At 45.8% G+C, this 123,798-nt stretch overlaps 5 protein-coding genes across 10 annotated transcripts; 2 read left to right on the top strand and 3 right to left on the bottom strand.

Annotated features, from left to right (window-relative positions):
• Positions 1–26,213: 26,213 nt before the first annotated feature.
• Positions 26,214–40,343, bottom strand: ZNF586 (zinc finger protein 586). 2 transcript variants are annotated; one of them, XM_008969724.4, is made up of 3 exons: positions 36,934–40,329; positions 30,158–30,284; positions 26,214–28,077 (listed from the first exon to the last, which is right to left on the bottom strand). In XM_008969724.4, the coding sequence occupies exons 1-3, from the start codon at positions 36,967–36,969 to the stop codon at positions 27,032–27,034; spliced, it is 1,209 nt and encodes a 402-aa protein (XP_008967972.3). In that variant the 5' UTR covers positions 36,970–40,329; the 3' UTR covers positions 26,214–27,031. The 2 variants fall into 2 exon arrangements, with proteins under 2 accessions (XP_008967972.3, XP_008967973.2); XM_008969725.4 differs by lacking the exon at positions 30,158–30,284 and having other exon boundaries at positions 36,934–40,343.
• Positions 40,344–48,982: 8,639 nt separating this feature from the next.
• ZNF776 (zinc finger protein 776) lies at positions 48,983–60,287 on the bottom strand. Of its 3 annotated transcripts, none has more exons than XM_034944693.3 (4): positions 59,991–60,284; positions 56,165–56,291; positions 53,745–53,833; positions 48,983–50,270 (listed from the first exon to the last, which is right to left on the bottom strand). In XM_034944693.3, exons 1-4 carry the CDS (start codon positions 60,021–60,023, stop codon positions 50,091–50,093), a joined length of 429 nt encoding a protein of 142 aa, XP_034800584.2. In that variant the 5' UTR covers positions 60,024–60,284; the 3' UTR covers positions 48,983–50,090. The 3 variants fall into 3 exon arrangements, 2 of the variants coding, with proteins under 2 accessions (XP_034800584.2, XP_008967980.3); XR_008622136.2 differs by having other exon boundaries at positions 50,154–50,270; positions 52,346–53,833; positions 59,991–60,287; XM_008969732.4 differs by having other exon boundaries at positions 48,983–53,833; positions 59,991–60,287.
• A 9,143-nt stretch (positions 60,288–69,430) lies between these two features.
• On the top strand, positions 69,431–85,644 carry ZNF671 (zinc finger protein 671). 2 transcript variants are annotated; one of them, XM_003816650.6, is made up of 4 exons: positions 69,431–77,998; positions 82,051–82,177; positions 82,957–83,079; positions 83,698–85,644. In XM_003816650.6, exons 1-4 carry the CDS (start codon positions 77,861–77,863, stop codon positions 84,912–84,914), a joined length of 1,605 nt encoding a protein of 534 aa, XP_003816698.2. In that variant the 5' UTR covers positions 69,431–77,860; the 3' UTR covers positions 84,915–85,644. The 2 variants fall into 2 exon arrangements, with proteins under 2 accessions (XP_003816698.2, XP_008967982.2); XM_008969734.6 differs by lacking the exon at positions 69,431–77,998 and adding an exon at positions 78,083–78,481.
• Positions 85,645–88,303: 2,659 nt separating this feature from the next.
• Positions 88,304–107,904, top strand: ZNF154 (zinc finger protein 154). Of its 2 annotated transcripts, XR_004667934.3 has the most exons (4): positions 88,304–96,452; positions 100,350–100,476; positions 102,538–104,088; positions 104,183–107,904. XR_004667934.3 is itself a non-coding variant. In XM_008969736.5 (3 exons), exons 1-3 carry the CDS (start codon positions 96,420–96,422, stop codon positions 103,689–103,691), a joined length of 1,314 nt encoding a protein of 437 aa, XP_008967984.2. In that variant the 5' UTR covers positions 88,304–96,419; the 3' UTR covers positions 103,692–107,904. The 2 variants fall into 2 exon arrangements, 1 of the variants encoding a protein (XP_008967984.2); XM_008969736.5 differs by having other exon boundaries at positions 102,538–107,904.
• Positions 107,905–114,344: 6,440 nt separating this feature from the next.
• ZNF551 (zinc finger protein 551) lies at positions 114,345–123,473 on the bottom strand. Its single transcript, XM_008969737.5, has 3 exons — positions 123,118–123,473; positions 119,976–120,099; positions 114,345–118,880 (listed from the first exon to the last, which is right to left on the bottom strand). Exons 1-3 carry the CDS (start codon positions 123,433–123,435, stop codon positions 117,073–117,075), a joined length of 2,250 nt encoding a protein of 749 aa, XP_008967985.4. The 5' UTR covers positions 123,436–123,473; the 3' UTR covers positions 114,345–117,072.
• Positions 123,474–123,798: the final 325 nt, after the last annotated feature.

Genomic DNA, 123,798 nt, shown 5'->3' with positions numbered 1-123,798 from the left:
ACAGGCGCCCGCAAACACGCCTGGCTAATTTTTTGTATTTTTAGTAGAGACAGGGTTTCACTGTGTTAGCCAGGATCGTCTCGATCTCCTGACCTCGTGATCCACCCATCTCGGCCTCCCGTAGCGCTAGCATTACAGGCGTGAGCCACCGCGTGCGGCTGCTTTTTTTTTTTTTTTTTTTTTAAAGACTGTCGACCAGGTTGGAGTGCAGTGGCGTGATTTTGGCTCATTGCAACCTCCGCCTCCCAGGTTCAAGCGATTCTCCCACCCGAGCCTCCCACATAGCTGGGATTACATGCGTGAGCCACCATGCCGGCTGTTTTTTGATTTTTAGAAGAGATGGGGTTTTGCCGTGTTACCAGGTTCATCTCACACTCCTGGCCTCAAATGATCTGCCTGCCTTGGACTCCCAAAGTGCTGGGATTACAGGCCTGAGTCATGAGCCACTGCGCCTGTAATTGATTCTGAGGCCAGGTGTGGTGGCTCACGCCTGTAATCCCAGCACTTTGGGAGGCCAAGGTGGGTGGATCACTTGAGGTCAGGAGTTTGAGACCAGCCTGGCCAACATGGTGAAACGCCATCTCTACTAAAAATACAAAAATTAGCCAGGCGTGGTGGCACATGCCTGTAATCCCAGCTACTCAGGAGGCTGAGGCAGGAGAATCACTTGAACCCAGGCAACAGAGGTTACAGTGAGCTGAGATCACACCACTGCACTCCAGCCTAGGCGACAGTTAGACGCTCTCTCAAAAAAAATAAAATAAAAACATTTATTCTGAGATAATCCCAGTACCCAGTGTGAAACTATTCCTGCAGTCACTGGAAAATAATAACCACTTTCTTGTAAGGAGATGAAATTTTGGAGCTCAGATGCCATGTTTATGCTGTCATTCAGATGGCCTTTTTTATCTGTGCTGTAATTGTGAAAGTTGTAGCCACTGATGTGTACCACAAAGGCATTGGTTAAGTTGCTTTTCCTTTGAGATAGATGTCAATGTGAAAAAAGAAATTGAGGGCAGGGCGTGGTGGCTCACGCCTGTAAACCCAGCACTTTGGGAGGCCGAGGCAGGCGGATCACGACGTCGGGAGATCGAGATCATCCTGACTAACATGGTGAAACGCCTTCTATAGGGAAAATACAAAAAATTAGCCAGGCATGGTGGTGGGTGCCTGTAGTTTCAGCTACTCCAGAGGGTGAGGCAGGAGAATGGCGTGAACCCAGGAGGCAGAGCTTGCATTGAGCGGCAATTGGCGATCGCACCACTGCACTCCAGCCTGGGCGACAGAGCGAGACTCCGTCTCAAAAAAAAAAAAAAAATTGAGTGCACTTTAGCATATGAATTAAGAAACATTGATATAGTGATCCTCATAGTAACTGTAAAAAGTAAAGTAGAGGTTCCTTTTCAAAGACTTTCCTCCCTAATTAGGAATAAACGGTAACTTCTCTTATAAGCAAAATTTATTCAAAGACCTGTGCTAACATTCTTAAATATCTGCTAGCTGTCATCAAGAAATCAACGTACTTTATGTTCTTAGCTCCCACAATTTAGCCTAATTATTTGCCCTGGCATGCTTATACTGCTCCAAGCAAGCATTAGGTCATAGCCTGTTCCTCTTCCTTGTTTAAAAGTGTTTTCACCTTTCTCAGCATTCCACAAGTTACTTCCTCCTTCCTTTGTTCTCATCTACCTTTGCTTCTTTTAAAAGGTTCTAAATTGGCTGGGCGGTGGTGGGGGGTGGTGGCTCACGCCTGTAATCCCACCACTTTGGGAGGCTAAGGCGGGGGGGTAACGAGGTCAGGATATCAAGACCATCTGGCTAACACATGAAACCCCGACTCTAGGAAAAATACAAAAAATTAGCCAGGCATAGTGGCGGGAGCCTGTAGTCCCAGCTACTTGGGAGGCTGAAGCAGAAGAATGGCGTGAACCCGGGAGGTGGAGCTTGCAGTAAGCTGAGAACCTGCCACTGCACTCCAGCCTGGGCGACAGAGTGAGACTCCATCAAAAAAAAAAAAAAAAAAAAAAAGTTCTAAGTTGCTCGCCAATCGGGACAAATACAGAATGTGAGGCCCCATCCCAGCCAGTGGAAACCGGACACAGCAGTAGGGTGGACGCGTCAGGTTATAAATGACCCTGTCTCCTTAGTTGTGTACTGTCGTGCCAAAACTGCTGGCTGAGTGTACCCTTTCTGCAGGAAGTAAAAATGGCCTTACTAAATAAATTTATGTTCAAGTGCTATTTCTTTATGGCACCGGAGAACTAGCATTTCAAACAATTTGGTGGCAATCCGTACGGGGATACATTCTTCTCTGGGGGCGGTCTCCAGTCCTCTCTCATGGGGTAGCGCTCCCCTACTTCATTGCAAGGTCCTCATAGGTAAGAAATTGAGACCCACCCGGTGTGACGAATAAACCTGGGCTCTCAGCAATGGGGGCAAAAAAAAAAACTGGCCAGCAACCTAGCTTAAAGATCCTCATGTAATGGAATGACAACTGTGCACAGACCAAGGAAGGAGAAGCCGCAGGAGCCGGTAAAGTATTTCCTTGGTGGTCGGGACTAAGGAAAAAGCCGGGATGGTAAAGCATTCCTTGGTTAGGACATACCAAAGAGAGAAAAACCGCAGGGGTGGTAAAGTATTCCTTAGGATGGCTTAGAGGTGAGAAATCCCTATTGTTGGGGGGTTGAACCTCACACAAACCTCCAGTAGTAAGAAAAATATTCAGAACTCCCCTTTCCTTTCTTCTCAGGGAAAGAAACAGTAGCTCCACTCCTGCCGGTCCCTCCCCTAGGGGAGAGGGAAGCAGAGGAGAAAACAGCAGCATAGGTGGCTGGCAAAGACAAAGGAAAGACCAGTAGAAGAGAAAGAAACCAAAAACAGCAAGCGCAGAGCCAAACAGCCAGGCAGGCAGGCCAAAGGTTAAGTCCCTCTCCCCAGCCCTGCGGTTTGTGAGAAAGAGGGTGGGCACCGGCTCCGGGAGGAGAGCAGAGGAGGTGAAAAGGCGTAATTCTTGCAATTTGCGGCAGGCATATCTGCCAAGCCTCTAGGCTAGTGACTGCCGGGGGCCCAGACTGCAGCCACGCAAATCCCACTCAGCCCAAGAAACTAAGTGTAAAAAGAAAAGGAAAAAAAAAAAAAAAAGTAAGAGGGGAAATCAGGGGAAAAAAAAAGAAAAACAGCAGCGCGGGGTCGGGGGCGGGGCCTGTGCGGTGGCCCAGCCCTGCTTGCGGCAGGAGCGGGAGAAGTCCGGGGAAGAAAGGGAAACGGGATGAGAGAGCGGAAAATAGAGTGCAAATGAGAGAAAGAAAAAGAAGGAAAGAGTAAGAGAGAAACTGGAAGAGACAGAAATCAAAAGAAGACAAAGGAGGTGAAACTAGGAAAAAAATAGTGTAAAAGGAAGGCAGAAAGTTAAGACATGTTGAAGATTGTGAAAGTCGTAAGAAAAGCTATAAAAGGGAATGTATGCAATAAATACTGTATAATTTAAAAGTAATTAGGCCTCCTGGATGTAAAATTATTATTAAACAGTTTACAAGGTATGTAAGAAAAATAAAATACACTTTTAATAAGATTACAAGGAGGCATAAGAATATGGATTTTTACCTACACTAAAGGTTAAGACAATTTTTTTGTTTTAAAGGTTTAAGCAAGTTTTAAAATGTTAATTGTCAAGGAAATTCTGTGTGTAAACATACTGGCTAAAGTTAAGAGGGTATCAAATTCTGTGTGTAAACATATTGGCTAAAGTTAAAAGGGTGTCATCCAGTTTTTCTGTGAACTGGACGTTAAAATTAAAGCACGATAGATTTTTCTTAAAGCACCAACGTGCTCTTTAACAAAAATTATAAAAAGAGTCTGTAAAAGTCTTGCCTTATAGTCAGACATTAAAATTAGATAAATAATGTCTATAAGATCTTACTAAAATTAAGTTTAACATTAGTAGCATATTAATATAAAGATAAATTTATTTATTTATTTACTTTTTAGTTTTAGTAGAGGCGGGGTTTCACGATGTTGGCCAGGCCTGTCTCGAACTCCTGACATCAGGTGATCCACCCGCCTCAGCCTCCCAAAGTGCTGGGATTACAGACGTGAGCCACCGCGCCTGGCCACTAAAGATAAAATTTAACTTATTTGATATAAAATCATACAAAAAATTGACAAATATACAATGGTATTTAGCTTTCTTAAGGCCCTAAGATGGCCAGGTAAGTCACAAGGCCCCTCATCCTGAAGGCCACAGTGAACAAGGGTGGTGAAGGCCACAAGAAGGCCAAGACATTAAGAAGGGGCAGGGCTGCAGCCTCCCCTGGGTGGCGCTGAACAAGAATGGAGCAGGAGGTGTCACCATGAGGCCTAAAGCCCCAGAATATGCAGCAAAAATCCTATACTTAATTTATCTTCCACTTTAACTTCCCTCGGACCTAAAAGTCTTTTAGCACAGGTACCACCCCTAGAATTTCCAGTACACCAGCACCAGCCTGAAAACCACATCCTCATCAAAAGCTAGAAAGAAAAAACTCAAACCAGCCTGGGAAGAACCCTATTTTATGCTGTTAACCCCTGAGACTGCCGTCCACACAGCTGAGGAAAAAAAAAAATGGACCCCCCATACTCAAGTCAAGAAAACATCTTCCTCTCAGAATCATGGGTTACTGTACTAGGATCAAGCCCTACTAAGTTAAAGAAAGATTAATTTTCATATGCCTTCTATACTGCTTCCTTTTCTTATTCTGTTATTAGCTCCTTTGTTATTAATGTAACTAAGTCTGACTCACTCAGACTATTGCCTTTAATGCTTGCTTTGTCATACCTTGTAGAAATGTAAAAGATCAACAGCAGCTAGCCTTTTCACACAAACATTTATATCCCAGCCCTTTAATTGACACAGTTATTCCTAGCACTCATTGTTGTAATGACCTGCAGCCAAGACACCAATTTTCTGCTCCTACCGCCTGGCAACGCTGTAGTAAATAGGACTGCATCACTCAAACTACCCAAGAGCAAAGTTAGACTTCCACAAAAAGGTTTGTGCAGACCTAAAACCCCTCATGTATTTCACTAAAAGGACTACCCCTTCTTACTGTCAGCCTTGTCAATATAACCCTGTCTTTCTCTTTATCACCACCTCCACCTTATAAGGAACTCTAGACACGCCCTTAGTCGCTTCTATGGTATAAAAATTAACATAAATAGGCTGGGCGTGGTGGCTCATGACTGTAATCCCAGCACTTTGGGAGGCCGAGGCTGGTGGATCACCTGAGGTCAGGAGTTTGAGACCAGCCTGGGCAAGATGGTGAAACCCCGTCTCTACTAAAAATACAAAAATTAGCCGGGCGCGGAGGTGGGTGCCTGTAATCCTAGCTACTTGGGAGGCGGAGGCAGGAGAATTGCTTGAACCCGGGAGGCGGAGGTTGCAGTGAGCTGACATCACGCCACTGCACTGTAGCCTGGGTGACGGAGCTAGACTCCGTCTCAAAAAAAAAAAAATTAACATAAATAAAAAAGACCCCCCAGTTATTTTAAAAATACACATTATTCCCTCATCTTTCCCTTCTTAAGTTGCCTCAGATCTAGATCCCACACCAGTTGCTCCTACATCTGGTAAAACTAAGGTGTCTTGTAAAAATAAGAGATCTAAGACAGACCTTCGCTGTCAAGACAAAATATCAAGATGCAAATGCCTGGCTGAAATGGATTAAATAATCCATTAGCACTTCAAATAAAAGCGATTATTACACTTGTACGCACAGTAGGCCAGAATCCCAGATTATCCCCTTTCCACTCAGATAAGGACTGTACGGTGGCTCTTTTTCAAAATCCCATTGCTTGGGATAATCCAACATACTGAGCTCTCTCTGCTATTTCCTGAAATTTAACACCCTGCAGGTCAGCCCCCTACGGCAATCCGGCTTCCACCTCTGAATGCTGAATGCTGAATGCACGAAGTTTACTTTGTGCGTCTCAGGTCAGGAGGAAAATTTAGTGTTCCTTGGAAGCATTAAATGATGCAAAGAGCTCAAGCCTTTCCAAGACCTTGCCCATCAGTCCATGCTTAGCCATCCCCAAACAAATGTATAGTGGTAAGTGGAAGACCTTTACTGGACACTCTGCCAAATAATTGGAGCAGTACTTGTGCTGTAATCCAATTGGGTATCCCCTTCATCCTGGCATTTCATCAATCTACAAAGGTAAAGACAAAACACCACAGGCCAAGAAAAACGTATGAGTCCTTTAATCCTCAGGTTTACATAAATGCTATTAAGGTCCTGTGAGAAGTGCCCGATAAGTTTAAAGCACAAAATCAAATAGCTGCAGAATTTAAATCCACATCATTCTGGTAACTATAAAAAAATGTAGACTAAGCTATGTTACAATCACCAACAATTCATAAATTACACTGAGGATACCATCAAACAGATAGCTAAGCAATTAGGATCTACTAGCCAGATGGCGTAGAAAAATAAAATAGCTTTAAATAATTAGCAGAAAAAGGAGATGTTTGTGTCATAATTAAAACTCAGAACCTCTGCAGAAAGAATTGATTCCTCAGCAGTGTCATGAAAGCAAACCAATTAATGTTGGTGAAGCTACAAAATTAATGCCTCAGCTGTAACAGAGTGGTAATGCGTCTAATTCCCCACAAAGACCAATAAATTAAATGTTTTATACAAAACTCAGTATTGTACCTTTGTTCCTAATAATACTGCCCCGATAGAACTATAACAAAAGCGCTACCAAGGTTAACAGCCCTATCCGATAAATTTGCCAAGAATTGTAAAATAAATAACCCCTTTTCTAAAATAATAAAACATTAGTTCAGTGAATAAAAAGAAATTTTAACTTCAATTCTCACCTTGTTCACTCTTGTTATTAGTGTACTTATTCTTGTAGGCTGTTATAATATTCCCTACCTTCAAAGTTTTATACAAAAACTTGTCTCTGCCACTGTTACAGAGTTAACTGCTAACTCTCCTCCTCCCTATTCAAAAAAAAATTACTTCTCTTAGAAGGACAAAAAAAGCAATTAAGTCAAAACATTAAATAAGTTTGAAGAGGAATTATGAAATAAAAAGAGAGGGAATATTGCTAAAAGTAAAGTACAGGTTCCTCTTCAAGACTTTCCTCCCCATCTAATTAGGAATAAATAGTAACTTCTCTTAAAAGCGACATTTATTGAAAGACTTGTGCTAGCATTCTTAAATATCTGCTAGCCATAATAAAGAAATCAATGTACTTCATGTTCTTAGCTCTGACAGTTTAGCCTAATTATTTGCCCTGGCATGCTTATACTGCTCCAAGCAAGCATTAGGTCATAGCCTGTTCCTCTTCCTTGGTTAAAAGTGTTTTCACCTTTCTCAGCACTCCACAAGTTACTTCCTCCTTCCTTTGTTCTCCTCTACCTTTGCCTCTTTTAAAAGGTTCTAAGTTACTAGCCAATCAGGACACATACAGAATATGAGGTCCTGTTCCAGGCAATGGAAACCGGCAGGAGGGTGAACGCCTCAGGTTATACATGACCCTGTCTTCTTTGTTCAGTGTGCTCCTGTTGCAAAACTGCTGGCAAGTGCACCCTTTCTGCAGGAAGTAAAAATGGCCTTATGAAATACATCTATGTTCAAGTGCTATTTCTTTCTTCTTTTTTTTTTTTTTTTTTGAGACGGAGTCTTGCTCTGTCGCCCAGGCTGGAGTACATTGGCACGATCTCGGCTCACTGCAAGCTCCGCCTCCCGGGTTCATGCCATTCCCCTGCCTCAGCCTCCCCAGTAGCTGGGACTACAGGTGCCCGCCACCACGCCCAGCTAATTTTTTGTATTTTTAGTAGAGACGGCGTTTCACCATGTTAGTCAGAATGGTCTTGATCTCCTGACCTCGTGATCCGCCGGCCTCGGCCTCCCAAAGTGCGGGATTACAGGCGTGAGCCACCGTGCCTGGCCTCAAGTGCTATTTCTTTATGGCACTGAAGAATAAGCATTTCAAACAGTGACATAGGTCAGCAGGACTTGTTTCTGAGCAGTGGTCATGACCCTGCTCATGATGAAACAGGATCTGGTCAAAACAGGATGCACTAAAGAAACCAGCTGAAAGCAGTGAAACTGAGATGGCAATGAACATCAATTCTAGTTGCCCTCATTGCTCATTATATGCTCATTATAATGTATTAGCATGCTAAAAGACACTCCCACCAGCACCATGGCCGTTTACAAATGCTATGGCAATGCCCAGAAGCTACCTCATGTAGTTTAAAAGAGAAGGAACCCCTGGTTCTGGGAACTCTCCAACCTTTTTCTAGAAAGTTCATGAATAACCCACCTCTTATTTAGCACATAATTAAGGAGGAGTAGCTATAAATATAGCTAGCCAACAATCCACGGGTGCTACTTTGCCTGTGGAGTAGCCCTGCTCTGTCTGTGGAGCAGCCATTTTCCTGTTCTCTTGCTCTCATAAACTTGCTTTGCCTTCACTTTACACTCTTGGCTTGCTCTTGAATTATTTCCTTTATGAAGCCAGGAACCCTCCTGGATTGAGCTCCATTTTTGGGGTTTGCTGGCATCAGTAGAGCAATTTTCTGTGGGAACCAGTGGCCAACTGCCAGCTTCACTACCTGCTTCAGGGTGTACCAACATCTGTCTATTTCCCTGTCGTTACATCTTTATTATTATTATTTTTTAATTTATTTTATTTTTTTGAGAAGGAGTCTAGCTCTGTTGCTCAGACTGGAGTGCAGTGGCGCGACCTCAGCTCATTGCAACCTCCGCCTCCCGGGTTCAAGCAATTCTCCGGCCTCAGCCTCCTGAGTAGCTGGGACTACAAGCACCTACCACTATGCCCGGCTAATTTTTGTATTTTTAGTAGAGATGGGGTTTCACCATATTGGTCAGGCTGGTCTCGAACTCCTGACCTCGTGATGTGCCTGCCCCCAGCCTCCCAAAGTGCTGGGATTACAGGTGTGAGCCACTGTGTCCAGCAATTTTTTTTTTTTAATTTTATTATTATTTTTTGAGACAGTCTCGCTCTTGTTGCCCAGGCTGGAGTGCAATGGCACGATCTCGGCTCACCGTAGCCTCCACCTCCAGGGTTCAGGCGATTGTCCTGCCTCAGCCTCCCGAGTAGCTGGGATTATAGGCATGCACCACCATGCCCAGCTGATTTTGTATTTTCAGTAGAGACGCGGTTTCTCCATGTTGGCCAGGTTGGTCTCAAACTCCCGACCTCAGGCCTCCTGAAGTGGTGGGATTACAGGTGTGAGCCATGGCACCCAGCCTTTATTTTTATTTTTTGTGGGTATATAATAGTGTATATATTTGTAGATTTCATGAGATATTTTGATGTAGTCATGCCATATGTAATAATCACATCAGGGTTAATGGTGTCTCCATCACCTCAAGCATTTATCATTTGTATTATAAACAATCCAATTAATACCCTTTTAGTGATTTTCATATGTATGATTAAATTATTTTGACTACAGCCACCCTGTTATGGTAGCAAATACTAGGTCTTATTCATTTTTTCTAACTGTTTTTTGTACCCATCCTGTCATTATGTCTTATGGAGAATTTTCTTTTGTTCCCAACAAAACAATGAAACTCACAAAACTGACTGTAATAATTTGGGTAACATGAATTTAAAGAGCAATCAATACTTAATGTTCTCAGCTCTGAGTGCACACATTGTAAGTCTGAATGATGCCAATGATATGGCCACTTAGATAAGTAAAGTTTGGGAGCATCTCAAATAGTATTTTTATTCTCTGGGTGCAGGATGAGCTTCCTAGAGTCTGATGTGATACCTATTTGATGCTTTTACAAAGAATCAATAGTCTTCCTCCCTTGAGGTGTGAGCAGGGCTTTCCAGCAGCCCTCAGAGTGTAACATGGTCTGCATTCGGTTTGCTCTTGGAGGATACCACCATTGTTGGCTGAGAGCTCTGAGAAGTACTTTACCCAGAAGGTGCTAGTTGCAAGGCCCAGGATGAGGGATTTCTGGGCATGCTTGTCAGGCCAGGGAGTACTGGGTTGGGACTGAGAAGGCACAAGAGGAGTAGTCATCTCTGCTCCCAAGTGGCAGGTCTGAGGCTCATAGGCACTGGCTGGGGTGATGCCTGCTCCACCCACAGTTGATGGCAGCAGCCACACTGAGGGACCTAGCTCAGGTAAATGCTGTGTATTACAGGCTTCACCCCAGGTAGAGTAATACAGGTAGAGGAACCAGTAGGTGCAAAGGCTTGGAGGTGCATTTGAGCCATGAACATTTCAGAACCTGGTAACCATGTTGTGTCATGATCACATAAGTCCAGAAGTTTAAGACCGGCTTGGGCAACATAGTGAGACCCCGTCTCTCAAAAAAAAAAAAAAAAAAAAAAGGCCCTAGTAAAAACTGAAGATGAGCCAGAGTCACACCTGTATTGGTTGTCTTAGGGGTTGTGCCTTCAATCTGAGTGTTCTGGGATGTATGGAGATTTGTGAACAGAAGAGGGTCGTGTCCTTGGTAGAACTTTAAAAGTTTCCAAAAGCCTCTCAGAGAACAGACTGGAATAAGGATGATGAGGACAATGAGGCACTGAGAAGTGGAGTCTTCTTTCTAGGCCATAGGTGGTAAGAAGGAGCACTGAGGATTGAAATCAGTTAATTAGTTAGCCCCAGGGCCCCTGGCTTTATGGTTGTGTAGGGATCAATGGAGGTTTGATCAGCTGGAGCTGGTCACAGTTGCCTTATTTTCATGGGTTCTGAACACTGAAAATGCTTATGGTGCCAACACAGGGAAAGAGAAAGTGTCCCAGTCTCTCCCTGAACCTGACACTACCTGTGTGGTGTCTGAGATTATGGTGTCTTGAGTGTTCACTTGATGTTTTCCCAGTTCTTGGAGTGGAGAACCTGTGGATACACCAAGCTCAGAGTCCTGAGTACCAGCCAAGGATTAATAGAAGTGTTCTTATTTCTGGCAACCAATGGAAACAGGTGTAGAAAGCTATTTTAGGAATTCATACCATTTTGTGCAAATGCTTTGAGGTGTGACTGAGCTGGGACCTATGTACGGCAGGCATCTATTCTTTCTCATAGGAACAAGAAGCCGGGTCAAGATTCAGGCCTGTAATGTGGTTGCCTGAAAAGCTGGGCATCTGTTTTGGAGATGCTGGGATGCTTGGATGGGGAAAGAGGTGGTCTAATCCAGATGTTCATAGGATCTATCTGGTTGCACACTGGAGGAGAACAGACTCCTGGATTACTGAGGAGGCAGTTAGCACGGAGGGAAGTTTAGCAGCATAATTCAGATGAGTTGATGGACCAGGTGAATGCCGTGCAGATGGGAGAAAAGGAGACATTCTACCTATATTTTTAATAAAGGAACAAGTAGATCTTTGCATGTTGTAGGTGAGGGAGAGAGAGAGAAGGGTCAATGATGTGACCCCTGGTGTTTTTTTTTTGTTTTTTTTTGAGACGGAGTTTTGCTCTTGTTGCTGAGGCTGGAGTGCAGTTGTGCCATCTCAGCTCACTGCAAATTCTGTCTCCCAGGTTCAAGTGATTCTCCTGCCTCAGCCTCCCGAGTAGCTGGGATTAGCCCGCCACCATGCCTGGCTAATTTTTATATTTTTAGTAGAGATGGGGTTTCACCATGTTGGTCAGGCTGGTCTTGAACTCCTGATCTCAGGTGATCTACCCACCTCGACCTCCCAAAGTGCTAGGATTATAGGCGTGAGCCACTGGCCCAACCATATTTTATTTCTTAATGAAAACGGAAATAGGCAAAATACATTTGAGAAGAAGAAAATGAGTTGCCAGACATAGTGCTTTGAGAGGGTGAGGTGAGAGGATTGCTTGAGCCTAGGAGTTTAAGGCCAGCCTGAGCAACATAATGAGATCCTGTCTCTACAAAAAAATTTAAAAATTCGGTGGGTGTGCTGGCATGTGCCTTTAGTCCCAGTTACTCAGGAGGCTGGGGTGGGAGGACGCTTGAGCCCAGGAGGTTGAGGTTGCAGTGAGCTATGATCAAACTACTGCCCTCTTGGCTGGGTGACAGAGCAAGATCTTTTCTCTAAAAATAAATAAGAATTTAAAAAGCAAGCAAAATATATAAATAGACATTTTACTAAAGAAGGAACATCCACTTATAAAAAAGGGTAAAAATTTAAAAGACTATCCATATTCTCTGCTGGGCACGGTGGCTCACACCTGTAATCCCAGAACATTGGGAGGCTGAGGCGGGCAGATCACAATGTCAAGAGATCGAGACCATCCTAGCTAACAGGGTGAAACCCCATTTCTATTAAAAATACAAAAAATTGGCCGGGTGTGGTGGCCCACGCCTGTAATCCTAGCACTTTGGGAGGCTGAGGTAGGTGGATCACGAGATCAAGATCATCCTGGCTAACATGGTGAAACCCTGTCTCTAATAAAAATACAAAAAAATTAGCCGGGCGTGGTTGCATGCATCTGTAGTCCCAGCTACTAGGGAGGCTGAGACAGAAGAATTGCTCAAACTCAGGAGGTGGAGGTTGCAGTGAGCCGAGATCACGCCACTGCACTCTATCCTGGGCGACAGAGAGAGGCTTTGTCTCAAAAAAAAAAAAGACTATCCATATTCTGTACTGATAAAAACATGAAAGTGGAATTCATGGACACTGGTGACAGTAACACTAAAGGGAACAACCATATTAATTTTACAGTACACTTTGGTGTTGCTTAAAAAGCTATACATTTGCTGGATGCAGTGGCTCATGCCTATAATCCCAGCACTTTGGGAGGCTGAGGTAGGTAGATCACGAGGTCAGGAGTTCAAGACCAGCGTGGCCAAGATGGTGAAACCTCACCTCTACTAAAAATACAAAAAAATTAGCTGGGCATGGTGGCATGTGCCTGTAGTCCCAGCTACTTCGGAGGGTGAGCCAGGAAAATTGCTTGAACCCATGAGGCAGAGGTTGCAGTGAGCCGAGATTGCATCACTGCACTCCAGCCTGAGTGACAGAGCGAGACTCCATCTCAAAACAGACAAACAAACAAAAAGCTATAGATTTACCTATTCTGATTCAGTTATTGAACCCCCAGATAGTAACACATAAAAAAGAAACATATTTACATAAAGAACTGTACTAAAGTGTCTGTAGTTTTATTTATGGAAGCCAAAAATGAGAAATAGATTAATGATGTATAAACAGATGAATGAATATACAGTGATATTTCATAGCATGTCATCTCAGCAATATAAAAAGGAGTGAACTACTCAAGTATCATCACTGACAAATCTCAAAATAAATATACTGCACGATACCATCCAGGGATAAAGATTAAACACTTCACGACATCAAATCACGTATAAAAATGTAGAAAATGTAAAATAATCTATTATAAAGCAAAGTTATCAATGGTCATCTGGAAGGCAGAGGTAAAGACGTTACCAGACTCCAGGTAAATATGAAGGTGATGGATCATATTACAGGTTTATTAATGTCAAAACTTATCACACTGTACAGTTTAAATATGTGCAGTTTTGGCCAGGCACGGGGGCTCATGCCTGTAATCCCAGCACTTTGGGAGGCCGAGGCAGGCGGATCACATGGCCAGGAGATCGAGACCATCCTGGCTAACACGGTGAAACCCCGTCTCTACTAAAAATAGAAAAATTAGCCGGGCGTGGCTGTGGGCGCCTATAGTCCCAGCTACTCAGGGGGCTGAGGCAGGAGAATGGCATGAACCCAGGAGGCGGAGCTTGCAGTGAGCTGAGATTGTGCTACTGCACTCCAGCCTGGGCGACAGAGCCAGACTCTGTCTCAAATAAATAAATAAATATAAATAAAAATAAATATGTGCAGTTTTTTTGAAAGTCATTTATTTTGGCCAGGCATGGTGGCTAATGCCTGTAATCCCAGGACTTTGGGAGGCCGAGGTGGGCGGATCACCTGAGGCCAGGAATTTGAGAACAGCCTGGCCAACATGGTGAAACCTCACCTCTACTAAAAATACCAAAAATAGCTGGGCATGGTGGCAGGTGCCTGTAATCCCAGCTACTCGGGAGGCTAAGGCAGGGGAATCGCTTGAACCTGGGAGGCAGAGGTTGCAGTGACCCAAGATCGTGCCACTGAATTCCAGCCTGGGCAACAAGAGCGAGACTCCATCTCAAAGAAAAAAAAAAAGTGATTTATTTCTTATTACAGCTTTAAAAATGTAATTTTAAAAATCTGGACTTGATTTTTGCAAGAGGTTTATTAACTATTGCTGTATCATCTCCTCAACCTGAGTGAGGCAACTAGCCTTCATGGTAACAAAAACATGACGAACAGTAAAGACCATTTCCAGATGATTCAGAAAGAATGACGGCTGGTCACGTGATGGGCCACGTAGTGGTCTAATGGACATCCCTGCTCCCTGTCTTCTTCCTCCTGCCTATGCAGGAATGACCTTTAGGTCAATTAGACCAGAAGGACTACCACAAATAACAAAATCTTTAGGTTATTCTCTCCAGCACTGACCTTAGCCACATAAGATTCAATTAAGAAGGTCCTGAGAATTTCTGTATGTATTCATCCTTCACAGCCATGTCTGGATCATAGTAGAAGCCCTTTTAAAATGCAGTAATTCCAAAAAACTTATCATTTCCACTATAACCTCACAACCTGTGAAGGTACCCTCAACAGCACTGAAACATAATGCACCATCCCTCGTGAGGTAGAGAACAATTTCATGTTGCTCTCAGAAGCACCAGAGATTGTGATGAAAACTGCCACCCTTTCAGGTTGACCTATGAACCCCAAAATTATGGTATTTTTGAGATAGTTTCGCTCTTGTTGCTCATCCGGGTATGGGGTGGCATTACCTGAGCTCACTGCAGCCTCCACCTCCCAGGTTAAAGTGATTCTTGTGCCTCAGCCTCCCAAGTAGCTGGGATTATAGGCGAATGCCACAATGCCTGGCTAATTTTGTATTTTTAGTAGAGATGGGGTTTCAGCATGTTGGCCAGGCTGGTCTGGAACTCCTGACCTCAACTGACCCTTCTGCCACGGCCTCCCAAAGTGCTGGGATCACAGGCATGAGCCACCGTGCCCATGTGCAAATCCAGTGTTCAAACAATTCCACACTGTAAATACAGCTCTCAAGATTGAAGGTGTCTTAAGCAGCAGAGTCTTTATTATAACACAAACAAGGGAAATAGGCGGCAGGCAGGCTGTCTGATTTGTGACTGGCAGGCTGGAAAATTCTATCTTAAGAATCCTGTGAGGGCCGGGCACGGTGGCTCACGCCTATAATCCCAGCATTTTGGGAGGCTGAGGCAGGTGGATCACGAGGTCAGGAGATCGAGACCATCCTGGCTAACACAGTGAATCCCCATCTCTACTGAAAATACAAAAAAAAAAAAAAAAAAAAAAACAATTAGCCGGGCGTGGTGGCGGGCACCTGTAGTCCCAGCTACTTGGGAGGCTGAGGCAGGAGAATGGTGTGAACCCGGGAGGTGGAGCTTGCAGTGAGCCGAGATCGCGCCACTGCACTCCAGTATGGGTGACAGAGCAGGACTCCATCTTAAAAAAAAAAAAAAAAAGAATCCTGCGAGATCCAAGAGATCCCTGAAAAAGGTAGTCCATCTTTTCAAGTCACCAGAAGAGTTCTCTGCACCAAAAATGAGTCAGGTCCTTGGCCTACCTCACCAGACACAAAGAATTGAGAATGGAATGAGTACTGAGGATACTAAAAAATCCCCCTGGTGAATGAAAGAAAAAATTACTTCTGGATCATAATGAGGTAGGGGAATGATGAAACTGTGAGTACCTGCCAAGTGGTAAAGGTGAAATGCTTTTTGCAAGATAACTGGCAGTCACATAAGTCTGGCAAGGAACACGGGCAGGTTGAAAAATGCAATGGAGGCCGGGCGCAGTGGCTCACGCCTGTAATCCCAGCACTTTGGGAGGCCGAGGCGGGCGGATCACGAGGTCAGGAGATCGAGACCATCCTGGCGAACACGGTGAAATCCCGTCTCTACTAAAAATACAAAAAATTAGCCGGGCGTGGTGGCGGGCGCCTGTAGTCCCAGCTACTCGGGAGGCTGAGGCAGGAGAATGGCATGAATACGGGAGGCAGAGCTTGCAGTGAGCTGAGACTGCGCCACTGCACTCCAGCCTGGGTGACAGAGCGAGACTCCGTCTCAAAAAAAGAAGTCTTAGATCTGCACAGTCACCCAGAAAGGCAGAAGACAACCAAGGTGGGATGCATTAGGGTGACTTTAAGACTCCTGACCCTAACTCTTTCCCTGGGAGCCTGCAACAAAGCAGACTGGGGCTGCTCAAGGAAAGGAGAGGGCAGTACATGTATCTCAGTACTACCAACCACAGAACTGATCCAGAGAATTGGAGAATGAAGCTGTGCCACAGTCCTGATGTGAGAAAGACGTTATTACCAAGAGGAATAAAGGGGAGGGGCAGAGACTAACTCAGGTCACAGTTAAGTATGAGTACCTTACCCAGGGAGGATATAAGTGTCAAGGTCTCCAGCATCACATCATGGTACAGGCATCCCTGAGCCTCATTAAGAAGACTCCATTCCTCCAGGGAAAAGTTTACAGCCACGTCTTCAAAGGTCACACTGCTCTGTTATGATGGGGATAGATGAAACCATAAATGGCCCCTGTGCTGAAGACCCACAATCCACTTCCCCAACATATCTACCCTTGCCCATCCTCCTCCTCCCAGGATCCCCAACTCAGAGGAGAAACTTTGCCCACTAGTGCCACTGTGTCCTCATGGGACCACTAATCATGACACATAGCCGTCAGCAACAAGAGGCAGATAAACAAATAGATATCTATGCTGTGATCCTGAAATAAAGGGTTCCATCCTCTCCTTTCTAGCAATTCCCCTGGTATAGCAAAGGTCACATGAATCCCAATGCAGTGCCTAAGAACCTTCAAACATAATCCCTGTGTACCTATACATCCTTCCCATCTTTGGACACCACAGACACATGTCAATTGCCACCAACACCTAACTCCCCCACACCATAGGCCTCTCTCTGGCCTTGCCAGAAGTTAAAGTATTTTATTCCCCCTTTCTTCTACTGATAAGGGTAGGAGTCTTACCCTAGGGTTATAGTGATGGCCAAACACACAACACCTGATGCTGAACATAAGTCATCAAGAAAGTTAATTAATCAAATATGCTCACAACTTGAGAGAAGAGGACACCACTCACCACAGATAGCCACATGGGGGTTGCACTATGCATAAGAGAGAGCAACCAGGGACTGTGGTATGTAAGCTTTTCTGAATCAAGAAGGTGTGATAGCCCCTGATTCCCTTGAAAGGATGCAACTGGCTTGTTTTTAATTTTTGAGACAGGGTCTCGCTCTGTCACTCCTGCTGGAGCGTAGTGGTGCAATTACAGCTCACTGCAGCCTGAACTTTCCAGGTTTCAGGGATCCTCCTACCTCAGCCTCCCGAGTGGCTGGGACCATAGGTGTGCGACACCACACCCAGCTGTAACTGGCTTGTTTGAATTAACTCTATGTGTAGAAATGAAATTCAAACTTGCTACAAATAAATAATAAACAGGAACTCTGCTTAGTCCTCTTGATTAAAAGGGTAGTTAGGCTAGGACACATTATCCAAAAGAGCAGAGTGGGAAGGGGGATTTGTACTCAGACCATTTGAGGTAATACTAGTATCACCAGATATGAAGGTAGCACATGATATTGAACTTAAATTTAGGGCTCACACCATAATGTGGCTGACATCATCCACAGTAGTCTTGGTGAATTAAAAAGCAATCCAAAATTATCACAGAATTCCAATGGTTCCTAATAGCAGTGGTAGTACCAAGTCATTATACGAAGCCCTCCATGCATAAATCCACAGGAAAAAAGAACGTTAGTGTTTTCAGGTATTCATGGCCCTATTCCACTTCTGTGCTGCATTTGTTATCTTCAGAAATTATGACTTTCTTCTGTCCACCTAACTCCATTCAAAGCCTAGACCCATTGGCCATCAATCTCGGGCCTAGTGACTCTCACAAGGTGACCTTATTTGCCTCCATATCCACCAGGCTGAATGAAACACCCCAGGCCCCACAAAAGTCATCTCAATATCGTGGTGTGGCCACAGAGTGGCGAATTAGCACAAGGTCCAGGCTGAGTGTCATCTTCCCTCAGCTACTCCTATGCTTCTGCTTGCATCTCATGTCTATTCATTCCTTGGAAGCCTATGTCACCTGCCAAACTAGACTACCGGATATATTCTCCCTTCATGGCCATTTACCTCCCTCACCTGTTTTCTGAAGTACAATACCATCACCAGGTACACAAGCAGGAAACCCAACCTTCACTTCCTGTCTTCCTAGTAGTGTCACCACCATAATCTGAAGGTTGCCCCTTCCAAATGTGATCCATGACTCACTCATCTTGCTCCACACAGTGGCTACCATATATTGGATAGCTCCAATATTAACCCTTCCCCAGATATTTGCATCCATGGGTTTAGGTGCCCATTTGATAGCTCCACTAAGTATTATCTATTACATTTCAGAATCTTAACATGGCTGTGATATTGTGAAATATATATTTGGTCATCTCCTTTCCTGGCATGGAACTCCTAAAATTCATGAAACTCTCAAATTTATAAGTGACTTTGAATGGTAATGAGTTGAATGATGGTTGGTAACCCCTAGATAACTTCAGGATGGAGACTGGTCAGGGAAAAGACTGTCAGGATTTGAGCATCTGGACTAGGGCAGTAGCTTCCAGTTTGATCTTCCTCCTCCCTCAACCCCACAGTCTGTTGTCCACTCTGTAACCAGACAGAACCTGTTAAAACACTGGTAACATCATTTAACCCCCTCCAGTTTCACTTTCTTTTTTTTTGCGATGGATTCTCACTTTGTTGCTCAGGCTCGAGTGCAGATTGGCACAATCTTGGCTCATTGCAGCCTCCATCTCCCAGGTTCAAGGGAGTCTTACACCTCAGCCTGCGAGTAGCTGAGATTCCAGGCACCCGCCACCATGCCCAGCTGATTTTTGTATTTTTAGTAGAGACTGGGTTTTACCATGTTGGCCAGACTGGTCTAGATCTCCTGACCTCAAGCGATCCACCCGCCTTGACCTCCCAAAGTGCTGGGATTACAGGCGAGAGCCACCACGCCCGGCCTCTCCAGTTTCACTTCTAAGCCATTTGCACATCCCAGTATCATTCCTGGGTTAATCCACCACATGTGTTTCCCACCGGTCGACAGACATGAAAACACTTCTCCATAGCCTGTGTCAGTGACTTAGGTTTGGGGTTTGAGGATTTTGCAAGATCCCCAGATCGAAGGACAGGAGAAATTGCACTTAAGAGTCCTAGGAGGCCTGGCCAGACCAGCGGCTCACGCCTGTAATCCCAGCACTTTAGTAGGCCAAGGCGGGAGGATTGCTTGAGCCCAGGAGTTTTCGACCATCTTAGGCAACATGGCAAAACCCCGTCTCTATTAAAAATACAAAAATTAGCCAGTTTCTCGGGAGACTGAGATGGGAAGATCACCTGAGCCTGGGGAGGTCAAGACTATGCTGAGCCATGATCGCATCACTGCACTCCAACCTGGGTACCAAGAGTGACACTCTATCGCTAAATAAATAAATAAATTCCCAGGACATTAAGATCTAGACATATAGGTGAGGATGAGGACCAGTGAGGGACTAGAGCATCCTATACTTCCTTCTGTGGGTTCCTTAAATACTTCCATAGCCATGAGAAGGTGTGCCAAAAGGCGGGGCTTTCAGGAATGTGTCCCTGCTGGGATTTGATAGACTCAGGTTTCTCTGTAAGCTTTTTTTGGCCCTGTAGCCAGGTGACCTCAGGCTGAGTCTCTAATCTTGTGGCCCAGTGCTCAATGTCACCTCTTAGCAGCTATGTGACCTTGAGCAAATATTCAACCTCTCAATGCCTCACTGTCCTCATCACCGCCTTACACTCCGTTCTTCCTTTGAACATCTTTTCGCAATCTTTAACTCTAACACAGATTTCCTCCTTTGTTCAAAACTGTCCATGGCTTCTATGGTCCTCACAAAGATCAATCCTCAGCCTGGTACTGAGGAAATAACTCCGACTCATACTTTGTTCTCAGTGGACACAAGATGTCCCTGTGTTCCGAATCCTCCTGGCGCAGTCGTGCCTCCAGGCCTTTGCCTAAGCCGGTCCCTCGGCCAGCCTCGCTCTCCCGACCGCATCAACCGGGTGTCGGAAACAGGGATTCCACGCGCCGGCGCCTCTAGGTCCCTGACAGAGGCCTGAGCTGCAAGGACGCGAGGAAGCGCCCCTCACAGTCAGGGGTCTCAGGGTCTGTGTGGGGATGGCGGGTGAGGCCTGGAGGTCGCAGCGCTCACTTGAGCGGCCGCCGCCACGACTTCATGCGCGGGCGGGGACGCAGGCCAGGCGGTTCCTGTGCTCGTCCTGTCCCAGGTCGCGACCAGCGGCGTCGCCAAGCCTCAGATCCGCCTGTGTGCAATGGGCACAACCACTGCTCTCGCGCGCTCTCGGTCCTGACAAAGAGGTACAGACGCAGCATAGGTGGATGGTCCTGACAAGCCAAAATGGCCACCGCGGCGAGGACGCAGGAAGTCCCTGCGTGACGTTATGTGCCTCGGCAATGGCGCGGCTTCTCTGAGGCTTCATTGGGCTTTCCAATTCACAGAGACGATTCCGGGTAATATTTAAGTTCCGAGAGACGCGCGGCGCTTAAAGGCCGCCTCCAACCTGACTTTCGGAAGAAGGGGCTAAGCTCCACCGCGACGGGCGTTAGGAAATGGCAACTCCAGGTCCAGTTGCAGAGGAGGCTCCCCCATCTTAGAAGAGGCCATACGCGCATTTCTGCCGGTACTGTGTGCAACCGATTACCCGTGTGTTTGGAGACTTATTTCAGAATTTGTGATGCTGAGCTTCTTCGCAGATCTAAGACATCATTTGAGATGCCATCAAGAGCCACGAATCAAAATGGACATTTCATTACATAGGGTCATAAAGACATAAATTGCATCTACTGGAAGCTAAAGCTAGTGTGTGTGTGTGTGTGTGTGTGTGTGTGTGTGTGTGTGTGTGTGTGTGTATATATTTTTTAGAACGGAGTCTGGCTCTGTAGCCCAGGCTGGAGTGCAGTGGCGTGATCTCGGCTCACTGCAAGCTTCGCCTCCCGGGTTCACGCCATTCTCCTGCCTCAGCCTCCCGAGTAGCTGGGACTACAGCGGCCCACCATGCCCGGCTAATTTTTTTGTATTTTTAGTAGAGACGGGGTTTCACTGTGTTAGCCAGGATGATCTTGATCTCCTGACCTCGTGATCCGCCCGCCTCCGCCTCCCAAAGTGCTAGGATTACAGGCGTGAGCCACTGCGCCCGGCATAAAGCTCATAAATATTTTTAAAGGCTATATATACATATAATATATATGAATGTATATGCATGCTTTGTACTACACATAAATTTGTAAAAATTTCATTATGATTTGAAAATTAACCAGTTATTTTAAATGGAATGAGAATTAAAAAGTATTACAGTAACATTCTGACTTAGAATATTGACATAATATTCATTCATTACTTATATATGTTTTGTTGAGACGGTGTCTTGCCCTGTCGCCCAGGCTGGAGTGCAGTGGTGTGATCTCAGCTCACTGCAACCTCCGCCCGGAGGGTTCAAGCAATTCTCCTGCCTCAGCCTCCCAAGTAGCCAGGATTACAGGAATGTGCCACCACACCCAGTTAATTTTTGTATTTTTTAGTAAAGACAGGGTTTCACCATGTTGACTCGGCTGGTCTCAAACTCCGGACCTCAGGTGATCCACCTGCCTTGGCCTCTCAAAGTGCTAGGATTACAGGCGTGAGCCACTGCTCCCGGCCAGTAGTCACTTATATTTTATCAGGCACATTTTACTGAACTGGATTTTATTATCTTATTTATTTATTTGAGATGAGTCTCACTCTGTCGCCCAGGCTGGAGTGCAGTAGCACATCTCGGCTCACTGCAACCTCCGCCTCCCGGGTTCAAGCAAGTCTCCTGCCTCAGCCTCCTGAGTAGCTGGGTCTACAGGCGCATGCCGGCTCGTCCGGCTAATTTTCTGTATTTTAGTAGAGACAGGGTTTCACCGTCTCGCCCAGGGTGGTCTCGAACTCCTGAGCTCAGGCAACCCGCCTGCCTCAGCCTCCCAAAGTGCTGGGATTACAGGCGTGAGCCACCGCACCCGCATGAACTGAATTTTTTTAAAGAGAGTATGTCGCCCAGGCCTTACTCAAACTCGAGCTCATGTAATCCTCCTGTTTCAGCTTTCTGAGAAGCTGGGACTACAGAGCCATGGTGCCTAGCTTTAAAGTACATTTCTTAAGAGTCTAAAATTCTCCAGCTTCCTAGTGCATTCAAATGAAGAATGATTGAAATAAAAATGCTGCTTGTTTTCCCAAGTTATTCTCTGTTGCTAACATTTTATTAATTTGAAAAAGTAAAACTTGCATTAAAATTCTGGAAAGAAAAAAAAATGTCTCCTAATAAACCAGAAACTTAACTATGGAAACAGAAGATTCAGTATGTAGAATAATGTACTCTAACAGCATTTGCCACTGTGCATTTTAGGATCATGAATTGGATCAGTTTAAAGATATTTGAAAAATAATTAATTAGGCTGGGCATGGTAGCTCACGCCTGTAATCCCAGTACTTTGGGAGGCCGAGGCGGCTGGATCACCTGAGGTCAGGAGTTCAAGACCAGCCTGGCCAACAATGGTGAAACCTCATCTCTACAAAAAATAGAAAAATTAGCCAGGCGTGGTGGCAGGCACCTGTAATCCCAGCTACTCGGGAGGCTGAAGTAGGAGAATCACCTGAACCTGGGAGGCAGAGGTTGCAGTGAGCTGAGATTGTGCCACTGCACTTCAGCCTGGGCCACAGTGAGACTCCGTCTCAAAAAAAAAAAAAAAGAAAGAAAGAATTAATTAACCAGGTAGACCAAGTAGAGGTTAGTAAAGTTACTTGTTTTAGAGTAAGTAATTCAAGGAGAAAATATACTACAACAAATTTATTTATTTATTTATTTGAGACGGAGTTTCACTCTATCACCCAGGCTGGAGTGCAGTGGAGCCATCTTGGCTCACTGCAACCTCCACCTCCCAGGTTCAAGCAATTCTCCTGCCTCAGCCTCGCGAGTAGCTGGGACTGCAGGTGCATGCCACCACACCCGGCTAATTTTTTATTTTTAGTAGAGACGGTTCGCCATGTTGGCCAGGCTGGTCTCAAACTCCTGACTTCAGATGATCTGTCTGCCTCAGCCTCCCAAAGTGCTGGGATTACAGGTGTGAACCACCATGCCCGGCCAACAACAACAAATTTATATAAATCATGTAAAAATTTATCAGGGAATATATTGATTTATATATCACATTAAAATTGAACAAAACTAAGAAATTACTAGCATAATCAAAATACCAAAAAGTTAGAATGATAAAGCACACTAATATATTGAGAATAGGAAGGAAATCTAAATATTTTGTACAGAAATTTTCTTTTTCTTTTTTTGAGACGGAATTTTGCTCTTGTTGCCCAGGCTGGAGTGCAACAGCATGATCTTGGCTCACCGCAAACTCCACCTCCCAGGTTCAAGCGATTCTCCTGCCTCAGCCTTCCCAAGTAGCTGGGATTATAGGCATGCGCCACCAAGCCCAGCTAATTTTGTATTTTTAGTACAGATGGGGTTTCTCCATGTGGGTCAGGCTGTTCTCAAACTCCTGACCTCAGGTGATCCACCCACCTTGGCCTCCCAAAGTGCTGGGATTACAGGCGTGAGCCACCAAGCCTGGCCTTATACAGAAATTTTCACATAAATTTTAGTCATATATAAGCAGAACAGGCCGGGCACGGTGGCTCACGCCTGTAATCCCAGCACTTTGGGAGGCCGAGGCGGGTGGATCACCTGAGGTCAGAAGTTCAAGACCAGCCTGGTCAACATGGTGAAACCTCGTCTCTACTAAATATACAAAAAATTAGCTGGGTGTGGTGGTGGACACCTGTAATCCCAGCTGCTCAGGAGGCCGAGGCAGGAGAATCGCTTGAACCCAGGAGGCGGAGGTTGCAGGGAGCCGAGATCGTGCCACTGCGCTCCAGCCTGGGCAACAAGAGCAAAACTTTGTCTCCAAAAAAAAAAAAACAAAAAAGAACATTTCATATGTGAATTAAGAAATGTTGTATTAATTATACAGACAAGAGCCTACAGATCCTAAAACTGCTCTCATTACTAAAAACTTTGTCTTTATAAACTACAGATTTTCTCTGACTACAAAGGTTTTGTGGGAATATAATTAGGGTGTTATCAAGAAAATTTTGGTTGGGCGTGGTGGCGCACGCTTGTACTCCCAGCACTTTAGGAGGCTGAGGCAGGCGGATCATCTGACGTCAGGAGTTTGAGACCAGCCTGGCCAACATAACAAAACCCCGTCTCTACTAAAGATACAAAAATTATCCGGGCATGGTCGTGGGCACCTGTAATCCCAGCTACTCTTAGAGGCTGAGACAGGAGAATGACTTGAACCTGGGAGGTGGAGGTTGCAGTGAGCTGAGATCACGCCATTGCACCCCAGCCTGGGCAACAAGAGTGAAACTCTGTCTCAAAGAATAAAAAATAAAAGAGAAAATTTCACTCTCCACGGAAGTGACAGGAAGATATGTATCAGCGAGTGTGAGTGGTCATAACATGGTTAATCTGAATAAGCCATTTTATGACTTCTAGATGACATCCCACACACCTGTACTGATTCAGAATCACTGGACATCTTTCCAGCAAGGGAATAAAATACTAGTAACTGAAAATAAAATGTACCTATAAAACATGATGTCATTAAGTAACATTTAGGGATTGACATGTTTTACATCCTTAACTATCTTGCTATTTGTAATTTACAATTTTTATTCATGTAACTTAAGTATTTTTCCATTCACTAAATGGGACAGGAAGTTTTAACTCTTGCATTCAACACGTTAATGCAATAGCCCTGCAGCTCGCATTTGTAAATCATGTTCCCAAAAGGAAAAAAATGCATATACAAAAAATGTTATAAGGACACTAAACATCTACTCAAAAAAGTCTTCTTGTTCTTCACTTTATGTGAGTAAAGCTTTTTTTTTTTTTTTTTTTTTGAGACAGAGTCTTGCTCTGTCGCCCAGGCTGGAGTGCAGTGGTGCGATAATTTCTCATCATCCACCCTCCATCACTTCTAAATTGTCTAAGATATGACAATTTCTTCTAAGATTTTGACACTTATCTGGGAATAGTAATTGTTTATTAAATCAATATTTGCCATGGTGGTTGCAATGTTGACATTCCTGCAGGTGTGGAACAAGACCATCTGATTCCTGAGAAATTATCTTGTATTCCATGATCCAACCTCCTTGCTAGGAAGTGATTATCATTTCACCTGTAGGTGCAGTGATAGTGTCTGCATGAAGACTGGGGATTATCTCTGAAAAACAGCTGAGGACTAAGCTAATTACAAAGTTATTAATGTGGATTCAGAGAGTTATCCATTGACAATGGCATAAGTAGCTAGTAAAGTTTCTGTGATGGCCAAGAACACATTAAGTCTCAGTGGATAGTAAGTAGAGGACAGTAAGCTCTAAGTTCTCAGATAATTAAGTGAAACTCATGGCTATCCTGAAAACTTGGCTAACATGAAATTCTTATTTCAACGAAGTGTGTATCCTTTCCATTTATGGGAACTCTGAGGAAGAACAAAAACTTGGAGAGAAAGAAATAGTATGGCAGGAGTTGAAAGATATGGAATAATAGAAGGGAAGCCACAGCATATGTGTAGAAAAAAATAAACTTTTCCTCTATTGTCTGTCACACAACACAACAACAATCAATATGGAATAATTCTGTGACCAGATGTGCAGGGTGTTTTCCACACACACCAAGCAATCCTCCCGTGGACACAAGCTGGGGGTCCTCCAGTTCAACTCAGTCATTATCTACCTGCAGATAGCATCACATCCCCCAGTTTGAGGACTCAGTCACCAAGACTGAGGCTCCCATTTCTGATGACAATCAAAGCCCCAGAGCCTCTGCTTTTGACTGATGAGCTATAAACCACAAATCCCGTGGACCCCCCAACTGGATTTGACTAATTTGATAGAATGGCACATAAAACTCAGGGAAAATAACTTACTGGTTAATTATAAATAGTACAAAAGATGCAGATAAAGAGATGCATAGGGTAAAGCATGAGAAAAGCACTTGGAGCTTCCATGCCCTCCTGCAAAGACTGAAGGTGTCTTAAGCAACAAGGCCTTTATTATAACACAAATCAGGGCAATAGGTGGCAGACTGTCTGAGATTCATGACTGGCAGGCTGGAAAATTCCATCTTAAGAATTCTGTGAGATCCAAAAGATCCCTGAAAAAGGTAGTCCATTTTTTCAAGTTATCAGAAGAGTCCTCTGTGCCAAAAATGAGTCAGGTTCATGGCCTAACTCATTGGAGAGAAAGAAATGAGAATAGAATGAGTGCTGAGGATACTAAAAAATCCCTCTGTTGAATGAAACAAAATCAAAGTTACTTCTGGATCATGATGAGTTAGGCGAATGATGTACTGTGGGCACCTGCCAAGTGGTAAAGGTGAAATGCTTTTTAGAAGAGAACTGTAAGTCACAGAAGTCTAGCAAGAGACCTGGGCAGGTCGAAAAATACTATGCAGTTCCCACATACCTGGAATGTATGCAGCTATTTGATGTATGACATTCAATTTAGGCAGATGGCATCCTCATAAGGGGTTTCCTCCAGTGTTATAATGAAGAAAAAATAATATTACCTCCACATCTGTGGTATTTTCCTCATGTAAATATTGTGGTAACCAATGAGAGGGCTGAAGGCTTTCTCACATTCATTGCACTCAAAAGGCACTTCTTCAGTGGGAGCACTCTTTTATGTAAAGAAGCTAGCGTTCTAGCTAAAGAATATTCCCCATTTGTCACACTCATAACACCTTGATCCGGTGTGAACTCTCTGGCCTTGAAGGAGCAAAAAGCCTGGGCAAGAGAATTTCCAAAATTTGCTTCACTTATAAGGCCTCATTCCAGTATGAACTCTCTGATGGCGACGGAACGAAGAACTGTGGCGAAATGATTTTCCACAATCAATGCATTCATATGGCCTTTCTCCAGTGTGAACTCTCAAGTGTTTAATAAGGCTGGAGTTTTCAGCAAAGGATTTCCCACAGTCACTGCACTCATAAGGCCTTTCTCCAGTGTGAACTCTCAGATGTATAATAAGGCTAGATTTTCGGCTAAAGGATTTCCCACACTGCCCACACTCATGCCTTTCTCCAGTATGAACTCGCTGATGGTGAATGAGGTTGGACCTTAAGCTAAAGGATTTCCCACATTCACTACATTCATAAGGCCTTTCTCTAGTGTGAACTCTCTGATGCTGCAAGAGTGAAGAGCTTCGGCGAAATGATTTTCCACACTCAACGCATTCATAAGGCCTTTCTCCTGTGTGAACTCTCAAGTGTTTAATAAGACTGGAGTTTTCAGCAAAGGATCTCCCACATTCACTGCACTCATAAGGCCTCTCTCCAGTGTGAATCCTCCTGTGTTTAATGAGACTAGATGTATAAGCAAAGGACTTCCCACATTCATTGCATTTATAACGCTTTGCTCCAGAGTGAACTTTCCTGTGGTTAATGAGACTGGACTTTTCAGTAAAGGCTTTCCCACATTCAATACACTCATAAGGCCTTTCTCTAGTGTGAAGTGTCTGATGCTGCAAGAGTGAAGAGCTTTGGTGAAATGATTTTCCACACTCACTGCACTCATAGGTCTTTTGCCCAGTATGAAATCTCTCATGAATATGGAGTGTAGGCTTTTGGTGAAATAATTTCCCATATTTGCTGCACTCATAAGGCCTTTCTCCAGTGCGAACATTCCTGTGTTTGTGATCTCTTCTGGGTTCAGTGAGGCAGGACTTGTTCTTAAATAATTTCCTATATTCCCCACACTCATAAGGCCTTTCTCCACTATGACCTCCCTGGTCTTTGTATATATGTATACACGTGCTCTGCTTAGAAGGTGCTGCCTCATCTTCCCCTCCATGCCAACAACCTAAAAGCAAAGAAATGCTGGTGAGGTACATGTTGACTTTGTTGAGTATGCAGCCTACCCACAAGAGTATCTGACAAACCAAAAAACTAGTCTATGGAATTATTTGCACAAACAGGGAGTTGGGTTCAGGTTGAGGTTGGGGCTGCTTAGCATTATCACAGATATAGAAGGCCTCATATTGTCAAGGGCATGACTAAATGAGGCAACAGACAGAATAAAGGCAGGGTCTATAACTCCTTCATTTGCAAACAACTTGCCTGTGGAACCTTATTTGCTGATGACATGTGAGTACTATATAAATAATATGTCCAGGCCCCCCCCAACATGACTAGAGCACAACATCCTTTGGTCAGGGACTGTTAAGAATAGGTATATACGTGGCCGAGAACCGTGGCTCATGCCTCTAATCCCAGCACTTTGCGAGGCCAAGGCGGGTGGATCACAAGGTCAGGGGTTTGAGACCAGCCTGGTCAACAGCCAACATGGCAAAACCCCGTCTCTACTAAAAATAAAAGTTAGCCAGGTGTGGTGGCATGCACCTGTAATCCCAGCTACTCGGGAGGCTGAGGCAGGAGACTTGCTTGAACCTGGGAGGCGGAGGTTGCAGTGAGCCTAGACTGTGCCACTGCACTCCAGCGTGGGCAACAGAGCAAACTGTCTCAAGAAAAAAAAAAAAAAAGATTATATACTCCATAGAGGCTGGGCGCGGTGGCTCACACCTGTAATCCCAGCACTTTGGGAAGTTGAGGGGCGTGGATCACCTGAGGTCAGTTCAAGACCAGCCTTGCCAGCATGGTAAAACCCTATCTTTACTAAAAATACCCCAAAAATTAGCCGGGCGTGGTGGTGGGCCCCTGTAATCCTAGTTAGTCAGGAGGCTGAGGCCAGAGAATCACTTGAACCTGGGAGGCGGAGGTTGCAGTGAGCCGAGATCGCACTATTGCACTCCAACCTGGGAAACAAGAGCGAAACTCCATCTCAAAAAAAAAAAAAAAAAAAAAAAGAATGGGTATATACTTCATAATACAAAATACATGAGCCAATATTGAAGACCACTGCAGACAGAGCCGTGAGAAAAATAGGTGAGACGTGGAGTCCAGATATATGAAAATTAGTCCTGGGCTGGATGTAATAGCAGAAGCAACAAGGTGTAGGACTAATAAACTGGCACTCTCAAGAATGGGGAAGGAAAGACATAAAGTGGGGCTACTTCTATTGGCATGAAAATACTAGTCAAATAGAAGAGGTCTATGGCATAATTTGAATAGAGCCCTGATGTCATGACCTTACTCACATGCTATTCTTCAGAACCAAGCTGCCCCAAGTCCTTGCTAAGGCTGGACTCATTTACATGTTAGGGACAACCACGGGCTCTTCATTTCACCACCAAGATGAGCAACTACATGGAAACTCGATAATGTAAGTACTAAGGGAAAAATAGGACAGACGAACAGCCAATGCTGGCTCAGAACAACTCTGCATTTGATATTCCACAGGAAAAGAAACTAAATATTACAAAAAGAATTCCTTCCTATATATTTTTAGAGATGAGAACCTGCTATGTTGGCCAGGCTGGCCTCAAACTCCTGGGCTCCGAGTAGCCTCTGAAGAGCTGGGATGACAGGTGTTATTGTGCCTGATGAAATACTACAAAAAGAATTTTGAAGTAGGGTATTGCAAGAATAGGTTGTGGTTCATGTACATAATGACCACATCAGTGACGACAATTCGTAGCATGAACAAATGTGAGCTAAAGGAGGGAAACGGAACTTGAGACAAACAGAAGCCTTGGATCTGCACAGTCACCCAGACAGGCAGAGGACAACCAAGGTGGGAGGCATTAGGGTGACTTTAAGACTCCTGACCCTGACTCCTTCCCTGGAAGCCTGCAACAAAGCAGGTTGGGCCTGCTCAAGGAAAGGAGAGGGCAGTACGTACACCTCAGTCCAACCAACAACAGAACCTCTCCAGAGAACTGGAGAATGAAGCTGTGTCCATGGTCCTGGTGTGAGAAAGAGATAAGGCATAAAGGTGAGGGGCACAGACTAACTCAGGTCACAGGTGAATATGAGTACCTTACCCAGGGAGGATATAAGTGTCAAGGTCTCCAGCATCACGTCACGGTACAGGCATCTCTGAGCCTCATTAAGAAGACTCCATTCCTCCAGGGAAAAGTTTACAGCCACATCTTCAAAGGTCACACTGCTCTGTTATGATGGGGATAGATGAAACCACAAATGGCCCCTATGCTGAAGACCCACAGTCCACTTCCCCAACATATCTACCCTTGCCCATCCTCCTCCTCCCAGGATCCCCAACTCAGAGGAGAAATTTTGCCCACTAGTGCCACTGTGTCCTCATGGGACCATTAATCATGACACATAGCCGTCAGCAACAAGAGGCAGATAAGCACACAGGTATCTATGCTGTGGTCCTGAAATAAAGGGTTCCATCCTCTCCTTTCTAGCAATTCCCCTGGTACAGCAAAGGTCACATGAATCCCAGTGCAGTGCCTGAGGCCTTTCAAACATAATCCTTATGTACGTACACATCCTTCCCATCTTTGGACACCACAGACACATGCCAATTGCCACCACCACCTAACTGCCCACACTATAGGCCTCTCTCTGGTCTTGCCAGAAGTTACAGTATTTTAATCCCCCTTTCTTCTACTGGTAAAGAGTAGGAGTTTCACCCTAGGGTTATGATGATGGCCAAACACAACACCTGACGCTGAACACAAGTCATCAAGAAAGTTCATTAATCAAATATGCTCAGCGCTTGAGAGAAGAGGACACCACTCACCACAGAGAGCCACATGGCGGTTGCACTATGCATAAGAGAGAGTGGCCGGGCACGGTGGCGCACGCCTGTAATCCCAGTAATTCGGGACGCCGAGGCGGGTGGATCACCTGAGGTCAGGAGTTCGAGACCAGCCTGACCAACAAGGTGAAACCCCGTCTCTACTAAAATACAAAAATTGGCTGGGTGTGGTGGCATGCACCTGTAGTCCCAGCTACTCAGGAGCCTGAGACAGGAGAATCATTTGAACCCAGGAGATGGAGGTTGCAGTGAGCCCAGATGGCACCACTGCACTCCAGCCTGGGCAACGGAGCAAGACCCTGTCTCAAAAAAAAAAAAAAAAAAAAAAAGAGCAACCAGGGATTGTGGTATGTAAGCTTTGCTCAATCAAGAGGGTGTGATAGTCCCTGATTCCCGTAAAAGAATGCAACTGGCTTGTTTTTATTTTTAATTTTTGAGACAGGGTCTTGTTCTGTCACTCCTGCTGGAGCATAGTGGCACAATCACAGCTCACTGCAGCCTGAACTTCCTGGGTTCCAGCAATCCTCCCATCTCAGCCTCCTGAGTAGCTGGGACCACAGGTGTGCGATACCACACCCAGCTGCAACTGGCTTGAGTAACTCTGTGGGTAGAAATGAAATTGAAACCTGCATTGGGTGCGGTGGCTCACGCCCACGCCTATAATCCCTGCACTTTGGGAGGCCGAGGTGGGCAGATCACGAGGTCAGGAGATCGAGACCATCCTGGCTAACATGGTGAAACCCCGTCTCTACTAAAAATACAAAAATTAGCCGGGCGTGGTGGCGGGTGCCTGTAGTCCCAGGTACTCAGGAGGCTGAGGCGGGAGAATCATGAACCCAGGAGGCGGAGCTTGCAGTGAGCTGAGATCCGCCACTGTACTCCAGCCTGGGCGACAGAGCGAGACTCCGTCTCAAAAAAAAAAAAAAAGAAAAAAAGAAACTGAAACCTGCTACAAATAAATAATAACCAGGAACTCTGTCTAGTCCTCTTGATTAAAAGGGTAGTTAGGCTAGGACACATTATCCCAAAGAGCAGAGTGGGGAGGGGGATTTGCACTCAGACCATTAGAGGTAGTACTGGTATCACCAGACATGAAGGTAGCACATGATACTGACCTTAACTTTAGGGCTTACACCATAATGTGGCTGACATCATCCACAGTAGTCTTGGTAAATTAAAAAGGAATCCAAAATTACCACAGAATTCCAATGTTTCTCAATAGCAATGGTAGCCCCAAATCATTCTATGAAGCCCTCCATGCATAAATCCACAGACAAAAAGAACCACTAGCATTTTCAGATATTTATGGTTCTATTCCACTTCTGTGCTGCATTTGCTATCCTCAGAAACTATGACTTTTTATTTATTTATTTATATTTTTGAGATGGAGTTTCACTCTTGTTGCCCAGGCTGGAGTGCAATGGCGCGATCTCGGCTCACTGCAACCTCCACCTCCCAGGTTCAAGTGATTCTCCTGCCTCAGCCTCCCGAGTAGCTGGGATTAGAGGCATTAGCCACCACGCCTGGCTAATTTTATATTTTTTAGTAGAGACGGGGTTTCTCCATGTTGGTCAGGCTGGTCTCCAACTCCCGACCTCAAGTGATCCGCCCACCTCGGCCTCCGAAAGTGCTGGGATTACAGGTGTGAGCCACCGCGCCCGGCTGACTTTTTTTTTTTTTTTTTTTGAGACGGAGTTTCACTCTTGTCACCCAGGCTAGAGTGCAATGACACAATCTCGGTTCACTGCAACCTCTGCCTCCCAGGTTCAAGCGATTCTCCTGTCTCAGCCCCCGAATATCTGGTATTACAGGTGCCTGCTACCATGTCAGCTACTTTTTTTGTATTTTTAGTAGAGATGGGCTTTCATCATGTTGGCGACGCTGATCTCGAACCCCCGGCCTCACGTGATCTGCCCACCTTGGCCTCCCACAGTGCTGGGATCACAGGTGTGAGCCACTATGCCCGGCAACTATGACTTTCTTCTGTCCACCTAACCCCATTCAAAGCCCAGAACCACTGGTCATCAATCTCATGCATAGTGACTCTCACAAGGTGACCATATTTGCCTCCACATCCACCAGGCTGAATCAAACACCCCAGGCCACACTAAAGTCATCTCAAAATCTTGGTAAGGCCACAAAGTGGCCAATAAACACAAGCTCCGGCCTGAGTGTCATCTTCCCTCAGCTACTCCTATGCGTCAGCATGCATCTCAAGTCTATTCATTCCTTGGAAGCATTATGTCACTTGCCAAACTAGTCTGTCAGATGTATCCTCCCTTTCCAGCCTAGCCAAGATGGTGAAACCCTGTCTGTACTAAAAATACAAAAATTAGCCAGGCATGGTGGCAGGCACCTATAATCCCAGCTACTCGGGAGGCTGAGGCAGAAGAATCACTTGAACCCGGGAGGCGGAGGTTGCAGTGAGCCGAGATTGCACCACGGCACTCTAGTCTGGGCGACAAAGCAAAACTGTCTCAAAAAAAAAAAAAAAAAAAAAAAGAAGAAGAAACAGCTGTATCCTCCCTTCATGGCCATTTACCTCCCTTACCTGTGTTTCTCAAATCCAATACCATCACCAGGTACACAAGCAGGAAACCCAAACTCCACTTCCTGTCCAATGGTGTCATCAACATAATCTGAAGGTTCTGCCTTCCAAATGTGAGCCATGACTCAATCATTTCAGTCCACACAGTAGTTACCATATATTAGATACCTCCAATATCAACGCTTCCCCAGATATTTGCATCTATGTGTCCAGCTGCCCATTTAATAGCTCCACTAAGTAGTATCTAATACATTTCAGAATCTTAATATGGGTGTGATATTGTGAAATATATATTTGGTCATCTCCTTTTCTGGCATGCAACTCCTAAAATTCATGATATTCTCAAATTTATAAGTGACTTTGAATGGCAATGAGTTGACTGATGGTTGGAAACCCCTAGATAACTTCAGGATGGAGACCGGTCAGGGAAAAGAGACTATGTCAGGATTCGAGGTCTGGGAAGTTCAGCCCCATACCCCAATCTCCAGAAAGGGGAGAGGGGGCCAAAGGTTAAGCTGATCAGCATGGGCCAATGATTTAATTAATCATGCCTATGTAATAAAGCCTCCATAAAACCCCATAAAGACAGGGTCTGGGGAGCTTCCAAATAGCCAAACACATGGAAGTTCCTGGACGGTGGTGTGCCTGAAGATCATAAAAGCTCTGGGTCGCTTCCCCTTATGCATCTCTTCATCTGTAACCTTTGTAATAAATACTCTTTAAAATAAACTGGCAAATTAAAGCGTCTCCTGAGGTTCTGTGACTGGCTCTAGCAATTTAATGGAAGCCGAGGAAGGGGTCATGGGAACCTGATTTTTAGCAAGTCAGTCAAAGGACAGGTAAAAAAAAAAAAAAAAAAATTCCTGGGGCTTGTGATTGGCATCGAAAGGGGTTGGCGGACAGTCCCCTGGGACTGAGACTTCACCCTGTGGGATCTGATGTCCACTGCAGAACTACTTGGTGTATGAGGAAAACCATCCACACATTATCTAGTCACAGAAGTACTCTGTGTTGATTGTTGTGGGGGAGAGCAGAGCAAAAGCAATTTGTATTTTTTTCCACGCAGAATGGCCAAAACAAACCTCCTGATAGCCTCAGTGAATATTACACCTGCTATCAACTTGCTCATCTCAGTTGATGCAGCTCCCATTGCTACAGCTGCTAAGATCAAAAACCCAGGGGTGTTTCCTGAATCCTCTCAAGCTCTCACTGTTCACATTTAAAAATTGAGTTGCCGGGCTGGGCATGGTGGCTCAAGCCTGTAATCCCAGCACTTTGGGAGGCCAAGGCGGGTGGATCACGAGGTCAGGAGTTCGAGGCAGCCTGGATAATATGGCGAAACCTAGTCTCTACTAAAAATACAAAAATTAGCTGGGTGTGGAGGCGCGCGCCTGTAATCCCAGCTACTCCGGAGGCTGAGGCAGGAGAATCGCTTGAACTCAGGAGGCGGAGGTTGCAGTGAGCCAAGATTCCACTATTGCACTCCAGCCTGGGCAACAGGTCCAGACTCCATCTTGGGAAAAAAAAAAAATTGACTTGCCTCTCTAAAAAACACAAATCCAGATCTAGCCACATTGCCTAAGCCACAACTCTAGTCCATTAATCCTCACCTCGACTAGGGCAGTAGCTTCCAGTTTGATCTTCCTCCTCCCTCAACCCCACAGTCTGTTGCCCACTCAGTAACCAGACAGCGCCTATTAAGAAATTGGTAACATCACCTCACCCCTCTAGTTTCACTTCTAAGTATTTGCACACCCCAGTATCAGTTCCTGGGTGAACCCTCCACATGTGTTACATTAGTTGACAGACATAGCAACAACTCCCCATAACCTATGTCACTGATGTAGGTTTGGGGTTTGAGGTTTTTCCAAGATCCCCAGATTGAAGGACCGGAGAAATGGCACTTAAGTGTCCTAGGAGGTGCGGTAGTTCCTGCTTGGCATCCCAGCACTTTGGGAAGCCGAAGCAAGAGGACTGCTTGAGCCCAAGGGTTCGAGACTAGCCTGGGCAACATGGCGAAACCCCATCTCTCTCTCTCTCTCTTTTTTTTTTTTTTTTTTTTCAGACGGAGTCTTTCTCTGTCGCCCAGGCTGGAGTGCAGTGGCGCGATCTCGGCTCACTGCAACCTCTGCCTCCCGGGTTCAAGCGATTCTCCTGCCTCAGCCTCCCAAGTAGTTGGGACTACAGGTGTGTGCCACCAGGCCTGGCTAATTTTTTGTATTTTTAGTAGAGGAGGGGTTTCACCGTGTTAGCCAGGATGGTCTCAAACTCCTGACCTCGTGATCCGCCCGCCTCGGCCTCCCAAAGTGCTAGGATTACAGGCGTGAGCCACCGCGCCCGGCCGTGAAACCCCACCTCTACTAAAAATACAAAAAGCCAGTTACTCGGGAGACTGAGATGAGAGGCTCTCCTGAGCCCGGAGAGGTCGAGGCCGTGCTGCGCCGTGATCGCGTCACCGCAACCCAGCCTGGGTGTTGAGTGAGAACCCGTCGCCGAAAAAAAAAAAAAGATGCCAAGATCTAGACATGTGGGTTAGGATGAGGACCAGTGAAGGACTAGAGCATCCCCTACTTCCTACTGTGGATTCTGTAAGTGCTTCTGTAGCCATGAGGTGTGCCAAAAGGCAGGGCTTTCACAAATGTGTCTGTGCTCGGATTTGATAGACTCAGGCTTCTCTGTAAGCTTTTTTTGGCCCTGCAGCCAGATGACCTCAGACTGAGTCTCTAATCTTGTGGCCCAGTGCTCAATGTCACCTCTCAATGATTCAACCTCTCAATGTCCTCATCACTGCCTTCAACTCTGTTCTTCCTTCGAACATCTTTTGGGAATCGTAACTCTAACACAGATTTCCTCCTTTGTTCAAAACTGTCCATGGCTTTTAGCGTCCTCACAGTCAAAGTTCAACCCTCAGCCTGGTACTGAAGAAACAACTCCGCCTCGGCCAGGCGCGGTGGCTCACGCCTGTATTCCCAGCACTTTGGGAGGCCGAGGCGGGCGGATCACCTAAGGTCAGGAGTTCGAGACCAGCCTAACCAACATGGTGAAACCCCGTGGTGGCACACGCCTGTAATCCCAGCTACTCGGGAGGCTGAGGCAGGAGAATCGCTTGAACCGGGGAGGTGGAGCTTGCCGTGAGCCGAGATCGCGCCACTGCACTCCAGCCTGGGCGACAGAGTGAGACTCCGTCTCAAAAAGAAAAAAAAAAAGAAATAACTCCGGCTCACACTTCTTTCCCAGTAGACACACGATGTCCCCGTGTTCCGCATCCTCCTGCCTCAGTCGCGCCTGCAGGCCTTTGCCCTCCGCCAGTCTCGCTCTGCCGACCGCATCAACTGGGTGTCGGAAACAGGGATCCCACCCGCCGGCGCCTCTCCGTCCCTGACAGAGGCCTGGGCTGCAGGGACGCGAGGAGGCGGCCCTCAGGATCAGGGGCCTCAGGGTCTGGGTGGGTAGGGTGGGTAAGGCCCAGAGGTCGCAGCGCTCACCTGAGCAGGGGCCCTCAGAGCGGCTGCTGCCGCCATGACTCTGGGCGGGGGGGGAACGCGGGCTCGGCGGTGTTCCTGTCGTTGTCCTGTCCCGGGTCGCGACCAGCGGCGTCGCCGAGCCACAGATCCGCCTGTGTGCAATGGCCACAACCACTCCTCCCGAGCTCGTCCAGACCCAGCATCGCCGGATGGACCTGACAGGCCAAAATGGCTGCCACGGCTAGGACGCCGGAAGTCCTGGCTTGACTTTACGTGCCCCGGCAATGGCACGGCTTCTCTGAAGCTTCATTGGCTCAGCCACGTTTCCATTTCGCAGGGCGGATTCTGGGTAATGTAGTTCCCAGACATGGGCAGCGCTTAAGGTGGCTTTCTTCCGACTTTCCGAAGAAAGGGGCAAGCTCCACTGCGAGGGGCGCTAGGAAATGGCGACTCCAGGTCCAGATGCGGAGGAGGGTCTCCCATCTTAGAAGAGGCCATACGCACATTTCTGGGGGTACTGTGTGCAACTGATTGCCCGCGTGTTTGGAGACTTCTTATTTCAGAATTTGTGATGCTCGGCTTCTTCCTTTTTTTTTTTTTTTTTTTTTTTTTGTCTTTTTTTTTAAGACATAGTTCTCTCTGTCACTCAGGCTGGGGTGCAGTGGTGTGATCTTGGCTCACTGCAGCCTATGCCTCCCGGGTTCAAGCGATTCTCGTGCCTCAACCATCCTAGTAGCTGGGATTACAGGCGTGTGCCACCATACCCTGCTAATTTTTGTATTTTTAGTAGAGACGGGGTTTCCTCATTTTGGCCAGGCTGGTCTCGAACTTCTGGCCTCAAGTGATCCGCCTGCAATGGTCTACCGAAGTGCTAGGATTACAGGCGTGAACCACCGTTCTCAGCCCATTAGCAACACTTTTATTTATATCTTTAATACTACAGATTCCTCTAGAAATCTGATATCAACATCAAAAAGCTAATGAGACAAATGCTATTATGTTACAGGACAATGGCTGCGGTGTTCAAACATGGAGTATGTATGCATGAGAGAAGAGAGAGACCCTCTCACATTGTTTTATATTCAGTAAAAACAACAAGGAAGTAAAACCAAAGACAGGCAACCCCGCGCCAGGCCCGAAACCAGGCCTAGGCCCGCCTGGCCTAAACCCAGTAGTTAAAAATCAACTTATGATTTAGAAGCCAATGTTATTCATAGATTCCTTAGATTGTATAGAAGAACATTGCGAAACTCCCTGCCCTGTTCTGTTCCTCCCTGACCACCGGTGCATGCAGCCCCTGTCACATACCCCTTGCTTGCTCAAATCAATCACGACCCTTTCATGTGAAATCTTTAGTGTTGTGAGCCCTTAAAAGGGACAGAAACTGTGCACTCCGGGAGTTCAGATTTTGAGACAGTAGCTGGCCAATGCTCCCAGCTGAATAAAGCCCTTCCTTCTGCAACTCGGTGTCTGAGAGGTTTTGTCTGCGGCTCGTCCTGCTACATGCACAGGGTGCTTTTACACTGAGATATTTCAAGTGCCTTAAATCCATGAGTTCACCTCTTTGCTGGCAAGTGCTTATCATTGTCAGTGGCATTGGAATCAGAGCGACTCCATCTTGAAAATGGGCTGGATAGCCGGGCGCGGTGGCTCACGCCTGTAATCCCAGCACTTTGGGAGGCCGAGGCGGGCGGATCACGAGGTCAGGAGATCGAGACCATCCTGGCTAACACGGTGAAACCCCGTCTCTACTAAAAAATACAAAAAATTAGCCAGGCGTGGTAGCGGGCGCCTGTAGTCCCAGCTACTCGGGAGGCTGAGGCAGGAGAATGGCGTGAACCCGGGAGGCGGAGCTTGCAGTGAGCCGAGATCGCGCCACTGCACCCCAGCCTGGGGGACAGAGCAAGACTCCGTCTCAAAAAAAAAAAAAAAAAAAAAAAGAAAATGGGCTGGATAAAGTAAGGCTGAGAAATACTCGGCTGCATTCCCAGGTTAGGCATTCTTAGTCACAGGATGAGACAGGAGGTTGGCACAAGATGTAGGTCACAAAGACCCTGCTGATAAAACAGGACGCAGTAAAGAAGCTGGCTAAAACGCACCAAAACCAAGATGGTGATGAAAGTGACCTGTGGTCATCCTCACTGCTCATTATACGCTAATTATAATGCATTAGCATGCTAACTCCCGCCAGCGCCATGACAGTATACCAATGCCCTGGCAATGTTTGTAAGTTACCCTATATAGTCTAAAAAGGGGAGGGAACCTCAGTTCTGAGAAATCTACACCTCTTTTTTTTTTTTTTTTTTTTGAGATGGAGTCTCGCTCTGTCACCCAGGCTGGAGTGCATTGCTGCGATCTCGGCTCACTGCAACCTCCGCCTCTTGGCCAAGTTCAAGCGATTTTCCTGTCTCAGCCCCCCGAGCAGCTGGGATTATAGGCGCCTGCCACCGCGCCCAACCTGTAAAATTTTCTATACTTAAAAAAAAAGTTGGCTGGGCGCGGTGGCTCACACCTGTAATCCCAGCACTTTGGGAGGCCGAGGCGGGCGGATCACGAGGTCAGGAGATCGAGACCATCCTGGCTAATATGATGAAACCCCGTCTCTACTAAAAATACAAAAAAATTAGCTGGGCGTGGTGGCAGGCGCCTGTAGTCCCAGCTACTCTGGAGCCTGAGGCAGGAGAATGGCTTGAACCTGGGAGGCGGAGGTTGCAGTGAGCCGAGATCACGCCACTGCACTCCAGCCTGGGGGACAGAGCGAGACTCCGTCTCAAACAAACAAACAAACAAACAAACAAAAAAGTTGGCCGGGTGCGGTGGCTCATGCCTGTAATCCCAGGACTTTGGGAGGCAGAGGTGGGCGGATCACGAGGTCAGGAATTCGAGACCAGCCTCACCAACATAGTGAAACCCCGTCTCTACTGAAAATAGAAAAATTAGCTGGGTGTGGTGGCGCATGCCTGTAATCCCAGCTACTCAGGAGGCTGAGGCAGGAGAATCACTTGAACCCAGGAGGCGGAGGCTGCAGTGAGCCAAGATCGCGCCACTGCACTCCAGCCGGGGTGACAGAGGACAGAGTGAGGCTCCGTTTCAAAAAAAAAAAAAAAAAAAGCTTTCTTGGATTATGCTTTGTATAAATTAAATTGGATATTTAGTGTAAACTTTATTCGGTAATGGAGGTGAGGGTTTCCAGTAGTCTTTCTTTCCCCAAACAATCATTTTCTCAGATTTCCCGTGAGTTGGCTCATAAACATGTTGTACCATAAGAAATTGAAACCTCAAAGGCAAGATGGGTCTCCTGTTGGGTCCACACCAAAATTTGTAAATGGGGGAAAAGCATTACCGCTTTGTTAGCCATATCTACTTTTTCTTACCTGAAGCCTCTTTTTGAATCCCTTGGAGTTCCTGTTCAATGGCACTTATTTTGAATGTAGTGACTTTTATAGTTTCATGTGATATTGGTGTCAAGAGAGTCTTTTTGCTGCTGGATCTGCGAAATAATTTTTTTTTACTCTTTGGAGAGGTGAGTTTGAATGTTCAGGAACGTTAATAAAACATTCTTTTTTGATAATTGGATGGCTTCTAAATGATCAGAAACTTGAGAGCCATGTTTAATTAGATATCTGGGGGAGGTTAAGTAACCTCACTGGCCAGGCACAGTGGCTCATGCCTGTAATCCTAGCACTTTGGGGGACAGTGGGGGGGGTGGGGGTGGGGGTGCATCATGAGGTCAGGAGTTCGAGACCAGCCTGACCAACATGGTGAAAACCTGTATCTACTAAAAATACAAAAATTGGCCAGGCATGGTGGCTCATGCCTGTAATCCCAGCACTTTGGGAGGCCAAGGTGGGCAGATCATGAGGTCGGGAGATAGAGACCACGGTGAAACCCCGTCTGTACTAAAAATACAAAAAATTAGCTGGGCGCCGTGGCGGGTGCCTGTAGTCCCAGCTACTCGGGAGGCTGAGGCAGGATAATGGCGTGAACCCGGGAGGCGGAGCTTGCAGTGAGCCGAGTTTGCGCCACTGCACTCCAGCCAGAGCGAGACTCCATCTAAAAAATAAATAAATAAATTAGCCGGGGGTGGTGGCGAGCGCCTGTAATCCCAGCTACTCGGGAGGCTGAGGCAGGAGAATTGCTTGAACCCGGGAGGAGGAGGTTGCAGTGAGCCAAGATTGCACCACTACACTCCAGCCTGGGCAACAGAGCAAGCCTCTGTATCAAAAAAAAAAAAGCCTGATTCCATAACATCCCAAGGTCATGAGCTACACCAATAGCATAATACCTTTAAGTATAAATATTATCCATTTGATTTTTGGCCAGTTGACAAACTGGTGAGTGCTGTTAATTCAGCTAGCTGTGCTGATTTTACTTGAGGCAAGTGATCGCTTTTTTTTTTTTTTTTGCTTTTTTTTTTGAGACAGAGTCTCCCTCTGTCACCCAGGCTGGAGTGCAGTGGCGCAGTCTAGGCTCACTGCAACCTCTGCCTCCCAGGTTCAAGTGATTCTCCTGCCTCAGCCTCCCAAGTAACTGGGACTACAGGCGCCTGCCACCACACCCGGCTAATGTTTGTATTTTTAGTAGAGACGGGGTTTCACCATATTGGCCAGGCTGGTCTTGAACTCCTGAACTTGTGATCCGCCCGCCTCAGCCTCCCAAAGTGCTGGGATTACAGGCATGAGCCACCGCACCCGGCGGGATTGCTCTTTCTGATGTCCACAAGAGACACAAGGTTGTAGCCTGCTCAGTATTTTCAAAATGTATCCTTTAGATCCGATCCATCTGTGAACCAGATAATATCAACATTTTTACATGATGTGTCCTATAAATCCTGTCTGGACACCAATTCTGTGAGTAGAATACAGTGATGAAATATTTCATCTGTTGTTTCAGGAAGCTGCACTGCAGGATTAAGAGTATTACAGATAGAGAGGGCAGCATATGAAGCAGACAGTGTAAGTATGTCATAAGAAACCAATCTATTAATGGAAAATTGCTGTGTATTATGTGAATTCAAAAGAGCTTCTATAGAATGAGGAGCCTCCATTACAATTTTCTGAGTAATCGTAAGGAGCATGGCAGTGGCAAAAATGGCCCTCAGACAAAGAGGTCACCCATGTACTACATGGTCTAATTGCTGACTATAATAACCAGTAGCCCTACATTGTCCTCCAGGTTTTTCAATGAGAACACCCAGGGAACTGCCATGGCTTACATGAACAAAAAATCGCAAAAAACAAAGAAAGGAAAAACAGCAGCTAATAATTTGCATGGGCCAAAGCGGGGGCTTGTAAGGTTTTTCTTTATTTATTATTTGTCCTTCTGATGTCCAGTGTATGAGGTTAGGTTGATCTTTCTACAATGCATATAAAGTCTGTGGCATTAGAGAAAAATTGGACATCCAGCTATGACAGTAGCCAGCCAAGCCTAAAATCCTGTTGTCTTTTTTTTGTTTGTTTGTTTATTAGATGCAGTTTCGCTCTTGTTGCCCAGGGTGGAGTGTAATGCTGCGACCTCGGCTCACTGAAACCTCTGCCTCCTAGGTTCAAACAATTCTCCTGCCTCGGCCTCCCGAGTAGGTGGGAGTACAGGCATGCACCACCACACCTGGCTAATTGTGTATTTTTAGTAGAGACGGAGTTTCTCCATGTTGGTCAGGCTGGTCTCGAACTCCTGACCTCAGGTGATCCATCCACCTCAGCCTCCCAAAGTGCTAGGATTACAGGCGTGGGCCACCGTGCCTGGCCAAAGCTGTCTTTTACTTTTTGGATTAGAGTATCCAAGAAGTCCGGTTACTCAATCCAGATGTATCTGTAGTTTCTCCCTAGGAATTAGTTGTTCCAAATATTTTAGTTCTGTAAGGCAAAACTGGAGTTTTTCTGTAGATAGCTCATAAAGCAAAACTGGAGTTTTTCTGTAGACAGCTTATGACCTCTTTTTGCTTTTTGTTCCAGGAAGTGCAAGGAGTCCTTTTTATAATTATGCAGATTGGAGAAGCATAACAAGAGAAATTTAGCTCAGCTAGGTCAGCCTTTAATATGTGTGAAAAATAAGTTGGGCTTTTGGTATAACCTTGAGGCACAACAGTCCAGATATATTGATATCCAATCTAGGTAACGGCAAACAAATACTGTCAGTGTATTGGTATGCCTAAAAAGCACTGCATAAATCAACACCAGTGACATATTCACAGTTTACATGTACATTGGATAAAAGAGTGTGGGGGTTTAGAACTACTGGTTGATGAGGAATCACAGTAGTATTTTTTTTTTTTTTTTGAGACAGAGTCTCACTCTGTTGCCCAGGCTGGAGTGCAGTGGAGTGATCTCAGCTCACTGCAAGCTCCGCCTCCCAGGTTCACACCATTCTCCTACCTCAGCCTCCCGAGTAGCTGGGACTACAGGTACCCGCCACCACACCTGGCTAATTTTTTTTCTATTTTTAGTAGAGACAGGGTTTCACCGTGTTAGCCAGGATGGTCTCGATCTCCTGACCTCGTGATCTGCTCACCTCGGCCTCCCAAAGTGTTGGGATTACAGGTGTGAGCCACTGCGCCCGGCCGAATCACAGTAGTATTAATAGTTCTCAAATCTTGTATAAATCTTCATCCTTTCCTGTGAGGTTTTGTGTCAGGAAGATGGGACTATTAGGACTGGTGGAAGGGATAATCAATCCCTTTTCAAGGTAATCTTTGGTTATTTGTTTTATTCCTATTATAGCTTCTTGTTTTGAGATGATGTCTCCCTATGTTGCCCAGGGTGGCTTCAAATTCCTGGGCTCAAGGGATCCTCCTGCCTCAGCATCCTGAGTAGTGTTACCTGAAAAATACCAGGTTCATTCACCTGGTGCATAACAAATGACTTTCCATGAGAACACAGGTTTTTGTTTGTTTGTTTGTTTGTTTGTTTTGAGACGGAGTTTCACTCTTGTCACCCAGGCTGGAGTGCAATGGCGAGATCTTGGCCCGCTGCAACTTCCGCCTCCCCAGTTGAAGTGAATCTCCTGCCTCAGCTTTTGGAGTAGCTGGGATTACAGGCGCCCACCATCATGCCCAGTTAATTTTTGTATTTTTAGTAGAGGCGAGGTTTCACTATGTTGGCCAGGCTGGTCTTGAATTCCTCACCTCAGGTGATCCATCCGCCTCAGCCTCCCAAAGTGCTGGGATTACAGGCACGAGCCACCTCACCCGGCCAGAGAACACAGGTATTGATCAATAGTTTTATTACTTGGCTCAAGTGAAGAGGACACTGGGAGTATTCTCCAAAGCAGTGTCTCCCTGAGGACAAGTAACAGGAGAGTTTTATGGTATAATGGTGATGGGACAAGGTGCATCAGTGCATGTAGAATTGGGGTCCCAGTTGCACAGATGCAGTGAGTCATACCAGCACATAGAAAGCATGTTATGGTAATGAAGCTATAGCTCCTTCCAGAGTGGAGACTTCAGCATGTTAATAAGGAAAGTTAACTTGGGTTCATCTACACTGCTTGGGGTCTGTCAGGAGCTGTTTTAGCCCAACAAGGTGATTGCATTCAAACCATGGTTTGGAGAGGTACAGGCAGAAGGGGAGGAGGCTGTAAAACAGGGTAATTGCTCAAGTTGATTATATTCCTATAATCCATGGAGATCCTCCCTGTCTGCTTACAGAGGCTGAAACTACAGGTGTGCAACACCATACCCAGCTTATAGCTTCCTGCTTCAATGAATACTGTTTAATATTGGGAAGTGGTTTATTTGGAGCTACCTGTATCTGTACTGGTGTGGCCATTAAAATTTTCCCTAAGTCTGTAGACAATTGACACTGTCACCCGAAAAGCGGTCTTGATCCAGACCTCATGAGTGAGACTTTGTCTCAAAAAAAAGAAAAAAAAAAAAGAATTAACAGAATTGACCAAGTTGAGCCGGGCGCATTGGTTCATGCCTGTAATCCCAGCACTTTGGGAGACCAAGGCGGGTGGATCACAAGGTCAGGAGTTCAAGACCATCCTGCCTAACATGGTGAAACCCTGTCTCTACTAAAAATACAAAAAAATTAGCCAAGCGTGGTGGCGGGCGCCTGTAGTCCCAGCTACTCGGGAGGCTGAGGCAGGAGAATAGCATGAACCCGGGAGGTGGAGCTTGCAGTGAGCTGAGATCACACCACTGCACTCCAGCCTGGGCAATAGAGTGAGACACCATCTCAAAAAAAAGAAAAAGAAAAAAAAACACAAGAATTGACCAAGTTGAGGAAAAAAATCTCAGAGCATGAAGGCCGGCTCTCTGAAACAACTCAGGGAAAATAAAAAACAGGCCTGGTGCGGTCGCTCACATCTGTAATTCCAGCACTTTGGGAGACCAAGGCGGACAGATCAAGAGGTCAGGAGTTTGAGACCAGCCTGGCCAACATGGCAAAACCCCATCTCTACTAAAAATACAAAAATTAGTTGGGCATGGTGGCAGGCGCCTGTAATCCTAGCTACTCGGGAGGCTGAGGCCGGAGAATTGCTTGAACCAGGGAGGCAGAGGTTGCAGTGAGCCGAGGTTGCGCCATTGCACTCCAGCCTGGGCGACAAGAGCAAGACTCAGTCTCAAAATAAAAAAAAGAAAAGAAAAGAAAAAACAACACAGAAGAAAACCTTCAAGAAATATGTGATTATATAAAGTGGCCTATGACTCTTTGGCATGCCTGAGAGACAGGGAGAGAAACCAAGCAACTTGGAAAACATATTTCAGGATATCACTCATGAAAATTTCTCCGACCTCGCTAGGGAGGCCAACGTTAAAATTCAGGAAATGCAGAGAACCCCTGCAAAATACTACAAAGAAGACCATCCCTGAGACACATAGTCATCAGATCCTTCCAGGTCGAAATGAAACAGAAAATATTAAAGGCAGCTAGATAGAAGGGACAGGTCACCTATAAAGGGAACCCTGTCAGGCTAACAGCAGACCTGTCAGTAGAAATCCTACAAGACAAAAGAGACTGGATCCCATATTCAGCATTCTCTCTTTTTTTGATTTTTATTTTTGAGACGGAATCTCACTCTGTCACCCAGGCTGGAGTTCAGTGGTGCAATCTCGGTTTACTGCAACCTCTGCCTCCTGGGTTCAAGCAATTCTCATGCCTCGGCCTCCCAAACAGCTGGGACTACAGGCACATACCACCACAACTGGCTAATTTTTTGTATTATTATTATTTTTTTAGTAGAGACAGGGTTTTGCCATGTTGGTCAGGCTGGTCTCAACCTCCTGGCCTCAAGCGATCTGCTCACCTTGGCCTCCCAAAGTGCGGTTAATTCTTGTGATTGCATTATGAAATTCTTGTAGAGCATTTTTCAGCTCTATTAAGTCAGTCTGGTTCTTTCTTATAAAGGCCATTTTGTCTATCAGCTCCTGTATTATTTTATTGTAATCAATAGATTCCTTGGATTAGTTTTTGACTTTCTCCTGTATGTCAATGATCTTGATTCCTATCCATATTTTGGATTTTATTTATGTTATTTCAGCCATCTCAGTCTGGTTAGGAACTACTGCTGGGGAACTAGTGTGGTTGTTTTGAAGTAAGAAGACACTCTGGCTTTTTCGGTTACCAGAGTTCTTGCCCTGGTTCTTTCTCATCTTTGTTGGCTGATATTTCTTCAATCTTTGAAGTTGCTGAACTTTGGATGGACTTCTTTTTCTTTTATCCTTTTTGGTGCCCTTAAGAGTTTGTGGTATAATGTGGCTCCAGTCAACTGTCTTAATTTCTGGAGCATTTTAGGGGTCCAAGGCTCAGTTCAGGACTGCTAGACGGTGTGCTCTAATACACGGGGCTTGGTATCAGGCATCCAGCTTTGTCCTATGATCCCTGGAGGTCAGAAACCTGCCATGCTGGAGGGTCTAAGTTGTTCCCAGACTATTGGTAACAACACTCTGAAGGGCAGTGCCAGCCCCAGTGCTTAGGGTGGTGGCAGCAGGATCCATCCTTGTTCCCACATGCCAGCAGCAATGGCAGTGGTGGGGTGTACGTTTATTGGCTGTGATGGAGTGCTGGTGGGTGTAGGGGTGCCAGCCTCCACGTGAGTGTTCACAGTGCTGGTGGTGGCAGCACAACATGGGGGGGTAGGGAAGGGGGTTCCATTGATGTCCCAGTACACATTCACACCAGCAGTGGTGTTAATATGGAGGCAAGGTGCTGGCAGGTGCAGGACTGTTTGTACCCTCTGTGCATGCATTCACATGGGTAGCAGCTGATACTGGTGAGTGGAGTGTGTCTGCTGGTCTGTGTAGTTTTGTGCTGGTCCAGGGGTGGGGTGCTGGCAGGTGCAGGCTGGAAGTCTCTGGGATCGCGAATGCTCTGACAGCAATGGTGGTGCAGCGAAAAGTTGGGGGGATGAGGTGTGCTCACACTGGCAGCTGTAGCATGACAGGGTGCACATGCACACGCATGCTGGTGGAAAAGAGAAGGCAAGGTCCACTTGCGTGCACATATGCTGGCAAAGCAACGTCGGGGGTGGCCATAGGTGAATGCATGCAGGCAAAGTGTCTCAGAGAGGCCGCAGTTTTGGGAAGGTGCAGGTGGGCTGTTGCACGACTATGGGATTTCTCAACTGCAGTTCACCAGCACAGGAGCTATGATGTACACCCCCATAAAGGACCCCACCTGGGCAACCGAGGTCGCACTGCAAGCAGGTGTGGGTAGCCTGGAGCCCTGGGAGAGACCAGCTGACCAAGAGGTGCTCAGGTCCAACCATCCCCAACTTATCGGCAAGAATGCCCTGCACTGATCAGGTCTGACTTCCCTAGGGCTAAAGTCTGTTAGGGAAGCAAGGCGAACCTTGAAATATGGGCGTGTCTAGCTGTGCTCCACTAGAGATGCTCCCACCCCAAATCCTCTGGGCTCTGCACTGGCTGGAGTTCTGTCCCTACCACTGCTCTAAGCAGCTCTCCCTGCCAGCTCAAGTGTTCATGGGGGTCATTGAGTCTCTTGCTGGCAGGTTTCCAAAGTTTCTTTGTGCTGAGCTGCCTTTAGCTGGAGGAGCAGTAACACAAGTACCCCTGTGCCACCACCAATGGGACCATGTGGGGTCAGACCTGTAGCCAGCAGAGAACTGGGTGCTGCCCAAGGCTCATACTGACCACTTCCTGGCTACTCCGTGTTTGTTCAAGGCCCTAGGACTCTACAATCAGCAGGGGGCAAAACCAGCGAGGTTTATGTCCTTCCCTTCAGAGTGGCAAGCTCCTCCCCATCCTAGGCACATTCAGAAAAGCCATCTGCGAGCCAGAGCCTGTAGTGGGAAACCTTAGGAATCTATCTGGTGTTCTACTGCAGGTGAACTGGCACCCAAGCCATAAGACAAAGTCCTTCTCACTCTTCCCTCCTGTTTTCACAAGCAGAGGTGTCTCTCCCCATGGTCCTCACCAGTCCAGGACTGTGGGACTCACAGGCTTGTGGTGAGTGCTGCCAGGCTTGGGACACTGTTCAGGGCAGTGGGCTTTCCTCTGGCCATCCAAGAGCCAAGGCCTGAAATTAGGGACCCTAAGAGCCTACTTGGTGCTCTACCCTACTGTGGCCAAACTGGTATCTAAGCTGTAAGACAAAGTCTTCTTTACTCTTCTGTTTCTCAAGCAGGAGTCATTCCTGAAAGCCATCACAGCTGGGAATGTGCTGGGTCACACATGAAGCCAGCGTCTGAGTCTCACCAATGGCACATGGTGAGTACTGCCTGTGTATTACTGCTGATTATTCAGGGCCCAATGACTCTTTAGTCAGCAGGTGATGGATCCTCCCAGGACTGGATCCTCCCTTTCAAAGAAGTGGGTTCTCTTCTAGCCCAGGGTATATCTAGAAATGTCATTCAGAGCTAGGGCCTAGAATAGGGGCCTCAGCCTGGTGCCCTATCCTACTGTAGCTGAGCTGGAACAAGTTCCAAGACAAAGTTTTCTTTATTCTTCCCTCTCCTCTCCTCAAGTGGAGGGAAGGAGTCTCTCTTGGAGCTGTAAGCTGTGCGGCCTGGAGTTGGGAGAGGGGTATACATTCATCTACCATGTGAGTTGGGCACTGCACACCAAGGCATTCAAACAAGAGAAATGAAACCTTATCTATATGAAGAATTGCATTCAAATGTGCTTAACAAGCAGTTTTATTCCTAACAGACAAAAATAAGAAGCAATAACATATCCATAAGCAGATGAATTCGTATACAGTGATTTCCATAGCATGTCATATTCTAAGATAAAAAGAATGAACTACTCATATATCATGATTGATGAATGTCAAAATATGCATCCCTGCTACGTGAAATAAAAATAATGATAAAGAAAAAAGAAGAACATCTAAATAAATAGGGCTCAGGAGAGTACTCAGGTATGAAAGGAGGAAACATGTTATATCAGTCATATAAAATTCCAGAAAATTGACATTAATCTACTGTTAAGCAAATATTGTAATTCAGTGATTGTCTGGAGGATGGAGAGGCCAGAGAGAAAGATAGTATTTATTTTTTAAGAGACAGGGTCTTACTATGGGACCCAGGCTAGTCTCAAACTTCTTACCTCAAGCAATACTCCCACCCTGGACTCCCAAAGTGTTGGGATAACAGGCATGAGTCACCATGCCCAGTCTTATTACAGCTTTAAAAATTTAATTTGAAAGAACTATCTGGATTTAACATTATTTTTGACAAATAGGTTATGTGATTTTACATTGACTCTCCTAACTCTCATCACGCCCTAAGGGGGGCAATTAGCCTGTGTGATACCAAATACTTATGAGCCAGGAAGATCATTTCCACTTGATTAAATTGGAATGCCGGCTGGTTGCAAAGGCCACATCACTGGACTAAGAGATTTCCTTTCTCCCTATCCTCTTCCTCCTACTAATTCAGGGATGGCTTTTTGGTATGCAGCCCAGATAGGCTACAGAAATCCAAAAAACCTTTAGATTTAGTCTGACAATGACCTAAGCTACACTAGATTCATAATTATGGAGGTCCTGAAAATTTCTGTACCTGCTTGTCCATCACAGACATAGTGACTGAATCATTGTGGATGCCTTTTTAAAAAAAGTATATCCCAACTATTCTGTTGCAGTCTGCTTCACTACCTAGAAATGCTAATTCTACAAAAATTATTTTTGGGCTGGGCATGGTGGCTCACACCTGTAATCCTAGTGCTTTCAAGGGCGTATGCTAGAGGATTACTTGAGGCCAGGAGTTGAACATCAGTCAGGGTAAAATAGCAAAACCCTATCTCTATAAAAAATTCTTAAATTACCTGGGCTAATCTCAGGTACTCGGGAGGCTGAGGCAGGAGGATCACTTGAGCCCAGGAGTTTGAGGCCGCAGTGAGGTATGACCATGCCAGTGTATTCCAGCCTGAGTTTCAGAGTGACATCATGTCCCTAAAAAAATAAAAATTAAAGAATTATGATTTCTTTCTCCAGGCTTATAATGTAGGACACTATCCTACAGAATTCTGGACTTCAGGACACATGAATGCACTGTAGGACTTGAGAACAGATTTCCCTCACCAGTACTGAGCAGAATGCAATATCCGTTATAAACAAGAGAATAATTTTGTGCTGTTCTCAGAAGCACCAAAGTGTGTCACTAAAACTGTCCCCTACTCAGGTTGATTTATGAAAACACATATTATTGCACTATTTCATCTAAAAATAAAGATCACAAAGCCCTGAAGTCTTTATTTGGAGGCCTTAGGCAGCCATCCAAACTAGGCCACAAATGCAGAGCTATATTCTGCCTTCATACTGTTCCCTAAGAGTCACACAGTTTAGTAACCCCAACAAACCTTCATGGTACCAGAATCCTTCATGGTACCAGAACCATGTTGTATCTAAGCCACACAATGCAGTGAGTATACAATTCACACAATACAGTCAATACAATTCCCAAGATTGAAGGAAGCTTAAATAAGGACTTCATCATAGCAGAAACTAGAACAATGAGAGGCAGCTTGTACTTGGGTTGGTGAGTTAGAGGCTGGAAAATTCCATTTTAAGAATCATGACAATCATGAGATTCCTAGGAAAGACAGCCCATCTTGTCAAGTAATCAGAAAAATTCTCTAGGCCAAGCTGGTCCAACCCGCAGCTTGTGGGCCGCATGTATCTCAGGACAGCTTTGAATGCAGCCCAACACAAATTCGTAAACTTTCTTAAAACATTATGAGGGTTTTTGTGTGATTTTTAAAAAAAAGTTCATCAGCTATCATTAGTGTTAATGTATTTCACATGCGGCACAAAACAATTCTTCTTCCAATGTGGACCAGGAAAGCCAAAAGACTGGACACTTCTGCTCTAGGCCAGAACTGAGTCAGGTCCATGGCCCAACTCTTCATAGAGAAATGAGAAAGGAACGAGTGCAGAGGCTACTCAAAAATACCACTGCTGAATGGGAGACAACTTGAACTTTTTTTCTGGAATATGATGGAGTGCATGAGTGATGCACTGTAGGTACCTGCCGAGTGGTAGAGATGAAATGGCTTTTTCCAGAGACCTAAGAATGAAATAAATCTGGCAAGGACATACGCAGGATAAGAAATGCAATACAGCTCCCATATACCTGGAATTTATGCAGCTATTGGACATATGACATTCAATATAGGTTGATGGCATCCTCATAAGGGCTCTCTCCCACAGTTACACTGGAAAAGAAGTAATATTCCCACACATCTATGTTATTTTTCTCCTGTCAACATTCTGGTATCCAGTGAAAGCAGAGTGAAGCCCTCGCAAATGCTCTGCACTCAAAAGGCACTTCCACAGCAGAAGTTTGTCTGTGCATAATATGTTAGACATTTAGATAAAGAATGTGCCATATTTGTCACACCATAAAGCCTTGATCCAGTGTGAACTCTGATTTTGAAGGAGCACAGAGGTTTGACTAATCAATTTTCCAAATTTACTTCACTGAGAAGGGCTTTCTCTAGTGTGAACTTGCAGGGCAGAACTTCTAGTGAATGTCTTTCCATATTTGCTACACTGTTGAGGCCTTTCTCTAGCATGAACTCTCCTGTGTTTAATGAAACCAGAGTTTTCCCACAAAGGATTTTCTACTCGCTGCTCTCATAAGGCTTTGTCCAGTGTGAACTCTTACGAACATGGAGCGCAGAGCTGTACGGAAATGATTTCTCACATTTATTATGTGAGAAATTATTATGTGGCCTTTCTCCATTGTAAATTATCTGATGAATAGTAATGCAGCTCTTCTGGCTAAATAATTTTACAAATTCCTTACAGTCATATGGCCTTTCTCAACTGTGAACTCAGTAGTGTTCAGTGAGGTGGGACTTCTTGTTAGGTAATTTCCCAAATTCCCCGTAACTATAGGGTCTTTCTCCAGTGTGACCCTTCTGGTATTTAGTGAGGCAAAACTTCTATGTACAGGATTTCATACATTCTCTACACTCAGAAAGCCTTTCCCCAGTGTGATCTTGCTATTGTTGAATGAGGCCAACCTTTTGGCTAGATGATTTTGCACATTCTCCACACTCATAAGCGCTTTCCAGTGTGATCTCACGAATGTTGAATGAGGGTGCTCTTTTTACCAACAGATCTGCCAAATTTTCAACATTCATGATGTCTTTCTCCCGTGTGAACTCGTTGATGTTTAATGAGGTTTCCTTTTTGACGAAAACACTTTCCACATTCTCCACACTCATGTGGCCTTTCTCCAGAGTGAATCTGCTGATGTCGAATGAGACTGCCCTTTTGATGAAAACATTTCCCACATTCTCCACACTCATGTGGCCTTTCTCCAGAGTGGATCTGCTGATGTTGAATGAGACTGCCCTTTTGATGAAAACATTTCCCACATTCTCTACACTCATATGGCCTTTCTCCAGTGTGAACTCTCTGGTGTTCAGTGAGGTGTGACTTGTACCTAAATGATTTCCTACATTCTTTACACTCATAGGGTCTTTCTCCAGTGTGAACTCTCTGGTGTTCCTTTAGGTGGGAGTTGCTCCTAAATAACTTCCCACATGCCGTACACTCAAAAGGCCTTTCTCCAGTGTGAACTCGCTGATGCTGAATGAGGTTGCACTTGTGATTAAACGATTTCCCACATTCTCCACACTGATAAGGTCTTTCTCCAGTGTGAACTCGCTGGTGGTGAACAAGGCTGCGCTTATGGCTAAAAGATTTCCCACATTCGTCACATTCATAAGGTCTTTCTCCAGTGTGAACTCGCTGATGGTCAACAAGACTGTGCTTATGACTAAAAGATTTATCACATTCTCCACACTCATAAGGTCTTTCTCCAGTGTGAACTCTCTGGTGTTCAGTGAGGTGGGCCTTATACCAAAATGATTCATCACATTGTCCACACTGATAAGGTCTTTTTCCAGTGTGAACTCCCTGATGATTATTAAAACTATTACTTTTGCTAGTGAATTTCCCAGAATCACTGCATACATAAGGTCCTTCTCTAGGGAGAAGTCTCTGGTGAAGGACAAGTGAGTGTTTGTTGCTAAAGGGTATTGTGGACTCTCCACAGATGTAATGAGGTATCCCATGCTTAGTTTCAAAGTTTGACTTCTCTGAAGTGTGAATGTCCTCTTGTTGGAGTAATCTCAAGCTGGACAAAAAGTCTTTCCCAACCTCATGAAAGATAAATGGCTCATGTGACATAGGGAATTTACAGTTCTTTACAAAAGATGTTCCCTTGGCATTGCTTCTGTACGATTTCTCTCCAATGTGCTGCTTCTGGTCTTGATGATGGTTTGCATCGTCATCCAATTTTTTTTCATATGCCCCAAACCCATTCAATTTCTGATTGTGTTGTGTTCCCTGGTGTAAGATATCTCCCAGGAGAGGGCCACACATTCCCCAGAGGTGGACCTTCTTGGTACATACACCTGTCCAATGTGTCCTGAGTGGGGACTCCTGTTGTATAGAAAGGGTCTGCTTAGAAGGTGTCTCGTCTTTTGCTCCATACCAACAACCTAAAAGAAATAAAATGCTGGTAAAATGCAAGGTACTTCCGAAGGGAAGTATTACTAAGCCATACCTGATCAACAGCTGCTTTGTTGTACTTACATTTACTTGGGCCTAGACATATCCTTTTATATAGCATCCACATACTTTATGAAGGTCCTTTAGATGTTTGCACAGGAAGGAATTGCCTCTGCTTCCTGTAGTGCATGTATTGTTGGTTCCTTCACATCATGTGGCCCCCTACATTCTGTAATCATTCTAACCCAGTAATATGAAGAAGACTTATCTTCAACCTAAAGGCAACATTCTGTTTCTGCAATTTCCATGGAGTAATACCTCTGTTAGATACACTTGTTTGTGTGTCACAAGAAAATACGAGTACAACAAAGCAGTTGTTGGTCAGGTATGGCTTAGCAATGTGTACACACTTCCTAATACAAAATTGATATGCCAGTATTGGAGTCCACTGCAGATGGAAATGTGAGAAAAATGGGTCCAGGTGGGATCCAGAGATGTGAAGATTAGTCCTGGGCTGGCATCAGAGGAGAGGTGACAGGGTGTAGAACGGTGAAGTCTGAAACTCTCAAGAATGGGGAAGACAGAAACAGCATATGGCTCGTCATGTTGCCAGGTAAATACTTGTGAAATCGGAGAGCTTCTAGTATGACTTTCCTAAATCCCTAATGTTATGTCTTCCTCCAGGGTGTTACTCCTCAGAGGTGGCCTCCCTCTGGGCCCATCATGCTGAGCCTGGGTTTAGCTGCAACTTCTGGATCACTGAGAACTCTCAGTTCCACTGCAAAGATATACATGGAATTTACATGAGACATGGATGACATAAAGAATAAGAGAAAGACAAGAGAGAAGAATAGCCAACCAACAGTTCAGAAAAAATCAGCACATGATAGCCCATAGGAAAGAAAACTAAATACTACAAAGATAATTTTTGGCCAGGTGCAGTGGCTCACACCTATAATCCCAGCACTGTGGGAGGCCAAACTGGAAGGACTACTTGACCCTAGGAGTTCAAGACCAACCTGGGTAACATAATGAGACACCATCTCTACAAAACAAACAAATGAGGCTGGGCACGGTGGCTCACGCCTGTAATCCCAGCACTTCGGGAGCCCGAGGCGGGTGGATCACAAGGTCAGGAGATCGAGACCATCCTGGCTAACACGGTGAAACCCCGTCTCTACTAAAAATACAAAAAAATTAGCCAGGTGTGGCAGCATGTGCCTGTGGTCCCAGCTACTCGGGAGGCTGAGGCAGGAGAATGGTGTGAACCTGGGAAGCAGAGGTTGCAGTGAGCCGAGATTGGGCCACTGCACTCCAGCCTGGGTGGCAGAGCAAGACTCCGTCTCAAAAAAAAAAAAAAAACCAAAACCAAAAATACAAATGAACAAAAATTAGTTGGGCAGGGTGGCATGCTCCTGTAGTCCCAGCTACTTAGGAGTCAGGTGGGAGGATTACTTGAGCCCAGAAGGTTGAGAATGAAGTGAACCATGATTGCATCAGTAGACTGCAGCCTGGATGACAGTGAAACCCTGTCTGAAAAAAAAAAAAAACAAAAAAGCAAAAAATACTCAGGGCACACTGGCTCATGCTTGTAATCCCAGCACTTTGGGAGGATGAGGTGGGAGGATCACGTGAGGTTGGGAGTCAGAGACCAGCCTGGGCAATACAGCCAGACCTCATCTCTATTAAAAATAAAAATAAAAATTAGTGGGATGTGGTGGCAGAAGCCTCTAGTCCGAGTTACTCCAGAGGCTGAGGAAGGAGGATTGCTTGAGCCTGGGAGATTGAGGCTACAGTGAGCTATGATCGCAGCACTGCACTCCAGCCTGGGTGACAGAGTAAGACTTTGAAAACAAAACAGAACAAAACAAAACAAATAAGATAATTTATAAGGAGGGTCTTGCAAGAACAACCTATGGTGCATGTAAGTATTGAGAACATCAGTGATGGGAGGAATTCCTAGCACAGGCAGTCATGAATAAATGTCACCTAGAGCAAGGAAGCAGAACCTGTGCATACCAGTCTCTGATCTAGAAAAATTACTCAACAGCCAGAGGGCAAGCAAGGTGGGATGCATTATGGTGCCTGTAAAGCTCCTTCTCTGGGAGCTTGCAGCAAAGCAGGTGTTGGGGCTGCTCAAGGAGAAGAGAGGGCAGTGCACACACCTCAGTCCTACATACCACATAGAACCTACCCAGGGAACTAACAGAGGAACCTGTGCCCAGGCTCCTGAAGTGAGGAAAACAGTCTTGCCATGGGGAAAAAAGATGGGGACAGACAGACAATAGCTGAGGTCACAGAGAAGAGTGTGAGTGCCTTACCTAGAGAAGATATAAGTGTCAGGTTCTCCAGCATCACGTCATGATAAAGGCATCTCTGAGCCTCACTAAGGAGACTCCATTCCTCCTGGGAAAAGTTCACAGCCACATCTTCAAAGGTCACAGTGCCCTGCCATGATGATGACAGATGAAACCACAAACACTCCATATGGTCATCCACTTATCCACCCTTGCCCTTCCTCCTCCCAAGGTCCTAAACTACAAGGAGAAACTAGGCCCACTGGTGTCACTATCTTCTCATGGGCTCACTGGTCATGGTGTGCAGCCATCAGCCACAAGAAGTGGGTGAACCAATAGATTTCTATGTTTTGGTGCTGATGTAAAGCGGTCCATACCTCCTGATAGCCAATGCCCCTGGTAGAGATGAAGTCATGTAAATCCCAATGCAGCATCCTCAGTCTATCAGACATACTCCTTCTCTAAATACACATCATTCCTCTTTTTTGCTTTTTTTTTTTTTTTTTTTGAGATAGGGTTTCACTCCTGTTGCCCAGGCTGGAGTGCAATGACATAATCTCAGCTCTCTGCAACCTCTGTCTACTGGGCTCGAGTAATTCTCTGGCCTTAGCCTCCCGAGTAGATGGGATACAGGTGCATACCACCGTGCCGGCTAATTTTTTTTTTTTTTTTGTATTTTTGGTAGAGAGAAGGTTTCACTATGTTGCCCAGGTTAGTCTCGAAATCCTGAGCTCAAGTGATTCACCCACCTCAGCCTCCCAATGTGCTGGGATTACAGGCATGAGCCACTGTGCTAGGCCAAAATACACGTCATTCTTTAGACTGCACAGACACATGCCCATGGCCACCCCCACTAAACTGCCTCCCACATTGGCCTCTGCCTCCCCACAAGTTAAAGTATGTTTATACCCTCTTCTTCCTTCTACCAGTAAGGGTGAGATTTTCACCTTACAGTTATATTAATGACCAAACACATGACATCAAACACTAGACAGGTGCTATAAATATGTTTAACAATCAAATACACTCAAAGTCTAGAAGAGGACATCCCTCATCATGAAGGACTACACAGGGGTTGCACTATGGATAACAGCGCATAACCAGAAACTATGATATGCAAGCTTTTAAAATGAAGAGGGTGTGATGACCCCCGAATCCCTTAGGAGGATGCAACTGGCTTGTTTGAATAACACTGTGGGTAAGGATAAAATTGAAACTCACTACAAAGTATAATAACCAGGAATTCTGCCTGGTCTCCCTAATAAAAGGATTATTAGGCCATGCTGATTATTATCTAAAAGAGCCTAGTGGGAAGGGAATTGGTTCTCAGGTCATTTGAGGTCATACCAATATCACTAGATGTCAAGGTGACACATCATATTGGGCCTCCACTTTTGGCTTTATACCACAATATGGCTGACAGCATCCAATATGCTTCACATATTCAAACAGGATCCAATAATAACACAAAATGACCATGGTTCCCATTAGCAGTGGTAGTCCCTAATAATTCTATGAATGCCTCCTTGCATTACTCCACATCCATGCAAAACCACATGTAACTTCAGATATCCATGGTCTTATTCCACTTCTGTGCTGCAATGGCTTACCCTTCAGCAACACGGACCAACTTCCATTCACCTAATACCATTGCCATTTAAAGACCAGTCCTGGATGGGCATGGTGGTTCACACCTGTAATCCTAGCACTTTGGGAGGCTGAGGCAGGTGGATCATGAGGTTAGGAGTTTGAGACCAGCCTGGCCAATATGGTGAAATCACATCTCTACTAAAAATACAAAAAAAAATTAGTGGGGCGTGGTGGCACGCAACTGTATTCTCAGCTACCGGGAGGCTGAGGCAGGAGAATCACTTGAACCTGGGAGGTGGAGGTTGTAATGAGCCAAGATTGCGCCACTATACACCAGTACACCAGCCTGGGCGACAGAGTGAGACACCGTCTCAAAAAAAAAAAAAAAGTCCTGTTTTTAATCCATTTAGGGCCCAAGACCTACTGTCACAGATGACCATATTTCTCCCTGAGCATATTCAGCACGCGTAATGAAACCCCCCACACACTACCAAAGTCATCTCAAATCTTGATTGCACAGAATGGTGAATAAGTACCACTCTGGCCTAAGTGTCATCTTCCCTCAATTTGACTACACTTCTGCATATATCTATTTCATGTCTATTCTCTCCTTGAAAGTCTATGTCCCCTGTCAAATTATGCTGACAGGTATACCCTACCATCACGGTCACTTACCTACCTCTCCAGTGTTTAGGAAGCCCAGTAACATTACCCAGGGACCCAAGCAACAGATGCAGTCCTCATCATTCAACCACTGCTTTCTGGTCCCCTAAAAGATTTACCACCAGAATCTGAAGTGTGTTCTCCTTAATGTGACCCATGGCTCACTCACCATAGCATACACATTAGCTACCATATATTAGATGTCTCCAGTGTCAATCCCTTTCCAGATATCCCAACCTGCATGTCCATAGCCATTTGATGCCTACACTTATTCGTCTCTGACTCTTCATATGGCCATAACAGTCATCCTGATATTTGCATAATATTCTAATTATGTTTATTACCAACATGCTCATCTCAGCTGATGCAGCTTCCATAGCTACAGGTACTAAGACCAAAAACCTCGGGCCCCTGATTGCTCTCTTCATGCCCTTACTTTGCGTATTAGGAAACCTAGATGCTTGTTACAAAATATCAACTTTGAATCCAGCCACATCTCCTTAGCCATGAATCTTGGTCTGTTAACCCTCACTTGGATTACGGCAAAAGCCTCAACTCTCATCTTATTTCCTCCTCTCTCAACCCCACAGTCTGTTCTCCACTGTAGAGCCAGAGGAGACTACAGCCAGATCAAACTGTGGCAACATCACCTCCTCCCTCTGGTCAGTTTCACCTCTAAGCATTTCACATCCTGGTACTAACTCCTGGGTTAACCTTCCAAGTATGTTTATACTGGTTGACAGAAATGGGAATACCTCCATATATCCTGTGTCACAGACTTAGGATCCTGGGTTTAAGGTTCCTCCAGGGTTCCCATATCAAAAAACTTAAAAAAAAAAAAAAAAAAAGGTACCTAAGAATCCCAGGACATCCCAATCTAAAGAGCATGTGGATAGGAGTTAGGGCCAGTGAGGGAATAACACCCTCCGCTTCCCTGCGGAGGTTCTGCAAGTGCTTCTGCAGCCAGGTGTTCCTGAGAGGAGAGGCACAAGCTACAAGAATGTATCCCTGATGAGATTTGATAAGCTCAGGCCTCCCTGAACTCTTTCTTGGCCCTGTAACTAGGTAAACGCGAGTTGGTTGTCTGAACTGAGCGCCTCAGTACAAAATGTCATCTCTTAGCACCTATCTGATCTGTAGAGGTTGAACAAGAATTCAACCTCCCAGGGCCCGAAAGTCATCCCCTGTGTTCTTTTTCGACTGGACTTTGGGAAACCTTTAAAGCCTGGACATTGATCTTTTCCTTCCTTTGCTGGAAGCTGTCCATGGCTTCCAGCGTTCTCAGGGTGAACACACAGTCCTCAGCCTGCTCTTCCAGGAGGAGCTCTGCCTCACACTTTGCTCCCGACAGGTGCCTGTGGACCCTAGGTTACGATGCTCTCGGCTCAGTTCATCTCCAGGCCTTTGCCTGCACCGCTCCCTGTGCCTGTAGCTCTCCTGAGCGCATCCCGCGGGTGTCAAAAACGGGGGCCCATAGAGAGCGCCTCAGTGGCGCCGGGTTCAGGCTGTAGAACCTTGAGCAGGCGCCGCTTCCTCTCTGCTTTTGGACTTAGGTAAAGATGAGGTGACCTGAGGGCACGGAAGACGCCACAATTACCTGAGCCGGGGGCCTCAGCGCGGCCGCCGCCATCCGACTGGGTGGGGAAAGCGGGGTCGAAAGGAGGGGGCGAGCAGTGCAGGTACCCGGGCACGGTGGTCCCGATCCCGGCCTTGGTGCGGGTCACGCCTAGCGCCTTTAAGGAGCTGCAGAGCAGCCTCTGTGCAGTCGGGACAACGTCTCGTCTCCACCTTCTGGGTTCAGTCACTTCTACACGACCCAACACTCCGCGGTCTCTCACTGGAAAATACACCCAACACCAATCAAAATGGCCACTAGTAGAGGACGCCGGAAGTCCCACCTTTATACTGTTTCCGCGGAAACGCCTTTATTTTGAGCCTTCATTGGCTCTGACGCGCTGTCATTCGACGCAGAGATTTCTGGGTTATGTAGTTTCCTCAGGTTTCAAGACAGTTCCAAGGCGGTAAAGAAGGCCTTCTCAGAGGCGCTTGATTGCACAGAGTGGTGAATAAACACCACTCTGGCCTAAGTGTCATCTTCCCTCAATTTGACTATACTTCTGCATGTATCTATTTCATGTCTATTTTCTCCTTGAAAGTCTATATCCCCTGTCAAACTATGCTGTCAGGTATACCCTACCATCATGCTCACTTACTTGCAGGAAAGGCCCAGCTCCACCTCAGCGGTCTGTCCTTAAAGTGCATGTCCTTCTAGGGTAGAGGATAGTCTCACCTAGCCTTAGAACCCGTATTGAGATTTTTGGAGATTAGTGTCTGTAACTGATCACTCAAGTATTTGAAAAAATATTATTTTAGATTTTGGGGAACTCGAGCTCTCCGATGCTAAACTTATTATTTAGGATGCCCCCAAAGACTAAAAATCCAAATTATCATAACGTTTTGAACAGTCTTTCAGTCGCAAAATCCCGGTACTGGGAGCAGAGGCTGATAAACATTATTGTGTTATAAATTCACATAAATGCACTCTGAGGCATTAGAGTCAGTTTCTCAGTCTGTCAGGGACAAGAGAGAACTAATCCAGATAGGACAAGACAAGGAAGATAGAGGAGAAATGTTGTGTTCCCTAAAGCAGGAATACATGCTGAATCTCTGTCTGTGATTCCCACAGAAGACAACTCTCCTGCCTATAAAATCAATCATAGTGTCCAGTACATTGAGCAACACTTTTATCCACTTAGTATCCCTCGCTTGAGATTCCAACTTATATTCAATTAATTCTGGATTAATTTATCTAAGATTTATCAATCTTACAGGAAGACCAATGAAAGAAATACTATTTTGGTAGTGATAAATGGCTGCAGTTTTCAAAGGTGGAGCACGTATGCAGAAGATGCTCTCCACCTGTTGATATTGGTTGTGTCTTAAATCCAGGAGTTCATGTTATTGCTGGGAAGTGGCTATTCTTTATTTCTGTTTCCATGGCAAGGAGTGTTTTGCCTAATAAATTAATGTTATGGCTGGGATTACAGGCATGAGACACCATATCCGGCTAATTTTGTATTTTTAGTAGAGACGGGGTTTCTCCATGTTGGTCAGGCTGGTCTCGAACTCTCAACCTCAGGTGATCCACCTGTCTCGGCCTCCCAAAGTGCTGGGATTAAAGGCATGAGCCACTGTGCCCGGCCGCTCAGTTCTTAAAAACCCCATGCCTTCTATGTTCAGGGAGAAGAGGCATTTAGAGCAAGAGCTTACTCATTCTCCATTTCTGCTCAGAAATAAAACTTTCTTGCCTTTTTTTTTTTCCCAAATTGGGTGTTCTTTTTTTTGTGACCAATTCAAAGTAGGGAAAGAACTCAGTTTATTGGTAGTACAACTTAAAAAAAAAAAGCATGTTTAACATTCCAACTTTCATAGTCCCGTCAACTTTTACTTTATGTTCTAGTCCCAGGACTCTTCTCTCCAGACCATTTTACCCTTTCTTGTGCAGATGTCTTCAGGTTTCCACCCAGGGTTCAGGCCAGGAGACTTTGGCCTTTTTTCCAAGTGCTACCTTGATTAACCAGTCTAACCATCACCCTAGGCATTCCAGGTGGGGTTTCTCATTGTATCTTTACCTTCTGGCTTTTAAAATTTATCCAAACTTCAGGAACTACAGCAACTTAGCTTAAGGCCCTTTAATGTTGGGGGATCAACAGGAACTTCCTTTGGTCCACCCAACCTTCAATAGTGTTATATTCAGAATTTTGTTTTAATCCCATCAGTTTTTATTTTATTCATCTAATTTCCATCTAATAGCCATCTAAAGATTTCTATCATGCTGGGATGAGTATCATGATTTCCCCCTTTTCTTTTTCCTCTTAGTTTCATTCCTATCCGTGTTTTCTTTATTTGTCTTCTTTCTTTATAACTATTTAAAAATTTCTACCTTCCTGGAAGGAGCTATTTGACTCTCCCCTGTACCTTTCATCATTGTCTATCTTATTAATTAATCTAATGGTTTTATTAGCATCTGAAAGGCCCACAATAGGAAGCAAATTTGGTAAGACTGACTATAGCTCAATTTTGCAGCAGTAAGTTTACATAAGGTGCCCAAGAAAATGGGGTTCCCCAAACCAAACTCCACCCGCCTCAGCCTCCCAAAGTGCTGGGACCACAGGCGTGAGCCACCACGCCCACATTTGGGAATTTCATTGCAATGAAGCTGCTTAAAGAACAAAGATATTTTTGAGACAATAGAAAAAAATGGACGATGATAACATATTTTGTTATGCTTTAAACATTTCTGATGGAACCAGTTGTAGGTGTTATGAAAGAGCCCTTGGACTTTGGAAATACGCTGTGAAGAGATTATGCATTAAGCGATGTCAGGAAGCTGGGCGCTGTGGCTCATGCCTGTAATCCCAGCACTTTGGGAGGCCGAGGTGGGTGGATCACCAGAGGTCAGGAGTTCTAGACCAGCATGACCAACATGGTGAAACCTTGTCTCTACTAAAAATACAAAAATTCACTGGGTGTAGTGGCAGGTGCCTGTAATTCCAGCTACTAGAGAGGTGGAGGCAGGAGAATCACTTGACATGCTGGGATTACAGGCGTGAGCCACCACGCCTGGCCTAGATTCTTTACATATCTGATTACCTTATTATTTCCAATTTACAATCTTTTATTCATGTTTCTGAAGTGTCTTTCCTTTCACTAATGGGAGAGGAAGTATTAACTCTTTCACTCATCAAACACAAGTTAGTAAAATACCAGAGACTCAATTTGCAAATCATGCCCCCAAAAAGACAAAAATGCATAACCAAAAAATGTTATAAAGACACTAAATGGCCACTCAAATACTTTAAACAGTCTTCTTCATTTCCCACTGGTAAAGATCTTACAGTGGACTTTGTGAGGCTTAATATTTTCAGTCAGGAATGGAAGGAAGAATATTCAAAGAAGGTTTCAGAGGAAATATAGAGGAGAGGCATAAGGCAAGGAGAGGAGGTTGCACCATGTCTCCAGGTCCCTCAGAGTATGTCTCAACCTTAGAGCAGAACTGGTTCCTTTTGATAGTGACACTCTGTAGGGACCAGCCCCACAGAGTCTCTCCCTGTGTGCGGCGACGAGAGAGTGTAGAAATAAAGACACAAGACAAAGAGATAAGAGAAAAGGCAGCTGGGCCCGGGGGACCACTACCACCAATGCGCGGAGACTGGTAGTGGCCCTGAATGTCTAGCTGCACTGTTATTTATTGGACACAAAGCAAAAGAGGCAGGGCAAAGAGTGTGAGTCATCTCCAATGATAGGTAAGGTCATGTGGGTCACGTGTTCACTGGACGCGGGGCCCTTCCCTGCCTGGCAGCCAAGGCAGAGAGAGAGAGGGAGAGAGAGAGACAGCTTACACCATTATTTCTGCATATCAGAGACTTTTAGTACTTTCACTAATTTTGCTACTGTTATCTAGAAGGCAGAGCCAGGTGTACAGGATGGAACATGAAGGCAGACTAGGAGCGTGACCGCTGAAGCACAGCATCTCAGGGAGACGGTTAGGCCTCCGGATAACTGCGGGTGGGCCTGACATCAGTCAGGCCCTCCACAAGAGATGGAGGAGCAGAGTCTTCTCTAAACTCCCCCGGGGAAAAGGGAGACTCCCTTTCCCGGTCCGCTAAGTAGCAGGTGTTTTTCCTTGACACTAAGGCTACCGCTAGACCAGACTTCCCAGACGCTGGCATCACCGCTAGACCAAGGAGCCCTCTGGTGGCCCTGTCTGGACATAACAGAAGGCTCGCACTCTTGTCTTCTGGTCACTTCTCACTGTGTCCCCTCAGCTCCTATCTCTGTATGGCCTGGTTTTTTCTAGGTTATGATTATAGAGCGAGGATTATTATAATACTGGAATAAAGAGTAATTGCTACAAACTAATGATTAATGATATTCATATATAATCACATCTATGATCTAGATCTAGTATAACTCTTGTTGTTTTATATATTTTATTATACTGGAATGGCTCGTGCCCTCGGTCTCTTGCCTCAGCACCTGGGTAGCTTGCCACCCACAACACTCACCTGGGAATAGTTGGTATTTATTAATTCACATTTACAAAACCGTGGCTGGAGTGTCAGCATTCCTGCCATGGGGAAAGTGGATATTTGAACCCTGAGAAAAGATTCTGGGTACGATAATCTCACCTTCTTGCTGGGAAGGAACTATCATTTCAGCAGTAAGTACAATGATAGTTTCAGCATGGGGACTGGAGATTACCTCTGGAAAACAGCTTGGACTGAGAAAATTAGTTAATATTGTGGATAAATGAAGTTACCACTGAGAATGACATAAGTAGCTAGAAAAGTTTCTGTGAAGTCTGAGAACACATAAATCTCAATGGATAGTGAGCAGAGGACATGGGGCTGTAAGTTCTGAGATAGTTAAGTGGAGCCCATGGCCATCCTAGAGACTTGACTAACATGAAATTCTTATTTCTACAAAGTGTGTATTATTTCAATTTCTGAGAACTCAGGAAAAACCAACTTAGAGCCAAGGAAATAGTAAGGTAAGACTAGAAAGATGTCATAGAACAGAAAGAAAGCGATGGTGGCATCATATTGATTCAATGTCTTGGAATCTGCATCTTGTCACCTGGGGACACATTCTTTGATACAAAATGGAGGACCAGCTCATAGCTCCTGTGGTATTGAAAAACAAGTACTCCGGCCAGGCGCGGTGGCTCACGCCTGTAATACCAGCACTTTGGGAGGCCGAGGCGGGCAGATCACGGGGTCAGGTGATCGAGACCATCCTAGTCAACATGGTGAAACCCCGTATCCACTAAAATACAAAAAAATTAGCCAGGCGTGGTGGCGCACGCCTGTAGTCCCAGCTACTTGGGAGGCTGAGGCAGGGGAAATCACTTGAACCTGGGAGGAGGAGGGTGCAGTGAGCCGAGATCGCACCACTGCACTCCAGCCTGGTGACAGAGCAAGACTCCGTCTCAAAAAAGAAGAAAAAAGAAAAAAAAAGTATTCCTTACAGTAAAGGAATGATATCACTGAAGAATACATTAGGTTCAAATATGTCTTTGTTTTACTTTCTCTTATTTCTTATTGAAATGGAAATAGAAAAAAAATTATTTTAGTATCAGGGTAATACCAACCTTGTATGATGAGTTTAGAAGTATTTTCTCCTCCTCTTATTTTTGGGAATAGTTCGAGTAGGATTGGGGTTAGTTCTTTAAATGTTTGGTAAAATTCAGTAGTGAAGCCATTGGGTCCCAGGCTTTTCTTTGCTGGGAAAATTTTTATTACAGCCTCAATCTCATTGCTTGCTATTTGTCAGTTCAGGTTTTGGATTTCCTCATAATTCATCTTGGTAAGTTATATGTGTCTAGGAATTTGTCCATTTTTTCTATAATTTCCAATTTTTGGCATACAGTTGATCATAGTAGCCTCCAATGACCCTTTGAATTTCTGCAGTATTGGCTGTAAAGTCTTCTTTCTCACTTCTATTTTATTTGGTTTATCTTTCTTAGTCTGGCTAAAGGATTTTTTATTTTGTTTACTTTTCAAAAAACCAATTTCTCGGCCGGGCGTGGTGGCTGACACCTGTAATCCCAGCACTTTGGGAGGCTGAGGTGGACAGATCACGAGGTCAGGAGTTCGAGACCAGCCTGACCAACATGGCAAAGCCCCGTCTGTATTAAAAATACAAAAATTAGCCGGGCATGGTGGTGGGTGCCTGTAATCCCAGCTACTTGGGAGGCTGAGGCAGGAGAATTGCTTGAATCCAGGAGGCAGAGGTTGCAGTGAACAGAGATCCTGCCATTGCACTCCAGCCTGGGTGATAAGAGCAAGACCCCATTTCAAAAAAAACAAACAAAAAACAAACAAACAAAAAAACAATAATTTTGTTGAACACATTTGTATTGTTTTCTTTGTTTCAGTTTCATTTATTTCTGCTCTAATCTTTATTATTTTATTTTCCTTTTTTTTTTTTTTTTTTTTGAGACAGAGTCTTGTTCTGTTGCCCAGGCTAGAGTGCAGTGGCGTGATCTTGGCTCACTGCAACCTCCACCTCCCGGGTTCAAGCAATTCTCCTGTCTCAGCCTCCTGAGTAGCTGGGACTACAGGTGCCTGCCACTACGTCTGGCTAATTTTTATATTTTTAGTAGAGATGGAATTTCACCTTATTGGTCAGGCTGGTCTCGAACTCCTGACCTCCGGTGATCCACCTGCCTCAGCCTCCCAAAGTGTTGGGACTGCAGGCGTGAGCTACTGCGCCCAGCTATTTATTTTCTTCTACTCACTTTGGGTTTGGTTTGCTCTAGTGTCTCTAATTCTTTAAGATGCATTATTAGGGGACAGATCACTTAAGGTCAAGAATTCAAGAGACTGCAAGGAGGCACTCTCCCCTCTCCCCTCTCCCCTCCCCCCTCCCCCCTCCCCCCTCCCCCCTCCCCCCTCTCCCCTCTCCCCTCTCCCCTCTTTCCACGGTCTCCCTCTGATGCCGAGCCGAAGCTGGACGGTACTGCTGCCATCTCAGCTCACTGCAACCTCCCTGCCCGATTCTCCTGCCTCAGCCTGCCGAGTGCCTGCGATTGCAGGCGTGCGCCGCCACGCCTGACTGGTTTTCGTATTTTTTTGGTGGAGACGGGGTTTCGATGTGTCGGCTGGGCTGGTCTCCAGCTCCTAACCGCGAGTGATCCGCCAGCCTCGGCCTCCCGAGGTGCCGGGATTGCAGACGGAGTCTCGTTAACTCAGTGCTCAATGGCGCCCAGGCTGGAGTGCAGTGGCGTGATCTTGGCTCGCTACAACCACCTCCCAGCCGCCTGCCTTGGCCTCCCTAAGTGCCGAGATTGCAGCCTCTGCCTGGCAGCCACCCCGTCTGGGAAGTGAGGAGCGTCTCCGCCTGACTGCCTATCGTCTGGGATGTGAGGAGCCCCTCTGCCTGGCTGCCCAGTCTGGAAAGTGAGGAGCGTCTCTGCCCGGCCGCCATCCCATCTAGGAAGTGAGGAGCGCCTCTTCCCGGCCGCCATCACATCTGGGAAGTGAGGAGCGTCTCTGCCCGGCCGCCCATCGTCTGAGATGTGGGGAGCACCTCTGCCCTGCCGCCCCGTCCGGGATGTGAGGAGTGTCTCTGCCCGGCCGCCCTGTCTGAGAAGTGAGGAGACCCTCTGCCTGGCAACCGCCCCGTCTGAGAAGTGAGGAGCCCCTCCGCCCGGCAGCCACCCCGTCTGAGAAGTGAGGAGCGTCCTCCCTCCTCGTCTGGGAGGGAGGTGGGGGGGTCAGCCCCCCGCCCGGCCAGCCGCCCCGTCCGGGAGGTGAGGGGCACCTCTGCCCGGCCGCCCCTACCGGGAAGTGAGGAGCCCCTCTGCCCGGCCAGCCGCCTCGTCCGGGAGGGAGGTGGGGGGGTCAGCCCCCCGCCTGGCCAGCCGCCCCGTCCGGGAGGCGAGGGGTGCCTCTGCCCGGCCGCCCCTACTGGGAAGTGAGGAGCCCCTCTGCCCGGCCAGCCGCCCCGTCCGGGAGGGAGGTGGGGGGGTCAGCCCCCCTCCCGGCCAGCCGCCCCATCCGGGAGGGAGGTGGGGGGGTCAGCCCCCCGCCCGGCCAGCTGCCCCGTCCGGGAGGGAGGTGGGGGGATCAGCCCCCCGCCTGGCCAGCCGCCCCGTCCGGGAGGGAGGTGGGGGGATCAGCCCCCTGCCCGGCCAGCCGCCCTGTCCAGGAGGTGGGGGGGGCGCCTCTGCCCGGCCGCCCCTACTGGGAAGTGAGGAGCCCCTCTGCCCGGCCAGCCGCTCTGTCTGGGAGGGAGGTGGGGGGGTCAGCCCCCGGCCCGGCCAGCCGCCCCGTCCGGGAGGGAGGTGGGGGGGTTAGCCCCCCGCCTGGCCAGCCGCCCCATCCGGGAGGTGAGGGGCGCCTCTGCCCGGCCGCCCCTTCTGGGAAGTGAGGAGCCCCTCTGCCCGGCCAGCCGCCCCGTCCGGGAGGGAGGTGGGGGGTCAGCCCCCCGCCCGGCCAGCCGCCCCGTCCGGGAGGGAGGTGGGGGGGTCAGCCCCCCGCCCGGCCAGCCGCCCCGTCCGGGAGGGAGGTGGGGGGATCAGCCCCCCGCCCGGCCAGCCGCCCTGTCCGGGAGGTGAGGGGCGCCTCTGCCCGGCCGCCCCTACCGGGAAGTGAGGAGCCCCTCTGCCCGGCCAGCCGCCCCCTCCGGGAGGGAGGTGGGGGGGTCAGCCCCCCGCCGGGCCAGCCGCCCCGTCGGGGAAGTGAGGGGCGCCTCTGCCCGGCCGCCCCTACTGGGAAGTGAGGAGCCCCTCTGCCCGGCCAGCCGCCCTGTCCGGGAGGGAGGTGGGGGGTCAGCCCCCCGCCCGGCCAGCCGCCCCGTCCGGGAGGGAGGTGGGGGGGGTCAGCCCCCCGCCCGGCCAGCCGCCCCGTCCGGGAGGTGAGGGGCGCTTCTGCCCGGCCGCCCCTACTGGGAAGTGAGGAGCTCCTCTGCCCGGCCACCACCCCATCTGGGAGGTGTACTCAACAGCTCATTGAGAACGGGCCATGAAGACAATGGCGGTTTTGTGGAATAGAAAGGGGGGAAAGGTGGGGAAAAGATTGAGAAATCGGATGGTTGCTGTGTCTGTGTAGAAAGAGGTAGACATGGGAGACTTTTCATTTTGTTCTGTACTAAGAAAAATTCTTCTGCCTTGGGATCCTGTTGATCTGTGACCTTACCCCCAACCCTGTGCTCTCTGAAACATGTGCTGTATCCACTCAGGGTTGAATGGATTAAGGGCGGTGCAAGATGTGCTTTGTTAAACAGATGCTTGAAGGCAGCATGTTCGTTAAGAGTCATCACCACTCCTTAATCTCAAGTACCCAGGGACACAAACACTGCGGAAGGCCGCAGGGTCCTCTGCCTAGGAAAACCAGAGAACTTTGTTCACTTGTTTATCTGCTGACCTTCCCTCCACTATTGTCCTGTGACCCTGCCAAATCCCCCTCTGCGAGAAACACCCAAGAATGATCAATAAAAAAGAAAAAAAAAAAAAAAAAAAAAAAAAAGATGCATTATTAGGTTGTTTATTTAAAGTTTTCTTTTTACTTTTGTAATGTAGGCACTTATAGCTATAAACATTCTTCTTAGTACTTATTTTTCTGTATCCCACAGATTTTGGCATGCTGTGTTTCTATTATCATTTGTTTCAAAAAACTTTTCTTTTCTTTTTTTTTTTTTTTTTTGAGACAGAGTCTTGCTCCATCATCCAGGCTGGAGTGCAGCGGCGCAGTCTCGGCTCACTGCCACCTCCACCTTCTTGGGTTCAAGCAATTCTCCTGTCTCAGCCTCATGAGTAGCTAGGACTACAGGCGCCCGCCACCATGCCCGACTAATTTTTGTATTTTTAGTAGAGACATGGTTTCACCTTGTTGATCAGGCTGGTCTCGAACTCCTGACCTCAGGTGATCCACCTGCTTTGGCCTCCCAAAGTGCTGGGATTACAGGCATGAGCCAATGCGCCTGGCCTCAAAAAACTTTTCAATTTCTTTCTTTTTTTTTTTTTTTCTCTTTGAGATGGAGTCTCACTCTGTCTCCCAAGCTGGAGTGCAATGGCGCAATCTCCACTCACTGCAACCTCCACCTCCTGGGTTTAAGCAATTCTCCTGCCTCAGCCTCCTGAGTAGCTGGGATTGCAGGTGTGTGCCATCATGCCCGGCTAATTTTTGTATTTTTAGTAGAGACAGGGTTTATCATGTCAGTCAGGCTGGTCTTGAACTCCTGACCTCGTGATCCGCCTGGCTCCACCTCCCAAAGTGCTGGGATTACAGTCGTGAGCCATCATGCCCAGCCCAACTTCTCAATTTCTTAATTGACCCACTGGTCATTCAGAAGATGACTGTTTAATTTCCATGTGTTTGTAGCATTTTGAAAGTCCACTTGTTACTGATTTCTACTTTTATTGCCTTGTGGTCAGAGAAGGTACTTGATATTATTTCAATTTAAAAAAGTTTCAAGACATATTTTATGGCCTAACATATAGTATTTCTTTGAGAATGATCCATGTGCTGAGAAGAATATGTATTCTGAAGCTGTTGGATGAAATGTTCTATAAATATCTATTAGGTCCATTTGTTCTATAGTGCAGATTGAGTCCATTTCTGTCTGGAAGGCCTGTTCAATGCTGAAAGTGGGGTGTTGTCATCTTCAGCTATCACTGTGTCGGACTCTATCTGTCTATTTAGCTCTAATAATATTTACTTTTATATCTGGGTGCTCCAGTGTTGAGTGTATATATATTTACAAAGATTATGTCCTCTTGCTGAATTGATCCCTTTAGCATTATATATAGTGACTTTGTCTCTTTTCACAGTTTTTCTCTTGAAATCTATTTTTCTGATATACATGTAGTTATTCCTGCTATTTCGTCGTTTCCAGTGGCATGAAATATCTTTTTCCATCCTTTTATTTTAATCTATGTGTGTCTTTATAGGTGAAGTGTGTTTCTTGTATGCAATAGAGCATTGGGTCTTTATTTTTATTCATTCAGCAACTCCGTGTGTTTTGATTGGAGACTTTAGTCCATTTATATTCAATGTTATTATTAATAAGTAAGGATTTACTGCTGCCATGTTGTTTGGTGGTCTTCTCTTCCTTCTTTCCTTCCTTCCTGTCTTCCTTATTGTGAAGGTGATTTTCTCTGGTTGTATATTTTAATTTCTTTTTTAAAAATTTTTTGGTATCTGTTCTAGGTTTTTGAATTTAGTTTACCATGAAGCTTCCATATAATATCTTATAACCCATTATTTTAAACTGATGACAACACTGATCCCATAAACAAATAACAAACAAGAGAAAAACTAATAAAAACATTACACTTTAACTATGTCACCCAGCTTTTAAATTTTTTGATTCTATGTATATCTTATTGTACTGTCTATGTCTTGAACACTTGTTGGAATTGTTTTTGATAGGTTCATATTTTAGTCTTTCTACTCAAGATATGAGTTTACACATCACAGTTACAGTGTTACTATATTGTTTTTTTTTTCTGTGTAGTTACTATTACCAGTGAGTTTCGTGCCTTCAGATGATTTCTTGTTGCTCATTAACATCCTTTTAGATTGCAGAACTCCCTTTAACATTTCTTGTAAGACAAGTCTGGTGTTGACAAAAATCTTTCAGCTTTTGTTCATCCAGAAGAGTTTTTATTTCTCTTTCATGTTTGAAGGATACTTTCAGCAAATACACTATTCTAGGATAAAAGTTTTTTCCTTCAGCACTTTAAATCCATCATGCCACTCTCTCCTGGCCTATAAGGTTTATACTGGGAAGTCTTCTACCAGGCATATTGGAGCTCCTTTGTGTGTTGTTTCTGTTCTTTTGCTGCTTTTAGGATCCTTTCTTTACCCTTGACCTTTGGTAATTTGATTACTAAATGTCTTGAGGTAGTCTTCTTTGGGTTAAATCTGCTTGGTATTCTACAGCCTTCTTGTACTTGAATATTGATATCTTTCTCTTGGAAAGATAATCCTTCCTAATATCTTTGGGAAATTCTCGATATTATCCCTTTGAATAGACTTTTAAAAAATTATTATTATACTTTAAGTTTTAGGGTACATGGGCACAACGTGCAGGTTTGTTACATATGTATACATGTGCCATGTTGGTGTGCTGCACCCAGTAACTCATCATTTAGCATTAGTTATATCACCTAATGCTATCCCTCCCCCGTCCCCCCACCCCACAACAGGCCCTAGTGTGTGATGTTCCCCTTCCTGTGTCCATGTGTTCTCATTGTTCAATTCCCACCTATGAGTGAGAACATGCAGTGTTTGGTTTTTTGTCCTTGTGATAGTTTGCTGAGAATGATGGTTTCCAGCTTCATCCATGTCCCTACAAAGGACACGAACTCATCATTTTTTATGGCTGCATAGTATTCCATGGGGTATATGTGCCACATTTTCTTAATCCAGTCTATCATTGTTGGACATTTGGGTTGGTTCCAAGTTTTTGCTATTGTGAATAGTGCCACAATAAACATACATGTTCATGTGTCTTTATAGCAGCATGATTTATAATCCTTTGGGTTTATACTCAGTAATGGGATGGCTGGGTCAAATGGTATTTCTAGTTCTAGATCCCTGAGGAATCGCCACACCAACTTCCACAATGGTTGAACTAGTTTCCAGTCCCACCAACAATGTAAAAGTGTTCCTATTTCTCCACATCCTCTCCAGCACCTGTTGTTTCTTGATTTTTTAATGATCGCCATTCTAACTGGTGTCAGATGGTATCTCATTGTGGTTTTGTTTTGCATTTCTCTGATGGCCAGTGATGATGAGCATTTTTTCATGTGTTTTTCGACTGCATAAATATCTTCTTTTGAGAAGTGTCTGCTCATATCCTTTGCCCACTTTTTGATGGGGTTGTTTTTTTTCTTATAAATTGGTTTGAGTTCATTGTAGATTCTGGATATTAGCCCTTTGTCAGATAAGTAGGTTGTAAAAATTTTCTCCCATTCTGTAGGTTGCCTGTTCACTCTGATGGTGGTTTCTTTTGCTGTGCAGAAGTGCTTTAGTTTAATTAGATCCCATTTGTCAATTTTGGCTTTTGTTGCCATTGCTTTTGGTGTTTTAGACATGAAGTCCTTGCCCATGCCTATGTCCTGAATGGTATTACCTAGGTTTTCTTCTAGGGTTTTTATGGTTTTAGGTCTAACATTTAAGTCTTTAATCCATCTTGAATTAATTTTTGTATAAGATGTAAGGAAGGGATCCAGTTTCAGCTTTCTACATATGGCTAGCCAGTTTTCCCAGCACCATTTATTAAATAGGGAATCCTTTCCCCATTGTTTGTTTTTTCAGGTTTGTCAAAGATCAGATAGTTGTAGATATGCGGCATTATTTTCTGAGGGCTCTGTTCTGTTCCATTGGTCTATATCTCTGTTTTGGTACCAGTACCATGCTGTTTTGGTTACTGCAGCCTTGTAGTATAGTTTGAAGTCAGGTAGCGTGATGCCTCCAGCTTTGTTCTTTTGGCTTAGGATTGACTTGGCAATGCGGGCTCTTTTTTGGTTCCATATGAACTTTAAGGTAGTTTTTTCCAATTCTGTGAAGAAAGTCATTGGTAGCTTGATGGGGATGGCATTGAATCTATAAATTACCTTGGGCAGTATGGCCATTTTCATGATATTGATTCTTCCTACCCATGAGCATGGAATGTTCTTCCATTTGTTTGTATCCTCTTTTATTAAATTGAGCAGTGGTTTGTAGCTCTCCTTGAAGAGGTCCTTCACATCCCTTGTAAGTTGGATTCCTAGGTATTTTATTCTCTTTGAAGCAATTGTGAATGGGAGTTCACTCATGATTTGGCTTTCTGTTTGTCTGTTATTGGTGTATAAGAATGCTTGTGATTTTTGCACATTGATTTTGTATCCTGAGACTTTGTTGAAGTTGCTTATCAGCTTAAGGAGATTTTGGGCTGAGACGATGGGGTTTTCTAGATATACAATCATGTCATCTGCAAACAGGGACAATTTGACTTCCTCTTTTCCTAATTGAATGCCCTTTATTTCCTTCTCCTGCCTGATTGCCCTGGCCAGAACTTCCAACACTATGTTGAATAGGAGTGGTGAGAGAGGGCATCCCTGTCTTGTGCCAGTTTTCAAAGGGAATGCTTCCAGTTTTTGTCCATTCAGTATGATATTGGCTGTGGGTTTGTCATAGATAGCTCTTATTATTTTGAGATACGTTCCCATCAATACCTAATTTATTGAGAGTTTTTAGCATGAAGGGTTGTTGAATTCTGTCAAAGGCCTTTTCTGCATCCATTGAGATAATCCTGTGGTTTTTGTCTTTGGTTCTGTTTACATGCTGGATTACGTTTATTGATTTTCGTATGTTGAACCACCCTTGCACCCCTGGGATGAAGCCCACTTGATCATGGTGGATAAGCTTTTTGATGTGTTGCTGGATTCGGTTTGCCAGTATTTTATTGAGGATTTTTGCATCAATGTTCATCAAGGATATTGGTCTAAAATTCTCTTTTTCTGTTGCATCTCTGCCAGGCTTTGGTATCAGGATGATGCTGGCCTCATAAAATGAGTTAGGGAGGATTCCCTCTTTTTCTATTGATTGGAATAGTTTCAGAAGGAATGGCACCAGCTCCTCCTTGTACCTCTGGTAGAATTCAGCTGTGAATCCATCTGGTCCTGGACTTTTTTTGGTTGGTAAGCTATTAATTATTGCCTCAATTTCAGAGCCTGGTCTATTCAGAGATTCAACTTCTTCCTGGTTTAGTCTTGGGAGAGTGTATGTGTCGAGGAATTTGTCCATTTCTTCTAGATTTTCTAGTTTATTTGCGTAGAGGTGTTTATAGTATTCTCTGATGGTAGTTTGTATTTCTGTGGGATCGGTGCTGATATCCCCTTTGTCATTTTTTTATTGCATCTATTTGATTCTTCTCTCTTTTCTTCTTTATTAGTCATGCTAGCGGTCTATCAATTTTGTTGATCTTTTCAAAAAACCAGCTCCTGGATTCATTGATTTTTTGAAGGGTTTTTTGTGTCTCTATTTCCTTCAGTTCTGCTCTGATCTTAGTTATTTCTTGCCTTCTGCTAGCTTTTGAATGTGTTTGCTCTTGCTTCTCTAGTTCTTTTAATTGGATATTAGGGTGTCAATTTTAGATCTTTCCTGCTTTCTCTGGTGGGCATTTAGTGCCATAAATTTCCCTCTACACACTGCTTTGGATGTGTCCCAGGATTGTGGTATGTTGTGTCTTTGTTCTCCTTGGTTTCAAAGAACATCTTTATTTCTGCCTTCATTTCGTTATGTACCCAGTAGTCATTCAGGAGCAGGTTGTTCAGTTTCCATGTAGTTAAGCGGTTTTGAATGAGTTTCTTAATCCTGAGTTCTAGTTTGATTGCACTGTGGTCTGAGAGACAGTTTGTTACAATTTCTGTTCTTTTACATTTGCGGAGGAGTGCTTTACTTCCAACTATGTGGTCAATTTTGGAATAGGTGTAGTGTGGTGCTGAAAAAAAATGTATATTCTGTTGATTTGGGGTGGAGAGTTCTGTAGATGTCTATTAGGTCCGCTTGGTGCAGAGCTGAGTTCAATTCCTCGATATCCTTGTTAACTTTCTGTCTCGTTGATCCGTCTAATGTTGACAGTGGGGTGTTAAAGTCTCCCATTATTATTGTGTGGGAGTCTAAGTCTCTTTGTAGGTCACTAAGGACTTGCTTTATGAATCTGGGTGCTCCCGTATTGGGTGCATATATATTTAGGATAGTTAGTTCTTCTTGTTGAATTGATCCCTTTACCATTATGTAGTGGCCTTCTTTGTCTCTTTTGATCTTTGTTGGTTTAAAGTCTGGTTTATCCGAGAGTAGGATTGCAACCCCTGCCTTTTTTTGTTTTCCATTTGCTTGGTAGATCTTCCTCCATCCCTTTATTTTGAGCCTATGTGTGTCTCTGCACGTGAGATGGGTTTCCTGAATACAGCACACAGATGGGTCTTGACTCTTTATCCAATTTGCCAGTCTGTGCCTTTTAATTGGAGCATTGAGCCCATTTACATTTAAGGTTAGTATTGTTATGTGTGAATTTGATCCTGTCATTATGATGTTAGCTGGTTATTTTGCTCATTAGTTGATGCAGTTTCTTCCTAGCCTTGATGGTCTTTACAATTTGGCATGTTTTTGCAGTGGCTGGTACCAGTTGTTCCTTTCCATGTTTAGTGCTTCCTTCAGGAGCTCTTTTAGGGCAGGCCTGGTGGTGACAAAATCTCTCAGCATTTGCTTGTCTGTAAAGTATTTTATTTCTCCTTCACTGATGAAGCTTAGTTTGGCTGGATATGAAATTCCAGGTTGAAAATTCTTTTCTTTAAGACTGTTGCCTTCTTTAGAAGATTTATTTAGGGTATTGTGACAAAGTCAAAAGGTGATGCAGGACAAAAATCATTATATGCAGGACATGTCCTGTATGTATAGGAATCTTGGAAATTTTATTAGTGATGTCTTTCATGCTACTAACACATTTGAAAAACACCTACTGAGAGCTCGTATGTGTTCCTTGGATGTGTATTTTAACAGTGAATTATCAAGACAGCACAACTTCACTGTTGATTTTTACCATTCTGATATCTTCTTTACAATTGCTCAGCATTTTCAGGAAAAAAGAGTCACATTTTGTTGACAAAGTGTGGTCAAGATCACAACACAACCACATGCTTAACTTCATTCTTTCACTTCTCATACTTTAGTATTCAGGCTCAAACTTTCCTGAGATCTTAACTTTGTCCATCTATCACAGATATTTCCTCAGAGCAATTTCTTTCATTATCTTCAAATAACTACGGAATCATTATTAATAGCTGTCAGGATTTTTCCCCCAGGGATAATCTCACCTCCTAACACAGACACCGTACTTACAATGACAATGACAGGTTAAATGGTAATTGCACTGTGTTTTGCTGTGATGGAGACATCACTGATTACCCAGGCAGGAAGAGTTTTCTGAAGAAATCTGTCCACTGGTTTCAGGGAGGCTCCACATCATCCCTCTTCCTTCTTCCACTCCAAGGCCTTGTTTGGAATATTTTCTCTTCCGTCTCTGACCAAACTGAAGCTCACAAAAGTTACTGTAAAGCTTGAGTGCACACATATTTAAAAAGCAACAAGGTAATAGTTATTAGCTTCTAGCTGTGAGTGTACGCAAAGAGACATTGTGGTGTGGTGTATCTATTTAGTTTTGCAGCTTTGGGGAACATCTGAAATGTCTCAACATTTCTGCGATCGGTGCATACTACACTCCAGGGAATCTAGGTCCAGGCCTTTTAAGAGGACAGAAGTCAGCCGGGCACCATGGCTCACTCCTGTAATCCCAGCACTTTGGGAGGCCGAAGCAGGCAAATCACAAAGTCAGGAGTTCGAGACCAGCCTGGCCAACACGGTGAAATCCCGTACTCTGCTAAAAGTACTAAAATTAGCCTGGCGTGGTGGCGGGCCCCTGTAGTCCCAACTACTTGGGAGGCTGAGGCAGGAGAATCGCTTGAACCCGGGAGGCGGAGGTTGCAGTCAGCCAAGATCGCGCCACTGCACTGCAGCCTGGGCGACAGAGCGAGACTCTGTCTCAAAAAAAAAAAAAAAAAAAAAAAAAAAAAAAGAGGACGGAAGTCCTGTTAGCCCTTTGAAACTCGGGTTACTTTTCCCAAACAACTTGGCCCTCCTACTTCGAGTTTTCCCAAGAGCCCAGGCCGAGAATCCCCTGCCTTGAAGGATAGCTCAGTGGGAACCACACTCTACCCACAAACCTATACGTTGCATACCCAATGAGGGCCCAGGAGAGGGGTGTTTCAGTGCCTGCGGGGGGTGCGTGGGCGGGACTTCCGGCTCCTCCTTGTAGCGGACATTTTGTTTGTTTCTGTCAGGCTGCACCTGGCCGGGGTTCTGTAACGCTTGTGTGGGCCGCAGGTGGAGGTGTCGGGAAAGCGCGGAGGAGATGTTGTCCCCAGTGTCCCGAGACGCGTCTGATGCTCTGCAGGGACGGAAGTGCCTGCGTCCCCGATCGAGACGCCTGCCGCTCCCGGCAGCTGTCCGCGCCCACGGTCCTATGGCGGAGCTAACGGACTCCGCGCGGGTGGGTGCTGCGTCCTCCGGGCCCTCAGTCACCCTTTCTCCGACTCCGAATCGTAAAGTGCCTGCAGCCCCTGTGTCCCAGGACAGCGACGCACTCTTGGGGCGGGGTCCTATCTCGGTGTGGGTGGGTGTGGGAGAGTTACGGGCGGAGGGGACGGCGCAGGTAAAGGCTCGGGGGTGCTGCTGACCCCCAAACATTTGGGAGACAGGGTTCTCATCAACACAGAGCAGACTTTGAGGAACTGTGACTGGAATGGCAGGCTGAGAAGTTGTCGCTTCATTCTGAGGGCGTTGAGATTAACTGAGGGTTTTGAATAGAAGGACGTGATCTTAGCTGGGATTTTAAGTGTCTCGAAATTTGCTCAGGGGAGAACATTAGTTTGGGGTGGGGACTGCGAGGATGGATACGAGGAGACCGGTAAGGAGGCTACTGCAGTGGATTCCAGGAATGCTTTGGTGGTGGATGTACCAAGAGTAATGGCAGGTGAGTGGGTAGAAGTGATCATATTCTGGGTAGGTTTTAAATTTGAAACCAACAGGATTTTCTGCTCCATCATATGCAGCTATGACTGAAAGTAAGGCATGAAAGAGCAAGGTGTTTTTGTTGTTTTTCCATGAACGTTTGGATTTTGGAATGGTGACTTTGAGATGTCTCAGAGTGGAGGCTTCCTCACTTAGGCAACTAGAGAGGAAGGTCTGAAGTTGTGGGGAAGGGGCTGGGCTTAGAATATCTTTGGGGTGAAGGGAGTGGTCTGGAGTAGGTCAAGGCCAGGAGGTCAGATTTAAGTGGGGCAGTCTTAAGTATGTTATTTCATATCTCTGGGGTAAGAGATGAGAAGGCTGGGACTGGAGGGCAGGGAAGAGGGAGTGGGCATTCTTGAGACTCCCCCCAGAAGAGAAGGGTCCTGCCATTTGAAAGGGTTCTTTTCAGTGTTTGCAGGAGGAGAGAGCTGTAGGGTATGAGGAGTTTGGCCTGGGATGGCAACGATGGGTAGTGTGCTATAAATTTGTTACTATCTGATTATCTCACCCTCATTTTGTGTGTTTTTAGTTTTAGTTTATTTATTTATTTATTTATTTTTTTGAGACGAAGTCTCACTCTGTCGCCCAGGGTGGGATGCAGTGGCTCATTGCAACCTCTACCTCCCGGGTTCAAGAGATTCTCCCGCCTCAGCCTCCCGAGTAGTTGAGATTACAGGTGCCCGCAACCACCCCTGGCTAATTTTAGTATTTATAGTAGAGACGGGGGTGGGGAGGTGGGAGGGGTGGGGTGGGGTGGGGAGGTGGGAGGGGTGGGGTGGGGGCGGGGGAGTTGGGGGGACGTTCACCGTGTTGGCCCAGGTGGTCTTGAACTCCCAACCTCAACTGATCCACCGGCCCCAGCCTTCCAAAGTGTTTGGATTACAGTTGTGAGCCACTGCACTTGGCTTTGGTTTTATTTTATTTATTTATTTTTTTTTTTGGAGACGAGTCTCGCTCTGTCACCCAGGCTGGAGTGCAGTGGTGCGATCTTGGCTCACTGCAGCTTCTGCCTCCCAGATTCAAGTGATTCTCCTGCCTCAGTTTTCCCAGTAGCTGGGATTACAGGCATGCATTACCATGCCCAGCTAATTTTTGTATTTTAATAGATAGAGTTTCACCATGTTGGCCAGGCTGGTCTCAAACTCGTGACCTCAGTTGATCCACTCCCTTTGGCCTCCCAAAGTGCTGGGATTACAAGAGTGAGCCACCATGCCTTGGCCGGGTTTTGTTTTGTTTTGTTTTTTTGAGATGGAGTCTTGCTCTTGTCACCCAGGCTGGAGTGCAGTGGCGCGATCTCGGCTCACTGCAACCTCTGTCTCCTGGGTTCAAGCAGTTCTCCTACCTCAGCCTCCCGAGTAGCTGGGATTACAGGTGCCCACCACCACACCCAGCTAATTTTTGCATTTTTAGTAGAGACGGGGTTTCACCACATTTCCTAGGCTGGAGTGCAGTGGCACAATCTTGGCTCACCGCAACCTCTGCCTTCTGGGTTCAAGCAATTCTCCTGTCTGCCTCCTGAGTAGCTGGAATTACAGGCACCCGCCACCACGCCCAGCTAATTTGTTTGTATTTTTGGTAGAGACGGGGTTTCACGATGTTGGCCAGGCTGGTCTCGAACTCCTGCCCTCAGGAGATCCACCCGCCTCGGCCTCCCAAAGTGCTGGGATTACAGGTGTGAGTCATCATGCTCGGCTGAGACCCCATTTCAAAAAAAAAAAGTTCACTACTTCTCCCAGTCTTGCCTAGTGTAGTAGAAGGATCTCACGAATCCATCTGGCCAAAGATTTAGGGTGCTTCTCTAATCTTTGTGTTTGTCCAGAATGCTGTCTCTGTTTTTGGTAACTCTCTGGAACTTAGGATGTACTACATTCTGTCATTATCCTGAGGCCAGAAGGTAGGAACCAGACTCTCTTGATGTAGCTGGAATGTGTTGAGGGTGTTGAATGTGTTCCAGTTTCTTCTGTTTTCATGATGCAGCTGAGCATGGGTATTTATCTCCTGCTGCCTGCATTTAGTTAGTTAGAGATCTGTGTCAAATGCCTAAAGTCGGCCAGGCGCAGTGGCTCACACCTGTAATCCCAGCACTTTGGGAGGCCGAGGCGGGTGGATCACGAGGTCAGGAGATCAAGACCATCCTGGCTAACATGGTGAAACCTTGTCTCTACTGAAAATACAAAAAATTAGCCGGGCATGGTGGTGGGCGCCTGTAGTCCCGGCTACTCGGGAGGCTGAGGCAGGAGAATGGTGTGAACCTGGGAGATGGAGCTTGCAGTGAGCCAAGATCGTGCCACTGCACTCCAGCCTGGGCAACAGTGCAAGAATCTGTCTTAAAAAAAAAAAAAATTGTTATGTGTCTTCTGACTGCCTCACTGACCAGCTGATCCCCATCCTTCTCCCTCTCTTTAAGCGTTCCTATTCCCTGACACACAGCAATATTGAAATCAGGTCAGTTAGTAACCCTACAGTGGCCTCTAAGAGTTCAAGTTAAAGGAGTAGTTACACATCTCTCACTTTAAATCAGGGGTGTCCAATCTTTTGGCTTCCCTGGGCCTCCAGCACTAGGGGTTGCATTTCAACATGAGATTTGTAGGGGATACACATCCAATCCATATCAAACAGTGGTACAATGTGCAACAAAGAAATGGAAGAGGGTTGAGGATACCTGAGATCTGCATGTGGTTTGAGGTGCCTGTGATTGAAAAAAGGAACAGGGCCAGATTGGGAGGCTTTCAGAGCAACAATAGGGCTTTCCTTGGCAATGGGGCCATTGATGGTTTGGAGCAAGATGGGATACTGATTGTTGGCAAGCACTTTTTTTTTTTTTTGAGATGGAGTCTCACTCTGTCGCCAGACTGGAGTGTAGTAGTGTGATCTCAGCTCACTGCAACCTCTGCCTCCCAGGTTCAAGCAGTTCTCCTGCCTCAGCCTCCCAAGTAGCTGGGACTACAGGCACACACCACCATGCCCAGCTAATTTGTGTATTTTTTTTTTTTTTTTTTTTTTAGTAGAGACGGGGTTTCACCATGTTGGCCAGGATAGTCTCGCTCTCTTGACCTCGTGATCTGCCTTCGGCAAGCACTCTTAATGCTATGTGTAGAGTGACATTTGGGGAGTCCAGGGAGATGGGGTGGGCCAGTAGGGTGGGGGGGAAGCTGGAGATGTGAGGGAGACATAGTCCAGAGAGTGATGTGTATGAGAGGAGGGAGTGTGAGCTGACGGTCCTGTGACTTGGGGCTTAACTGAGAAAAATGAGCCTAGGTTCATACCTGGGATTTGTGATCTTGGGTACCCCAGGGGAGTTGGCTGGCTCAGAGTGTAAATGGCATTTATCTGTCAGCCTGTCTGTTGTTGTGGTGGGTGGACACAGTGATTGCTGGGGTGATCAGGAGAGAGTGAGGATCAGTGGTACTAGTGCCTGGTATCTCTGACTTGGGAACCTGGGAGGTTAGTTAGCAGGATGTTGTGGGTAGGTAGACTGGGGATCATTGGTCAAGAGACTTTTTATGGTCCTTCCTGTCCCTTTTGTTGCAGGGCTGTGTGGTCTTTGAGGATGTGTTTGTATACTTCTCTCGGGAAGAATGGGAGCTTCTTGATGATGCTCAGAGACTTTTGTACCACGATGTGATGCTGGAGAACTTTGCACTTTTAGCCTCACTGGGTAAGGTCCTCATGCTTTTCTGCCTTTACCACTCTGTTCTTCCTATGGTGGGATCATGAGCACCGCTTCCTTCACCAGTTTCCTGGAGTAGGTGCTCAGGATGCCAGGGCTAAGCTGTATGGAGTGTCCTCCCTACTTGCTGAGTAGTCCTGAAGCCGTGCAGCCAAGGGTTTGGGGTCATGAGACTTGTGGTTTGCCCAGTGGATCTCACTAGGTCTGTTCGCTTTCTGTACTGGTGACTCTGTCCAAAATTATGATGCCTCTGTGCCCAAGGTTCTGTCCCTTTCTCCAGGTGACATTTTCTTTTCTTTTTTTTTTTTTTTGAGTCAGGGTCTGGCTCTGTTGCCCAAGCTGGAGTGCAGTGGCACGATCTCAGCTCATTGCAACCTCTACCTCCCAGGCTCAAGCCATCCTCTCACCTCAGCCTCCTGAATAGTTGGGACTACAGACACACACCACCACACCCAGCTAATTTTTCTGTAGAGATGTGGTTTCGCCATGTTGCCCAGGCTGGTCTTGAACTCCTGAGCTCAAGTAATACCCTGACTTGACTTCTGAAAGTGTTAGATTACAGGTGTGAGCCACTGCGCCCAGCTCAGGTGACATTTTCTAGGGCCTGACCTTGTCAGGAGTTATAGGCACTTACATAGTCACTTATAGGGACCTTTGGGTTATTCCTGCACAACTCCTCCCAGGTTATTTTTCTTACCTGAAGTCCATCATAGGGTGGTTTGCCATGGGCCAGTGCTGGCTGCTCACCTGTTCTGACTTTCCCTTAGGAATTGCATTTTCCAGATCACGTGCAGTCATGAAACTAGAGCGAGGAGAAGAGCCCTGGGTGTATGACCAGGTGGATATGACTTCAGCCACAGAAAGAGAGGCCCAGAGGGGACTTAGACCTGGTGAGTGGACATCGGGGAAGGGCACGATGTCAAAGCTGGGTTCAAAACTGGCAACATTAACTGTTCACATCAGTGTTTGTTTCCAGGGCCAGTGGCCACACAGCGTTTCTATCTGTCCTTTCCTGTTCTTGACACGAAGATATATCATTTCTAGTTTGTTAGCCCCTTGCCACCCTCACCTCTGGCCCTCACCTTACACCCATGTTTTACCACTTCTCTGTCTGCATTTTTTGGCAGTATTGACCTGCAATTAATGTTCACAAGATGTGCATATATTCTTAAATAGTCTTTGAACACCAGCTGCTCACTTGCAGTTGGATTTTCCTGGGACTGGATACATTTTTCATAGCACTCACGAGTCACTAACAGTCAAGGCCCTACTGGAAGCCATTTGTTTGGTTCCATTCTTATATCCTGGCCCTTCATTAGCACTCCCCCATGGTATGACCTCCAGAGGCTCACTACCTCAAAGCCATTCCTTCCTCACTCTGACCATGCCTCTCATTCTGAAAACAGTTTCATGAACTTATTCCTGCATGTGTCAAATGCACATATACGATGAGGTTGCCCCTTCCCACCCGTAAATATGCATTTAATCAGCATTTCTGTGTTCTTCAGGTTGTTGGCATGGAGTGGAGGATGAAGAGGTATCTTCTGAGCAGAGCATTTTTGTAGCAGGAGTGTCAGAGGTCAGGACTTTCGTGGCAGAGCTGGAGTCTCACCCATGTGACATATGTGGCCCAATATTGAAAGATACCTTACACCTGGCTAAATACTATGGGGGAAAAGCCAGGCAGAAACCATACTTGTGTGGGGCATGTGGAAAGCAATTCTGGTTCAGTACAGACTTTGACCAGCACCAGAACCAGCCCAATGGAGGGAAACATTTCCCAAGGAAGGAGGGCAGAGACTCTGTGAAAAGCTGCAGAGTCCATGTGCCAGAGAAGACCCTCACATGTGGGAAAGGTAGGAGAGACTTTTCAGCCACATCTGGCCTTCTTCAGCATCAGGCCTCTCACAGCAGCATGAAGCCCCACAAGAGCACTAAGCTTGTGAGTGGCTTTCTCATGGGACAGAGGTATCACAGGTGTGGTGAATGTGGGAAAGCCTTCACCCGCACAGACACACTTGCTCGGCATCAGAGAATCCACACTGGAGAAAGGCCTTATGAGTGTAACGAATGTGGGAAATTCTTCAGTCAAAGCTATGACCTCTTTAAACACCAGACAGTTCACACTGGAGAAAGGCCATACGAGTGCAGCGAATGTGGGAAATTCTTTAGACAAATCTCCGGCCTGATTGAGCACAGGCGAGTTCACACGGGTGAAAGACTCTATCAGTGTGGCAAATGTGGGAAATTTTTTAGTAGTAAGTCTAATCTCATTCGACACCAGGAAGTTCACACAGGAGCCAGGCCTTATGTATGCAGCGAATGTGGGAAAGAGTTCAGTCGGAAACACACACTTGTTCTGCACCAACGAACTCACACTGGAGAAAGGCCTTATGAGTGCAGTGAATGTGGGAAGGCCTTTAGCCAAAGCTCCCACCTTAATGTACACTGGAGAATTCACAGCAGTGATTATGAGTGTAGCAGATGTGGTAAAGCTTTCAGCTGCATCTCCAAACTCATTCAGCACCAGAAAGTTCACTCTGGAGAAAAGCCTTATGAGTGCAGCAAGTGCGGGAAAGCCTTCACTCAAAGACCCAACCTCATCAGGCACTGGAAAGTCCACACTGGGGAAAGGCCTTATGTGTGTAGTGAGTGCGGGAGAGAATTCATCCGGAAACAGACACTTGTTCTGCACCAGAGGGTTCATGCTGGAGAAAAGCTTTAAGAGTGTAGCAAATGTGGGGGAAAGTCTTAGGCCAATGCCCCCGACTTACTGTATGGTGGGGAACTAGCAGTAGTTAATGAGTGCAGCAGATGCAGGAAAGCCTTCCCCTGGAGGCTGAACCTTACCCGCCATTGGGAATTTCACACTGGACACAGGCCTTAGCAGTCCAAGCAATGTGCTGTCTCTGTTCAGCCTAACAGCTCACCCTAGAGTGGAACTCTGGGAGCAGCCATTGGGAGGGAACCATCAGTAAGAAGTGAAACTTCATAGATATGGACATTCCCACTGGGGAGATTCCCTGTGAGTGCCAAGTATGTGAGATGCTTTCAGCAGCTGTGTTGCACTTTTTAAATGGCTATTGGCCTTTGCTGGGGCAGGTGCCATCTGCTCCTACCATCTGGCAGAATCATACTGCGTTTACTATTTACCCCAGCATGTTTGTGACGGGCAGACCTCTCTTCTCTCCCCAGTCCCTAAAAGGTGTTGTGAGTGGTCTCACAGCCCACTAGGGGTCTTAATTTCCTCTCTTTTGATGTAAATGGCATGGAAATAATCAGCTTTGTTCAAGAGGACACAGAAGGATTCTGCAAATAGCCTGCAGAGACTTACCTGTGTTGATTGGTTTCATATGATGCTCGTTATGGATATATCCAATATCCAAGTCACCCAGCTCTGGAACTGCCTGCTTCACGTTGCTCATGATAATAAAGGCCTGTTCTTTAAGCCACCATTAATGTTGTGGGTTCTGTTTATTGTTTGGAGTCTGTTGAGGAAACAGGTGTGTTCTCAGCATGAACAAGTTAACAGCTTTTGTGGGAGTCCTTGTTTTCTGTCCCTTAGAGCAAATGGCAGAGAACAGCTCTGATTACAGCTTTGACCTAATTTGCGTTGCTGTTCAAGCCCTTCTAAGACAGACTGCAGGGCTTTGGGAGACAAATCATGTGACCTGGATGCCAGTTTTACTGTAGGTTTGGAGGTAACCATGAAGAGAGATCAGTTGTAACAACTTCTAGAGCACCTGGGAGCATGAGTTTGGTCACTGGTTCCCATCCAGTGTTCCATATTTCCAAGCACTTATTGGGAAGCTGGCCCCTGCTTCTTGTCAAGGAGTCTGTGTTCAGAATTTAATAGGCAGGTGTCCTTGTCTGGAGGACCTCTAGGAGCCAGGTGGTAATTATAATTGGTATAGAAACACTGGGTATGACTAATAGGGAGTTGAAGAGATTGCAGCACACTACAAGGGATGTGCCACTTCTTTTTTTTGAGATGGAGTTTCACTCTTGTTGCCTAGGCTGGAGTGCAATGGCGTGATCTTGGCTCACTGCAACCTCCACCTACTGGGTTCAAGTGACTGTCCTGCCTCAGCCTCCTGAGTAGCTGGGATTATAGGCATGCGTCACCTATGCCCAGCTAATTTTTTTTTTTTTTTTTTTTTTGAGACGGAGTCTGGCTCTGTCACCCAGGCAGGAGTGCAGTGGCGCAATCTTGGCTCACTGCAAGCTCCACCTCCCAGGTTCTTGCCATTCTCCTGCCTCCGCCTCCCGAGTAGCTGGGACTACAGGTGCCCACCACCACACCTGGCTAATTCTTTTGTATTTTTTAGTAGAGACGGAGTTTCACCATGTTAGCCAGGATGGTCTCGATCTCCTGACCTCGTGATCCGCCCGCCTTGGCCTCCCAAAGTGCTGGGATTACGGGCGTGAGCCACTGCGCCCAGCCCTAATTTTGTATTTTTAGTAGAGACAGGGTTTCTCCATGTTGGTCAGGCTGGTCTCAAACTCCCGACCTCAGGTGATCCGCCTGCCTCGGCCTCCCGAGTCCTGGGATTACAGGCGTGAGCCACCGCACCTGGCCTGGGATGTGCCACTTCTAAAGGTACATGCTCAGATGTTCCCATACTATGGCTATATAGGATGAGAGTATACAGAAAGTTTCAGAACTTCCACAGCTATGTCTCTTTTGTGGTCAGCATCACTCCCAGGGCAAATCTAAACATTTTGTGGATTCCCATAGACTCTAGATGGCTCAACTCAAGACCACTGCTGGGGCCGGGTGCAGTGGCTCACGCCTGTAATCTCAGCACTTTAGGAGGCTGAGGCGGGCGGATCACGAGGTCAGGAGATTGTAACCATCCCGGCTAACACGGTGAAGCTCCGTCTCTACTAAAAATACAAAAAATTAGCCAGGCGTGGTGGTGGGCATCTGTAGTCCCAGCTACTTGGGAGGCTGAGGCAGGAGAATGGCATGAACCCAGGAGGCGGAGCTTGCAGTGAGCCGAGATCGCACCACTGCACTCCAGCCTGGGTGACAGAGCGAGACTCTGTCTCAAAAAAAAAAAAAAAAAGAAAAAAAAAAGACCATTGCTGGGTGCGTAAGTGGGTAGGAAAACCAAGATTGAAAGAAGGAAGATCTAGCATTTCAGGGACATGGCTTTGCAACTTAGCCAGTGTTCCTGGTGAATCATGTGGAAATAGCTTTCTTGGTTGCCACTTTTTGCTGTCACTGAGGCAGGGCTGCTCCTGAAGCAAGAGGCAAGAGAGGATAGAGTCTATATAGGGTTGCCTATAGGATTTGTCTGTGTTTTCCCAGTTTTCTTTTTTGTTTTGAGACAGGGTCTCTCTCTGTCAACCCAGGATAGAATGCAGTGGCACTATGATAGCTTACTGTAACCTTGAACTCTTGGGCTCAAGTAATCCTCAGCCTCCTAAGTAGCTGCGATTACAGGCATGTGCCATCACACCTGGCTAACTTTTTTGTTTGTTTTTGTTTTTGGAGGTGGAGTGTCACTGTATTGCTCAAGCTGGTCTTGAACTCCTGGCTTCAAGTGATCCCAAAGCACTGGGATTACAGGCATGAGCCAGCATGCCTGGCTGGTTTTCCTAATTTCTTAAAATGAACTGTCATTTATTTGTGAACTCTCTTCTTGTATAATAATATAGTCTATAAATTTCCCTGTAAGTACTGCTTTAGCAGCATCCCCCAAATTTTGATATAGTGTGCATTTGTTTTGTGTAAGATGGAATTAGTTTAAAATTGGACTGGAAAAGCTCTAGTTTTGTCTGTAGGGACTTTAGGTATCTCATTTTGACATTTAAATGCAGTGAGCTTTATTATTATTGTTTAACATCTGGAAGATCCCATGACAATATGGAGGGCAAGTTTGACTGCTGATGGTTTCTGGTTGGCATACGTGATTAGGTAGGCACTCTGGCTCAACTGTGTTACCCCAGAAGGGTATAAAATCCCTGCTGGGATCCTCTGACTTGAGCTCTCCTGAAGCCAGCATTTCTCTCTCAGATATTGGTGGCTTGATCTGGAAGTGAATCATATCAGTGTATGAATGGGAGTCTGGAAAACTGCCTGGATTTGTGTCTGACATAGCATATGGGCATGCATTCTTTCTCTTGCTGCACCATACCCTTTGCCTTAACAAAACCTCACGCGAGTATTCTCTGTGGAGTTTTGTGAGTATTTTCAATTACATTTTTGAAATTTTTTCATTTGGTGATGAAAATGGGATATTTGCTATGATCTCTGAGTCCATTTTAAATAATAATGGCTAAGGAGTTATTGGGCAGAATGAAATATGGTAGAGGCTGGTGAGGAAGATTTTTTGTGAATAGGTTGGCTTCTAGTCCTTGGATTGAGATTGCACAAGTTATGTGATTCACTCACAAACAGGAGGAAGAATATAAGTAGGACCTGGAGTCTGTGGGTCGGAGGGGATAACTAAATGTCCTGCAAAACACCCAAACACCTCCCATTAGGCCCACCTCCAACACTGGAGGTCACATTTCAACATGAGATTTGGAAGGGACACACATCTAAACTATATCAGCTGTAGATTCTAGCCTGTAGTTAAGTACACTACCATACCTTTTCCTAACTCCATCCTGCAGACCCAGCTAATTGATGTCATGGTAAAAGGGGAGGCAACATGATATGAGGCTTGATGTTATGGACCTCCTTATTGAGCTGTCTTGAATAAGACTTAATACTGGAGGGGGAGGGAAAAGTAAGAATCATTCAGAAGAAAAGTAACTAAAAATAAGAGATGAGATAGCCTGGCGCGGTGGCTCATGCCTGTAATCCCAGCACTTTGGGAGGGTGAGGTGGGCAGATCACCTGAGGTCAGGAGTTGGAGACCAGCCTGACCAACATGGTGAAACTCCATCTCTACTAAAAATACAAAAAAATTAGCCGAGCGTTGTGGTGCGTGCCTGTAATCCCAGCTACTCAGGAGGCTGAGGCAGGAGAATTGCTTGAACCTAGGAGGCAGAGGTTGCGATGAGCCGAGATTGCACCATTGCATTCCAGCCTGGGTGACAAGAGTGAAATTCCATCTCAAAATAAATAAATAAATACATACATAAATAAATAAAAAGAGATGGAAGAAACCTCAGGAAAACAGAATTGGATAAAAATGTTTAGATGGTTGATCAAAAATGACCTTAAACAAGAAAGGAAGATGGAGTAGTTACTGAAAGTATTGAATCCCTGTAAAAATAATTGGTCTACTGAAAGATCTGGAACTAATTAATTCACCCTAGTCTTGATAATTTTTCAAAATGTCAAAATTATAAAAAGGTGACAAGTATAATCTCTTCAGAGCCTGCTCTGATTATAACCAGGGAGAGAAATGGGGAGTATTATGACTGAATGATGATGTCAATTGAAGAAAATGACAAGACAAGTCTCAATCATTTTGGAGACTTATTTGCCAAAGTTAATGACCCACCCGGGAGACAAGTCTATGCTTTTCTCTGAAGATGATTTTTAGGGCTCCAAATTTAAAGAGGAAAGGGTGGGATATTGAGAAGCACACAGTTTTCACATTAAAAAAGGGGGCAAAAGAAAGATGTGGGGAATCTGCATTTTACATAAGATAACACAGAGGAAATGGGGTAGGCATTTTGTGTCTGACAGGCTGGGGTGACCGCACCTGTAAAGATAAACTATCAGTTTGCATTTCCATGGTGAAGTTTTTTGTTTGTTTCTTTTTTTTTTGTTTTTTGTTTTTGTTTTTAGATGGAGTTTCACTTCTGTCGCCCAGGCTGGAGTGCAGTGGCATGATCTTGGCTCACTGTAACCTCTGTCCCCTGGGTTCAAGTGATTCTCCTGTCTCAGCCTCCCAAGTAGCTGGGATTATAGGCACCTGCCACCACACCTGGCTAATTTTTGTATTTTTTTTTTTTTTTTTTTAGTAGAGATGGGGTTTCACCATCTTGGCCAGGCTGGTCTCGAACTCCTGACCTCGTGATCCAGCCGCCTTGGCCTCCCAAAGTGTTGGGCTTACAGGCGTGAGCCACCACGCCCGGCCACCATGGTGAAGTTTTAACAGCTCACCAGTAATTTCCTTGTGGGTAAAATATGGGGAAAGTGGGTAGCTTTTCATCTTGCAGCCATTTGATTTAGGAACCGAAAGGTAGAGGCAAGTTTGCATGACCCAGTTCCCAGCTTGACTTTTCCCCTTGGCTAAATGGGTTTGGGGTCCCAAAATTTAATTTCCTTTGACAATGGATCTCATGACCTTGTTAGGGTCTCATGACCTCTAGCTGGGACTTCAAGTTCACTTTCATTGGAATGAAGTAAATGGTCTGCAGGCAGTGAGAAAACTTTACTACAATTGATGATCGATGTTGCTATAACTTAGCTAATGTAAACTTAAAAGGAAATACAATTACACGAACATAGTGATACAGCTAGAGAAGGCTTGCAGCTGGAGAAATATGGTCTATAGAGGCATTTATGGACAGAAATTATGTATGATTTTTGCTTCACCATTACCACAAGGCATTATTGGAATTGATAGGATGCCATGTAAATCTGCTTTTAGTCCTGTTTTAATTGAGCATGCTAGATGGAATCTTCAGAATCAGCTAAGCTCACTCAAGTGATTATAACACCATAGAATTCCTGGGGTAAATAAATGTTGACTTGAATTAAGGATCTTTTAGATGCAGGTATATTACTAAAATTCCCTATTTAGTAGTCTAGGATGGGCTGGGTGCGGTGGCTCACACCTCTAATCCCAACACTTTGGGAGGCCAGGGCAGGAGGATTACTTGAGCCCAGCAGTTTGAGACCAGCTTGGGCAACATAGTGAGACCTCCTCTCTACAAAAAATTTGAAAACGTATTAGCTGAGTGTGGTGGAACATGCTTGTAGTCTTAACTATTCAGGAGGCTGAGGGGAGGATCACTCAAGGCCAGGAGTTTGAGGATGCAGTGAGCCATGTTTGCACCACTGCACTCCAGTCTCGGTCGAGGATGGCCTGGAAGAAAAGCTGATGGATCTGGTAAGTTAACTATAGATTACGGAAGACTTGATAAATTGGTGTCCCCCCATTTGATCAGCTATATCTGATATGGCATCAACAACTAAAGCTGTGCTGCAAGCTCAGAGAGATCAGTATTCTGTACTAGATTTGGCTCATGCCTTCTTTTCCATTAGGAAGCCAAAGCCAATTTTCATTCATTAGGGATAGTCCCCAATATGCATTTACTCTGCCCTCAGAAGAACATTTAAATTCTCTGGATGGGCTGAACATGGTGGCTCATACCTGTAATCCCAGCACTTTGGGAGGCTGAGGCTGGTGGATCACTTGAAGTCAGGAGTTCGAGACCAGCCTGGACATCATGGTGAAACCCCGTCTCTACTAAAAAAAAAATACAAATATTAGCCAGACATGGTGGTGGGTGCCTGTAATCCCAGCTACTCAAGGTGGAGGCAAGAGAATCACTTGAACGCAGGAGGCAGAGGTTGCAGTGAGTTGAGATCGTGCCACTGTACTCCAGCCTGGGTGACAAAACGAGAGTCAAATAAATAAATAAAAATAAATTCTCTGGATGATACTTGGCCCTGGATTTAAACCCTTTTGTAGGACAATATGTGGTATATGAGCTGCTACTTGGGAGGCTGAGGTGGGAGGATCAGTTGATCCCAGGAGCTCGAGGCTGCAGTGAACCATGATGGTGCCACTACACTCCAGCCTGGGTGACAGTGAGAACCTATGTCTAAAAAACATATATATTTGGTATACGGGCAAGAACCCCAATTTGAAGGAAAGGTGGAGAATATACTGTAATTTTGACTTATTTTGTAATGATCATGATCAGACTCATAATGTTATCTGCTATTTGGTGTAATACTGGTATATTTGGTAAAATTAATTTGATGTGTTCTGATATGGTTTGGATGTATGTTCCTTGCAAATCTCATGTTGAAATGTGACCTTCAACGTTGGAGGTGGGCCTAGTCAGAGGTCTTTGGGTCATGGGGGTGGATCCCTCATGAATGGGTTGGTGCTGTCCTCATGGTAGTGAGTGAGTTCTCACTGAGTTCATGCAAGATCTGGTTGTTTAGAAAAGCCTGGCCCCTCCTGCCTACCTCTCTTGCTCCCTCCCTCACCATGTGACATGCTGGCTCTCCTTCACTTTTTGCCAAAATTGTAAGCTTCCTGAGGCCCTCACCAAAAGCAGATACTGGCACTTTCCTTCATGTACTGTCTGCAGAACTGTGAGCCAAATACATCTCCCTCTTTTTTTTTTTTTAAATAAATTACCCAATCTCAGATATTCCTTTATGGCATCACAAATTGACTAACACATTTCAAACAAAGCTTATGATAAGACTGATACAGATTATAAAATGAAGTGAGAAATTGAATTAAAACAACCACAAGATGTTCTATCCGTGGAAAATATTGGCTAGGAGAGGAACTAGAATTAACTTTGAATTGAATGAGTCTATTGATACTGTTATTAAAGTTGATGATGGAAGGAGGTAAAATAGTAGCCAATCTTGTGCATGATTATGAACCTTTGTGCTGGGCTATTTCATTTTCTGAAATATTTTGAAGCAATACCCACTTCTCAAATAATGCACACAAAGTATTTTGACAGCTGCCCTTTTTGCTTGTTCTGTTCTATAAATAGTGAAAATGATGTAGGGTAATATTAAGAAGGAGTGATTTGTAATTAAAAATACCCAGCCAACAAAGGGATGACTGTGGAGAATAGATAACACTTTATAGCTGGAATAGGACAATTTTATGCTTATCTCTGGGGACATCTGGATATCTAGTTTGACTTTTAGCAAAGAAAGGCAGTGGGAGTTACAATGTGCTGCTTAAACTCTGAAATTTTTTCGTGTCTTTACAGCTGGCTTTTACCTGGCATAAATGGCTAGGTTGGCTTGGGTCATGCAGCCAGAGGGACATAAAAGTCCCTATTGGAAATTTCTGTTATTAATTCTTCTGAAATCAAGCTCCATCCCATATATATTAGTGGCACAGTCCAGAGATGAAGCATGTCCACTTGTGAATAAGAATCCTGAGGGTCATGTGTCCAGATCTTTCTGAGCCGTGATGCCTGTTCTGTCTTTCTCTAGCTGTACTGTATGCTTTATATTTAAATAAAAGCCTTATGACAGAGTGCTTTCAGTCCCATGAGTCATTTCAAATATCTGAATTTTTCAAGTCTTTGCAGATGTAAATATAGATGTAGAAATAAATTTGTATAGAAATGTGTGCAAGTGGCCGGGCGCGGTGGCTCACGCCTGTAATCCCAGCACTTTGGGAAGCCGAGGCGGGCGGATCACGAGGTCAGGAGATCGAGACCATCCTGGCTAACACGGTGAAACTCTGTCTCTACTAAAAATATACAAAAAATTAGCCGGGCGTGGTGGCAGGCGCCCGTAGTCCCAGCTACTCAGGAGCCTGAGGCAGGAGAATGGCGTGAACCTCAGAGGCTGAGCTTGCAGTGAGCCAAGATCGTGCCACTGCACTCCAGCCTGGGCGACAGAGCAAGACTCTGTCTCAAAAAAAAAAAAAAAAAAAAAAAAAGTGTGCGTGCATGTGTATGTATCTGCTTTCTCCCCAAGAGGACCTAATAATCAATGATTTACCAGTAGAAAAGAGCACAGCTAATGCTTACTAATATTTACAAGCATTGTTATCTATTGAAGAAAACCAGAGCTCCTTGGAAAAGAGGCTGATTCTGGGGCTGGGACAGCAAGGGTACAACATGAGCCTGAAAATATTTTTGGATTAGAAAGTAATGAAATTATCAATAATATTGACATAAAAAAGCAGAGAGCACAGCTTTAATGAGTTCCCACTGTCCAAACATCTGGGAGAATCTGAACGTTAAAATAAATGTTGGGGCCGGACGCAGTGGCTCACGCCTGTAATTCCAGCACCTTGAGAGGCCGAGGTGGGTGGATCATGAGGTCAGGAGTTCAAGACTAGCCTGGCCAAGATGGTGAAACCCTGTCTCTACTAAAAATACAAAAAATTAGCTAGGCATGGTGGTGGGCAACTGTAGTCCCAGCTACTCGGGAGGCTGAGGCAGGAGAATGGCGTGAACCTGGGAGGCGGAGCTTGCAGTGAGCCGAGATCGCGCCACTGCACTCCAACCTGGGTGACAGAGCAAGATTCCATCTCAAAAAAAAAAAAAAAAAAGTACATTACCTTGCTGAGAATTAAAAAGAAAATTTTATATTCGAGTGCTATTTATTTTGCGGCTCCAAAACTTTATAACAAAGCGGCAGAGATTTCTCGGCCAGGCTCGGTGGCTCATGCCTGTAATCCCAGCACTTTGGGAAGCCGAGGTGCGTGGATCACCTGAGGTCAGTGGTTCGAGACCAGCCTGGCCAACATGGTGAAACCCCGTCTCTTCTAAAAATACAAAAATTAGCTGGGTGTCATGGTGTGTGCCTGTAGTCCCAGCTACTTGGGAGGCTGAGGCAAGATAATCGCTTGAACCCAGGAGGTGGAGAGGTTGCAGTGAAACAAGACTGCGTCATTGCACTCCAGCCTGGGCAATAAGAGTGAAACTCCATCTCAAAAAAAAAAAGAAAAAAAAAAAGAGATTTCTCACCTATATACCCTGAGTGTCTCTGCAGCCAGCAAAGCAGATGAAGGCCCGCTGGGTTGGAGCCCTAGGCCCTCCAATGCCGAAGTGCCCTGTGAAGTCTCCATCCATCCAGGCACTCTAGTAACCTGCTTCTTCTGCCTGGAATTTATTCTAAAAATACCCACATGGCTCATTTCTCACTTCCTTCAAGTGCATTTCACCGGCTTTCTGATTAAGAAGTCCCACCTCTCCCCTTTGTCTCTTATCAAAGTAGCATTTCTTTCATTGTTTTTTGAGATTGATGTTAGACTTCTAAAAGGAATATATCTCAGATATCAAGTAAGAATTATGAAATGGATAAAAGCGTTGCTCAGTGAATTGGACACAGTTATTGACTGGACACAGTAATTGGACACAATAATTGACTATGCAGGCAAAAGATGTTTTCTGTTGGAATCAGACAGAATTCTACCTTTGTACTACTGTTTCAAGGTGATCTAACATTTCTCTTCTATCTTCTAGAAGCACTATTATGCCACTATCTGAAGTAGTTTTTCACCTGTCCCTGACCAAAAGTGCACAGACTGACTTCAATGCTTCGGAGTGCATACATTTGAAATGTAATATGATAGAGGCTGGGTACGGTGGCTTACGCCTGTAATCCCAGCACTTTGAGAGGCTGAGGCGGGCAGATCACCTGGGGCCAGGAATTTGGGACCACCATAGTGAAACCCTGTCTCTACTAAAAATACAAAAAATTAGCCTGGCGTGGTGGCGCGCGCCTATAGTCCCAGCTACTTGGAAGGTTGAGGCACGAGAATCGATTAACCTGGGAGGCGGAGGTTGCAGTGATCCCAGATGGCGCCGCTGCACTCCAGCCTGGGGGACAGAGGGAAACTTTGTCTTAAAAAAAAAAAAAAGGAATAAACTTATATGGTAATGTTTATTAGCTTCTCTACTAGTGGATATATTTCGTGTCTGAATGGCTCTATGGAATGATGTACATATTTGGATTGGCAGCCTTAGGGAGCGTCTGATAATAATTTTAGCCTCTGGGAGCCTGCTGAACTTTATGAAGTTTGAAATAATATTCCCCAAACACTTGGGTGATCAGTTGCAGATGGCACCTCTAATATGCTGTCTGATTACGACCCATTTAAGAAAGGGCGAAGCCCCTCCACTGCCCTAGGACTTGGATAAGCCATTTCTCATCGCCCAGCGCCCTGGAGCTTCGCTTTTACTCCAAGAGGTTGGTGCAAAGGGTCCCCGGCACCCACCTCGGGATCTATGAAAACTACATTACCTAGAATGCTCTGCGTTGAACGCCACGCTACTAAGCCAGTAAGAGCTCAGAAAACCGACTTTCCTTGAGAGTCACAAAAAGAAAGGACGGGACTTTTGGGGGGGGCCTCTTCGTGGCGGCCATTTTAGCTTCTCTGAGGTGTGTTCACCGGATCAGAGATAGCAGAGCGCCGAGTTGGGGCCACGAAGGCGTGAGGGGAGTCGTCGTCCCTGCTGCACGAAAGCGTCTAAGCCTTGGCGACGCCGCCCTGGGGGACCCACGTCAGGCCTGGGATAGGGACCGCTGTCCCCGGGTCCCTACCAATGTCGCCCGTCGCTCCCGGCCCAGCTCTACCCGCAGAGTCTGATGGCAGCGGCCACTCTGAGGACGCCAACTCAGGTGAGTGCTGCGTCTTCCCGTCCTCACACACCTTCCCCCACCCACGTTCTAAAGCCATCAGTGAGGGGCGCCTGCTCGAGTCCCCGCAGCCCAGGGTCGGGGACACTGAGGCGCTCGTGGGTGGGGCCCTTTTTCTGACACTACGTGTGACGAGGTGTGGGAGAGCGTGACAGGCGGAGGAACCGGCGCGTGCAAAGGTTGAGGCGCGACTGAGCCAGGAGAATTCGGAAAGCTGTTTTCTGCAGGGAACGAAGAATATGAGGCAGAGTTACTCCTAGGGTTGTACTGTCATTGTGAGGACGCTAGAAGCCACGGAGAGTTCTGAACAAAGGAGGGACGCCATTTATGTTAGTTTTTTTTCTTTGAGACGGAGTTTCGCTCTTATCGCCCAGGCTGGAGTGCAATGACGCGATCTCGGGTCACTGCAACCTCCGACTCCCGGGTTCAAGCGATTCTCCTGCCTCAGCCTCCCCAGCAGCTGGGATTACAACGTCCGGCTAATTTTTTGTATTTTTAGTAGAGACGGGATTTCACCATTTTGGCCAGACTGGTCTGGAACTCCTGACAAGTGATCCTCCTGCCTCGGCCTCCCAAAGTGCTGGGATTACAGGCGTGAGCCACCGCGCCCGCCCTATGTTAGGGTTTAAAAACTTTCCCAAAGACTGTTCACAGGAAGAGCAGCGATGGGGCGATGAGGACATTGAGATAGTGGGAGGCTACATCTTTTTTTCATTGCCCTACAGTTGGCAAGAGGTGACAGCACTGAGACCAGAGAGTAAAACAGCCAGCCTGAGTTCAGGGCCAGGCAGGGCTACAGGGAGGCTTGAGCTCATCTAGCCTCACCAGGGATGCATTCCTCTTTCCCTGGTTCTCCCAGTTGTAGAAGGGCGTATGGAACTCACATAGGGAAGTGGAGAGTGTTCGGTCCCTCAGTAGCCCCTACCCCCATGTTCTTGGGATTGTGGTTTCCTAGTATTCTTAAGTGCTGTTACCCCAGTCCTGGGTCTGGTGCCCTGGAGAAATTCCAAGCCCAGGGCTCTTAAGTCCATGCCAGGGGTTATACTGAGGTGTTCCCATTTTTGTCAGCCAGTGGAAACTTGTGAAAGGTTATCTCTGGCACTGGTATCAGGAGGCGCAAGTGCTTAGTAAAACTAAGCTGAGATTTTTGAGGAAACCATAGATCTGTTTCCTTTTAGCTGGGAACAAAGAGCAGGGGGAAGGAGTCAGGACTGCAGTGGCTGCCTGAGAAGTTGGGTACCTATTCTGGAGGTAATGAGAGATTTGGGTTAGAAGAGGGAGGTGATCTTACCAAAGTCCTAACAGGGTCCATCCTGTTAGCGTGGAGAGCAGACTGTGGGGTTGAGGGAAGAGGAAAGAAGATCAGAGTGGAAGCTACAGCCAGTCCAGGGTAATGGACCAGAGTCATTGATTAGGAGATGTGTTGCATTCTGGATGCAAATTTTTAAAGGGAGCAACTAAATTTTCTGATGTAGACAGCGAGGGAGTGAAACAGGATTCAGCGACGACCCCATGGTTCTTCAACTGAGATGGAGAAGTTGGTATTAACAGTAATATTCACTGGAGACAACAGGAGCTTTATTTGGTCATGTAAGAGTTTGAGATGTTTCAGAGACATTAAGTAGGCATTAAGTAGGTGGCTGAACACCCAGGTCTGGAAATCTGGGGAGTGCTTCAGAATGGAGACATCCAAAATGTGGTGGTCATTGTGTGGACTAAGGTGAGTGAGCTGTGGATTACATTTAGATGGGTTGATCTTTTTATTTTTTTTTTATTTTATTTATTTATTTTTTTTGAGATGGAGTGTCGCTCTTGTTGCCCAGGCCAGAGTGCAATGGCGCGAGCTTGGCTCACCACAACCTCCGCCTCCCGGCTTCAAGCAATTCTCCTGCCTCAGCCTCCCAAGTAGCTGGGATTACAGGCATGCGCCACCACGCCCGGCTAATTTTGTATTTATTTAGTAGAGACAGGGTTTCTCCATGTTGGTCAGGCTAGTCTTGAACTCTCAACCTCAGGTGATCCACCAGCCTCAGCCACCCAGAGTTCTGGGATTACAGGCGTAAGCCACCGCATCCGGCCTACAAGGGTTAATCTTTAGGCATGGTGGTACAGGTTATTTGGCCAGGAAGGGCAGAATGGGGGCTAAGGACCAAGCCTTTTGGTTGGATAAGTGGGTGATGTTCTTGGGCTTTCTAAACAGAGGTAAGGGAGGTTAGTGGCTATGGAGGTAGGGTGTTTGGAGAGGATAGTTGGGCAGGTGGCATACACTTTCAAGGAAAGAGTGGATGTAAGGTGGATGCAGAGGCATAGGTGTATTTGAGGCAAATGGCTGTCCTTTTTTTCCTTTGTGCTTATTCAGCACTCTGTGGAATCACCAGGATTTTTTGATGACTTTGATGGGGCCTAGGGTGTTTATTCAACCTGGAGGATAAGGCCAGGTGCCAACGTGGTCATCTGTGACAGTCACTTGGCCTGGGCTAGGTGATCAGTGGAGCTAGTCTTTGAGTGTTAAGTGGACAGAGGAAGGTTGTTACTGCTGAGGGGCTAGCAAGTGCAGCACGGAAGTGGAATAGGGCCGTGGGTATCTGAGATGCACACGTGGTTCTGTGTGGCCTAAATCTGAGGCAAAGAATGGAGCCAGCCAGGGAGCCCTCATAGGACTTGGGGCTGCTACCACTAGTGGATGCCCTGGGAGATCTAGGGTAGTATTAGATCCGTTTGAATTTGTCGAGCATACTCTGGATGCTGTGTGCTAAGTTATGGTGTAAAGTCTAAAATTAAGGCCCAGTATGACATCTGGTGAAATCAGGGTGGCATCAAATGGCCTGAGTACAAGTTTCCCTCCCATTGTGCCTATCACTTTGTAGCAGATTTCAGCTCCCTACCAGGTCATGGAGTTTTCCAAACAAGCCCATTGTGGGAACCAGGGGGCAGTTGATCCTTTTGTTCTCAAAGTGCTTGCATCCCACAGTTTTTGGTTATTCACTTTTTTTCTGGACTAGACCCCCATGTGACCCTGTGTGGTACATGTTGTCCTCATCTCCCAGGTTCTATGTGCATATGATTAATAAACTGCTATGTCATCTTTCTTTTTTTTTTTTTTTTGAGACGGAGTCTCGCTCTGTCGCCCAGACTGGAGTGCAGTTTCGCAATCTCGGCTCACTGCAACCTCCGCCTCCTGGGTTCAAGCAATTCTCCTGCCTCAGCCTCCTGAGTAGCTGGGATTACAGGTGTGCTTCACCACGCCCGGCTAATTTTTGTATTTTTAGTAGAGATGGGGTTTCGCCATATTGGTCAGGCTGGTCTTGAACTCCTGACCTCGTGATCCACCCGTCTTGGCCTCCCAAAGTGCTGGGATTACAGGCATGAGCCACCATACCCAACTGCTGTATCGTCTTTCTAGTGTCAGGTATTGTGTGTTTGTCCATATCCATAACCCTAGTGTGGCAATCCTGCCTTCGCTAATGGGGTAAAGAGGAAGAGATTAAAACAGTGACATGGGAGGTAAGAGCAGGGAGATGCCTATGGTGTGGGCAGTGAGGTGGCAGCCCTGGGCTTGGGGCTGTGGTGTCTGGAGATAGGAGGGATGTGTATTCTGAAGAATGACGTGCATCTGGAAAGGGAGTAAGTGACAGCTGCAGGGCCCTGGTATTGAGACTTAGATGACCTTGGACATTTCAGGGGGATTTCATGATGGGATAGTATGGATCCTTCCATGCCAGGCCCCCAGCTTAGATGCCTATTTATCCATGTGCTGGTTTCTCCTCTCAGTTGGGGAGCTTGGGAAGAGAATGGGCATGGGGTAAAGATGTGGGGGTATGCATTGTGGGTCCTTGGGATAGGGGCTCTTGGTGGTTTCATCTGTTCCCATTGTGGCAGGGCACTGTGACCTTTGAAGATGTGGCCGTACACTTCTCCTGGGAGGAATGGGGTCTCCTTGATGAGGCTCAAAGATGCCTGTACCGTGAGGTGATGCTGGAGAACTTGGCTCTTTTAACCTCTCTAGGTAAGGTTCTTTTACCCTTTCCTGTGCCCTGAGCTAGTCTGTGCCCTTCCTCTTTTCTCTATAGGCAGGTCTGTCCTTCTCATGACAAGACTATGGGCTCTGCTTCTTTCTCAGTTCCCTGCATAGTTCTGTCATTGGTAAGACTAAGGTGTGCATACTGTCTTCTCCTCTCCTTGAGGAGCCCCAGTACCTGTTTCCTCACAGCCTCACAGGGAAGGATTCAGAGTCTGCAGTCTTGCAGTCACCCTAGTGGATCCCACCTTGATTGTCCCCTCCATGTCTGGGTGACTTTTTCCAGATTTGAGGATCCTGTGTGCCCCAGCTACTACTTCCATCCCGAGCTGGCATTTCATTATGCCTGCCTATGCCAGGAGTTATTGTCACTGACATGGTCACTACTTATGTAGACCATGGACTCTTCTTACAAAGTATTCCTCTGAAATTTTCTTTGTAGTATTTGTGTGTGTGTGTGTGTGTGTTTCCTGTGGGCTGTCATGTGCTGAGTTTTTTGTGGGACAGTGCAGGCTGCTCTTCTGTTCTTTCTTCCCTTAGTACTTACATTATCCAGATGCTGTATCAGAGCAGCAACCTGTTCTGTTTGGCGAGCATTTTGGTGCCAATGCCGGTGGTCACAGCTCACTTCCGGTTTCCCTTCACCATTCTTGACATTTTGCTGACAAGTCAGCTCTACTACTTGTCACTTCTGCTCTTAACATCCAGCCTGGGGCTAATCCTCACATCTCTGGACTCCGTATCTTATCTGTTTTTCTCACTGCTACACCTGCAGTTCTTTCTAACGTTAGCCTCTATATAGTGTGTCATGAGGTATGCACATACTCTTTTTTTTTGAGACGGAGTCTCACTCTGTTACCCAGGCTGGAGTGGCAGTGGCATGATCTCGGCTCACTGCAACCTCCGCCTCCCAGGTTCAAGTAATTCTCCTGCCTCAGCCTCCTGAGTAGCTGTGATTACAGGCGCATGCCACTGCACCTGGCTAATTTTTGTATTTTTTTAGAGATGGGGTTTCACCATCTTGACCAGGCTGGTCTTGAACTCCTGACCTTGTGATCCACCCACCTTGGCCTCCCAAAGTGCTGGGATTACAGGTGTGAGCCACTGCGCCTGTCCTTGCACATACTCTTAAACAGTCCTTGAAGGCCAGCTGCTGCATTGCAGTCGTATTTCCATGGGCTTGCATATACTATTCTACATAGCACTCATGTGTCACCAGCAGATAAGCTTCTGCTAAAGTTGTTTGCAGAGGATTTAGTTTTAGACCCTGCCTCTCTCTTTGTGATACCTCATGGTTGTGGCCTTTACCTCTTGAGATCTCCCACATTCCTGTAATCTTTTTTTTTTTTTTTTGAGACGGAGTCTCCTTCTGTCACCCAGGCTGGAGTGCAGTGGTGCAATCTTGGCTCGCTGCAACCTCCGCCTCCCGGGTTCAAGTGATTCTCCTGCCTCAGCTTCCTGAGTCCTGGGACTACAGGCACCCACCACCATGTCCAGCTAATTTTTGTATTTTTACTAGAGACGGGGTTTCACCATATTGGCCAGGCTGGTCTCAAACTCCTGACTTTGTGATCCACCCACCTTGGCCTCCCAAAGTGCTGGGATTACAGACGTGAGCCACCGCACCCAGCCCATTCTTGTAATCTTTATCCTAGAATTGCTAAACAGCCTCATCTGCAACTGAACCCAACTCTACTGTCATGCAAACGATCCCATGGACTTGTTCCTGGGTTTGTCATACACACACTCGTATAAGGGCTGCCCCATCCCACCATAGTTAATGTGCACTTCACTAGCATTTCTTGCTTTTAGGTTTTTGGCATAGAGTGGTGGATGAGGAGGCACCTTCTGACAAGAGCATTTCTTTAGAAGGAGTGACCCAACTCAGGACTTCTAAGGCAGATCTTTCTCCCTAGAAGGCCCACCCCTGTGAGACGTGTAGCCTGGTCTTGAGAGACATTTTGCTCTTGGCTGGGCCCTAGGGGACACATCATAGGCAGAAATTATATAGAGGTGGGGCATGTGGGAAATAATTGTATTTCATTGCAGATGTTCATCACCAGAAGCAGCACCTTGGAGAAAAACATTTCAGAAGCAATGTGGGCAGAGCCTTGTTTGTGAAGACCTGCACATTCCATGTGTCAGGGGAGCCTTCCACCTGCAGAGAAGTTGGGAAGGACTTCCTGGCCAAGTTGGGATTTCTCCATCAACAGGCTGCTCACACTGGGGAGCAATCAAATAGCAAAAGCGACGGTGGGGCCATCAGTCACAGAGGAAAAACTCATTACAACTGTGGAGAACACACAAAAGCATTCAGCGGTAAACACACACTTGTTCAGCAGCAGAGAACCCTCACTACAGAAAGATGTTACATATGCAGTGAATGTGGGAAATCCTTTAGCAAAAGCTACAGTCTCAATGACCATTGGAGAGTTCACACTGGAGAAAAGCCTTATGAATGTCGAGAGTGTGGGAAGTCCTTTAGGCAAAGCTCTAGTCTCATTCAGCACCGGAGAGTTCACACTGCAGTACGACCTCATGAATGTGATGAATGTGGAAAATTATTTAGCAACAAGTCTAACCTCATTAAACATCGGAGAGTTCACACTGGGGAAAGGCCATATGAGTGCAGTGAATGTGGGAAATCCTTTAGCCAAAGGTCTGCACTCCTTCAACATCGGGGAGTTCACACTGGGGAGAGGCCTTATGAGTGCAGTGAATGTGGGAAGTTTTTTACATATCATTCCAGTCTCATAAAACACCAGAAAGTTCACAGTGGATCCAGGCCTTATGAGTGCAGCGAATGTGGGAAGTCATTTAGCCAAAACTCTAGCCTCATTGAACACCATAGGGTTCACACTGGAGAAAGGCCTTATAAGTGCAGCGAATGTGGGAAATCCTTTAGCCAAAGGTCTGCACTCCTTCAACATCGGGGAGTTCACACTGGGGAGAGGCCTTATGAGTGCAGTGAATGTGGGAAGTTCTTTCCCTACAGCTCCAGTCTCCGAAAACACCAGAGAGTTCACACTGGATCAAGACCCTATGAGTGCAGTGAATGTGGGAAATCCTTTACTCAAAATTCCGGCCTCATTAAGCACAGGAGGGTTCACACTGGGGAGAAGCCTTATGAGTGCACGGAATGTGGGAAATCCTTTAGCCATAACTCCAGCCTTATTAAACATCAGAGAATTCATAGTCGATAAAAGCCTTATGAGTGGCAAATGTGGAAAATCTGTTAGCACCCTGGAGAAAGTCCTTGAGTACACAGTGAATGTCAGAAAGCTTCAGCTGAAGGCCATATCTCATTGAGTGCCACACAGTTCACAAGGGAAAGACACTTTTGATATGTAGGGATGTCCAGTTGATATAACAGCTCTGAAGGAGATCCCTTATGAGGGTGGCATCAGCCTGAATTGAATATCCTATATCTGAACATCTGCATAAATTCCAGGTATGTGTGAACTGCATTGTACCTTTTGCCCTGCCCAGGACCCATGTCAGATTTATGTCTCTGCTGATACTATGGTGGAAGCCATTTTACCTCTACTGCCTGGCAGGTGACCACCAGTGTGCACCACTCACCCATCCCAGTGTATTCAGGTAAGTGAACCTTGGTGTTCTGTTCGTGGGAGGAATTTGTAAATAGCCTAAGCATTTATTCCTTTTTTTTTTTTTTTCCTTTCTGATGAGTTAGGCCATGGACCTGACCCAGTTTGGCCCAGAGGACTCTGCTGGTGACCTGAAAAGAGGGACTACATATTTCAGGATATTGTTGGTCTCACATGACTCTTGATAGAGTTTGCCAGCCTTCAAATCACCAACTGTGGGAACCACCTGCCTCTTATTGCCTTGGTTTGTACAATAACAAAGGCCTTATTAATCTTGGGGGTTCTATATGTATGGGTTGGTTTGAAAACAGTTGGGTTCTGCTAACATGAAGGTGAATAACTTTTTTTGGAGATCCCAAACATTGTGTAGCTCAACAGGGACAGGGACAGGGACAGTAGGATGGCAGAATATAGCTCTCTAGTTTGAGCCTAGTTTTCATTGCTATTCAAGGCCTCTGAGAAAAAACTACAGGGTATTGTCCTAATTTATATCCTGGATGCCATAGAGGTCAGCCTGAGGAGGTAGCAGTTACTTGACATCCTTTGGTGCTTCTGAAAGCAACATGAAATTGTTCTCTTGTTCACAAGGAATACTGCATCGTGTTCAGTGCCAGGGGGGGAAATTTGTTCCCCAGGTCCTGTATGCCTTGATATCCTGAATTCCACAGGGTAGCACCACAGGTGGTAAGATTATAGTAGGAATTATAATTGTTATAGAAGTACTGGATTGATAGAGAGTGGAAAACTGCAATAACACTGCAATAAATAGAATGTGCCCCTTTTACAGAGGTTTCCATGATGTTCGTTATTATGGCTCTTAAGGATGAGCAGGTACAGAAATCCTCAGGACCTACAGAATTGTGTATCTTGTGTAGCTGAGGTCATTGTCAGAAATTTTATGGAATCCTGTAGCCTCTGGGATTTTCACCTCAAGGTCATTGCTATGCAGGCAGGAAAACAAGGATAGAGAAGGGAGGTCTAGGCCGTTGATATAGCCTTTGTGATCCAGCCAACATTTCTGTTGAGTCAGGTGGAAATGGCCTTCACTGTTCACTTGTATTTGCGATCACTGAGGCAAAATCCTCTCCCAGGACATGAGGAGAGAGATGGTGGAATCAACATAGGGTTGTCAAACCTGATTTTCCAAAAACAATAGGAAATTCAGACTTTTATTTTGAACCATATTTTGTTAGGTTGGTGCAAAAGTAACTGTGGTTTTGAACCATGATTTTTATTTTTATTTTTTTTTGAGTCAGAGTCTTGCTCTGTCGCCCAGTCTGGAGGGCAATGGCACTATCTCAGCTCATTGCAACCTCCGCCTCCCAGGTTCAAGCGATTCTTCTGCCTCAGCCTCCCAAGTAGCTGGGATTACAGGCACCCGCCACCACGCCCGTCTGAGTTTTGCATTTTTAGTAGACATGGGGTTTCACCATGTTGGCCAGGCTGGTCTCGAACTCCTGACTTCATGTGATCCACCCACCTTGGCCTCCCAAAGTGCTGGGATTTACAGGCGTGAGCCACTGCGCCCAGCCAAGCTTTTTCACCATTCCAATTTCCTTCAAATGCTGAACAACCGTGGAATGGTTGACATTGAGTTCTTAGGCAACTTCTCATGTAGTTGTAAGAGGATCTGCTTCTAATATTGCTCTCAATTGGTCATTGTCAACTTCCAGTGGCTGGCTACTACACTACTTCTCTTCAAGGCTCTTGTCTCCTTTGCAAAACTTCTTGAACCACCACTGCACTGTACATTCGTTAGCAGTTTCTGGGCCAAATGTGTTTATATTGTGAGTTGTCTCTGCTGCTTTACGACCCATTGTGAACTCAAGTAAGAAAATCTCAGCCGGGCGCGGTGGCTCACGCCTGTAATCCCAGCACTTTGGGAGGCTGAAGTAGGTGGATCACAAGGTCAGGAGTTAGAGACCAGCCTGACCAACATATTGAAACCTCATCTCTACTAAAAATACAAAAATTAGCCGGGCGTGGTGGCATGTGCCTGTAGTCCCAGCTACTTGGGAGGCTGAGGCAGGAGAATCACTTGAACCCGGGAGGCAGAAGTCACAGTGAGCCAAGATCACGCCACTGCACTCCAGCCTGGACGACAGACAAAACAAGACTCCGTCTCAAAAAAAAGAGGCCAGATGCGGTGGCTTACACCTGTAATCCCAGCACTTTGGGAGGCCGAGGTGGGTGGATCACAGGTCAGGAGTTCGAGACCAGCCTGGCCAACATGGTGAAACCCCGTCTCTACTAAAAATACAAAAATTAGCTGGGCATAGTGGCATGCACCTGTAATCCCAGCTACTGGGGAGCCTGAGGCACGAGAATTGTTTGAACCCCAGGAGGTGGAGGTTGCAGTGAGCCAAGATCATGTCACTGCACTCCAGCCTGGGCAACAGAGCAAGACTCTATCTCAAAAAAATCGCTGAAATTTGAGTTTTGTCTAACATTTCCATAGTCTAAAATAAACATAAACAGCAAGTAGTAAGTCAGCAAAAAAACATAAAGCGAGAAATGCCTATTAAAATGATGTATAACCACATTTATTTAAGAATGTTTTCCAATATAAAATGGCAAAATCCAACATGCAAAAACGGCAGTTACTTTTGCACTAACCTGATAATAATTTTAATAAGAATAAATGGTACATATTTAAACTATATAATTTGATCAGCTTTGATATTCATATTAACCTGTAATTGCTCCCACCATGCCAATTTTGAAACTGCCAACATGTTACTGAATGTAGAATTGGGAAGAGTTGCTGATAGCATCCTAATATATTCTGTTTCTACCATACTGATACAGTGGCCACGAATAACCTCAAGAATGTAGAAAATAAAATGTAGTGAAATGATTAGGAAGAAGTTGTTTCTTCACAATCATGACAATGAACGTGTCATTCCACAAGTTACCTCATTGTCCTTTAATAATTATCTGCCTATAGGCAACTATTGATTTACTTTCCATTATAATACATTAGTTTTCATTTGCTAGAATTTTATATGATTGAAACCATAATGTATTTACTCTTTTTTAATCCCTGGGTATAGTCATGTATTTATTTTGAGATTCATCATTATACCTCTATGAGTAGTTTCTTTTTTTTGTATTGCTGAGAAGTATGATGTTCTGTGGATATACCAGTATTCGTTCATTCATTCATTCGTTATGGATATTTTGAGTAGTTTTTTAAAGTAGTTTGAGGTATAATGGAACTTAAAGTGCTTATATTTAAAATGCATATTTTGATATTTTCATACATGCTTACACCCTGGAACCCAGTTTCCTTCTGTCTTTTTAGTTCATTCTCAACATATAAAATTAATTTTCATTGTGTAAAATTACTGGTACAATGACATATTTTGTCTCCTGTTACCGCTGTGTTCAATTACAAAAAAAGATGGAAAAGACTGTTATGAAGCCAGATGAACCTTTCTCCAGTCTTCCTTCACTATTTTTTTTTCCTTCACCATTTATCATTTCATAGTCATTTATGTTTCATCGGTCCTCATGTGTACTAGTGGGTTATTTTACTTATAATCCCGGACATCATATTATTTAATGCATAGCCTCTTCAGAATGCAATTTTAAAATGTAAAGGCTCTTTTATAACCCCCCAAAAAATCACACAAATATATTTTAAAATGTAAATATTTTATCATTTCTGTTTTCTCAGTTGTCTAAAACAATGCGTTTCTTAAGGAAGATCATTTTTATTCAGGATCCAAATGTATATTTAATAGCTTTCAGTAGTTGTATCTCATAAGTCTGTAACCTACAGGTTCCATTTACCTTTGTTTTCTTATTTCTTGAAGTTGCTGAGTCATTTTTTAATTAGAATTTGCTGTATTCTAGATGTGGCTTATTGAATCTCTAACATTGTTTAACTTGTACACTAGATGTTGATGAAATCGGTGATTGAGATTTTGTCCCAGCAGACAGGTGTGTGATGGCAACAGTGAAATAAATACAAAACCTTCTCCCAACCCAGAAATCCTCTCCACGAAGGTAGAGACAGAAAACGCTTTTATTAAGCATTAAACCAGAATGTGATGCACATCACAGACAATCCACTAAGAAATTGCAAGGTAAGAAAAAAGCCTCACTCCTTCATATGGCCTAGCAGATGTAGCCCATTACACACGTTTTCAAGATAAACAACAACAAGTCCTCAAATACGAATTTGACAGCACCATTTGTCACACATAGTTCATCCTAACAGGTGATGCTCTATTACCTTACTGGCTTTACCTAGAGGAAAAGCAAACTTATCATATCTTTATGACAGAGGATAATGAGGGGAGCTGCCTTGGGGCTGCTGGATGATACATCGGGACAGGACAGTGCGAGCTTCCAGCAAGGCAGCTCTAGTTGGAGCCCTGATTTCTTTCCAAGGTGAGGAGAGGGTGATGATAGTATCCTTAGGAAGGGGAGTGAAAAGTGCTGAGGGACTGTATTTATAGCTGAGGGGTTTCCTGGGTGCTGTGGGTCTCTTGTCTTTGCCACTCTGCCTCAACACTGAAACTGTCCATTCCCTACTTGGAGGCTGCACCCAAAACCTCCCTCTGCCTTCATGCTCTGGCCTCCCCCTGCAAGTTACCACCCTGGGTCTTGGTGCTTGCAGCACTTCCGGTGCCTGGCTGCCCCAGGCCCTCTGCTCCCTGGGTTTAATCCCTCCTCTGCCACTGCCCAGCATCAGGACTCTGCTGGTTTTGCAGCCTCTTGGTACCTCAGTTTTATGTTTGTGGAATAGGAGTGCTCACAGTACTCTCTGGGATCCTGGCAAAAGGTGTGGTAGGCAGGTGGTAAGCAGGGCCGAGCACTATCTCCAGCACCTAGTGAGTTGATGCCTTATCATTTACCTGATCCAGGCAGGTCTTAAGGTACAAGAGAAAGAGAAATGGGGCTTCTTAGAACCCCCTGACCCCACAGCTTCTACTTGGATGGAATTTTTGGAAGAAGCACTGGCTGCAGAGTCCAGAGATCTCAGTGTGAATTTCTGAAGGACTCCTTCCCAAGGAAGTGACCTTGAGAAAGTCCCAAACAACCCCTGTCAAGGACTTGACTAACAGCTTCTCTAATGTTTGTCTCCCTTTCCAATTTAAGAACAAATGGATGAAATCAAGTATGTGTCCCTAACCAATCACAGAGTAGGCCCTACTTGTAGTTAGCCTGCCTTCGGCTTCCTCAGACCCACAGACTCCAATTAGCACACCTAAAGCCTTCCCTTTTTTCTACTCTGAAGAATTCCAGCTGGGCAGCGCGGTGGCTCACACCAGGGACAGGGGCTGAGTGGGCTGGGGCGGGGCTGGGTTAGTGACTAGAGACCCTCTTTGAACCTCAATGGTTGATTAGAATAAAACGAAGGGAAAAAGAGGCTGGGCTCGGTGGCTAACGCCTGTAATCCCAGCACTTTGGGAGGCCGAGGCAGGCGGATCACCTGAGGTCAGGAGTTTTGAGACCAGCCTGAACAACATGGAGAAACCCCATCTCTACTAAAAATACAAAATTAGTCAGGTGTGGTGGCACATGCCTGTGATCCCAGCTACTCAGGAGGCTGAGGCAGGAGAATTGCTTGAACCTGGGAGGTGGAGGTTGCAGTGAGCCGAGATAGTGCCACTGCACTCCAGCCTGGGCAACAAGAAACTCCGTCTCCAAAAGGAAAAAAAAAAAAGGAATTCCGGCTGGGCACAGTGGCTCACATCTGTAATCTCAGCACTTTGGGAGGCCAAGGAGGGTAGATCACTTGAGGCCTGAAGTTTGAGACCAGCCTGGCCAACATGGCGAAACCCTGTCTCAACTAAAAATACAAAAATTAGCCAGGCATGGTGGTGTTCGCCTGTAGTGCCAACTGCTCAGGAGGCTGAGACGAGAATGGTTTGCACACTTCCCTGGATGCTGACAATCAAGACTACTACTTTCTTTTCTTTCTTTTTCTTTCTTTTTTTTTTTTTTGAGATGGAGTCTCCCTCTGTCACCCAGGCTGGAGTGCAATGGCACAATTTCGGCTCACTGCAACCTCCGCCTCCCGGGTTTAAGCAATTCTCCTGCCTCAGCCTCCAGAGTAGCTGAGATTACAGGCGTGCACCACCACGCCCAGCTAATTTTTATAGTTTTAGTAGAGATGGGGTTTCACCATGTTGGTCAGGCTGGTCTTGAACTCCCAACCTCAGGTGATCTACCCACCTCGGCCTCCCAAAGTGCTGGGATTACAGGCGTGAGTCACCGCGCCTGGCCAAGACTACTGTTTTCATGTGGAGCTAATATTGACCCGCTTCCTAAGGATTACCTCATTACTTATTCCTTCTTCCCCCCAAAAAGAGTAGAGAGGAATGATCATTCCTGTCTCTTAATGTATCTGCAGTTCAGAGAGGGCAAGCAACATCCATACACGACCACAGCTGCCAAGTGTGGGAAAATATTTTAAATAGCCCATTTTCAAGGCATGATAAATCTAAGTACTGGCAGCCAGCCTGCAAATGTAACAAACCACACGGCTCATGCATCTAGAAGGTCACAATAGGTACACAGAATGTAGAGGAGGGGTCAGGCCATGAAAGGGAAGAATGTTTCATTATTGGAAATCAAAACTTAAGCAGGGAAGGGGACCGGGGTTTAACCTTATAAGGGGGATAATGAAACTTAGACGACATCTGGGAAGACTGTAACCTCATAGTACTGGACCAATGAGTATCTTGGAGGAGGGACTTGCAAGCAAGGAGATAAACTACCTGTTGTGACTACCCTAGATGTGCCTGCCTACACCAGTCCCCTGATCTTGCAAGACTGTTATTGAAAGTCTCACTTTTGCTGTTCTTCGTGTCTTTTAGTCCATTCTTTGGGTTTGGATGGGTGAGTGTGTTTCTCACACAAGCAGCTGAGGTCTACACTGAACTGGGTTGGCTTGCCTTGGTCCCTTTATTCCTCTGACTGGAAATGCAGGAGACTCTGGACAGATTCCTCTCTGCCAAGTCTGCTAAGCCCAGAACATGAGTAACCACACTGGGACACTGCCACCTGGGGCCTCAAGTCCTTCTCCACAAACTTGCTTCCCATGGTCAGCATTGCCACTGCCTGAACACCTCCAACAGGGTCCCTTGGTGTCACTCCAAACACATCGCTCTCTCACAACCCCATGCAATGATTCATTCCTGGGGTCCTTTCGGTCTTCCATCTAAACACCACCATAGGATGCTTCCTTCACACCATACTGAACTGACACTCAGTTATCAGTCACTACTGCAGACATTGGGAGAGAAGATGAAGAACTGAGAATGTCCAGCGTGACCATCACGCGTCTCTGTACCCATGGCTTTTGCCTCCCAACCCCTCTAGCAGGTGTCCTTAGTCCCAACTGCTCCTCCCCAGCCCTGTGTAAAATCAATGACTGACAATGAGTACTAATCCCCAAGAGCGTTCCTTCTCCCACCTGTACTTGACCAATTACTTCTGAAACTGGCTGAATCTGGCTGAGCCCTCCTATAAAGCCCATAAACATCCTATTCTCCTGCTTAGGTCAAACCTGCTCACACATGTGTATTTCCAGGTTGTGCTGGGGTATGAACCAGTTCCCTCATCAGTACATCATCTAGTATGCAGTGATGTGTGTAGGGAGTAGTATTATCACATCAGGTTGTGCCTGCCTCATCACAATTGCCCCACAGAGAGAGTGCAATTGTGTTTGTGGCCCACACATCAGATTTTTTTTTTTTTTGAGACGGAGTCTTGCTCTGTTGCCCAGGCTGGGGTGCAGTGGCATGATCTCGGATCATTGTAGCCTCCGCCTCCCAGGTTCAAGTGATTCTCCTGCCTCAGCCTCCTGAGTAGCTGGGATTACAGGTGCGCACCACCACACCCGGCTAATTTTTCTATTTTTAGTAGAGATGGGGTTTCACCATGTTGGCCAGGCTGGTCTCAAACTCCTGACCTTGTGATCTGTCCACCTCGGCCTCCCAGTGTGCTGGGACTACAGGCGTGAGCCCCGCGCCTGGCCCCACATATCAGATTTTTGGGTATCCCTAGCATATGTCCGTCTCACAGGTCTCTGTGGAGACTGCTATGGTGTGTCAGTATCTCCACCCCGTGTCACAGGATCCTTGCGTGTTTTGCACATACCTGTGTGTGTGTTTCAGGTTTGTCATACATCTTTTCTGTTGCGGATGTGGCATACACAAATGGCTCCAGGCTGTGCTAGGGGGGTGTCAGTTTCCTACATCTGTCAATGTATGCCACAGATGTATGTGTATCTTGCTAGGATGTGCTGTCACTACTGCACACCTGTCTCACAACCAGCACACACAATACCTGTAATGTTTATTTCCAGGCTGCTCATGTTGTGGTAGCAAAAGACACACTGTGTTTCCAGGTTTGTCACCAACATAAACCTGTCCACTTGGAACAGATCTTAATCACTCATTTCATCAATATCTAGTATACAGGAAATACTGGGGAATGGGGGGCGGAGTGAGCGGTGAACACACTGAACAGAATCTGAGATTTAATAAGCCAAATCAACAATGTGGGAAGTTCTTTTTTTTTTTTTTTTTTTTGTTGAGACGGAGTCTCGCTCTGTCACCCAGGCTGCAGGGCAATGGCGCGATCTCGGCTCACTGCAAGCCCTGCCTCTCGGGTTCACGCCATTCTCCTGCCTCAGCCTTCCCAGTAGCTGGGACTACAGGCGCCCGCCACCACGCCCGGCTAATTTTTTGTATTTTTAGTAGAGACGGGGTTTCACCGTGGTCTCGATCTCCTGACCTCGTGATCCGCCCGCCTCGGCCTCCCAAAGTGCTGGGATTACAGGCGTGAGCCACTGCGCCCGGCACAACGTGGGAAGCTAATGGACAAGCAGTTTAGCAATGCTACATAGATATTAAAGAAGTAAGCAGTACGTATAGGTTAATAAACTCAAAGACACACCTACTAAACATCAAATATATTTTGTATGCTGATAGCAATCTGTCTTAAATAAGCAGCAGTATCAAATAACTGCTTATTTGATACAATTCAGTACTGTGTATAAAACATTTATAATTTTGTACACATACAATTTTTATTTTGTATGTTAATCTTATAGTTACGAAATGGTCTTTAAATTTTAGAAATGCAATCTGAAGACTTTATGCCTTTAACGAAATATCTGATTATAAATCCACATGGGGACAGATGAAACAAGAACCATTAATTGCTTGATAGTTTATGCTGAAAAAAAAAAAAGAGAATGACCACAAAACGATATATCCACCACTACACTCCAGCCTGGATAACAGAACGAGACCCTGTCTAAAAAAAAAATAAAAATAAAAATAAAAATAAAAAAAGATAAATGATAGAAGACTGGGAAAGGGTTCATCAGGTTTTATAATGATGTCTTCCATTTATGGACATTTGTAAATAGCCCCTACAAAAGGCAGAATATGTCCTTCTATCAGTAATTTATATGTTGCAAAGGATAAATTGAAAAGGGCTGGAAGAAACATTTGGTTTTGGGAATGTAAGATGTATAAAAACATCAAAATATATATTTTAAAAATATACAACTGAATCCCTTCTAAGGTGAAGGATAAAAACCCATACAATTTAAGTCCATTATATCTCAATAAAACTGTTTAAAAAACAAATATTTAAAACTTGCCACTTCCTGATCATTTTACTGTTTTATTGTCGTCTTTATTCTTCTGGCTATCTTGGATACTCTACCAGTGTATTGGAAACAGAATACAAAGGTGTGTTACCAGAAATTCTTCCCAACTCCAGGTTCAGTGACATCAATATGGCAGTTTGAAATTGACCACGGTGGCTGGGTGCGGTGGCTCACACCTGTAATCCCAGCACTTTGGGAGGCCAAGGCAGGAGGATCACAAAGTCAGGAGTTTGAGACCAGCCTGGCCAATATGGTGAAACTGTTTCTACTAAAAATATAAAAATTAGCCGGGCATGGTGGCGGGCGCCTGTAGTCCCAGCTACTCGGGAGGCTGAGGCAGGAGAATCACTTGAACCCGGGAGGCGGAGCTTGCAGTGAGCCGAGATTACAGCACTGCACTCCAGCCTGGGTGACAGAGTGAGACTCTTGTCCCAAAAAAAAAAAAAGAAAAAACAAATTGACCACGGCTGGGGCTGGAAAGTAGGAAAAATGCTTAAGGCCAGGAGTTAAAAGACTAGCCTGGGAGACCCTGTGTGCGCATGCACACACACACACACACACACACACACACACACACACACACACACGCAAATTCTGGAATGGGTGGTGAGGAATTTTTAAAAGAAAATTTAATTTTACCGAAGAAGTTACACAGGTGGCAAATAAAAACATTAAAAAATGCTCAATATCATGAAGTTTTAGGGAAATGCAATGAAAACCACAGTGAGATACCACTATTCATACATTCAAAGAGCTAAAATAAAAAAGATTAGCCACATGAAGCACTGGCAGGGATGTAAAAGAACCGGGACTCTCATACACCCTTGGTGGGACTACAATAGGAAACATCCATTTAGATCAAATTTGGCATTTCTTAAAATGCTAAACATTCACCTACATTGTAACTAAGACATTACAGTTTGAGTTATTAACACGAGGAAAATAAAACACATATCCATATAAAGAAATGAATTCAAGTATTTACAGCAGCGTTATTTGTAATATACAAAAATCTATAAATAATATAAATGTCCCTAAACACATGGATAAACACTGACTTATCCATAGAACAGCATGATACTCAGCAATACAAAGATTCATCATTTTTGAATCTCAAAATAATTATACAGCATGAAGAAAACCAGTAAGTATATATATATACACACACATATATAAACACATATGTATATATATACGTATACGTATATGCGTATACGTACGTGTGTGTGTGTGTGTGTGTGTGTGTGTATGTATCTCAGTAAAAATTCCAGAAAATGCAAACTAATTTACTGTAAAGGAAATCAGTTGAAACTGAAGAGCTGGGGAAGGGAGAAAGATTATAAAAAGATACAAGGTAAATATATGGGTGACACATAAATTCATTTTTATGGTTGTAATGATGGTTTCATGGCTTTACCAAACTGTACACTTTGGATACGTGTACTTTGTTGCATGTCAGTTATACAAATTAGACCTTCAAAAAGCTTTAAAAAGTGGCTCAAAATTAAGAGCCTAGATGGTCCTTTTTTTTTCTTTTAAATCAGCGTGGCAACCTGATATGGACTTCACCATCTCTCTCTCTCTTCATGCCCTGAGAGAGGCAACCTTGCCTCAGGGGCAGCAAATTTTGGCAAGCAATGAAGGCTGTTGCCACCTGAATTAATAGGAATGTTGGCTGAGTCACAAAAGCCACATCCCTGGACCACGGAATGATCCTTCTCTCTATTCTTGTTCTCCTACCTGCATAGCAATGGCCTTGAGGTGAACAGCCCAGACAGGATACAAGGAGCCACAAAACCTTTATAGACTATTTTCTTTTTTTGGAGACGGAGTCTCACTCTGTCGCCTGGGCTGGAGTGCAGTGGTGCAATCTCAGCTCACTGCAACTTCCGCCTTTTGGGTTCAAGCGATTCTCCTGCCTCAGCCTCCCAAGTGGCTGGGAATACAGGCGCATGCTGCCACGCCTGGCTAATTTTTTGTATTTTAGTAGACATGGGGTTTCACCATGTTGCCCAGGCTGGTCTTGAACTCCTGAGCTCGGGCAATCCGCCCGCCTTGGCCTCCCAAAGTGTTAGGATTACACCATGCCCGGCCAGACTATTTTCTGATAATGATCTCAGCGATAGTAAACAGAAGATCCTGAGAATTTCTGTATGCACTGATCCTACACAACCATATTCACTGGAAAATTTGTAGATGAACTTTTAGAAGAGTCATTCCATCTAATTTACTGCAGTCTTCTCCACTCCCCATTTACCTGGAGTTTCTGTCCCAATTACTGTTGAACCTGTAATTTCACCTCCACACCTATAGTCTGACAACAAATGGCACCAGTCTACACTGACTTATATGCCATGGCACATGGCTCCTTTGCAGGACCTGGGCAACAGATTCCCCTCACCAGTGCTAGGAATTATGTGGATCTCTTGTGGACAACTGAACAAAATTCACGTTCACAGAAGCACTGGGGATTGTCACAACTGCCTCCTTTTCATGGTGACCTCTGACCTGACAAAAATGGCACCAGGCCACAATACAGGAACACAAAGCCTGGCAGTCTACTTTGAGGCCTTGGGCAGCAGGCCAATTAGAGCAATACAGAACAAAGAGCTGTCTTCTGCCATCACATTGTCCCTTCTGAGTACAGAAAGTTTGAGATCTCCACAAAATCTATTCACCCCTTCATGCTGACATCACTATTCTGCTTACAAGTCATTCTATGCAATGAATAGAACACCCAAGATTAAAGGTGCATATATTTTTTTAAAACCTTTATAAAAACATTATAAATTAGAGCAATGTGCACCAAGCAGTTTCCAGGCTGGTGAATCAGAATGTGGAAAAATTCATTACAAGCATCATGTGAGACCGACAATGTTCCTTAAAAAGGTAATCCTTAGAAAGCTGACAGTACAACTCAGATTCTCTGGACCACAACTGGGTTAGGCGTATACTCTAAAGTCAGAGAAAAGACATGAAGACCCCCTACATGCTTGGGCTATTAATAATTTCCCCAAGCAAATGGGAGAGTACAGAGGTTTGCTTCTCTGAGCACTGTGGGGAAGTGACTCATGCACATGGTGTGCACCTGCCAGGTGGTAGGGGTGAAATGTGAAATGGCTTCAGCCTCAGAAATTGGCAGTGACATAAATCAGGCTATAGGCCTCGGCAGATTAGAAATTACAATGAACCTCCTCAAAGCTTCCCACATACCTGAAACTTATGAAGAATACCCCACTGTGGGTGCTCAAAGTTTAAATTTACGAAGATGGCTACCACAGTCTCCTCCAGTGCTATTATACTGAATAAAGAAATAGCACATTCCCTTCACATTTAAGGCCTTTCTTCAGTGTGAACTCTCCGATGTCGAATGAGGTTAGATTTGCGGCTAAAGGATTTCCCACATTCACTGCATTCATAAGGCCTTTCTCCAGTGTGAACTCTTTGGTGCTGAATAAGGTCTGATTTGTGGGTAAAGGGTTTCCCACATTGACTGCACTCATAAGGTCTTTCTCCAGTGTGACCTCTCTGGTGTTGAATGAGGCTAGAGCTCTGGCTAAAGGATTTCCCACATTCACTACATTCATAAGGCCTTTCTCCAGTGTGAACTCTCTGGTGTTGAATGAGGCTAGCACTTTGGCTAAAAGACTTTCCACATTCACTACATTCATAAGGCCTTTCTCCAGTATGAAGTCTCCGGTGCTGAATGAGGCCAGAGCGCTGTCTAAAAGATTTGCCACATTCACTGCACTCATAAGGTCTTGTGCCAGTATGAATTCTCCGGTGTTGAATGAGGTCAGATTTGCGGGTAAAGGATTTTCCACATTCACTGCATTCATAAGGTCTTTCTCCAGTGTGAACTCTTTGGTGTTGAATCAGGATAAATTTGCGGCTAAAGGATTTCTCACATTCACTGCACTCATAAGGCCTATCACCAGTGTGAATGCTGCGGTGTCGAATGAGGTTAGAGAATTGTCTAAAGGATTTCCCACATTCTCTGCACTCATAAGGTCTTTCTCCACTGTGAATTCTCTGGTGTTGAATGAGTTCCGATTTGCAGCTAAAAGATTTCCCACAATCACTGCACTGATAAGGCATTTCTCCAGTGTGAACTCTTCTATGTCGAATGAGATTGAAGATTTGTCTAAAGGATTTCCCACATTCACAGCACTGATAAGGCCTTTCTCCAGAGTGAACTCTCTGGTGTCGAAAAAGGCTAGAGCTTTGTCTAAAGGATTTCCCGCACTCGCCACATTCATAAGGCCTTTCTCCAGTGTGAACTCTCTGGTGTTCAACGAGGTTAGATTTGTAGCTAAAGGTTTTCCTACATTCACCACACTCATGACGCACTCCTCCAGTGTGACGTCTCTGGTGGTGAATGAATTCAGATTTATGGATAAAGGCTTTCTCACGATCACTGCATTCATAAGGCCTTTCTCCAGTGTGAATTATCTTGTGTAAGATTAGGTGGCACTTTTTGCTAAAGGATTCCTCACATTCACTACACTCAAACATCTTTTGTCCAGTGTGAATTTGCTGGTGCTGAACAAGTGTGTTCTTGCAAGTGAAGGCTTTCTCACATTTGCTACACTCATAAAGCCCTCCTTCAGAACAGACACTCTGATGCTGAACAAGTGTGTGTTTGTGGCTTGAAGCTTTTCTGTATTCACCCCACTTGTAATAACTTTTTGCATTGAAAAATGCCTGTATATGCTTGCTGCTGCTACTCTGTGGCTCCTCACCACTGGGAGTGGCTTCGTGTTGGAGTAGGTCCATGGGGGCTGGGAAGGCCTCCCCACAGGTGAAATAATTCAACACATGGAATCTGCAGCCGGTCACAAATGTAGCCTCATCCACCTTCCTTTTCCAGGGCTCTTCTTCATTGTAATGCTTTTGATGCTGGTGAAGGTCAGCACTGAAGCAGAAGCCTCTCATGCTTGTGCTACCCAAGTATGACTTTTGCACAGGGGATGTGGTTTGGTGCTCAGCCGCAGGCAAAATCTCTTTCAAGACTGGGACACACATCTTAATCTCACTGAGGTGAGTTTTCTGGGTGGGTGTATTGCCCTTAGAAGTCCTGACCTGTATAGATACACTCTGCTCAGAAGCTATCGCCTCATTCTCCATTCCATGGCAATAACCTGAAAGCAGAGAAATGCTGATGAAATGCATGCTGACTTTCATGGAAGGAGAAAGATGTATCACAAAAATGTGTGAGACACAAGAACTGAGTGCATGGAACTGTTCTGAGAACAACGGAACTGGGGAGGAATAGGCTGGTTTGAAGTACTGGGCTTTTTAAGATTTTAGAGATGTCATCTCATCATGCAAAGCATACAAGGATGAGGTATAGCACAGGAGGAGAAGGAGGGTCTCCAACTCACTCTCTGCCAAAGCCCTCAGCAGGACTTTGTCTGCTAGTGATGTATGTGCTGTACAGAAGACTGCTGTTGTCCAGTCCTAGGAAAATCCAATTGAAACTTGATAGCTGGTGATCAAGGAGGACTATTTGAGGCTGTGTGCATACCTCACAACACAGTGAGTCAAGACTGAACAACACTGAAAAGAAGTGAGCTGTGGAGAGGAACAAGTGACACACTGAGACCACGAGGGTGGAGGTAGCCAAACACTGGAAGTGACAGATGAAATGACAATTCAGCACAGTATTGTATAGGGAAGTAGAAGTAGAAACGAGTTATGGCCAGTGGCACTTGCACCAAAATACTGCTGGACACATCACAAGTTCCGGATATGATTCTAATACAACCATGATGTCATGCCCTTCCCCAGCTGCCACTCACTGGGGCCAGGCCTCCTCTGAGACCATCTTGCTTTGTTCACTCTGTGAAGCAACTAGGGCTCTCCCTGCAGCCCTCATTGTGCTACCACATAACACATGAATGATGTAAGTTTTAAGGAAAGAGAGGACAAGGGAGTGACCAGCACTCACAAAAAACACTCAAAGGAGAGTCTTGTAAAAAGAGCTCCGTAGTTCACGTAAGTAGTAACTATGACAATGCCTGTAATTTCTGATATAGGTGGACATAAGGAAATGGCAGCTAGAGGAAAAGGGCAGAAACTGGGCCACAAGGTACCATGAATCTGTACACAGTCATCCTGACAGGGGGAAGACAAGAAAAATAAGATCCACTAGGCTGACAGCAAGACTCCTGAGACAGAGGTAACTCTGGGGTCAAAAAGAAAAGCAGACACTCGGAGGGATGCTAGGGCCTTACCCAGGGATGTTACATGTGCAAAGTTCTCCAGCATCACATCGCAGTACAGGAACCTCTGAGACTCATCAAGGAGCTCCCACTCTTCTTGGGAGAAATAAATGGCCACATCCTCAAAGGTCATACCCTGTCACAGCAGGAATAGTTCAATCCACGATCAGACCCGGAGTTCATTATCCTCTTGCCCCCAACATCCATCCCCAGGTCACCCTATTGCCCACCTCAGCGGAGATAACCAGCCACAGTGCCACCGATGCCTACCCTCTCCCCACAGTTCCACTGATACTGAGTCCTCGAATAGCAACAACAGGCCTGTGAACAGATAGATGCTATCTAAGCTCTGGACTCGGCAGGTAGGCTATACCTCTTGTTACTCACAAACACCAGCTAGAGAGAGAACTGGCCATAGACAGGGTGTGAGTGATCTGACGTTTGTCTTGTCAGGCAATACCCGTGAAGTCCCCAAGATTGATCTTCCAAGACACAACTAACACGGGCTTACCCTTTACCCCTCTGACTCCAGTTCACCCATATGGCCCTCAGTTTATTCTCTCTCTTCTCATGTACATCACTCTTTGAACCACACCTGTCTCACACAGCTGCATTCCCACAGCCACAACCTCAAAGGTCACACAGCTTTTCCATGATTGGGACAGTTCATTCCATTATCAGTATCTCTCCTAGGACCCCAAATTCATCGCTGCTGCATCTATCCCCTGTTCATCCTCCTCTCCATCTTCTCATTTGAAAGAATGCAACAGGGCCTGGTGACACTAATGCCCCCTCTCTCCTTATGGTCCCATTGGTCATTGTGTTCTCCCACAGCAACAACAGGCAGGTGGGCAAGTATCTAAGCTCTGAGCCTGCCATGCAAGGAACCATACTCTCTTGTAAGGAAACTCTCCTGGAAGACAACAGACCATGGCTCCCAAACACAACCAAGGGTCTTGGTTCATACTTCACCCTTGTGTCCTCAACACCAAGGATCCACCACTTCACATTCTTGTCTCCATGTGCACATCACTCTACCACACTTCTCTCACAGTGTCACTCCCACAGCCACAGCTTACTTCCTGCCTCATACCATGAGCATCTCCTTGGCCTCCCAACTGGTTACTCAGCACATGGGGCCCAGAGAGTGGCTGGCAAATTCAAATACGGTTCAGTACTATCCCAGATCTCTAACTGTGCCTAAAGTTAGGGGCAGCCTCAAGTCATACCATGAAGGCCTTTCTACCTGACTATTCCTTGCTTCAACCTCACCCATCAAGAATCACCTGTGGATCTCAGATAACCAAGGCCTCTTCCACTTCTGGGCTGTGATTGCTGTCCCCCCACCAGTCACAGCCTTCCTCTCTCCAACTACCACTAATTCAAGGTCCAACCCCAGTGGCTCTCTACCCCGAGCCCATCGAGTCCCACAGATGGCCAATTATGCCCCTAAGATAACGTGACAGCCTGACTGAAACTTCCCAGATCCCACCAAGAGTTAATATAAAACCCTAGTCAGTCTGCAGAGAGGTGAATACACACCAGTCCTAGCATCATCCTGTCTAACTCCTATGCCTCTACATTCATCTCACGTCTACTCACCCCTGAGAAGCCTTGGCCACATGCTAGATCATAATCTCTGTACGACCCTCACCGTGAACACTTCTGTCCAAGACCTGTGTTGCAACACCTCACACAACCAGGGGCTCACGCAGGAGACCTGTCCTTGACCTTCCCCTCCCCTTCCTTGACAACTATTATTATTATTGTGAGCAGGCTTCCCCTCTACTAAATGTGATCCACAGCTCCACCCCGGCCCACAGATTGTCCACTACCTTTTGGAAAAGTCTCCATTCTGAATCTCTCCTCACTGTTCCTGACCTACAGTTCCAGCAGCCCATGAACCATTCTCTGAAAGCTCTCATACTCTTAGCAGGTCAAAAATAAAACTTCTGATATCCCAAATAAAAACTACTCCTACTATGTACTTCCCCATCTTAGTTGATGGAGCTTCCACACTTCTAACTGCCAAAATAAAACCTTTCAGTCATCCCTGACTCCATTCTCTTTCTCAAAACTAAAAATTCAGGCAGCCCTACTTAAAAAATGAATCCAGAATCCAACTGCTTCTCGCATCTTCACAGCCACCATTTTGGCCTATCACATTCTATCACATTCACCTGGCCTATCCCAGTAGTCTCCTCCCAGGTCTCCCCACCTCATCCTTCAGTCGGCTTCCCATGCTGCAGCCACAGGGAGCCTAATAAGACCAGAATCAGATCACCTCCCTCTTCCACTCCAAAACTCCCACTGTTACTATTAAGTAACGAACAGACAACTCAACTTCTCAGGGAACCATTCCGGGTCTGACTTCTACCACACTGCTCCCTGTTCTCATGAGAAGAAAATAATTGTAGGTTCCTGAACTATCTCAGCCTCCTCTCCAAACTTAGCATATACTGGTAACTTTGCCTTGGACAACCTTCTACATCTCCTTTCCCCCGGCTGCCAACAGCTTCATATAATCCAACCTGGACTTAAGACTCTGGGCTTTGTATTTGCTCAAAGTCTCAGGGCCCAAGGCTAGACGAGTGGCGAGGCTCAGATCGCCCAATGACCCTGGGCCAGTTTTGGAGCCAGGTGGCCTGGCCTGGCTGTACTATCTCCGCACCTCAGTTCTCAGTGCTGAATTTACCAGCTGCGTGAGCTTGGACAAGAACTCAGTCTTCATATGCCTAACTACTATTACCTCTCTTCAGCCTGTTCTTCCCCTGAGCAACTTTTGGATAGCTTTAGGAAATCCTAGCCCAGTGTCCCTATCTGTTCACAAATCTCGAAGGCTGCCAGTGTCCTCAGAATCGTCAAATTCGTCAGGTGCAACTCTGCCTCACTCTATGTTCCTGCAGACCCGAGATGGACCCCAGGCTCCTGAATCCCCCCCAGCTTAGTCGCAGCTCCAAGTTCTGCACGCGCCAGTCCCCTGCCCGTCACATTTCCGTACACACTGGGCGTCACAAACGGGTCCAATCCACAAGCGCCTTCTTGTCCAGGGTACTGGGGCCTGGGCTGCAGGGCTGTGAGCAGGCATCCCTCACTGGGCCTTAGGGCTTCTGCTGGGGGAGAGTAGGCGAGACCCGGAGGACGCACAACTCACCTGAGCCGAGTCCCTCAGCGCGACTGCCGCCATTGAGCTCCGTGGACTAGGCAGGGAGTGGCGGCCGACCGGGGCGGGCATTCGAACACAACAGTCCCTATCCCGGGCCTGGCGCAGCTCACCCGAGGTGGCGTCGCAGAACCTCTGGCCCACTTTCGCGCCTTCTCTGTCCCGTCCCTCAGTCGCGACCTCCGCTGCAGAGACTGGCGGGCTGGACAGACAGGACAGAGGCCAAAATGACCGCCACGAGGAGGACGCCGGAAGTTCCGGCCCGTCGCGCTGCACATGCGCGGAAGTGTTCCTATCTTGGGCTGTCATTGGCTCAACTCCGCCGCCGTTTTGCGCTCTGCACTCTGGATAATGTAGTTTCCAAAACTCCACGGAGCTCTTCGGAGTGTGTCCACTGCTTTGACCTCTGCGAACTTGTATTCTGAGGTGCTGTGCCCCGTGCAGGGAAATGGCGACTTCGGCCTCTAGGGTAGAAGGAAGTATTTACTCCTTCTTAAAGGGGCTTTTCCCAGATTTCTGGGAAGTGTTTTCCGTAACTGATCACTTAAGTGTTTAGAGACATTATTTCAGACTCCACGAAGCTCAGGGTGCCCCTAGAGGCAAAAAATATTATTTCAGGGGGTTGGGCGCGGTGGCTCACGCCTGTAATCCCAGCACTTTAGAAGGCCGAGG

The sequence above is a fragment of the Pan paniscus genome, chromosome 20 (genome assembly GCF_029289425.2).
Source record: "Pan paniscus chromosome 20, NHGRI_mPanPan1-v2.0_pri, whole genome shotgun sequence".
Classification (NCBI taxonomy): Eukaryota; Metazoa; Chordata; class Mammalia; order Primates; family Hominidae; genus Pan; species Pan paniscus.
Note: the sequence above shows the minus strand (reverse complement) of the source record. Positions and strands in the feature narration are given on the sequence as shown.

Coding starts and splice junctions, on each gene's coding strand:
- ZNF586 (XM_008969724.4), bottom strand. CDS start 36,969: ATGGCGGCAGCAGCCGCTCTGAGGGCCCCTGCTCAG. Junction 30,285..36,933: donor CTCTGAGGGCCCCTGCTCAG/GTGAGCGCTGCG, acceptor CCATCATAACAG/AGCAGTGTGACCTTTGAAGA. Junction 28,078..30,157: donor GACACTTATATCCTCCCTGG/GTAAGGTACTCA, acceptor CTTTGCTTTTAG/GTTGTTGGCATGGAGGGGAA.
- ZNF776 (XM_008969732.4), bottom strand. CDS start 60,023: ATGGCGGCGGCCGCGCTGAGGCCCCCGGCTCAG. Junction 56,292..59,990: donor CGCTGAGGCCCCCGGCTCAG/GTAATTGTGGCG, acceptor TCATCATGGCAG/GGCACTGTGACCTTTGAAGA. Junction 53,834..56,164: donor GACACTTATATCTTCTCTAG/GTAAGGCACTCA, acceptor TATTTCTTTTAG/GTTGTTGGTATGGAGCAAAA.
- ZNF671 (XM_003816650.6), top strand. CDS start 77,861: ATGTTGTCCCCAGTGTCCCGAGACGCGTCTGATGCTCTGCAGGGACGG. Junction 82,178..82,956: donor TGCACTTTTAGCCTCACTGG/GTAAGGTCCTCA, acceptor ACTTTCCCTTAG/GAATTGCATTTTCCAGATCA. Junction 83,080..83,697: donor CCAGAGGGGACTTAGACCTG/GTGAGTGGACAT, acceptor TGTGTTCTTCAG/GTTGTTGGCATGGAGTGGAG.
- ZNF154 (XM_008969736.5), top strand. CDS start 96,420: ATGGCAGCGGCCACTCTGAGGACGCCAACTCAG. Junction 96,453..100,349: donor CTCTGAGGACGCCAACTCAG/GTGAGTGCTGCG, acceptor CCATTGTGGCAG/GGCACTGTGACCTTTGAAGA. Junction 100,477..102,537: donor GGCTCTTTTAACCTCTCTAG/GTAAGGTTCTTT, acceptor ATTTCATTGCAG/ATGTTCATCACCAGAAGCAG.
- ZNF551 (XM_008969737.5), bottom strand. CDS start 123,435: ATGACAGCCCAAGATAGGAACACTTCCGCGCATGTGCAGCGCGACGGG. Junction 120,100..123,117: donor CGCTGAGGGACTCGGCTCAG/GTGAGTTGTGCG, acceptor CTGCTGTGACAG/GGTATGACCTTTGAGGATGT. Junction 118,881..119,975: donor TGCACATGTAACATCCCTGG/GTAAGGCCCTAG, acceptor CTCTGCTTTCAG/GTTATTGCCATGGAATGGAG.